This window comes from Mustela lutreola, chromosome 10 (genome assembly GCF_030435805.1).
Source record: "Mustela lutreola isolate mMusLut2 chromosome 10, mMusLut2.pri, whole genome shotgun sequence".
Lineage (NCBI taxonomy): Eukaryota > Metazoa > Chordata > Mammalia > Carnivora > Mustelidae > Mustela > Mustela lutreola.
The window spans coordinates 23,927,747-24,053,878 of record NC_081299.1 but is presented as its reverse complement, the minus strand read 5'-3'; the positions used below and the strand labels follow the sequence as shown (position 1 = coordinate 24,053,878).

The window sequence follows — 126,132 nt, the reverse complement described above, 5'->3', positions numbered from 1 at the left end:
TGACCTTGTCCCCTGCTGCTCGCAGAAACACCGCACACACACCCCCAAAAACACCGCACCCCCCTGGGCTTGTTTCCTCCTCCACAGACAGAAACAATGAGGGGGCACATCTCAGCAGGTCATGAGATAAGATATGGAAAGCAGCTGGCACAGAGCTCGGCCTGCAATTGGCAGGTAAACAACGCTAGCAACTATGATTACTGTCCTCGGTGGTCATTCCTGCCTTTTCAGAACTCTCCCCAGTGGTCAAGGATCTCCATGATTGTGGGCTCCCCCTCTCTGTTGGCTCCCTCCTAGACTCCATCCCCAGCCCCCCGCCCCCTGCACACCCTCCCTTGCTGCTGCACCTGCAGTGGGAAAGTTCCTCATGGCCCCAGGACCTTCCTAGGTGACCCACACACAGCTTGGCTCCCCTTTCCTTCATCTAGCAGCATTCAGAGGCCCAGATTTCCTGGGGTCACTTCTGACTTAAAACCTAGGTCTCTTGTCCCTGTGAGGTCACTAGCCAGACTTTGGGGCCCGGCCTTTGGCTCAGGAAACACGATCCAATGGCATGTCTATGCGCTGCCTCCTGGAAGTGCTCCCGAATGTTCCCCGGGCACTGCAGACTCAACAAGGCTCAATTCAGCAAGCACTTCCCCACCCCCAGTTCTCTTACCCTCCATTTTCCTGTCTCAGTCCACGGATTCACTTGGCCAGCTGTCACCCACAACAGAAATGCGGGTGACAACCTGGCCACTCCCTTCTCCCGACTCTCCCGGCTCCCACCCCTGCAGCCAGCCAGTCACGGAGTCCTTGGGATCCTGTCTCCAGATTAGGCCTGTCTCTCCATCTCTACCCTTACACAGGCTGGTCGCTGTTCCCACTTCGCCCTGCTCGAAACTTTTCCTCCATCTGTTCCCCATGCATGTGCCCCTCCATCCTGCAGCTGACAGGGCCCTTAGCTGACCCGGGTCTGGCTTTTGTTCTCCCCTTAAGGCACTGCCAGTCTCTCCCCATGGATGGGAAACCCCTGGGGGCAGGGGCCCCTCGTGACTCACAGCTGGTGCTCTACGACTTGTGAGCAGAAGGAGGAACTCTCAGCTTTGTGGGTATGAATCATGGAGCCCAACTTGTCACTGTACAGAGCAGCAAACTGAGGCCCAAGGAGAGACGACCGGCTCCCCGTTACAGAGCAGGAGGAGGCCAACCTGGGGCCAGAACTAAGGGCTCTTGGTTCAGCTGATGCTCCCTGGAAAGAGATGGGGTGGCTGGGGCTGGGAAGCAGGCCTTGCCAAGTCACCATTACGGGGCACTCCATGGGAACCAAGCTACACTCTGATGTCTCTTCCCCTCTCCGGGCCCGTGCAAGTGCTGGTCCCCGGTGAAAAAGGCCCAGCCCCCATCGCTGACTAGTCATGGCCCACTCACAGCTCACCTCACATCAATCTGATCCCCACCGCAGGGCCCCCTCAGAGACCTCGAAGGGCACCCGAACCTCCTTTATGGGGCATGATCTTTTCTGTCTTCCTCCCACCTTCGGCCCCACCCTGTGGCTCTCCTGACGTCCTGGGCTTCCTTCCTGCCAAGGAAACGCATTCCCTCCCACCCAGGAAGCTAGGAGCCTCTCAGACTAGGGACAGGGGCTGAGGCCTCACCGGAGAACTGGGACACGCAGGGGGGTTAATGTGAAGACATGGGGGTTCTAGTCTCTACGGCTGCCGTTCCCCGGTCCATCCCAGAGTTGCCCTGTCCCTTCCTGCCTCCTTTCCCGGCCACTCTGTCCTGGCAACAGCCCATCCCTGAAAGGTTCCAACCACCACAGCCTTGGTGACCCACTAAGGCACACGCAGCTGACAAACAGCAAATTGCTACTTTCTCATCGACACACTCCTATTCTCTCACACAGCCGCACACACTCATAGTCATACACCCAACCACAGGCAGACACTGTCACCAACACACCATCTCAAGGACAGGCAGGCACACACCCAAAAAATCTTAGAGGCGCCAAGAGTCACCAAACCTCTCTCTCACAGCCTGAATACACACAGCTGACAAAGATACAAACTCATGCAACCACAAACATGCACACCTGGTCACACACACACACACACACACACACACACAAAGTCTCTCACACACAGATACAGAGCGATACACAGTCACACACAGGGAGAAACAGACACACACAGTTGCACACGGGCCCCTGGAGACACAGAACAATGGGCGCATTGTCTGGCCTAGCAGCAGCTGGGGAGGAAGGAGCCACAGTGTGGACGGAGGAGGCCGTGGGGGCCGCTGTACCCCCCCCACCTCCACAGCATCCTAAGCGTCTTGCCTCTTCCAGAAGCCAGATGCTGCTGGGACCTGGGTTTACCGAGGGACTGGGCTCCCCGACGACCCTTCCCTAGCCTCCAGCCATGGCTGGTGGGAGAGGCAGAGCTCCCCTGTGGCCCAGGCTCCCTCTGGGGCTCTGGAAACTCAGGGTCCTTTAGTTCTGATGTTCCTCTCTCCTCCTGGGATTTGCCTGTCAGCCCCTCAGGGCAGAGCCTGGAAGTCCGGATGCTTGGGATCTGCTCCTAACCTCTGACCCCAAACCCTCCAGGACTCACACAGCCTCCGTCTGAGCCCTGCCAGCCGGTGCGGGCAGCGCCTGGCAGCATTGTGGGCTCCCTATTGTGGTCGAGACAGAGATGCAGGTCACGAAGTCCATCCCTTAGTGGCAGTGGGTGAAGGCACCGTTCTGTCCGTGAGCGGCTGTGGGGCATGGTGGCCCTCCTATCCCAAAGCTGGTTCTTCTCACCTCCCACTCTGACCAGGCAGTCCCAGACCTCAATGGAGAATTTTTCCAGGGGCTTCCTCACTGTCCCCACCTCATTTTAGTAGGTCTTTCCAAACCCCTTCTCCCCCTCAATTACTAGCATCTGCTGAGTGCCCTTTAACATGTCTCTTTCCCTTTCTGAACTTCAGTGTCCCAGTCTGAAAAATGGTGGTGGGGTAGGGGGGCTGTTAATGAGTCTTCTGTAGCTTCGGAGTAGCTGGAGATTACAGGGGTGAGCACTGAATGTAGATGCCACCTCAGCCCTTCTCCGCCCCTCTGTGGTCAGATCTGTGGGGAGTTCCTGATTTCTCAGGCCCTGAGGTGTCTCCACACCTCACAGCCTCAGGCCTCCCAGGAGGCCTTACCCGTAGGAGGGAAGGAGGGAGGGAGGTGCTGAGCTGTCCAGGACACAGCCTTGCTTTTGCAACACTTTTCTTCCTCCAGCCCCCATCCTCTTCCTCCTGGGGGCTGAGGGCAGGCAACCGGACACACACATCCGGGGCCAGTCAGGGCTCTGGGGTTCCCACAGACCTGTCCATACCAGGGGAAGGGGAAGTGGGATTGGGGCTGGAGGGTCTCCCTGACTCTCTGGTGGGGCAGGAGGCTGGGCTGGGCAACCCTGGGGGCTGCCCTCAAGGGGCTTTTCCGAGGAGCCTTGGTGATGTCCCCACCCTCCACTAGAGTGTTTGAAGTTCTGCCTGCTTGGGGAGCCCTGAGGTGGGGGATGGCTATGTCAACGCCTCTGAGCCTCAGACTCTCCAGCTTTCACAAGGGGATGGGGAAGCCCTTCAAGGTCGCAGGACCGCCCTAGCCGGGGCTTTGTAACGGGTCCAGGCTGAGGGCAGAAGGGACAGAGGTGAGCTGGTCTGTGGGGGTTCCGTGTGACTGGCTGCTAAGGAACTGGGAGAGAGGAGAGATGGGCCTCACCAGTCTGACCAGTGACTTCGCGGTGGGCCAGACCCCCCATGCTGACCAGGGCAGGCAGGCACGGACGTGGGTGGGACCTGTGACGGGTCTCCAGGCCTGAGGGAGTGCAGATCATCCCCTCGCGGGGCCCCGCGGCTTCTATGACCGCATTCTCCGGAGCATAACTCAGGATCAGCCCTCTGACGAGTCTGGGCATGTGAGCCCTTCGAAGAGTTCTAGGGGGAGACTGACAGGGGCTGTCAGTGCAGAACTACGGCGTTGGGGACTGCTCCAGGTGCTGGGGCGTCCACCCTGGGGGCTGGGCGGCGAGAGGAGAGAGTGATTGCTTTCCCTTTCCTCTAGAAGCCCCCCTCTGGCCAGCTCGCTTAAGGACCCGCCTCTCCCCTTCCCATGTTGGACCCCACCCGTCCGGGGTAGGCTAGTGAGCTAGGGGTACCAGACCGCCGGCGTCGCCCACTGTGCCAGTGGAGCCCGGGACTTGAGCCCGCCTCTGCTCCTCGATTGGGCGCTCATTTAAATGTCCGGCCCCGCCCCGAGGTCGGGGCGCCTATATAAGGCGGCTCGGCGGGCGGCGGGCGGCATTCTGGCGCGGAGCGGAGCGGTGGCGGGCGCAGCTAGCGGGTCGGGCGCCGAGAGGGGGTGCAGCTCGGTTTCCCACCCCCCCCCGATACCCCTCCCCCTCAGGCTCGAGCCCCACCCCTCCGCCGGCCAGGCCGACCCGGCCGAACTATCCCCTGCGGCGCGAGCCCGGGGCGGTCCCGGGCGCCCCCCCCAGCAGACCCCCCATCATGGGCAGTCAGAGCTCCAAGGCTCCCCGGGGCGACGTGACCGCCGAGGAGGCAGCAGGCGCTTCCCCTGCTAAGGCCAACGGACAGGTGGGTGCGCTCGGCACGGCCCGACCTGGCCCCCTCCTCCCGTACCTCGCCCCCTCTGGGGCCCTGGGCCGGGGCCGCGCGCTTTGTCCGGCCCGGGACACGCGGCGCCCCCTCCCCCGCCCGGTCCCTTTGTTCTCGGCGCCGCAGCCCCCGCGGGCGAAGCGAGGGGAGGGGCGGGGAGGGGGCACCGGCCCGGCCCCGCCGCCTTCTTTGTTTGCGGCCCCGGCCCCCGGCGCTGCCCCCGGCCGCCCCGAGTGCCGCGCGGGGAACAAAGGCGCTGCCCGGCCGCGCCAAGGGGGCGCCCAGGGGCCGCGGGGCGGGTTCCCGGGGGGGAGGGCACTCCACCCGCAGACTCGACCTCGGTGGCTCACGGCCTTTTTTTAGTGGGGAGTCGAGATGTGGGGAGAGCTGGGTGGGGGGCCGCTTGCACAAAGCGGGAGGCTGGGAAAATGGGCCGTCCAGGTGGGAAGAAGAGCGCCCCGTGGCGGCTTCCCGCCCGATGTCGGCTTGTTGGGCTCGCCCGCCTGCCGGGGATCGGCGGCTGCGAGCGGGTACCCGCCGAATGGAGAGCGCGCCCCGGGGGAGGTGGGTGGGGGGCCACGGGACCCCAGCGCCTCCTGCCGGCCGCGGCCTCTGCGCGCTCGGCCCCCGCGCGCTCGTGAGGACAGGAGGGAGATGTTTGACGGGATCCCGGTGTGGGTGAGGCTACAAGCAGCCTTCCGGATTGCAGAAGAATCGGGATCCCATTGCCTGGAAGAGGTCCGCGGCGGGCTGGGGGAGGAGGGGTAGAGCCCTGGCCCTCATTGCTGTCTCCTCTGCCCTGCAGGAGAATGGCCACGTGAAAAGCAATGGAGACTTATCCCCCAAGGGTGAAGGGGAGTCGCCCCCCGTGAACGGAACAGAGGAGGCAGCCGGGGCCACTGGCGATGCCATCGAGCCAGCACCTCCTAGCCAGGGCGCTGAGGTCAAGGGGGATGCCCCCGCCAAGGAGACCCCCAAGAAGAAGAAGAAATTCTCTTTCAAGAAGCCTTTCAAATTGAGTGGTCTGTCCTTCAAGAGAAATCGGAAGGAGGGTGGGGGTGATTCGTCTGCCTCCTCACCCACCGAGGAAGAGCAGGAGCAGGGGGAGATCGGTGCCTGCGGCGAGGAAGGCACAGCCCAGGAAGGGAAGGCTGTTGCCACCCCTGAAAGCCAGGAGCCCCAGGCCAAGGGGGCAGAGGCTAGTGCTGCCTCCAAGGGAGGAGACACAGAAGAAGAGGCAGGGCCCCAGGCTGCAGAGCCATCCACCCCCTCGGGGCCGGAGAGTGGCCCTACACCTGCCTGCGAGCAGAAGGAGTAGCTGGGTGGGGGCAGGTGGGTGATCTCTAAGCTGCAAAAACTGTGCTGTCCTTGTGAGGTCACTGCCTGGACCTGGTGCCCTGGCTGCCTTCCTGTGCCCAGAAAGGAAGGGGCTGTTGCCCCCTCCCAGCCACGTTGCCCTCTCCTTTTCCCTCCTGTGGATTCTCCCATCATCCATCTGGCCTTCCTCTTAAGGCCGGTTGAGGATGGTCCCTTGCAGTTTCCCAAGTTAGGTTAGTGATGTGAAATTCTCCTGCCCCTGGCCCTACCTCTGCTGTCCCTACCCCTGAAGAAGGCAATTGCTGGTTTTCTTCCCCAGTTCTTTTCCAAGTAGGTTTTGTTTACTCCCCAAATCCCTGAGCCAGATGTGGGGTGCCTACACTCCCAAACCCTGAGTGTCCAGCCTTCCCCCCTGTTGAGTTTTTAGTCTCTTGTGCTGTGCCTAGTGGCACCTGGGCTGGGGAGGACACTACCCCTGTCTAGGTTTTTATAAATGTCTTACTCAAGTTCAAACCTCCAGCTTGTGAATTGACTGTGTCTCTTTTTTGACTTGGCAAGCAAGTATTAGGCTTTGGGGTGTGGGGGGGAGGTCTGTAATGTGAAACAACTTCTCGTTGTCTTTTTTTCCCCCTCCCATTGTTGTAAATAACTTTTAATGGCCAAACCCCAGATTTGTACTTTTTTTTTTTTTTTCTAACTGCTAAAACCATTCTCTTCCACCTGGTTTTACTGTAACATTTGGAGAAGGAATAAATGTCGTCCCTTTAGTAGTGCTTTTTAATGAGTGGTCTTCTGGGGGTAGGGCAAGAAGATCGGTTAACCTCAACCCTCGAGGCGGGGATTAAGGTGAGGGGTAAGTCTGTGGGGTTGTTACGTTGTTCAGGGAGTTGCCCAGGTTCTCATGGACACCAGAAGGGCACGGAAGTGGAGTAGAAATCAACTCAGGGACACTGCTAGGACACAAACTCAGGAGGATGTAGAAATGTACCAATTTATTACAAAGATTCTCACAAAAATGAAAATAGTATCTCAAAAAGGATACTAGACCACCAATCTCCACCTGCAGAATTGGGTGAGGATAGAGGGCAGGCAGTGTGAGTTCCTTGGCTCACATGGGGCTAGTGGGGAAGGTATGGTAACAGAACCAACCTAAAATGGCTGATGTTACCTTAAGGAGCCTGATTTGGGCAGGGGGCGAGGGGTGTCTCTGAAGACCCAACCACTCCTAGAATGCTCAATAAGGGCACCTCTCCAAAGCTACTAAGCAGGCACTTGACATTTCAAGATTTTGTCCTATGGCTGCTTAAGAGTATGCCTTCCAGACCCGGCACCCTTTATGGTTCAAAAGTAATAACTGGGGAAGGCTGGGTGGCAGCAAGGCAGCCACAGCCACTAGAAAAGCTCACTCTAACACATGCCCTGGGCTCAGGGCCCTGGTTCCTGTCTAGTCCCAGGGGATATTTATATTTAATATATATTTATATAAATACACAGAAATAGAAAATATAAAATCTGAGGGCTTGTGGGAGGAAGGTGGGGAACTTGGCAGGAAGCCAGAACTGGAGAGGTCTGCTCAGGCCAACTTGACCTCCTCCTTGACCCTGTGGAGAGAGCAGAGACTGGCATGAGATAAGGCACCCCAGAGGCCTTGAGGCAAAAACATGGGGACAATGACTTCCTATAGGACCCCAGCTGCCCAGGTGACTTGCTGAGAGCTGAGGCTTCCTAGTTCTGCCTAGAACTGCAGAGACGGACAGACTGGTCCCTGAAAGAGGTCTTTGTAAACTGCACCAGCTGTCCCTGTGCCTCCCCTCAGCGTAGTGGACAACGGGGCTGGTGCTCCAATGCTGGGGAGATAGCTGACAGCTCCTTCCTCACCCTTTGGCTTCTTGCTTCTCCTCCTTGGTTTTCTCCTCTTCTATGACTTCTAGAACATAAGAGTGCAGGGATGACCAAGGGCTCCCCTCCAGAAAGACCCATGGAATCTTTACTTAGCCTAAAACCCCTTCCCCAACACTACAGCTCACTGGACATACAAAAGAGAGAAAAGCCCATCCCAGGCCCTCCCACTGAGCCCAGTTGAGAACAAACAGGTCAGACCGGTTTCCCAGCCTGCTAATGCCTGAACCTGGTGGGCGGAGGCAGCCCCCTGGGAAACTGGGGTGAAGTGCTGGGAAAAGGGCTTGGGTGGTATGTGAGAGCCACACTCCTGACCACGGGGAGCCCAGGCATGTCCCTGGCTCCGGAGCTTGGCAGGGCTCTCAATCAGCCAGTGGAGATGACAAATCGAGTTTCGTTCTTTTGTGAGGCCTGCTACTTCTGGGAGCTGAGGCAGAACCAGGCAAAAGGCAGGGCCTGAGTCGGCTCTCTCCTCCCAATACCCTATACAGATCCTCCTCTGTGGTCTGGGGCTCAAGACCCAAGGCTGGGCGTGACCCAAACCCACCTTTCTTCTCTTCTGGGTCTTTCTCTTTTTCATCCTCAGTTTTGACTCTCTTGGCTTTTTTGAAGTTGGAAGAGTTCTTGCGACCGCCTTCTCCCTCCTCATCAGAGTCCGAGAACTCTTCCTCGCAGGCAATTCGTTTGTCAGAAGAACAGACTGGGAGGCAATGTGGAATGTGGGTGAGACAGCAGGAGGTGAGCTTTACCTCAGGGTCTGTGCCCGGTGCTTCCCTGTGTGCCCTCTAAAAGACACCAAGGGAAGGGGAGACCACGAAGAGGGGGAGGAAACTCAAGGAGTCCCTAAATTGTTCCAAGTCCTAGCACTTGGGTTTCCCAACAGATGGGTAGCTTGAGAGGAATGCGGAACCAACAGTGGTGGGAAGTCAGAGCTACCTACTGAGTGGGAAGGCACCGGCCCCGGGGTCTGGGTCTTACTTGAGATGCGCTTGTCAGGATCTTCTTCATCCTCGTCGCCACTCTCCTCAGGAATGGCGTCCTCAGGAATCACCTGCATTTGGACCCCCGGTGCATGGGGCAGCATTCTCAGGTTCTCAAACAGTCGCTGTCTATGGCCAATGGTAGAGAGGGTGGCTGGGCTCTGGTTAGGGACAAACCAGAGCCTGGAATGTTCAGTCAGGGGGTGTCTAGGGATATACTCACTTGATCTTCTCCAGGTATTCATTGGTATTCTGGTTGGTCATATTGGAAGGACTGATGTGAAGTTTGAAATCTGGTCCAAAGTATTCGAAGTAGTCGTTGTACGGAAGCTCTAATTGGGGCAGGAGGTTAAGAGTCAAGAGACCTGGCTACCATGGGACCCTGAGAAAAGCATTTGTAGGTTTTTTTTTTTTTTTTTTTTTTTTTTTTTTTTTTAAGATTTTATTTATTTATTTGACAGAGAGAGTTCACAGTAGACAGATAGGCAGGCAGAGAGAGAGAGAGGGAAGCAGGCTCCCTGCTGAGCAGAGATCCCGATGCGGGACTCGATCCCAGGATACTGAGATCATGACCTGAGCCGAAGGCAGCGGCTTAACCCACTGAGCCACCCAGGCGCCCAAGCATTTGTAGGTTTATCTGGAACTGTCAGTCCAGCCATCTAACAGAGTACTTGGGTACTTTATAGGGTTTCAGTCTTTTTAATGCCATTCTCCAGAAGAGAAGGCACAAGCCCCTGGTTTTGGAAAACTTAGGCAATGCTCACTGCGAGCACGTCCTCAATGACTACCCACTTCCCCTATAAAGTAGAAATTCCAAAGCTATAAATAACCACTGATAATTTCGTCTAGACCAGAAGCAAAAGGAAGGGAGGACAGAGTCCAAAAAGAACTCAGGAAAAACTGATGGTCTGACAATCACAAGTGAATAGGCAGGAAAATCAATGACAAGTATCAGAAGAGGAGAGGCCACATGGCCAACGGGAAAGGGCTCCTGAACTTGCAGACATCTGAGCTCCAGCTCTGCCCCACCCAACCTGGCCCTGGAGCTATTACCATTTGGGATCTCCGTGTCCAGGGCCACTGCTGTTTCATACGTCCAGCAGCGGGCCACGTTACGGATGGTGTAGCCGCCTCCTCCCAGCATCAGCATAGGCAGGTTGAAGCTCTTCACAAACTCCACACACTTGGCGTGCCCTTTGGTGGGAGAAAGGGGTTACAGGAGCACCCTGCAGGACCCGCCCACCCATCCCTATGCTACACGGTCTCACCTTTGATGGTCAGATTGAAGCAACCTAACCGATCCCCAGACAGGGAGTCGGAACCACACTGTAAGACAACCGCACTGGGCTGGAACATCTCCATCACTTTAGATATGACCTAAAAGGACACATCCTGGTCACCACTGGCTTTAAGAAAAGTTATGTGATGCTCGGGGCTGCAAAGGGTGGGTGTAGTCCCTCTGCCCGCTATCATTCACTCCCACTTTTGCACTCTCCCTCATGCTGGGTGGTAAATAGGGAACATCGGTCTGGGGCGCTTGTTTCCCTACTTGGGATTTCAGTTTTCCAATTTGAAAGGCTCTCCGAGATCCTTCTAGTTCTAGGAATGTTGAATCTAGAAGAGCCTCTTCATCTTTCCCTCAATCTTTCCCTTCTTTTCTTTCATTGCCCCAACTCCAGTGCCACTTCTGACCCTGAGCTGCACCTGCCCTACACCTCGGTCCTAGAGACTTTGAGCCTCATATCGTGAGGGGGGCTTACTTTTGTCTTTCTCTTTCTGACAAGATTTTGAGGTTACCAGGACAAAGACCATATCTTGGGCTTCGCTGTCACCCTTACTACGCAGCATACAGTAGGCACTTGACTACCTGAACTTTTTACATTAATACTCCAGTAATGGTTCCTTGTGGCTTGCAGGCGGAAGATTTAACTCCTCAGCTTGGCATTCAAGGCTCCCTTTGAAATACCGACCCCAACATACGTTTCCTACAACATCCTCCAACAGTCCTCCCACCCATCACACTGGCCTACACAAAGCTACGTACTGGCACCTTTGTGCTTCTGCTAGTGCTGTTCGCCCTGCTGAACGCCATCCCCGCCCTCCAGCCTCCACCTCCTACTTCACATGGACAAATCCTCATTTTTCAGAGTCCAGATCAAATATCACCACCTCTATGAAATCGGCTCTGACTACCCTCACCCCAGCCCAGGCAGTGGTTTTTCTCCCACTCATCTGTTCATCCTGCCAAAACAGTAATGACCACACACTGTCGTGTGTGTGCCTGCCTCCCACGACGTAGACTGTGAGGTCTTCAAGGGCATGATTTATGCCTTAGGTAGTCTTGTCTCCAACAGAGGGCCCGACCCACAGAAGGCACCAATAAACACTTGGATGAATTTCGTTCCTCTAGCCGAGCACACAGCATATGAGCCACGGTCAAAACACATCTCCCTTCCCGACCAGCTTCTCAGGGAGGGAGAGGTTCCTGACGCATGCTAGGGGTGCTCTGCTACCCCTCCCTTTGACTAAGCCCGACTGCAGCCCAGGTGGTGGATAAGCCACTTACCGGCTTGAAAATGGCCTCATAGGACTCGTCATCGATCCCATCTCGGAGCGGGTAGTTAACAGCATAATACTTGCCTTTGCCAGCCCCAATATCCTAATCAAGAGGGACATTAAAGTAAAACTGAAAGATGAAGCGAAGAAGAGGTTCAAGGATGGGGGCTGGAAGGCTAAGGACAGGCAGTGGTTCTAAGAGCGAAAAGAGGGGCCCGTGAGCGGAGCCAGGAACAGAACAGGGGCCTCTTGGTTAATACCATCCCTTTCACGGGGAAGTCTAGCTCATTCCTCTGGGCACACCACTGAGCTCGTGCCCAGCCTGAGAATTATTCATGGAGCCAGAGATGGACTATCCCACCCCACAGCACAAGACCTCCACCTTTGGACTGGGTCAGAGCTACCAATGATAGCTCATAGAAATCACACCCACCCTGGGACAACCTTTTCCTCCCCAGAGAAGGTGGGAGAGTTCTTTAAAATTGGAAATACCCACTTATTCAAATGCTTGCCACAGCAAACAAATGAATTACTGCCACTTTTTCACCAGAGGGGTACCGTATGCCATAGGGCTGGTTTCATCTTCATGTTAATAGAAGCAGATATAACAACAGTTCACTGAGTTTGCTTCTGAGGACTCTTATCCTGAGGTCTACTGATGGGCTTCACTAAGGGGAGGTGTCTAATTAACTATTCAGTATCAGATACAAAACATTTCCGACACTTTCCTAGGGACAGAGCCCATCAGGGACAGGTGATCAAAGGAGAAGGTTAAGAACCCTTGAGATGGTCCATAAGGGTCCCAATTCCTAGCCCCCAGGAGAGAACCTGGTGTTTCTAGCCTAAAATTCAAGTCATATGGGACATCTGAGTACTGTAATGTAACTTAGTTATGGCCTGGAGGGACCTGCCATGCGACCCCTATCCCTCCAACCCTTTGGGCCCCATTGTTCCCTTCCTCCAGAATAAGGGAGGGAAGGAGACCCGAGCAGGTACCCTACAACAGGCTATGGCGTTCTGAATGGCAGAAGAGGCAGGAAGTGGTTTCTGGTGACATGAGATAGGAGAGTTAGAGCTGGCAGCTGAGGGTGAGCTAGTAGGACCCTGAAGGGAGTTCTCACCCGTAGGTCCCCAGTTCCTGGGAAGTACTCTCCGTATTTATGAAAGGACACAGTCATGACCCGGTCTGTGGTATAGAAGGCCTCTTCCACGCCATCGCCGTGGTGAATATCAATGTCAATATACAGCACCCTCTGGTGATACCTAGGATCAGAAGGGGGTCAGGGGTCTGGGGGCTCTCTGGGAATGGGACGCGCCAAGGGCGCCAGGTCCCAGCTTACCGGGCTGGCTGCCTCCCTCAGGTATCTCTAAGCACCAGAGACGTGGAAACTGGCTGAAGGAAGGTGGAAGAGCGGCAGGGTGTCTCCAGAGGCCTGACCAAGCCGACCAAGTCCGATCTTCCTACTCTACAGCCAGGGTCAACTCCAGCCACACAGGGACACTCTGGAGGCAGGATCTGAGCAGCGCCTGCCCCTGATCTTGCCGTGGGCTCAGATCAAACCAGGACCCCAGGATGGCCAGAGACACTCAATGAACACATCCTAGCCAGCACACCGCTAGGAAAAGCAAACTAGGGAGGCAAGCCCGGGGGAGAGGGAAGTGGGAACCTGGCCTAAGGATCTCCTGCAAGAGACAAGGCCAGGCAGGCATACTTTAGCAGTTCCAGGATGGCCAAGACGATATCATTGACGTAACAGAAGCCAGATGCCTCAGACTTCTTTGCATGGTGCAGGCCCCCGGCCCAATTCACAGCGATGTCCGTCTGTTGCTTATTAAGTTTCACAGCACTCGCTGGGTGTGGGAGAGTGAATGTAAGACTGTTAACAAGCCATTCACCCCCTTTCCCCAAGCAGCCCAGGAAACCCGGTGAGGTGGGGCCTATTCAACAACGGGACTGTATAATCCAAGCGCTAGTCCTCTCCCTCCCTCCCTCTTCCAGCGGGGAGTAGGTATGACACTGGCTACTCTCAACAACTTTTTCCCAAACGGAGGGTGGTAACCCATCAGTAAGCCTTAGAGCTGGTTTAGTGGGTTGTGACTAGTGTGTGTGTGTGTTAAACAAAACAAACTAAGAAAAAAGGACAGTAAAGGTAACTGCTCTCCTGTAAAACTGGCTTCAGAGCGAGAACGTATGTGCGCGACCTTGACTGCAAGTGTCAATGTATTTCTTACTGGGGTTCATGGTCAAAAAACGGTGAAGATACTAGAGGTTTTAGGAGCTCAAAGTACAAACAGGCCCAGAAGTGAAAGAAATACACACTTGTGTATTCAGGTGCGTGTACAGCAGTGTAACCACAACAGCAATAAAAACACGGAATGAGCCAAGTGATCCAATAAAAGGGGACCGATTATATATCAACCAAAGTCGGCCCAAAATGTGGAATAATCACATAGCCACTAGGCATTATGCTATAGACTATGTGAGCTAAAGAACTTTTAAAGATTTACTAAGTAAAAGATGCAGACACAAAACTATATGCATGTGACACATTTTTGTAAAATACAGACGTACATGTTATATCCAGATATATACATACAGAAAAAAGAATGGATATACAAACACCAAAATGGTAATAACAATTATTCACGGACAGCATGACTGTGGACAATTTTTCCCTGAGATGATCTGAGATGATACTGGGAGCCGAAAGGGGAGAGGACAGAAAACAATGATCATAGGAAAATAAATATTTGTTAAGAAAGGGTTTAGAGTAATCATAGAGGTGATCTAGAAGTTAATAATGGAAGTGGGAGATATGTGGGGAGTATTTTTGACCTCTAAAGGTGATTACTATGGTCTTTTGTAAGACACAGATGATGACACTTCCCATTTTTATAGCACTTTGCAGTTTGCAAACTGCTTCTATGTACAGCATCTCCACAACTCCACACGGTCTGCAGGGAATTCCAGGGTGTAAGATCTCTCGGTAGGAGAGAACAGTTAAGGACACCCGTCAGTACCCTGTCAGAGACTGAACCTGGGCTGGGACTAAACCAGAGGGTATTTTAAAGACCTAAGGTAAAAACTCATAGGACTATTTTACAGGGTCACCGATCAGCCCTACTGGGACAGCAGCCCAAAAGGCAGACCTCACTAGTACAACCCAGCACAGGCCACGAGGAGGTAATTATATTCCTTACCCACAGAGCCACCAGTAGATAACTGACAGAACTCAAACAGGCCATCGAATACCGGACAGTCCTCACCGACGTTGACTTAAAAGACATAAGACAAAGGTTAGTTTCCAAAATTCCTTTGTTTTTTATTTACATACTTATGAGCCTATGGGGGCGGGGTGGGGGAGGGAATATAGAATTTGGGTTCAGGAGGCTTGTGTTCTAGTCCAGGCTCTATCTCTCACTGGTTTTGTGATTGGGTCAAATCATTTAACTTCCCAGAGCTTTGGCTCATTATCTTTAACTAGCAATCGTGATACCTGCCTCAACCACTGAGAAGATGAACAGAAATCTTTATGGGGAAGAGCATAGCCAGTGAGTACTTAGAAAATGTTGGCTCTTTCCTTGAGGGAGAAAAGCGGAGCTGCTTATTCCTGGGTTTGTTCCAGATCTCTCCAGCTGACCAACAAGGCAGGGAAGAACTGAGACCTGCGTAACCCATCATCCACTGAATGCTTAACAGTGTGCCAGACGCTGTGCTAAAGGCTTTAAATTCTTTATGTCCCTCCTCACGTAACCTTCTTCTGACCTTCTGAGCCAGGCTTTGGTCTTACTTTACAAATGAGGAAACCTGCTCAGAGAGGTGAATGGCTAGTAAATAGCAGAGGCAATATTTAAGCATTGGTCCGCCTGCCCTAAAAGCCCATGAAAATGCACTCTAGCCTTCTTCCCAATAATCTCATGTAGTCTCATTTGGTCCTCGTCACAACCCCATGAGCTGGGCAGGACACATCCACCCCACCGTCCACAGGGACAAACAGATCCCGAGCATTAAGTGACCAGCCCACGGTCCTATAAGCAGAGTGGCAGAGACAGAATCAGGGTCCAGGTGTCTCAACTCCCACAGTTCAGTGCTCTCTCTACTACACCTCTGAGTGACAACCGGAGTCAAGTTATTTCAGACCCAAAGGGGCAAAAGCACAAACTAAAGCGTAATGAGGAAACACATGCAAACAGTGATGCAAATGAACTGAGAGGCAGGAAGGGAGCGCATCTGAGGGCCGTGGAGTCACAGGGCGAGAGAGGAACCTTCGGGCTCCAAGTCTCCTCTCCCAGAAAAGGCAACTGCTAGGGGCGCCTGGATGGCTCAGTCAGTGCGGCATCCTATTCTTGGTTTCGGCTCAGGGTTGGCTCAGGGTTGTAAGATCAGGCTCCATGCACAGCAGGAGGGGTTGTTTGAGATTCTCTCCCTCTCCTTTCCCCCTCCCCTCCCCTCCTCTGACTCAGGCTCTTTCCCTCAAATAAATAAAATCTTTAAAAAAAAAAAAAAAAGGAAACTACTGAGACATGAACGATACACAGGAAATTAGTGTAGGCTATTCCTTGCCCCAGCCTTCCTCCTGTACCTGCTGCTATCAGCCGGGGCTCCCCAAGTCGAGCAGGGAGGAGCCCTGGGAGGAGGAGGGTAGCAGAGCCTGGCTCAGACTGTGGTAGCCTTCAGAGAGACAGCTGAAGCTCAAAGTGTGCGATAACTACAAGTGTTACTAACTCTGGCACTGCCCTGAACTTGGAGGGTGCCCCACCAAGACAAGTACTCTGAGGAAGGATGGCCCACACAAGGGGGTGAGCAACAGTACCTGGCTCTCACCCCCACTGCCCGGGTAAACACTGGGAGGCTGTGTCAATAAGAACTTTGGTCGCTGGAGCCAGGCTCTTTATCCACTGGCAACCAAATGCCCCTTCCAGCTGCTTCCTGCCTCACTGGGTTTGGCCTGCCTAGATTGCCAAAGTTTTGCTTATAGCCCCATTTGGGATGTGGAGCCACCATGGGAAGAAATGGTTGTTTTATCTGTTTTTTGTTGTTGTTGATGTTATTATTTTTAAGTAAGTTTTTTTTTTAAGATTTTTTTTTCAATTTATTCATTTGACAGACAGAGATCACAAGTAGGCAGAGAGGCAGGCAAAGAGAGAGAGAGAGAGAGAGAGAGAGGAGGAAGCAGGCTCCCCGCTGAGCAGAGAGCCCAATATGGGGCTTGATCCCAGGACCCTGGGACCATGACCAGAGCTGAAGGCAGAGGCCCTAACCCACTGAGCCACCCAGGCCCCTTAAGTAAGTTTTATATCCAATGTGAGGCTGGAACTCATGACCCCAAGACAGAGTTGTGTGCTCTACTGACTGAGCCTGCTGGGTGCCACAAGAAATGGTTGTTTTAGATAGGAGAAAAAAGTATTTTCCTTCAGGCCCCAAACCAACATGTGGCTCAAATGGCCAGCCCATCATGCTCAGTTCAACAAGCTGTGTGACTGGAGATGGAAAGGGGGCAACCGGGAGGCAGTCCCTCACTTGGGCTAATGCATGAAATGAGAGGACTTTTCTATGGGTTTCCCTCTTCCCACTATAAATACGTTTCTTATTCTTGGGCTGGCGTTAGGCTGAAGGGAGCAACACTGGGTGAGAGAAGGGAGAGTGGAGGGAGATGGAGAAGGCAGTAAAAAACACACTGCACAAAGAGATGCATGGATTAACAGGGACTCAGGAGGGGCCTTACCCCACTGTGGTGCTATGAGGGGGTGGGTGGTTGGACAGAAAGGGTGTGTGATCAAGGGGAGGCATCCTGGGGTTTCAACTATATTGGTAATGTTTTCTTTCTTAGAACAAAAGGCCAGTAGTGGGGTACTTGAATTTTCATTCTATTACTTTTTTTTTTTTTTAATTTATTTATCAGAGAGAGAGAGGGAGAGCAAGCGAGCACAGGCAGACAGAATGGCAGGCAGAGGCAGAGGGAGAAGCAGGCTCCCTGCTGAGCAAGGAGCCCGATGTGGGACTCGATCCCAGGACGCTGGGATCATGACCCGAGCCGAAGGCAGCTGCTTAACTAACTGAGCCACCCAGGCGTCCCTCATTCTATTACTTTTTATACTTTCGTGTGTGTGTCTGAAATATTTTGCATGCTATTTATTTATTTAAAAATACTCCAGAATTAGGAAACAAGTTCCAGTCTCCATCCTACCACTACTTTGCTGGGTGACCCTGGGAAAGTCATTTTGCCCCAGTTTATATATCTAAAAAATGGATGATTATGCCTCCAAATTTTGCCACCACAATTCTCCTTTATCATTTGTCCACCACATTTCATATTCTGATAAACTACCAGAAAAAAAGAAAAAAAATTGCATTTTTAAACGTTTGAACCAATTTTATTTATTTACTATTATTTTTAAGAAGGCCTTAGCCCTGGGATGCCTAGGTGGCTCAGTCGGTTAAGCATCTGCTTTCAGCTCAGGTCACGGTCTCAGGGTCCTGGGATCAAGGACTCATTGGGCTCTTTGCAAGCAGCCTGCTGTTCCCCCAGCTTGTGCGCTCTCTCTCTGACAAATGAATATATAAAATCTTGGAAAAAAAAAAAAAGAAGAAGAAGAAGAAGGCCTGAGCCCAATAGGCCACGAGCTCCTCAGGAGGCAAAGGCTAGCTGATAGGGGACCGACTGCAAGTGGGCAGATCACACCAGGCTGTCAGGGAGCCTACTGTACATAATGGTCCCATTTTAACTAATTATTGGCTCAGACCTTCTGATCAAGGTTCTCAAAATCTTAAAATGACCACAGAACATTTATTACATTCTAGCTAAGAGCAAGGAAGCCTAACTTACTTAGTTTATTACATGTATTACTTCCTAGAGTAGGTGTTAGCTCTCACATCCCTGTTACTGTCTCTGTAGATACCCCTGGTTATACAGTGCTTCACAAAGTGACACCTTTCTATGACTCTATGAATCAAGTCAGGGAGGCGCCTAAAGTCCTTAGAGAGCCCCACCCTTCCTAACCCATCTTCAATGAGAGAAAATCCCAGACCTAATTTTTTTTTTTTAAAAAAAGATCTTATTTATTTATTTGACAGAGAGGGAGAGAGAGATCACACATAGGCAGAGAGGCAGGCAGAGAGAGAGGGAAGCAGGTTCCCCACAGAGCAGAGAACCTGATGCAGGGCTTGATCCCAGAACCCTGAGATCATGACCTGAGCTGAAGGCAGAGGCTTAACCCACAGAACCACCCAGGTGCTCTGCAAACCTAATTTTTATTTATTTATTTATTCTTTTAAAGATTTTAGTTATTTATTTGAGAGAGAGATATCTCAAGTAGGCAGAGAGGCAGGCAGAGAGAGAGGGGGAAGCAGGCTTTCCTCTAAGCAGAGAGCCTGATGTGGGGCTCAATATCAGGACCCTGAGATCATGACCTGAGCCAAAGGCAGAGGCTTTAACCCACTGAGCCACCCAGGTGCCCCCAAACCTTATTTTTAAATGCACAATCTTAGAATGCTAATTTCAGGAAAACTGGAACAAAACTGGGAGCCAAACCTGGGTATTCCTCAGAGCCTAATATTTTATGTCTGCCTTGATAGATTTGAAAATAATAAAAGCTGGGACACCTGGGTGGCTCACTTGGTTAAGTGTGGGCCCTTGGCTTAGATCCTGATCCCAGGGTCATGGGATCTAGTCCCACACTGGGCTCCTTGCTCAGCAGGGACCCTGCTTCTCTCTCTGCCTACCACTTGCCCTGCTTATGCTCTCTTTCTCTCATTCTCTGACAAATAAATAAAATCTTCAAAAAAAATGAAAGTAATATGTCATCATAGCAAAAATTACTATTCATTGACAGTCCGTGCTATCTCACTTATCCCCCCCAACTTCCACTATGAAATAGGCACTAATTTTATTTTTTTAATTTTTTTTAAGATTTATGTATTTGAGAGAGAGAAAGAACATGCATGAGGAAGGGGGCAGGAGAGGAAGAAAGACAAGCAGGTTCCCCGCTGGTCAGGGAGCCTCACGGGGAGCTCAATCCCAGGATCCTGGGATCATGATCTGAGTTAAAGGCAGACGCTTAACTAACAGAGCTACCCAGGCCCCCCGGTCTTCCTTTTAAAGAAGAGAAAACAGAGGTCCCTGGGTGGTACAGTCAGTTAAGCACCCGACTCTTGATTTTGGGTCAGGTCATGATCTCAGGATCATGAGATCAAGCCCTGCATCTGAATCTGGGCTCTGGGATCCATACTTAGTAGCAGAGTCTGCTTGAGATTCTCCCTCTTCCTCTGTCCCTCCCCCGTGCACAAGCACTCTCTCTCTCTAAAATAAATAAATAAATCTTTAAAGCTAAATAAAGAAGAAGAGAAGATGAGGCTCAGAGAGGCTAGGGACTTAAGAACACACAGCAGCGGAGTGGCAAATGAACGGATTCAAACCAAGACATCAAAGCTAATTTTCTTGCTTCAACACCAAGTTGCTTCTCCAATGAGAATCCCCTCTGCTGACAGTAGAGCCTGATCACTGACCTAAAAAGGTTATGAGAAGCACTAAAGCCATCTAGAGCAAAGGAAGGCATTTGTCTCATCTTGGAAGCAAATAAGATCTTGTCAATTTGAAGAGCAAACACTGCACTTGGAGGGGACAGCAGCTCCTGGAGTTGTAAGTGGTAAAGAAGCTTGATGCTTTAAAAAACGTCTCTGTGGTTCTGTAACCATTACAACTACACAATTATTGTAACAAAGAAACTTTCTGCCTTGGGAATCAGACTACCTTGTGGCCAGTACAACAAGTGCCACAGATTTGCTGATATTTCAAAATAAGCTGTTATGAGCTAATCAAAACTTCTTCTGGACAATGTTGTTTCATTGTTTCATTTTATGAGATAGTAGGTGCTGAGAGAGAATTTCTAAAAGAACACAAGGGATAAGTCAGATATGAGAGTTTTCTCCCAAATTTCAACACATTTTCTCCCACAGCTGAAACAGTCCCCATGATTCCTACAAACTGAGTATAGCTTCTGAGATGCCACCTGCTCTGTGTTTGAGTCTCAGGACACAGGAGGAAAATCACCTCAACTCAAAGATCACATCATCTAGAGTCTAAATAGCCACTCGATTCTCAATTACTGCTCACAAAGTGAGAGCAGTTATACTTGTACGGGATGACACCCAGTCTATTTTGCAAAAGAAAACTCTAAGGGGAAGTGACTCCCCGGGTCAGTGAAGAGTCAGAGCTGCGGCTTGTATCTCCTGTGTCCCTCTCCCCAGGTCAGTGCTCTTTCCATCGCAACATTTACAGTTTCCTCGGCACAGTGTTGTGAACCGAACTAGACAAAGATCAAACTCTATTCTTCATACTCAAGATACAAGGAAAATTGAGGGCACCTGGGTGGCTCACTGGGTTAAAGCCTCTGCCTTCAGCTCAGGTCATGATCTCAGGATCCTAGGATTGAGCCCAGCATCAGGCTTTCTTCTCAGCCCGGAGCCTGCTTCCCCCATCTCTCTGCCTGCCCCTCTGCCTACTTGTGATCTCTCTCTCTCTCTGTCAAAAAAATAAATAAAATCTTTAAAAAATAAATAAATAAAAGGAAAACTAGACTTGAGAAAAAAAAAAAAGCAGCACTTCAGCCTCCTTGAGCGCCGGATATCAGGTGTTGGCTGAATGGGAGCTACGAGGGAAGGCAGGGCTGCGGACCTCTGCGATTCCAAGGCAGACCCAAGTGGGGCTTCTCAAGGAAGGAGGAACAGAACGGACTTACATCTCTGCATCTGCTTGCTGTACTCGGACATGTTATCTGGGCGGATGGAGCGCAAGAATTTAATGTAGTCGTCACTGTGGTACTTGGTCATCTCCTCAGCATTGGCTTTGTGAGGGCGCTAGAGGGCAGAGGGGAGAGAGGACACGTTATTCTGACCACGGCCCGTCTTCACTCAATCTACTCTAACACCTGTATCTGCCCAGCACTGAGCTGGGTGCTGTAAAGGTTAACAAGCAATGACTGATTAGATTAAGGCCTCCAGAACTTAAGATCTAATTAGGCACAGAAGATCATCAAAGGAGATTCAGGATCAGAAGACCCTGACTGTCACTCTGGCTCTGTTGCTTAGGCAAGTCTCTAGTGAGCCTCAATTTTCTCAGTTACTAAATAGGGACAACTTCTACCTCACAGGGATCGTGAGAATTGGATGAGATGTTAAATCTCTTTGTAAACTGTGAGGCGCTTTATAAATTCTTATTTCTTTTTAGTATTAAGTATAACAATATAGAGTTATGGGCCAAATGGCTCAAGAGGTTGAAAAAAAGGGGTGACTAGTAATAACTGAAATAGAAGTCTTATAAATCATCATCACACCAACAATTCTGATCATACCCTCCCCACTGAAGCTTCCTTGACATGGTAATTTCCGGATTATCCTAACATTCTGATTCATCTTGCCCTCTTTTGAAAAAGTCTCTTCTCGGGATGCCTGGGTGGCTCAGTAAGTTAAGTGTCTGACTTTGGCTCAGGTCATGACCCAGGGTTCAGGGATCAGGCTTCTTGCTCAGCAGGGAGCCTACTTCTCCCTCTGCCTTCTGCTCCCCCTGCTTGTGTGATCTCTCTGACAAGTAAATAAATAAAATCTTTAAAAAAAAAAGAAAATAGGTCTTCTCGAGACACCTGGGTGGCTCAGTCCGTTAGGCATCTACCTTCAGCTCAGGTCATGATTTCAGTATCCTAGGATCCCGCCCAGTGTCAGACTCTGCGCTCAGGCAGGAGTCTGTTTCTCTGTCTCCCTCTGCCCATCCCCCTTCTCGTGCTCTCTTTCTCTCTCTGCTTTAAATAATTACATAAATAAATAAAATCTTATTTAAAAATTTTTTTTAAATTTCTCTTCTCTTCCTCTCATCCCTTAAAAGTAGGTTTTCCTCTAAGATGACCTTCTGCTTTTCTAACTACAATACCTTTCTAAAGCCTTTTCAATCCACACTTAACATTGTTTACCCCGAGCCAGGCACTGTATGTCTTTCTGTGATCCTTACAACAACCGCTTAAACTCTGTACAATTAGTACCCTCCGTTTCCATAGGAAAGTGAAGTAATTTTCCCATGGTTCCGCAGCTGGTAAATTGGACTAGGGACCCCTAGTCCTAATGCAGACACTAGCTGGCTCTTGCTTCAGCCTCACTTTATATAAGGAAGAATGTAAGACTACAAAATGAAGATTTTTTTTTTTTTAAGATTTTATTTATTTATTTGACAGAGAGACACAGCGAACAGCGAGAGAGGGAACATGAGCAGGGAGAGTGGGAGAGGAAGAAGCAGGCTTCCTGCTGAGCAAGGAGCCCAATGTGGGGCTCGATCCCAGGACCCCAGGACCGCGACCTGAGCTGAAGGCAGCTGCTCAACAGCTGAGCCACCCAGGTGCCCCGAAGACTGTTTTCTATAACACACCCATACTGAAAGAAACAAGACCTGGCTCCAAATACTAAATTGTTTTTACTATATTAAGCCCTTTACCCTCATGGCAATGCTGTGGGTGCAGCTCTGACTATCCCTTCTACAAAGATACCTGCCCAGACACACTCCATCTTGATTTCTGCTCTGAGCTCCAGATTCACAATTCCAACAGCTTTTCAGCCAGCTCCACCTGTGAATCCTAGAGGCATTTCAAATCCAACTGGATGTAACAACTTAGAGAGAACCCAGACACATTCAAATTTAACTTCACTTCCAGACTTCTCTTTTACTATTTTAGTTAATGACACCAACATCCACTCAGGCTGAAAAACTAAGTGTAATCCTTAACTCCACCCTTTCTTGACTTCCATTTCAACCCACTGCCTATCCCCTTCATTATACCTCCCCCATAATCCTGACTGCATCCCCGCCTTATTTCTCCTATGCTCTTCTTTTTTTTATTTTTTAAAGATTTTATTTTATTTATTTATTTGACAAACAGAACACAAGTAGGTAGAGAACCAGGCAGAGGGAGAGGGAGAAATAGGCTCTCCACTGAGCAGAGAGCCGGACGTGGGGCTCGATCCCAGGACCCTAGGATCATGACCTGAGCTGAAGGCAGCTGCTTAACCAACTGAGCCACCCAGGCGCCCCTCTCCTATGCTCTTCTTTCCCAGGGTTCCCATACTCACCACATCTACCCAGTTGCTCAAGACAGAAGCCACCCTTAACTCCGCACCTCTGATCTACTACCTTCAAAAAAGACAAAGCCTATCTCAAAAGCCGCCTCTTTCACGAAGTAAAAGCAAATCTTGCTCTAAGAACCTAACTTCATCCCAGGACACAGAGTTTCAAGAAATATGGCCTCACAGTAAAAAATCACAGAACATGCAAGGGTGCCTGTGTGGCTCAGTTAATTAAGCATCTGTCTTCAGCTTGGGTCATAATCTCAGGGTGCTGGGATGGAGCCCCACAGCTCTGCAGGGAGTCTTCTCGTTCCTCTCTACCTTTCTGGCTGCCCCTCTCCCCTGCTTGTGTTCTCTCTCTCTTCCCCCTCCTCTCAAATAAATAAAATCTTAAAAAAAAAAAAAAATCACAAAACATGCAAGCAAAGAGCTCACAGAAACAACAAATAGCAGGGGCGCCTGGGTGGCTCAGTGGGTTAAAGCCTCTGCCTTCGGTTCAGGTCATGATCTCAGGGTCCTGGGATGGAGCCCTGCAACTGCCTCTCTGCTCAGCAGGGAGCCTGCTTCCCCTTCTCTCTCTCTGCCTGCCTCTCGGCCTACTGTGATTTCTGTCTGTCAAATAAATAAATAAAATCTTAAAAAAAATAGCAGGGCACCTGGGTGGCTCAGTGGGTTAAGCCGCTGCCTTCGGCTCAGGTCATGATCTCAGGGTCCTGGGATTGAGTCCCACATCGGGCTCTCTGCTCAGCAGGGAGCCTGCTTCCTCCTCTCTCTCTCTCTGCCTGCCTCTCTGCCTACTTATGATCTCTCTCTGTCAAATAAATAAATAAAATCTTAAAAAAAAAAACTGCATTACATTTCTATATCCCAGTAAATAATCTAAATATGAAAATTTTAAAGATACAGTTCATGAGAGCTTTAAAAAGAAATACTTGGGGGAAAAAAATCAAATGAATGATGTGCATGACCTTTAAGAAGAAATTTATAAAACTTTAGACTGATAGCCAAAATCTCAACAACCCATCAACAGATGAATGGATAAATTATGGTACACTCTACGGTAAAATACTACACAGCAATTAAAATGAACAAACTACAAGAAGTAGATATTGTATAATTCCAATTATATTAAGTTTGGCAAAATTGAACTATAGTGTATTAGGAATGCATATGTAGGTAATTAAATTATGAAGAAGAGTGAGGAGCAATTAATAGAAAAGTCAGGATTCTGATTACCTCTGCAGCAAGAGAAGCAGCTGTGATTAGGGCGGGGATAAGCAGGGTTCTACTTCTTGAACTAGCTGGTGTTTACATGCATGTTTACTGTATACCGAATTGTTAAATTGCACATATGTTTTATACATTTTTCTGTGCCCATATAATATTTACAACAAAGAAGCTAAAAGAAGCCTTTATAGAAGACGTTTTAATGGGGCGCCTGGGTGGCTCAGTGAGTTAAAGCCTCTGCCTTCGGCTCAGGTCATGATCCCAGGGTCCTAGGATTGAGCCCTCTGCTCAGCAGGGAGCCTGCATCCCTCTCTCCCTCTGCCTGCCTCTCTGCCTACTTGTGATCTCTTTCTCTCTGTCAAATAAATAAATAAAATCTTTAAAAAAAAAAAAAGACATTTAAAAAGACTTAATTAGGGGTGTGTGGATGTATCCATTGGTTGATCCTGTGGTCCTGGGGTCGAGCCCTGTATCAGGCTCCCTGTTCAGTGGGGAATCTGCTTCTCCCTCAGCCTCTGTCTCTCCCCCTGCTCATGCCTGATTTCTCTCTCCCTCTCAAATGAATAAATGAAATCTTTAGAAAGATAAAAAATAAAGTAAAAAGACTTAATTTAAAAAGTAAATAAGAAGTGAAATAAAAAGTCCTAAATAAATAGGAGATATGCCAAGTTCATGGACTCAAAGACTAAACAGTCTCAAAAAATCGATTCTCCCTAAAATGCTATAAAAATTCAAAAAAATTACAACCAAAATCCTAGCAGATTTGTTTGTAGTACTTGATGAGTGAGTTCTAAAATTTATAGAGAAGTACAAAGGCCAAATAGCAAGTCACTTTCTTTTTTTAAGAACAAAGGGAGGGAGGGGGCACCTGGGTGGCTCAGTAGTTAAACATCTGCTTTCAGCTCGGGTCCTGGGTTCGAGCCCAGTATCAGGCTCCCTGCTCATTGGGAAGCCTGCTTCTCCCTCTCCCACCACCTCTGCTTGTGTTCCCTCTCTCTCTGTCAAATACAGAAATAAATAAATTTTTAAAATTAAAAAAAAAAAAAAAGAACAAAGTGGGAGGACTTGTGCTAGTAGATATCAAGACCTACTGAGGAGTCATTATTATTAAGTCATTGCGTCTTGGCATACGGGTCAATAAGCAGATCAAGTCACCAGAACACAGAGCCCAGAAACAAACCCATTCACAGTGCCTGTCACAAAGTAGGAGCTTCAAGTATTTGTGGAATGAATGAACAAATATGGGTGTCTCATATAGAAAAGAGCTGGCACTTAGGTTAGTGGGGGAAACAACAGACTTAGTAAATCAGCTCCAGTATGGGGGGAAAATTTCAGTGGATTCCTACCTCAAACCATATTAACAAATCAATTATAGATACAGTAAATACATATATGTGAAGGCAAACCTTTAAAGCTTTTATTTTATTAAATTAAATTTTATTTTTAAAATAAGTTCTATGCCCAATATGGGGCTTGAACTTACAACCCCAAGACCAAGACCCACGTGCTCTACTGACAGAGCCAGCCAAGTGCCCCCTTATAAAGCTTTTAACAGAAACTTAGGAGAATACCTTAAGAGTTGAGAAGTACTTTCTTTTCTTTTCTTAAGTAATCTCCACATCCAAGGTGGAGCTCAAACACAATCTGGAGATCAAGAGTTGCATGCTAGCCTGGTGCCCCAAGGGAAAGATTTCTTAAGACACAAAAGCCCTTATAAAGGAAACAATTAATAAATATGACTATATTAAAATCAAGAATTTCTGATCATTAAAGATGCATTAGAGTAAAAAGACAAAACCAGAAGAGAAGATATTTAGAGCAGGGTGCCTGGGTGGCACAGATGGTTAGCGTCTGACTCTTGGTTTTGGCTCAGGTAGTGAGTGATCTTAGGGTCATGGGATCCAAACACATTAGGCTCCATACTCAGTGCAGATTCTGCTTAAAGATTCTCTCTCTCTCCCTCTGTTCCTCTTTATCATGTACCTCTCTCTAAAATATATAATTTTTTTAAAGATTTTATTTATTTATTTGATAGAGAGAGAGACATGGAGAGAGGGAACACAAGCAGGGGGAGTGGGAGAGGGAGAAGCAGGCTGCCCGCCAAGCAGGGAGCTTGATGCAGGGCTCGATTTATATCAGAATAAAGAACTACTACAAACTGGTAAGAAAAAAGAAACCCAAACAACCCAAAACAGGAAAATGGGCAAAAGAAAAGACATGTCACACAGCTGGCTCAGCTCAAAGATGACCTACAAATAGTTAATAAGCATACAAGATACTCATTTTCACTGGTCACTAGTGAAATGCAAATCAAGACCACAATTACATACTATTTACATACTATTTATACTCATTTGGTTGGCAAGATTGAAAGTCTAATTCCAAGTATGGGAAAAGATATGAATCAAGGTTTTTTTTGTTTTGTTTTGTTTTTTTAAGATTTTATTTTAAGTAATCTCCACACTCCAGGTGGGGTTTGAACTCATAACCCCAAGATCAAGAGCCACATAACACCAACTGAGCCAGTCAGGTGCCCCTCAAGGTATCACTTACGCATTACCAGTGGGAGTATAAATTCATCTAACCACAATGAAAAGCAATGTGGCATTTCATACTCATAAATCCTACAGTCCAGCAGTTCTAGTACTAGAGAAACAGCCCAAAGAAACTTTTGAATATATGCACTAAGAGACATGTACAAGAATAGTCAAAGCACTGTTCCCAAAATTAAAAAATGAGATACAGGGGCGCCTTGGTGGCTCAGTCAGTTAAGCGTCTGCCTTTGGTTCAGGTCATGATCCCAGGGTCCTGGGATCCAGCCCCAAATGGGGCTCCCTGCTCAGCTGAGAGCCTGCTTCTTCCTCTGCCTCTCCATCTGCCTCATGTGCTTTCTCTCCCTCTCTCTCTCATTCTCAAATAAATATATAAGTAAAATCTTTAAATAAAAAATGAGATACAAATTAAGATCATGGGAGAGGGGATAAATTGAGGTATAATGACAATAAGATATTATTCAACAGAGAAAAATGGAAGAATGATAGTTATATGAAGCAAGGTAGATGGATTTTACTAACATAGTAATTGAATGATAAAAGCAAGTCATAGGGGGTACCTGGCTGGCTCAGCTCAAAGAGCACACAACTTTCTTTTTTTTTTTTTAAAGATTTTATTTATTTATTTGAGAGAGATAAAGAGAGAGAGCATGAGAGGAGAGAGGTCAGCAGGAGAAGCAGACTCCCTGCCCAGCAGGGAGCCTGATATGGGACTCCATCTAGAGACTCCAGGATCATGACCTGAGCCAAAGGCAGTCACTTAGCCAACTGGGCCACCCAGGTGCCCCACACAACCTTTTTTAAAAAGATTTTTTTGGGGTTGCCTGGGTGGCTCAGTGGGTTAAGCCTCTGTCTTCCACTCAGGTCATGGTCTCAGGGTCCTGGGATCGAGCCCCACACTGGGCTCCCTGCTCAGCAGGAAGCCTGCTTCCCGCTCTCTCTCTGCCTGCTTGTGATCTCTGTCAAATAAACAAATAAAATCTTAAAAAAAAAAAAAAGATTTTATTGGATCCCTGGATGGCTCAGTCAGTTAAGCATCTGCTTTCAGCTCAGGTCATGATCCCGGGGTCCTGGGGGCTGCTCTACAGGGACTCTGCTTCTCCCTCTGCCCCCACTCCTATTCATTCTCTCAATCTTTTTCTCTCTAAGTAATAAATAAATGGAATCTTAAAATATATATATATATATATATATTTATTTATTTATTTGCAAGAGAAGGGATGAGCAGCCGGGGGTTGGGGGTGGGAAGGGGCAAAGGGAAAGGAACGGGAGAAGCAGACTCCCCACTGAGTGCAGAGCTTGATGCAGGGCTTGATCCCAGGACCTTGAGTTCATGACCTGAGCTGAAGTCAGACACTTAACTAAGTCACCCAGATGCTCCAGAAGAGCATGCAACTGTTGATCACAGAGTCGTGAGTTCAAGCCCTATGCTGGGTGTGTAGATTATTGAAAATAAATAAACTTAAAAAGGGGGGACACCTGTGTGGTTTTTTTAATTTTTATTTATTTTTTAATTTTTTAATTTTTTAAAGATTTTTATTTATGTATTTGACAGACAGAGACCACAAGTAGGCAGAGAGGCAGGCAGAGAAAGAAGAAGCAGGCTCCCTGATGAGCAGAGAGCCCAATGCAGGCCTCGATCCCAGGACCCTGGAATCATGACCTGAGCCGAAGGCAGAGGCTTTAACCCACTGAGCCACCCAGGCGCCCCCTGTGTGGTTTTTTTAAAAAGTTCAAAAAAGAAGTAAATAATTATATTATTTAGTCATATACACACAGGATAAACATTTTTTAGAAAGCAAGAGAATAATAAACACAAAATTTAGAAGAATGACTGGGGTATAAGAATACGGATGTGCATAGCACCATTAAAATATTTACTAAATTAGTAAGAAAATGTAAATATATATTATTTTAAAAAGACCAAAAATGGAACTTCTTTTGATGCTTATGAGCCAAGGATAATATTTATTCTAATTCTGCGTATCTAAGGTCCAATTAAAATTAAAACAGACAATCAAATAGGAAAATGGATAAAAGGCTTAAAAAGGGACACAATAAAGAAACCTGGGGCACCTGGATGGCTCAGTGGGTTAAGCCTCTGCCTCTGGCTCAGGTAATGATCTCAGGGTCCTGGGATTGAGCCCTGCATCAGGCTCTCTGCTCAGCGGGGAGCCTGCTTCCCCCTCTCTCTCTGCCTGCCTCTCTGCCTACTTGTGATCTGTGTCAAATAAACAAATAAAATCTTAAAAAAGAAAGAAAAAGAATTCATACTGGTAAAATTATCTTTAAAAAGCAAAGAAATAAGCCCCAAATACAGGGTAGAGGTTAACTCTGGGGAAGAGAGCAAACAGGATTAGGGAAGGGCATATTGGGGCTTTAGCAGTCCTGGCAATGTTTGTTTTCTTAAACTAGGTGGTATTAATTGTATTGTGATTCTTTATACCTTCCACATATTTTATAAAAATTCTTTCATATCAACTCAATATTTTATAAAAACATTTTTTAAAAAAAGCACAAAAGAACAGAAGGCGATGAATAAGAAGCCTGGGAATATACAAAATTAGCATCCAAGGCAAGGAAGAGAGCAGAATTGTTGATTATGTAAATAGGAAGGTTCCTGGATGAAAAATTAGGATATAGATTCTGGGAGAGATTAATTAGATGTGTGGAGGCAGAACTGGGGGAGGGACCACTGCGTGAAAGACTTCAAAATGTCTCTTTCAGGTATAGAGATAGAATATAGCAACTTCTTTTTTTAAGATTTTATTTTTAAGTAATCTTTACATCCAACATGGGGCTCAAACTTACACCCCAAGATCGAGAGATGCATGTTTTACCAACTGGGCCAGCCAGATACCCCAGCATACAGCAACTTCCATAAGAGTCTAAGCAGCTTCTTCTAGGACTGACTCTCAAAAGCCAGCAATTTCAGGACAGATATTAAAACGGCTATCTGTGTTTTGGGAAAGGAATACCAGGACCACAGCCCAGAGAGAGGAGAAGACAGAAGGGATGAATGCACAGAAACACCGTTGGGAGAAGAAGATGGAAGATTCATACTCAATGGAGAAGTAGGGCCAGAGAAGAAAATGGATCACATTAAACAGAACAAATCTAGAGATTTAAGAAAGAGATTATACTAGAATTTTGCTTTAAAAGTTTACAATAATACGTACAGATGAAGAAATTTCTAACAAGGCATTATTGTTTCTATGACAGCCACTATTAGATGCTTCCCAAAGAGCCATTCTCTCCTTTCTTGGTAACAGATCTCAGTTCGGTTGGGTGTTATGGACTCAGCCAAAGGAACCGAATGTGATTAGTCTAAGCCAATGGCTGGTGAATCGTCTAAGGGCGGCAAATGACCCAGTGAGACTTATGGAGAAATCTGCTGGGAAACTTCTCAGAAGGGTTTTTCTCTTTAATAAAAAGGGAGTGTGGGGGCGCCTGGGTGGCTCAGTGAGTTGGGCCTCTGCCTTCAGCTCAGGTCATGGTCCCAGGATCCTGGGATGGAGCCCTGCATAGGGCTCTCTGCACAGCAGGGAGCCTGCATCCCTCTCTCCCTCTGCCTGCCTCTCTGCCTACTTGTGATCTCTTTCTCTGTCAAATAAATAAATAAAATCTTTAAAAAAAGAAAAAAAAAAGGAGTGTGGGATAGGGACAGTGGAGAATGATCTGTTTGCCTCTCGTTCCCTTCCTCTTTGTATTCTGTTGTACAAAGACATAATACTTGCAGCTGATTTCATGGGATTTCAAGGTAAAAATCAAAAGGATAAAATCAAATAAGCTGGGGCACCTGGGTGGCTCAGCTGGATAAGCATCCAGCTCTTGATTTTGGTTCAGGTCACGATTTCATGGGTCACAAGATCGGCCCTGCATCGGGTTCCACGGTACTCGGGGCATCTGCTTGAGATTCTCTCTCTTCCTCTCCCTTGCCTCTTCCCCCGACCACTTGCTCTCTCTCTCTAAAATAAATAAAATAAATCTTTTCTTTAAAAAAATCAATAATGGGGTGCCTGGGTGGCTCAGTGGGTTAAGCCTCTGTCTTAGGCTCTCCGGGTCCTGGTCTCTGGGTCCTGGGATGGAGCCCCACATCAGGCTCTCTGCTTGGCGGGAAGCCTGTTTCCCTCTCTGTCTCTGCCTGCCTCTCTGCCTACTTGTGAGCTCTGTCTGTCAAATAAATAAATAACTCTTTAAAAAAAAAAAAATCAATAAGCTGAGATGCCTGAGCTGGCTCCCTTATGACATTACCAAAAAGTCCGGAAACCATCTACTTCTAGGTTTCTCCTTAAAATATTGCTTGTGGGGGCAACTGGGTGGCTCAACTGATTAAGCATCCAGCTCTTAATCTCAGCTCAGATCCTGATCTCAGGGTTGTGACTTAGGAAGAGGGACAAGGACAAATGACAAAGGGACACATAAAAGACTCTGGAACCAGAGAGATCTGGGGTGGAGTCTTAGCTCATCTGTTAACAGCTATGTGACTTTGAACACATTAATTATCCTCTCTGACCTTGTCTTCTCATCTATGTATTAGGGTTGCTATAAGGATTACATGAACTAACAGTAGCTCTGGCCTACCACCTAAGCAGTCTTCAATAACTGTTAGTTTATCTTTCCTCTCACCTGAAGATAGGATCCATTTTTTAATATCTCAATATCACTCATGGAGGTTAATATAGTCCCTGGGGTATGATAAGTATTCAATAAAAATCTACCGAATGAAAGAAAGAAATAGGGCTTGAGGTGACTTTTGAAGATGAGTAAAATATGACTGGGCAGAGTCAGTAATCCTCTCAGTCAGGACAGGGTGGAAAGAAGCAGAATCCCATCTGGCCGACTCAGAGGATTCTGAGAGGGGAGTGGCAGGAAAGGAGGCAGGCTGGAGCCAGATGAGCGTGGTAAAGATGCGGACGAGGCAGCTCCGCAAGGTCTTGGTGCTCGCTCTTCCACATTTAGGTATCCTCTCTGTATCTAGCTGCTACTCTGCTTCCTTGAGTCCCTCAAAACCTCTGTCTGCTACCTTTTATGTTTCTCATTCCCAGATGCCTCTCACACCCGAAAAAGCTCTCTGATCCCAATGTCTGTCTGCTCCTCTACCTTCCCTCCTCGCTTCCCCAGCTGCCTCCAGTGGCTCTAAGGACATCACAGAAGATTCATCTCCTTTCAGTCTCTGGAATGGTGAGGATGGATACTGCTGTTGCTAGGTTACTTAAGCTGCCGGCACAGACTTTAACCACTGACTCTTGGGCTCTAACCATAAGGTAACATGGGCCCCCAGCCCTTCTTTATTTTCTCATTTGGATCTTTGCAACAGCCTCCTAACTGGCTTCCCTGCTTCTGAAATGCATGCCCGGGGGCCCCTGATTGGGTCAGTTGGTGGAACATGTGACTCTTGATCTCGGGCTTGTGAGTTTTAGCCCCACACTGGGTGTATAGATTACTTCTCCCTCTCCCTCCCTCTCTCTCTCCCCAACAAATAAATAAAATCTTTTAAGTAAATGAATAAATAAATAAAGATACAATGCATGCCTGTTTTTATCTCTCTTTGATTTAAAATCCATTACCCGATGATGCCTGGCTGGCTCAGGCAGTAGAGCATGTGACTCCTGATCTCGGGGTTGTGAGTTCCAGCCCCACAGTGCGTGTAGATCTTTGGGGCACCAGAGTGGCACAGTTAACTAAGAATCCAACTCTTGGTTTCAGCTAAGGGCATGATCTCAGGCTCTTGAGATCAGGTCCCATATTACATAATAAAGTGGATTTCTAGCTTCTCTCTAAAACCCAGTAGGTGGGGGCACCTGGATGGCTCAGTTAAGTTCAATGTATGCTTTTGGCTCAGGTCATGATCCTAGGGTCCCTGCTCAGTGAGGAGTCTACTTCTCCCTCTCCCCCTGCTCATGCTCTCTCTCTCTCTCAAATAAATAAGTGAAATCTCAATTAACTAATTAATTAAGTAAAAATGGGCAGGTGGCAAAAACCAGCTGGAACCAAGTTAAGCAGTTTGAGAGTCTATGTTCTCTAGTAATCAGAGTCTTGTCCGGTTCAAAACAGTCCTGATCACTCTTTTTTTTAGGCATTGGAATTTTTTGATCCTAATCCATTAGAATTGTTTATTACATAGTACAGCATATCTAATCCTTGCTGACCTCTCCAGCTCTAGGTACGCTCACACTATACACTTTACACTATAGCACTACCTAAACACCAAACTACTTGTAATTTCCCCAAATACACCACATTGTTCTCACCTCTTTGCCTTTTTGTCTACAGTCTTCCCTTGGTCTAGAACATCAGTCCCCTCCTAAACTCCAGGCTAAATTCTATTCAATATTTAAAATTCTGCTCATGGGAACCCTGGGTGGCCTAGTGCGTTAAAGCCTCTGCCTTCGGCTCAGGTCATAATCCCAGGGTCTTGGGATCAAGCCCCACATTAGACTCTCTGCTCGGCGGGGAGCCTGCTTCCTCCTCTCTCTCTCTCTGCCTGCCTCTCTGCCTACTCGTGATCTATCTGTCAAATAAATAAATAAATTAAATATTTTTAAAAAATCTGCTCAGATAGCACCTCCCGGAAACTTTCCAAGGCTCCCTTCCTCCTTCACTTCTCATTTTCTCTGCATCTTGTACGTTCTTTAATTGTTGCACTTACAGAATATAATATAATTTATTTGTGTACCTATCAGTTTCCAGCACTGGAGTGAAACCTTTAAAAACAGAAATCTCTATCATTTACAGTGTCTGCCATGTAACAGGCGAGCAGCACATTTGATGAATGAGTAGTTGAGAAAATGAGATGAGTAACATATGACCAGAGCTGATGGGGTTAGGGAGTGGTGGGGCTCCCAGTAACTCACATAGATTTCCATTTTTCGGTAGAGACCATAGTTAAGTAGCAAATTGTGAGTCATACGGATTCGGTGAGGCTTCATTGGATGGCCTTGTCCGTAATAGTAGTTTCCAACATCTCCTGAAGAAGAAAGAGAGGCAGTTTCAGTGACACAGTTAAATTAAACACACACTCCCAGGAGAATCCAGGAATTTTTATAACCATCTCCTAGTCAAATTCTTTCTCTTTCGTTCTAGTTTCCAAGATTCTCACCCACTTCAAGGAAGAGTAACTCCAAAACAAAAAACACAAAACAAAACAGTAACAAACAGGGGCATCTGCATGACTCAGATGGTTAACTGTCTGCCTTCGGCTCAGAGTTCTGGGATGGAGCCCCACGTCAGGGTTCTGGGATGGAGCCCCATGTCAGGGATTCCGGGATCGAGCCCCATATCAGGCTCCCAGCTCAGCAGCGAGTCTGCTTCTTCCTCTCCCTCTGCCTCTTCCCTGCTCATGTTCTCTCTCTCAGTACCTGTCTCAAATGAATAAATAAAATCTTTTTTTTTAAAGATTTTATTTATTTATTTGACAGAAAGAGATCACAAGCAGGCAGAGAGACAGATATAGAGAGACAGAAAGGAGGAAGCATGCTCCCTGCTGAGCAGAGAGCCCAATGCGGGGCTCAATCCCAGGACCCCGAGATCATGACCCAAGCCAAAGGCAGAGGCTTTAACCCACTGAGTCACCCAGGCGCCCCATGAATAAATAAAATCTTAAAAAAAAAAAAAAAGAAACAAAGCAGGGGACCCTGGGGAGGCCAGCACTTAAAGCCCACAGACACTAGACAGTGTGATGGATCCATTCCAAAGCTACAGGAGAATAGCAGCAGTGAGGTGACTCACCTCACTATATCTCCAAAGGAGTCACTCCCACAACAGAAGAATAACCATTACTATTCAAAATCACTATAAGTCAGAGTTCACCTCTTTCACTTTATAACATTTTATGGAGTTAAAGCACATTTACATTCATTTTCTTACTAGATCCTCACAATAACCTGGTAAAACAGTTAGGACATGAGCATTATTCCCACTTTATAGATAAGAAAACTAAACTCTGGGCGCCTGGGTGGCTCAGTGGGTTAAGCCACTACCTTCAGCTCAGGTCATGATCTCAGGGTCCTGGGATCGAGTCCCACATCAGGCTCTCTGCTCAGCAGGGGGCCTGCCTCTCTGCCTGCTTGTGATCTCTCTCTGTCAAATAAATAAATAAAATCTTTAAAAAAAAAAAAAAAAGAAAACTAAACTCTTGGGGTACTGGGTGGCTCAGTCGGTAAGCATTCTACCTTTGGCTCAGGTCATGATCCCTGGGTCCTGGGATCCAGCCCCGCATCGAACACCCTGCTCAGTGGGAAGCCTGCTTCTCCCTCTCCTACTCCCTCTGCTTGTGTTCCCCCTCTCTCTGTCTCAAATAAATAAATAAATAAAATTTATTTATAGATAGATAAATAATTTTAATTTAATTAATTTGATTTAATTTTTAAATTTTAAAAATTAAAAATAAAAGCACTAAACTCATCATTTCTTGCTTTATTCATAACAATAGACTTCTAATTGGTTCCTCTGCTTTCAACTCAAACTATCTGCCCTATCTCTTTCCTGCTCTCTCCCTCTCCCAGCTCTCTGCTCTAAACAGGAGTAGGTAAACTATGGCCCTTGCGCCAAATACTACAGGCTGCCTGTTTTTTGTAAATAAAATTGTATTGGAACACAGCCATGCCCATTAATTTAAATATTGTCTATGGCTGCTTTCACATTATAATAGAATTGAATAAACAGTCGCCACAGAGACCCACCCACATGGCACACAGGCCAAAAATATTTACTATGGGGACATTTACAGAAAATTTGCCAGGCTCTGTTCTAAACACACTAGATGATTATCAGCATCCTGAACATGGCATTCACCTTCACACCCAAGTCGCCTTTGTTAAGACTATTCCTTTGACCTGGAATGTCCTTCCTTTTCTGACGATCCTCATACTACAAAGCCCAGCTTAAGCGCCAAACATATTCCTGATCAAAATAAAGAATCATGGGGCACCTGGGTGGCTCAGAGGGTTAAGCCTCTGCCTTTGGCTCAGGTCATGATCCCAGGGTCCTAGGATCAAGCCCTAGTCTGGCTCTCTGCTCGGCAGGGAGCCTGCTTCTCCCTCTCCTCTCTGTCTACCTCTCTGCCTACTTGTGATCTCTGTGAAATTAATAAATAAAATCTTTTAAAAAAATAAAAAAAAAAGGGTCGTTTCCTCTCCATTTGTATATAGCACTTAATAAATTTGTTTTGAGGGGTGCCTGGGTGGGTCAGATGGTTAAGCATCTGCCTTTGGCTCAGGTCATGAACTCCAGGTCCTGGGATGGAGCCCCACATGAGCCCCGCATCCGGCTCCCTGCCCAGCAGGAAGTCTGCTTCTACCAGGGAGCCATGCACTGTGGGGAACGCCACCAAGAGCACCCAAACTATGCTCCAATTCTCTTCGTCATAGACATGGCCAGGGACAACGGGAAACTTCTGAACAGCTGGATGTTTGGGATCTCACCTTCTTCTCTGTCTTTTTAATAGATATCATTGACTAAAAGCCCATGCTTTATTCAAATTTCCTTAGTTTTCACTTCATGTCCTTCTACCCTCTTCTCTTAATCTTAGTGAAGCCTCTGAGGGCAAGAACCGTGCTCCCAGCCAGAGCCACGAGCCAGAATGCAGTATTGGGGGCATTCAATTGGGACCCTTGTCTCACTCAGACACAGACTTTTGAGATGCAGTAGCAGAGAAGGCAGGAGGAAATTTATTTCCAGAGACCCTCAGACCACCTTATTAGTCATGGGGATTTGGTAGGATAGGTTCTCAAGGCATTGGCTGAGACATCCTGATGCAGACCCAATCTGAAGGCAGACAGTAACATGACCATTACCATTACGTAACTGGATTCCTGGCTTACCCATGTCTCTCGCCTGGGCCTTAATCCCCAGCAACTCCCCTGCCTATCAAACCTGAACTCAGCCAAGGCTAAGACTGGGGGAACTAAGATAACTTATCTAGAAGGCTAGGGGTGCCCCTGGGGGTGGGGTACAGAGGCACCATCCTTTTCCTAACAGCTTTTAATCCAGTTGCTGACTTTTGAAAAGAAATCATCTTTTTTATTTAGATACTACCTTTATAATTTAGAAAGCTTTTCCCCACTCTTCTCAAAGTTTATCAGTTTTATAGGACAGTGACTTGAGGCCTACATAGGTTAAGTGACTTGCCCAATACTGCAAAGCTTCTGGGGGCAGAACTAAGTGTGGGTCCCAAGTTAGTGACCTCACTGCAAAACTCACAAGCAGTTTTTCAAAAAGTAAGCCGTCTTCTTTGTCTAAAGACTAAGGTCTTTTCACTTTTTGTTTTAAACTAAGGTGTAGAGATCACAAAACTGTGCAAACAGGGATGCCTGGGTGGCTCAGTTCGTTAAGCCGCTGCCTTCGGCTCAGTTCATGATCCCAGAGTCCTGGGATCGAGTCCCTCGTGTTCCATATCCAGCTCCTGGCTCAGCAGGGAGCCTGCTTCTCCCTCTCCATCTGCCTGCTGCTCTTCCTGCTTGTATTCTCCCTCTCTGTTAAATGAATAAAATCTTAAAACAACAACAACTGTGTAAACTGATATGGCCACAAAGTCATAGGCTCCAGCCTCAAATGTGCCCTAACCACTGTCCAGGAGTCCTTCCAAATTTATTTTCCTAGCTCCCTCTTTCACAACAGCTACTTAATAGCTATCTCTCTTTGAGATGACTACTCCTCCAACTGCCCTCCACCACTCACAGGAAAAAGAATACTCCAGTTCCTTCATTTTGAACACTCCCTCAACTTTCTCCCCATCCAACGTACCTCCACTTGAACTTTTCCTTGCCTCTCATCACGAAGAAACTTCCCCTGGAAAGTCTAGTGTCCCTCCCTGTGCTCTGGTTTCCATCTCACCTGGCCTCCTCAGGAACCTCCATCAATGCCAGCCCCTCTCTCCCGTATCTTCAACCACTCCCTCTGGTTATTTTACATTCGGATTTTGAATATGCTCGACTCTCAGCCACTACATCCCCTTTTATAAACAACCTTTTCTTTCTGCCCCAACCAAGCTTCCTTTGAAAAGGGTTCAATATGACGTCTTCTCTTCAGCCATCCATTCATTCTTCAATCTTCTGCAATCTAGCTTCACTCTGAAACTGCGCACATGAAACAGTTCTTGCCAACAAGTTGCCACTCCCACCTTCTTTTGGCTACTGTAACCCAAGACTTTCTGGGGTGCCTGGATGGCTCATCCGTTAAGCATCTGACTCCTGATCTCACTCTGGTCTTGATCTCATTCACAGTTGTCATGAGTTCAAGCCCCATGGTGGGCTCCATGCTGAGTGCGGAGCCTACTTAAAGAAAAAAACAACAACAAAGAAAAGACTTTCTGGTTCACTTACATTCCCCTTGTACAATTTAAGTATTTGAGAGCCCACTATGACCACGGCACTGTTCTGGGGGTTGAGCATACAGAGCTAGGTAAGACACGACCCCATTCCCTAAGGAGATTACTGTCTAAGAAGAATGAACAAGTCCACATGCAATTCCAATAGACAGCGACAAGCACTATGACAGGGGAGTACGGAGCACGAAAAGCACTAGACTTTTCCTCAGTCTGCTTCCTTAGAATTCCACCAAGGATCCTCTTCTCTTGCCACCCTGTACAACTTCTTGGCTGATCGCACCCTCTGTAACGAAAATGACCATCTGTATGCTGAAAACTACCAAAAATCTCTCTCTTCTCATTCCTACTAAACTGCAGACCTGAATGGCCAACAGTCTTCTGAATGCTTCTACTTGGATATCTCCCAAAAAGTATTTCTTAAAAGTATAAAACCCAGGGGCACCTGGGTGGCTCGGTCAGTTGGGCGTCTGCCTCTGGCTCAGGTCGTGGTCCCTGGGTCCTGGGATCAAGTCAGGCTCCCTGCTCAGCAGAAAGCCTGCTTCTCCTACTCCCTCTGCCTGCCATTCCCTCTGCTTATGCTCTTCCTCTGTCAAATAAATAAATATAATCTTAAGAAAAAAAAAATACAAAACCCAAAGTTACCAACTGATATAGCCTAACACATCAAACTACCCAACCCAAGAGTTTGGGATCCTTGCCTTCTTCCTTACCCCTACATTTATGTACTTAATTTCTGTCTCAGAGTGATAATTCTAAGGTATAAGTCTGATGATGTCACCAGGCTGCATAAAACTTCAATGATTCACAAGTGCACTCAGAATAAAGTTCAGCTTCCTTAAGACAGAGTGCCCAGCCCTTCATGATCTGGTCTCCATTTACTTTTCCAGCCTCATCACTTGCAACCTTTCCCTCCAGCCTGTTCCCTGACTTTCTACACTCTACACTCAAACCTATGTCTCAGCCATACTATACACATATCTGCTGTCTTTCAAAAATGCTGTCCTCTCCCTTACTTCTAAACTTAATGTCATCTTTGCCGTCCCTGGGCCTGGCTAGTAACTCCCGTTCTTCAGGTCCTAACTGAGATGGCACCTCCCACCCAGACTCCACAGTAGAGGCTGGGTGCCTCTACTCTGTGCTCCCAAAACACTCTGAGCTTTCCTTTATCCCAGCATGATACTGAAGAGCAATTCTGTCACTGCCCATCTCCCCCTCCAAACTGAGGGAAGATGAGAAGTGACCTGATCAGCCCCATGGCCCCAGCACCTAAACGTCCCTAGTACAGAGTAAGCTGCTCCACAGGCTTCTGTTGAATGAAAAAGTCTGTTTTAACAGGTTGCAGGTTGCATCTTTCTCCTTCCAAGCCCAGGGGCCCCATTTCCCAGCAGCAACTGCAGGCCCAGCTCAGAGACGAGGGGGGGGGGGCTGGTGACAGGAGGTGGGGACTCCTGCAGGACCCTCACCAAAAAGGGTGAGGAAGCAAAGGGGCAGAGGAAGACCTTTGTATTCCCGGCAGGGAAACAAATCCTTGCACCCTTCTCTGCCAGATCCTGCCTCCCCGCCTTAGACTCAGCCTCCCCTCCAGGAGTCCCACTCAAACTCTCCCCATCAGGCTTCCTGAGAATCCCACCTCCCTCCATCAAGTTACCCCAGGCTTCCCCAAAAGACCCCCGCTCGGCCTCTGCCTCTTCCCTCAGCCTCGACTTCCTTTCCTTTTCTCTGAGCCTCCTCCCTCAGACTCGACCTCCTGCTCTCAGCCTCCTCCCCCTGCCTCCTCCCTCCCCCGACCTCTTTCCTCTGAGCCTCCTCCCTCAGTCTCAACCTCGTTCCGCACAGCCTCTTCCCTCTGCCTCTCTCTCTGAGCCTCCTCTCTCAGCCTCGTCCCTCTCGCAGCCTCCTCTCTCAGCCTTTCCCCAACGCCTCAGCCTCTCCCAGCCTCCCCGCTCGCATCTCCTCAGCCTCCCTCTCCCGGATCCCGCCCGGCCCCGCCCCCGCCGCGCGCACGGTGCTCACCGTCGTAGTAGTAACAGACTTTCCTCCTGGTGCCCTGAGTCTGCGCCATCTTGCTCGCCTCCCGTCCCTCCCGTCAGTCCGTCCGTCCGGCCTCCCGCCCGCGGCTCCGCTCAGCGTCCGACCCAGGGGGGAGGGGGCGGGCCTCCAGCCCGCTCCGCCCGTCCCCTCCCGGGCTCACCTATAGCCGCGCAGCCCGGGCACGGATCCAGCCAATCAGCTTGCGCAGGGACGGCCCGGAACTCAGCAGGGGGCAAGGGCAGCCCAGAGAGGCAGCCGAGGGCCCCCTGGGCCTGTACCAAGGTCTGCGACAGGGGGGTGGGGGAGCTGCCCGGGGACCGTACCATTAGTCCCGGGGGAAGAAAGCAGAGCCGTACACTTCACCGTCCCATTTTGGTGTTGGAAAGCGTGCTTGGAGATCAGAAGCCAACTTTGTAATTTTGTAGAGACTCAGAGGAGGTCTACGTGGGGGGTTGAGGCGGGGGGGGGGGGGAAGTGACTTGCACAAGGTCACTGAGCTGATGACACGGCTAAACATGGATTAGAACGTGGGTTTGGAAGAGGGAGAGATAAACTGATAAAATAGCTGTGGGCCAAGTACTGTGCAAGAGCTCCACCGACGTTTATCTCAATGATTGCTCACAGCAGCTTTGGAAGAGGCTTTTTATTCCCATTTTATGGATACGGACAATGAACTTCAGATCTCTGTGACCTGCTCAGAGTCACACAATGAGTAATTGGATCCAACTTTCAATAGTACAGATTTTGTGAATGCCCACTGTGCAGCAGAGACACTAACGAAGGTGCAGAACCCTGCCTTTTTTTCTTGTTTAAATTTTATTTATTTCATAGATAGCGAGAGAGGGAACACAAACAAGGGGAATGAGAGAGAGAGAAGCAGGCCTCCAGCTGAGCAGCTGGGGCTGGATCCCCAACCCTGGGATCAAGACCTGAGCCAAAGGCAGCCGCTTAATGACTGAGTCACCCCGGCACCCTGAACCCAGCCTTGCTTACGTCAAACCTCCCTGATGCCGTCACCCAGGAGGACTAAAGAGTGCCTTTACACAAGAGGAAACTGTCCCCTTGTGCTAGAGAAGGGTTTCTCAAACTATTGAAGCTATTAGGATTTGGAGCTGGATAATTCCACACTGCAGGGGGCTCTTGTGCATCGTAGGATGTTTAGCAACATCCTTAGCCTTTACCCATTAGAGGCCAATAGAACCTTCCACTCCCACCCCCAGCTGCAATAACAAAAATTGTCTCCAGACATTGCAAAACTGTCCCCAGGGCAAGGTGTGCATGTGCGTGTGTGTGTGTGTGTGTGTGTGTGTGTAAAATTATCCCTACTTTCCCCTTGAGAACCACTGCTCTAAATTGATCAAACAATCAACAACTTCATTGTTGAAAACTGAATGACTGAAAAGCACTGGGATGGGCTATTAAAATAATAAAATATAACAGTATTAATATTTAGTGGATACTTAACTATTTGTGTGCCAAGTAAGTTACAAACTCATGGTCCTATAGTTGATAAGATACATTTTTATGCCTCTTCATTTATTTGTTTATTTATTTATTTATTAAGTAGGCTCCACACCCAGCGTGGAGCCTTGAACTCATGACTCTGAAATTCATCAAGAGTTGGATGCCTAACCAGCTGAGCCATCCAGGTACCCCTATGCCTCTACAGTTAAAGACTGCTTGCGCACTTGTGTTCCTCACTTAGGAACTGCATTTGGGCCACTGATTATAAAAGTAACAGAAGATCTAAGACTGGGCAATTCTATCATAGAAACAGCTAAAGGGCCAGGGGATTAACCCCTGTTTCCACTCTGTGTTGCTGCTTTCTGGCTAATAACCTTTCTGTCTCCCACTTCCCTTTTTGTAAAATGGAGGGGATAAGAATACAAAGTTCACCAGCTCTATGGCTGCACACAGTATCCAGAAGAAGAGGAGGGTGGGGATCAGATGAGGTCATGGGTGTGACAGCATTTTATAAAATGCAGAACAGGAGTCAGAAACTCAGATCCTTCCAGAGGTGAGGCAGGTGGTATAAAAATAAGTGGATTTATATTAGTTTGATTCAAGTGCTTTGCATATTTCTAAAATTGGATTCTTTTTCACTTTCCCCAGCAATATGCCTTTCCCCCATCTTTCCTCAAACACACTGCCATCTGCAGGTATCTTTCATACTCTCACTTTTTAATGGAAATAGAGGTGAAAAACATTTCATTTTCCTCTTCATTCTAAGAACAACAGTGCAAGCATGATGATATAACCACTCGTACTCAGTTTCACTGTCTGGCAAAGGGACTCCAGCAAAGAAAAAGCTCAAATCCTACCCGAAGGGGGAGCCACTACCCAGCTCCCCGAGGACAGGAAACCAAATCTTCAAACTTTTTTTAAAAAATTTTATTTATTTGACAGAGAGAGAGAGAGATCACAAGCAGGCAGAGAGGCAGGCAGAGAGCAGGCTCCCTGCTGAGCCTGATGTGGGGCTCTATCCCAGGACCCTGAGATCATGACCTGAGCTGAAGGCAAAGGCTTAACCCAATGAGCCACCCAGGTGCCCCCAAGCTGTTTTTTCAAGAGAAGGCAGAAATATGTAGTTTTAGGCAAAATCTTCCCAGTTTTATAAATTGATTGCTAGCTCAGTTAACAGTCAAGACAGAAGGAAGGGCCCTTCTTTTAAAATCTAAGTCAGATCGTGGGGTGCGAGGGTCCCTCACTTGTGTGTGTGTGTGTGAGTGTGTGTGTGTGTGTGTGTGTTGTATACATGAGCTCTCAGAAAAAAAAAAGTTAAAAAAATAATAATAAAGCATAAGTCAGGTCATGTCATGGCTATGCAAAAATCTACCCCTGAGGCCCCCTGTCTGGACTTTCTCTCTCTGTGCTAGCCAAGGGAGCTTCTGCCTCAGGCTGTTCCCTCATCCTGGCTTCTCCTCCCCCTAAAATGTGGCTTGCTCCCTCATCTCCTTTAAATATTTGCTCAAAAGTCACCTTCTCAATGAGGCTTCCCAGACCATCCTGTTTAGAATTGTACATTTCCCCCAAACACGACACTCCTCATTCCCCTTACCTTGCTTTATTTTCCCCTCAGCACTCAGCACCTTGTAACATACCATATCATTTACTTCTTTGTGAAGTTTATGGTGTCTTCCCTTACAAGGATGTAAGTTCCCTAAGGACAGAGATTTTGTTTGCTTTATCTGCCGTAACCCAGAACCCAGAACCATGCCTAACACACAGATGTTCAATAAACATTTGCCAAGTTGTGCCTGAGTGGCGCAGTTGGTTAAGCATCCGTCTCTTGGTTTCCACTCAGGTAGTGGTCTCAGGGTCTTCGGATTGAGCCCCATGGGGGCTCCGCGCTCAGTGCTGAGTCAGTTTGAGAATCTCTCTCCCTCTCCCTGCCCCTCCCACTTGTGCTGTCTCTCTCTCTCAAATAAATAAATAAATTATAAATAAGTAAATATTTGCCAAATGAGTGAATTAATTCAATGTTTAAAAACATCTTGGGGGGCGCCTGGGTGGCTCAGTGGGTTAAGCCGCTGCCTTCGGCTCGGGTCATGATCTCAGGGTCCTGGGATCGAGCCCCATATCGGGCTCTCTGCTCAGCAGGGAGCCTGCTTCTCTCTCTCTCTGCCTGCCTCTCTGTCTACTTGTGATCTCTCTGTCAAATAAATAAATAAATCTTTAAAAAAAAAAAAATAAAAAAAAAAAAATAAATAAAAACATCTTGGGGTGGGAGGTAGTGCCCGGCTGTCTCAATCAGTAGACTGGGTGACTCTTGACCTCAGGGTTGTGAGTTCCAGCCCCATGTGGGGTGTAGAGACCATTTAAAAATAAAATATTTGGGGCGTCTGGGTGGCTCAGTGGGTTAAGCCTCTGCCTTCAGCTCAGGTCATGATCTCAGGGCCCCAGGAATGAGCCCTGCATCAGGCTCTCTGCTCAGCAGGGAGCCTGCTTCCCCCTCTCTCTCTGCCTGTCTCTCTGCCTACTTGTGTTCTCTCTCTCTCTCTGTCAAATAAATAAATAAAATCTTTTTAAAAAAATAAAATAAAATCTTTAAAAACATCGTGAAGGGGAGCACCTAGGTGGCTCAGTCGTTGGGCGTCTGCCGTCAGCTCGGGTCATGATCCCATGATCCTGGTATCGAGCCCCAATCAGGCTCCCTGCTCAGCAGGAAGCCTGCTTCTCCCTCTCCCACTCCCCCTGCTTGTGTTCTCGCTCTCGCTGTGTCACTGTCAAATAAATGAATAGAATTAAAAAAAAAAAAAAAGTCTTGAAAGTGAATCCAAATATATCTGAAGGGTTGCCTGGGTGGCTCAGGTGGTTAAGGGTCTGTCTGTAACTCAGGTGATGATCCCAAAGTCCTGGGACTGAGCTCTCTGCTCAGCAGGGAGCCTGCTTCTTCCTCTGCCAGCTGCTTCCCTTGCCTGTGCTCCCATTCTGTCAAACAAATAAACAAAGTCTTAAAAAAAAAAAAAAAAAAAAAAGATTCCAGGAGCCTGGGTGGCTCAGTGGGTTAAGCCTCTGCCTTCGACTCCAGTCACAATCTCAGGGTCCTGCTATAGAGCCCCACATGGGCTCTCTGCTCAGCAGGGAGCCTGCTTCTCTCCCTCTCTCTACTTGTGATCTCTGTCTGTCAAATAAGTAAGATCTAAACAAAATAAAACATATCTGAGTACCAACAGCCCCAGAATCAGTAGCTGTAAAAAGTGGTATTACCCTTAAGTAATGGGAGGGGAGGGTGTCCTGGGACACACCCACGCCCCACAAGGCTCTACATAGGGGTCACCCTTAATCCTTTGGGGTGGGAGTTTGAAGGAGTTCACAGAGCCCATCCAACAACGTGTAGGAACTTCCTCTTGGCCCCCCAAATCAGCAGAGCTGGAAAAAGTTCAGACATCCCCTCATCGCATCTTTCACCCCAATTCAGGGTGACTTATTTTCCATCTTCTGAACCCCCTCTTCCCCCTCCCAAAGAAGTGTAGATGGGAGTGAATGGGGAGCTGAGAGATATGTAATCTTCATCAACAGAGAGTCATTTATTGAGCTCCTAATGTGTGCCAGGCTCCAAGGAGAGCACACAGAGCTATCAGATAAGGTCCCAGCCTTCAAGAAGCTTCTTGATGGGAGGGGTAAGGAAAAGGGGGTGGGCAGAAGCCAGTGTCAATCACAGGCGTCCCTCTTCTCTCTGGTCGCCTTGGCAAGTAGAAGGGCCCACAAAGGGACAACTTGAACAGGTGCCCAAGACATAATATACCCATGCCACACATGTACAAGACACCTGCGCAGAACCCACACAGCTACAGAAGCCTGTATAAGACAACAGGAAGTGGCCTTGCCACGCGTGGGCGGGATTCACACGCAGAGTCCGTAGGTGCATAGGCGACACGGGTATGACGAGTATGACACAAGAACTGCATCTCCCCCAGCCAGGTGGGCTAGATGGAGGGAGGGCTCTGGGCCCGGCCCACTAGGGGTGTCAGGGCTGAGGCTGGTACTGGCCCTCTGTGGCCGTGAAGAAGTCCTCCAGCACACTGCGCAGGTAGTCAAAGGTGGGCCGGTCCTCTGGGCGCTCCTTCCAGCAAAGCATCATGAGGTGGTACAGCTCCTCGGGACAGTTGTCAGGTCGCACCATACGGTAGCCTCGCTCTAGGTTCTGAATCACCTCAGGATTGGTCATCCCTAGAGATTGATGGGAGAGATGATATCAAGGCTCCAGGCTTCCGACCTCCACGGCAGGGGTGACTTTCAGAATATTTAATTGGCACGGTGTGAGCACCGATCCGAAAGGATCTCAGTGGGCATCAACACTAAGGCCTTGTACTTCGGGTACCAGCCACGCATCAGCCAGGCCACTTGGAGTGTCGGCTGTGGCTTAAGCACTTAATAACACGTATGTGATGACTGTGAGGCAGTGGGTGAGCCATCTCCCCTCTTCGGGCCTCAGTTTCCTCATCTGGGAAATGGACCTAAGAGTAGCTCCTACCTCATACAGCTGTTATGAAAATTGAAGGAGACAGTGCTTATAAAACAGCAAGTATAGGGCCTGGAGAGGAGATGCTACAAGAAGAATATCTGTGATTATTATGATTTGGTGGTGGAATATGGGGTGGTCAGGCTCCAGGGCAGGACAGGAGCCTACAGACGGCACAGGGGTGAGGCTTGTCTGGTTTGGGGAACAGGCACATGAGATGCCAAGTAGGCAGAGAGGCAGGCAGAAAGTGAGGGGGAAGCAGGCTCTGTGCTGAGCAGAGCACCCGATGCGGGGCTCAATCTCAGGACCCTGAGACCATGACCTGAGCTGAAAGCAGAGGCTTAACCCACTGAGCCACCCAGGAGCCCCTGCTTTTCTTTTTTCTTCTAACAGAGAAATTCTCTGTGGGTTCACCTCTGTGGGCACAGTGGAGGAGCTGTAAGGACACTTGGCTGGATGACTGGAGTGTGGTTCTCGCCCCCATGCTGCCCTTAGACTCTGATAGGGCCAGTCCTGGGAAGAGAAGTCCTTCAGGCTCTCACCTGATTCTAAGGTGCCTTTACCTTTCTAGGAGCAAAATTCTGTACATAGTGCTCTGGGGGTGTGGGAAACTTCTGCATTTCTGGCCATTGTGCTCTGTGACCTCTCTCCCCTGTCTTTGTGTTCCATTTCCTTTCCCCAGAACTTCCTAGCAAGTTCCTTTCAAAAAATTCCATCTGTCTTGGCTGAATTCGGGGGTAAAGGACTGTGTCCAGAGGCTAGAGGAAGGGATGGGAGAGGGTAGGAATTAGTCATTTATATATCTCTCTCATTTGTTATGTGGAAAGTTCCAGAAGGCAGGGAAGTCACTGCTTAGTGAGCACCTGCTGGGAGTCAAGCTCTTTCACAAATAGTCTCTTTTGTTCATATCAGGAAACTGAGGCTCAGAGAGGTAAAGTCACTTGCCCAAAGTGATGATTAATAATAAAATCTAGGGGCTCCTGGGTGGCTCAGTCGGCTAAGTGTCTGACTTGCTCAGGTCTTGATCTCAGGGTTATGAGATCAAACCCCATGTTGGCTCCGTGTTCAGTGAGGAGTCTGTTTGAGATTCCCCCTCTCCCTTGCCCCTCCCCCTGCACTCTTGCTCTCTCAAATAAATAAATAAATCTTTAAAAAATAATAATAATAATAAAACCTAACACTCTTGAGTGCTTAGTATGGGCCAGATACTGTTCTAACCTCATAATTTACAGGTGGGGAAAGAAAGAATGATCTGACTGGGGGCGTCTGGGTGGCTCAGTGGGTTAAACCCTCCGCCTTCAACTCAGGCCATGATCCCAGGCTCCTGGGATCAAGCCCCGCATCACATTGGGCTCTCTGCTCAGCAGGGAGCCTACTTCCCTTCCTCTTTCTCTCTGCCTGCTTCTCTGCCTACCTGTGATCTCTGTCTGTCAAATAAATAAATAAAATCTTAAAAAAAAAAAAAAAAAAGAATGATCTGATCAAACCCAAACAAAAAGTTAGCATCAGTGGCAGACCTGGTAGTAAAGGCAGGCCTTTTCCTTCCCAAGTCAGATCCTCTTCTACCACCCTAGGCTGCCTGTGTCAGAACTTAAGAGCTGGGATTATTGAAGGAGGAGAGAGATCGAGACAGACACAGAAGCCAGCCCTAGGAGATGTGGCACCTGACTGGGGATTCTGGAGTCCTGAGTGAATACAGGAAAAGCAGCTAGGAAGATTCAGAATCTGAACCAGGGACAGATGAAGTGAGTAGACAGACATGCATGGGCTACTCTTCCCTATCACCCTTTCAGTTCCGACCCTTGGCCCTGACCTGGGTAAGGAATGCGGCCATGGGTGACAATCTCCGTCAGCAGGATCCCAAAAGACCACACATCCGACTTGATGGTGAATGTCCCATAGTTAATGGCTTCCGGTGCTGTCCACTTAATGGGAAACTTGGCTCCTGGAGAGGGGCAGAGAGAGGTCACCTGGGTCTGCTTGGTCAGACCCTACAGGCCCCAGAATTCCCTTATATCCCACACCTACCCTCCCTGGCTGTGTACTCATTGTCCACAATGAGGCGTGCTAGGCCAAAGTCTGCAATCTTGCAGCTCAGGGTGTCAGAAACGAGGATGTTGGCAGCCCTCAGGTCACGGTGGATATAATTCCGCTCTTCAATGAATGCCATGCCCTCTGCAATCTGAAGACCAGGTAGGAGGTCAGCAGCCCTGGGCTGAACATCCTTACCTCACTGGGCTGTGCACCTGCCCAGCCCCTCCCCAGTCTCCTTACTTGGGCTGCCATGTCCAGGAGTTTGTTGATGGTCAGCTTGATGCCTGGGGGGGTCTTGAGGAAATCTACCAGGCTCCCTGTGAGCAGAAGCAAAAGTTGCTGACTCAAGATGTCCCAGCAGATAGCCCCCAGACAGGTTGCCTGGATGGCTCAGTCAGTTAAACATTTGCCTTCAGCTCAGGTCAGGATCCCAGGGTCCTGGGATTGAGCCCTACATCGGGCTCTCTGCTCAGTGGGGAGCCTGTTTCTACCTTTCCCTCTGTCTACTGCTCTGCCTACTTGTGCTCTCTCTCTCTGTCAAATAAAATCTTTTAAAAAAAGGAAAATTTGTTATTAAAAAAAAGAAAGAAAGAAAGCTCCCAGAGCCTTCTCCTCTAACTGGCTATCTAGAAGCAGTGTCTGACACGTGGAAAGAAGAGTAAGGGGTGAGAATAGAGAAGTGTGCGTTCAGGGTGAAGATACCCAGGATATATGAAGGCTTTTCCCGGGGACTAGGATGGAACATGCTTGGAAAAGTCGGTAAACTTCTTGTCACCAATGGGGTAAAATCCAAACTCCTTAGCCGGGTGTCCAAATTCCAGCACAGTCCATACTGTAGTTTCGTCTTTCCCCCATTCCTGCTTCTTTCACTTCACCCACCCTAGAAAATTTTGAAATTTTTCATATAGACCACTGGGGTCTCACCCCAAAGTCTCTTTGTTCCCATCTCTGCCTTCTAAAAATTCTACTTTTCTTTCATGGCCCAGCTAGACTATTCCTCTAGGAAGCCTCTCTAGATCCTACCAGGCCTAATAAATTGCATTATCATTTACATTCCCATGACGTGCTGGAACTCTCCTGTGGCAAAACTGGTTTTCCTAGAGTTTGTGCCACATAACTAAAATGCAGTTCCTCTGAAAGCAGGAGCCTTGTTTTGTCCATCCATTCTCTTGGCGTTCCTCCCAAAATAAGCAGTGATAAATGTGTGCCAAAGATATTGAATGGAGCATAGTAAGAGCTGCCTGGGGGGCTGAGGGACCACATCTGGAAGCAGAGGGTAACTAGGAGAAGACCAGGGATGAGAGTTGCTGGAACAGAGCTAGTGACTTCTCAAGAGATTAAAACCCTGTGTAAAGGTGGCAACAATCTAAATGTCCCTACTACGAGGGCTGAATTAGTCACCAAAGATAAAAGGCTCCCCCAGACACAGCAAATACATGGGCATGTACTGCCACTCCCACATCAAATCCATGGTAGATGCTGCTAATCAATCCCAACACTCATTTCCAGTGAACCTCAGAATCCTCCTCAACACAGCACTCCAAGCAGCTACCACTTGAACTTGGTCCACATGGTAAAACCTATTTGCTACTTCCAGAATCTAATATCCAATTAGGAGCCTTTTTCCCTTCCTGGAAGAGGGACAGCTCTTAAACTCCCAAAGAATCAGAGTCAGATAACAACAAACTTGCTAAGCAGTAAATATACTGCAGACACTATTCTAACACCTCTGTGTACACTGACTCTGTCATCCTCACAAAGTCCCCATGAGAAAGTTCCTATAGAATTATTATCACCATATTACAGATGAGGACACCACAGCAGAGAGCTGTGAAGGCCCCACAATCGTGAAGGCAAGATTCTAACATAGGCAGTCAGATTCTAGAGCTCATAATGACTACTCTAAATTATTTCTGGGTGAGCCCGTTCAGATTTCTGATGTTAAACTTGGGGAAAATGAGCACCAGAGATGGGACAAGGACTTGGCCTGTCACAGCAAATTGATGACAAAGCTGGGCCTAAAATCTTTTGGTGGGGGGGGAGGGCTAGAAACTTCTATCCACCTTCCTGGGTGCTCTCAATCAGTCCAAGGGAGGACAAGAGGCTCACTTAGACCTGAAAAAGAGAGATTTGAGGCAGATCTGCCCTCTCAAGGGTCAGGGTCAAAAGGAAAAGAGAAATAAGGCTAGAGACCCACACATTTGAAATCAAGCATCCCGGGGGTTGGCGGGGAGGGGGCACCTGGATGGCTCATGGGTTAAACATCTGCTTTCAGCCCAGGTCAGGATCCTAGGGTCGTGGGATCAAGCCAGCCCCCGGCTCCCTGCTGGGTGGGGAACCTGCTTCTGTCTCTTCCCCTGCTTCTACTCTCTGCCAAATAAGTAAATAAAATCTTAAACACACACACACACACACACGAATCCCGAGATCTTGATCTTAAGCCTTTGAAAAAGGCCGGGGAAAATGAGAAGTGAAAGCTCTTTCGGAGCCTGCCACCTTAGGCTGGACTCCCAGACAGGCTCGAACATCACACCCTCTTCCCATCCCTGGTGGTGAGTCTTTAGGTTCCCAGGAAAACTAGAAACTCTGAGCCGGGCGAAAAGGCAGATCTCCTTCATCTCCTATCAGGGGCGGGGGAGGGGTGGCAGCGCCCCCCAGCGGCCTATCGTAGTGGCGGCACCCACCGTTCTCCATGTATTCCGTGATGATGTAGATGGGCTCCTGGGTGACCACCGCGTAGAGCCGGACCAGTCTCTGGTGTTGCAGCTGCTTCATGAGGTTGGCCTCGGCCAGGAAGGCGTCGGGGGACATGCTTCCCTGCTTCAGGCTCTTGACTGCCACCTTTGTGTGCCCGTTGTAGTACCCTGGGGCGCGGAGGATCGGGGAATCACTGGGAGCGCGAACACCCGGAGCCAGGTAGCTGCCGGGACGCGGTCTCGGGACTCTCGCGGCCTCAGCGGACGCCTCTCCTCTCCCCCTTCCTGCAGTCGCAGAGGGCCTCACTCACCCATCCACACTTCCCCGAACTGGCCAGCCCCCAGCCGCTCCACCAGCTTCAGCGTCTCCCTGGGAACCTCCCACTCGTCCTCCCACCAAGGCTTCTGGGGCTTCTGGGTCTGGCAGGGGCGACTCAACCGCGTGCACAGCCCGTCCGAAGCATCTGCGAGCACAAGGGAGAGGATTAGGGCCGTGAATACGGCGGATTCTGGTGTCCCCACTGAGTCCCCGCCGGGCCAAGTCCCCGTCCAGGGGAAATGGACTGGCGGGGGAGGTGTGGGGCTGTCACCCTACACCTGGGCTGTCGGATACCGCACCTCGCCCACTGCGGGGAATGAAGGAGCATACTGAGATGGGTGGAGGGTACCCCTGAGAGGGACTTAGGGGAGGCAGGCTGGTAGGGCACAGGTGAAGGAGCCCCGCGCGCACGTCTGAGGGGCTCCTGCTAGGGCTCACTGGTGTAATGGCGGACCAGCTCGTGCAGGCCAGGAAAAGTGATGCGGGGCGAGATGTAGAAGCCGCCTTGGTCCAGGTTACGGATTTTGTAATGTTTCACCACCTCTCCCTGGTTCTGGTCGAAGTCCCGCACGGACAGTGAAAACGATCCTAGATGAAAGAGTGGGTGAACTCAAGCAAATCCCCGTCCCCGCGCCCCGCTTTCCCCGGATCTCCAGGGTCAGGCCTCGGAGCTGCGGCCCCGCCCACGGCCCCGCCCACGGCCCCGCCCAGCCGCTCACCGGCGGTGCTCTCGCTCTCCCGGATCAGGAAGGAGCCGTGCGTGTTCCCGGGCGCCAGGAGCTGCCGCTCAGCGTCCTTGCGGCTCAGGTTCTTGAAGAACCAGCTGCGCAAGGCACAAGGGAAGGCCGTCGTCTGTTGCTGGTCAGTTCCGCCTCCGTCGCCCTCAAGCACTCGCCACCAGCCCTAGCACCCCGCCTTTGCACCCACCCTTCGTCACGGGGGGTCCCTACTCACGGTTCGGGCTCCAGGCTGTTCGCTTTGGCCACGAAGTTGAAGGGAATGAAACCTTCCTGGCCGGTGGTCAGGGACTGTGCCTTCCACCATTCGCCGTTCCTGTGCGACAGAGCCAGTCGGTGGGGTCTCCTTGGCCTTGGATTGGGCTGGAAACCTTCAGAGCCCCCGTTACACCCTGCCACCCCACCCTCTAGCCCAGCACCTTAGAGCCTCCCATTTTGTCCTAAGGGCGGCCGCTGCAAGCCCGTCGGGGACCGCGATACGGGGCGCGCGGGGTGGGGGGGGGTCGTGGCATCCCTGCTCCCTCCCATGCTGTGGTAGGGCAAGGATGGGTGGCGAGGAGGGGGCACTCACCGCTCCAGGATACGGAGCTGTTCACCCTTCTCGAAGCCCAAGTCTCCATCGTGAGAGGGCTCGTAGCTGTGCAGAGCGATAACCAGGTTGTCTGGAAAGACAGAGGGCGTCAGGGAGAACCTACCTGGATTAGGCTGAGAACACAGAATTCAGGAATTACAGGGCAGCGGAGAAGACCAGGGGCAAGAGAGGCAAGACAGGGCAGAGAGTGAATGGGAGATGGAGGCCAACAGCCCAGGATTCAGGCCCCTTAACTTTCAGGCCCTGCTGATTGTGAGGTCACCTTGCAATGGTGAGGCTGGGGGGTTGGAGCCTTCATAGATGACCAGTGGATCCCGCACCTCAGAGCCATTGCGGATGGGCAGCTGTGGGGTAAGGGGGTGAAAGTGGGGTCAGAGAGTGAGAGACTGAGTCCAATCCTGGCTCCTCTCCCCACTGCCCCGTTTCTGCTTCTCCAGCTTGGCTGGGTCTTATCTCTGCATCTGGACCTCCTTTCCCTTCTGTTTTCCAAGGGGAAAGGGCCACTCTGTTATTTCGGTGGTGGTCCGTTTCCTTCTCCTGACTTGTATACTCCACCCGGCTCCCTCACCAAGTCCCCCGTCTTGCCTCTTACCGTGGCCTTGCCATCCAGTGGGACTATGGGGTAATGGCAGTTCTCACATACATCGATGTTTTCCATCCAGTCTTCTTCAGAGTTTGAGCTGCAGCTACAGCCCATGGTCCCTGGGGCAATGGAGAGGGGGCTGAAGGGGCTCCCCCAAAATCTACTTCCCCAACATCAGACATCCTAGGGCCTTGCCCTGGGAATTTCCAGAAGTACCTGAGATTGTCAGGCCCCCATCCCCCATCCACCAGCCACAGAAAAGCTGAAATGGGTCCAGCTGGTCTGGTGAGGAGCTCCCTACTGGTGCTCACTCTGAGACCCCCTGGCCACAAGTAGAGTCACACATGGGCCCCCACTGAGCCCTAGGCCCCGCCCTCCCACCTGGAATGGGCAAACCGCCACAGATACCTTTGTTAGCCTAGTTGCCCACTTCCTGCCTCTCCACCAACCCTCTCTTTCCTCCCATCCCCCATGCTGGAGGACTACCTACTAAAGATCACACAACACTTCCCCAGGCCCTGGGGGAGCCCTAAATTTTGTTCCTTCCCTACCAAAGAGGTGTGTGTGCCCCACCTCATAATTACAACTCCCCTCTCTGGCCAAGGAAGCTGAATAAGAGGGCCCTGCTCTCTAATGTCAGAGGTCAGGCCCCAACTTTTCCCAGAGCAAATCTCCTTTAGAGGATTCTGATTCTCACCAGCAGAAAAACCTTCAGTGTTGCTATTGGCCATAACTTTTTTGTTTGTTTGCTTAAGCAATGGAAACATTTTGTCAGTTGGAAATCAAGCAGAACCCAATAGATAAAGCAAGTAAACGTGGGGCTGTTCTGCCTGAAACAGAGTGGAGACATCATTGTGAAGCCCCTAGGAAGCCTGAGAAACCCCCTTCCCTAGGGCTGCTCCTCAGAATCGCTTAGAAAGCACTAGTCCTCAGATAAAACTCAACTTACCATTCAAGACCTCTTTTTTTAAGTAGGCTCCACTCGGGGCTCAAACTCACAATTTTGCGATCAAGACCTGAGCCAAGATCGAGTCGGATGCTTAACCGACAGAACCACTCCGGCACCCCATGACCCTTTAAAAAACTTGCTGGGGCACCTGGGTGGCTCCATGGTTAAGCGTCTGCCTTCGGCTCAGGTCACGATCTCAGGGTCCTTGGGTCAAACCCCCGTTGGACTCTCTGCTCTGTGAGGAGTCTGCTTCTCCCTCTGCCCCTCCACCCCCACTTGTGCTCTCTCATGCACAAGTGGCAGAGAGAGAGAGGAGGAGAGAGAAAGAGAATCCCAAGTAGATCTTTGTGCCAGGCTCAGAGCCCAAGAGGGTTCAATGCCACGACCTTGAGATCACCACTGGAGCCAAAAATGAGAGCCGGACACTTAACTGATGGAGCCATCTAGGTGCTCCCCTATGACGTTTTAATATCAAGATCAAATCCACCTCCACACTATCCTACACACACACACACACACACACACACACACACCTTCATTCTGAGCTACCTCTGCCTTTCCCAAACACCTCATACTATTTTCTTACTCCATGCCTTTGCACATGTGACTCCCCTACCATGAATGCTTTCTTGTCTGCCTACTGAACTAATTGAACCTTTTTTTTTTTTTTAAAGATTTTATTTACTTGACAGACAGAGATCACAAGTAGGCAGAGAGGCAGAGAGAGAGGAGGAAGCAGGCTCCCTGCTGAGCAGAGAGCCCGATGTGGGGCTTGATCCCAGGACCCTGGGATCATGACCTGAGCTGAAAGCAGAGGCTTTAACCCACTGAGCCACCCAGGCGCCCCAAGAACTAATTGAACCTTTAAGGCTCAGCTCAAATATCACCTCCCCAGTGAAGCCCTCCCAATATCCTGCTCTGTCAACACTCTACTCAGACACAGTTGTCAGCACTGAATGCCATGACTAGATGGATTTATGGGTCAGTCCCACTGTCTTTCCCTCCCCTTGATGAGATGGGGGGCTCATTCAGAGCAGAAGCTGTGGGTTATTTTCCTGAATACCCCAGCACCCAGAACTACTTGTCATTAATAAATGTTGGTATGTGGAGGGTTCATACACAAAGGCTCCCATCTACCAGGGTCTTAGAGGTCACCAAGTCTGGGATGCCTGGGTGGCTCAGTCGTTAAGCATCTGTCTTTTGCTCAGGTCATGATCCCAGGGTCCTACTCGACGGGAAGCCTGCTTCTCCCTCTCCCACTCCCCCTGCTTGTGTTCCCTCTCTCCCTGTGTCTCTCTCTGTCAAATAAATAAATAAAATCTTTTAAAAGGGAGGAGGGGCTACTTAAAAAAAAAAAAAAAGAAAGGAAGAAAAAGAAAAGAGAGAAAGACATCACCAAGTCTAACTTCTGATTTTAGAGGAGCAAACAGAAGCCCAAAAAGACCTGCTTAAAACTAACTCATGCAGGGACATCTGAGTGGTACAATTGGTTGTGTGTCCAACTCTTGGTTTCAGCTCAGGTCTGATCTTGGGGTTGTGGGGCTCCCCACTCAGCTCAGAGACTGCTTGAGTTTCTCTCTCCCTCTCCCTTGTGCCCTCCCACCCCCTCAAATAAATAAATCTTTAAAAAATATTAAGCTCACAGGAGACACCTGGGTGGCTCTGGTGGTTGAGCGTCTGACTGTTCGTTTCAGCTCAGGTCTCAGGGTTGTGAGATAGAGCCCACCCCCTCCCCGCCCCCAACATCAGGTTCTGAACTCAGTGGGGAGTCTGCTTAGAATACTCTCTCTCTCTCCCTCTGCTTCTCCCCTGGCTCAGGCACACTCTCCCTAAAAATAAATAAATAAATCTTTTAAAAAGATTAAACTCACACAACCTATTTGGGACAGAACAAAGCTAGAGATGCTGATCCATGCTGGGACCGAGTGGAAGTAGGAAGTACTGGGGATTGTGGGGTTTGCAAGACAGAAGGACACATGTCAATTACATCTCAGTTCAAAAAGGAAAAAAGAGGGACGCCTGGGTGGCTCAGTTGGTTAAGCGGCTGCCTTCTGCTCAGGTCATGATCCCAGGGTCCTGCAATCGAGTTCCATATCAGGCTCCTTGCTTGGCAGGGAGCCTGCTTCTCCCTCTACCTCTGCTACCACTCTGCCTGCCTGTGCTCTCTCTTTCTCTCTCTGACAAGTAAATAAAATCTTAAAAAAAAAAAAAAAAGTCTCAAGGACAGGCCTCAGAGTCAGAGAGACCTAAGTTCAAACCCCGGTTCTGACGTTTACTGTATGACTTTGCTGAAACTGTTCTTCCCAAGCTTCACTTTCCTTTCTTGCCCAGTGAGGACTGTCACCCCTTTCTCATAAGCTTACACAAATGTTAGCTTAGTTTTGAGCTTAGAAAGACTTCAGCACTGCTCATTCTGCCCCTCCCAGCACCTGCTTTGGAGGGTGGGAGAATGAAACCAATAAATAATCCTCCTTATTAGAAATTCATGTTTCTTAAAAAAGAAAGAAAGAAAGAAAGAAATTAATTCATGTTTCTTAAACTGAGATACTGAGAACCCATCATGGGTACCAGAAGTCATGGGTGTACATCTTCCTAGAACATGAGTGTCATCTGACCTTAGTCATATAGTTAAACAAACACAGATCTATTATAGAGGAAAATGCAAGGAATGGAATACATGGAATTTTAAGCCAAATTAAGAGACTTTCAAGGAAAAGGGTACACATTCACTCTCCCCTCTACTGCTAAGAGTCCTGGATTATGTGGGGCGCCTGGGTGGCTTAGTGGGTTGAGGCCTTTGCCTTTGGCTCCGGTCATGACCCCAGGGTCCTGGGATGGAGCCCCACATCGGGCTCTCTGCTCAGCGGGGAGCCTGCTTCCTCCTCTCTCTCTGCCTGCCTCTCTGACTACTTGTGCTCTCTGTCTATCAAATAAATAAATAAATAAATAAATAATCTTAAAAAAAAAAAAAAAAAAGACTCCTGGAGTGTGGGGGAGAGACATTTGAGAAAACCAGTTCAAACACTCATCTGTGGATGCAAATGGCTTAAAAAAAATTTTTTTTTTAATTTATGGGGTGCCTGGGTGGTCCCATCGGGTAATAAGCATCTGACTCTTGATTTTGGTTCATGTCATGATCTCACAGACCTGGGATCAAACCCTGTATTGGGCTCCTTGCTCAGTGGGGAGCCTGTTTCTCCCTCTGCCTGCCACTCCCCCTGTTTGTGCTATCTCTTTCTCTCTCACACACACAAATAAATTTAAAAAATAAATAAAATCCTTTTTTAAAAAGATTTTATTTATTTATTTATTTGACAGAGATCACAAGTAGGCAGAGAGTCAGGCAGAGAGAGAGAGAAGGAAGCAGGCTCCCTGCTGAGCAGAGAGCCTGATGGGCTTGATCCCAGGACCCTGAGATCAGGACCTGAGCCGAAAACAAGAGTCAGACACTTAACTGCCTGAACCACCCAGGCATCCCTGCAAATGGCTTTTCTGACACCTGATTTTATTATGGCTAGGAACTATGAGCAGAAAAGCCTCCAGAGAAGCACTGAGAACTATCTGGAAACAGTCTAAGATGAGCTGAGCTATTGGGTGCGGCTGTGAGCATCCTGTTGTTTGTGACCCTCAGATGGGCCTATGAAGATCACAGTTTGGTGACGGCCAGGGTCCAGGACAGCATGCATACAAGACCTATGTCTTGGACTAAATCTGTGCCTCCCAGAGAGGACCTGACATTCCTAAAGACTGGGGCCAAGAATGAGGAAAAAGTCAAGCTGTATCTTGATTAAGCCAAAAGGAACTCTAACTCTTCTGGGAGTCTAACCCTTAGTGTTTTCTAGTGGCTGGCTGTGTGCTCCTGGAGCCCTCCAGATACCAGGAGCAGATCCTGCCCTCTACGGAAGTGTGAGCTGTGGTGCGTAGGGTCTGGCAGCCATCATGACACCCTAGGATCCAGGAATGCCAGAGAAGATTTTGGTGTGTGGTTCCCAGCTACCAGGGCTCCATGCTTCTGGGAGGCCCCAGGATAACATGGGAGGCCTGCAGGTTTTTTCAGTATTTTTTAAAAACCTGAAAAATGGCTACCCCAGGAATGGGGCTCCTGGGTAGCTCAGTGGGTTAAGCCTCTGCCTTCAGCTCAGGTCAAGATCTCAGGGTCCTGGGATCAAGCCCCTCATTGTGCTCTCTGCTCAGCGGCAAACCTGCTTCCCCCCCCTCTCTGCCTGCCTCTCTGCCTACTTGTGATCTCTCTCTCTCTGTCAAATTAATAAATAAAATCTTTTAGGAAAAAAAACCTGAAAGGAAATTGAACTATAATTTGTTTCTTCAATGCATACTGATTGTCTCTGATTAAAATTTGAATTAGATAACATGAAAGTGAGTACTTAAACAAAGTAGTTTAGTAGGACGAAACTTCAAAATCATGAGATCCATGACCCAGGAGGGTGGGGAGTACAACAGCGGAAGGGGCCAAGGAGTCTGGGAGACAAGAGTTTAGAAACACCAGTATAATTTACCAGCTTTGTTTTAAAGATGGAGAAGCTGGGGGATCAGAGAGGTTATGTGAATTTCCCAAGAGCACATGAGGGCTCTAGGCAGAGGTGAAACTCAGATCAGTTTCCTACTCCTTTATCAAGGTATCCTCCTCTGTTCGTCACTCCCTGGGAAATCCAAAGGAAGTGGAGGATCCTAAGAAGTCATGAGGAAACAGGGGCAGAGAGGCAGGTCTGACAGGCAGGGGTATGGGGGTTTGGGGGAGTAGGGGGTGGTGGGGGGGAGAGGTGGGGGCAGCACTCTTCATCAAAAATTTGATCATGGGTCGCCTGGGTGGCTCAGCTGGTTAAGCTGCCTTTGGCTCAGGTCATGAGCTCAAGGTCCTGGAATTGAGCCTGGCATCAGGTTCTTGGCTCAGCAGCAAGTCGGCTTCTCCCTCTCTCTCTGTGATCTCTCCACTCTCGTTCTTTCTCAAATAAATAAACAAAATCCTCAAAAAAAATTTTGTGATCATTGTGCTGTTAACAGAGGCCTTTTCCTCCAAGACAATGCTCCTTCTATCTAGACTACATGCTTCTGAATGTAATTTACCAGACAGGTGAATGCAAGTCTGTATATATGAAGGCATATGATTAAGCAAGCATCGTGCTTTTGTGCGCATGCCCGTGAGTTTGTCTGAGGTTGTATATGCAGATGGCTGTGTAACAGAATGAGGGGATTTACAGTTTGTGCCTGTCCCTGTGTAATTGTGAGGTCATAGACGGATATATCTATTTATATAAAATGTGTGTCCCATCCCTCTCGTCTTAGTGTGACAAAGATTACTGGTAGCCAAAACAATCTAACCAGGTTGACAAATGAGGTCCGTAAAAAGAAAATCAAAATTAAAGCTTACTATAAATGTCACGTTGTCATGGGTGTCTGGGTGGCTTAGTTGGTTAGTCCTCTGATTCAGTCAGCTCAGGCAGGTCATGATCCCGGGGTCCTGGGATGGAGCCCTGAAGGTGAGTTCCCTACTCAGCGGGGGGTCTGCTTCTCCCTTTCCCTCTGCCCCTCCTCCCTACTCATTCTCTCTCCCTCTCCCTCTCTCAAACATAAATATATAAATGTCTCTTTAAGAAATATATAAATGTTTCATTGTCTAAAAGGAAGAAAAAGAAGAAAAAAACAGATCCAGAGAATCCCCAGGGTTCTCAGAATAAGCAGCGAAGGCAGATTCTGGGGTGAATGAAACAGGACATTTTCTTCTTCCAACTCAGGAATTCAAGGTCAATAGCAAGAATGTTAGAGATCTAGACCTCCTCTGACCAAGGTCTGTACTGTTCTCGGTAAAATTTAGAGCTGCCCGTGGTCCACAGAGCACTTTGTGCCAATTATAAAGAGCCACCCCTCTCTGGGGTTTCAAACTCGCAGAGTAGAGTGAAGGTTAGACCTCAGCCCCCTAGGTGCCCTTCACCACAGCGCCCAACACATGCAGTGGCCTTGCTCACTTGGTAGAACCGATCAAAAATCCCAAGCTACCCAAAGCTCCTACCTTGGATCATCTAAGCCCAGACCTGTTTAGCGTTGATATCATCGTGAGTTCCAACTCTTGCCAACTCATTCACTTCTATCAACTCCAGACTTTCTCTTGCCTAGCTGGGCCTAGGATGTGTTTTGTCCCCTTTAAAAACAACAACAACAACACTTTTCCTCCCTTCAACTGTAAAGCTACTCATTTGTCGAACATTCTGTCCATAATGTGTGCCATGTTCTTGCCAAGAACTTGGGTTTCTTAGCCAAGAGCAGGCAGGCTATCATGAGGCAGAACCACTGTGGTACCCTGGGCCACTTTGTGGCAAAATCTGCCGAGAATCATTTAAAACATTTTCTTGGCCTTTGGGCGCCTGGGTGGCTCAGTGGGTTAAGCCGCTGCCTTCGGCTCAGGTCATGATCTCAGGGTCCTGGGATCGAGTCCCGCATCGGGCTCTCTGCTCAGCAGGGAGCCTGCTTCCTCCTCTCTCTGCCTGCCTCTCTGCCTACTTGTGATCTCTCTCTGTCAAATAAATAAATAAAATCTTTAAAAAAAAAAAAAAAAACATTTTCTTGGCCTTTTACTTGGGCCAAGATTTGGTTGTCAGCAAAGCTGTATATGTTCAATGAAGAGCCTTGGCTATGAAGGCGGTCTACACAGATCCCTCATCATGGTACTCAAGAATCAGGGTTGGCGGGCATGATAAATAATTTCTAATGGGTAAAGGAGGGATGTGTCCCGAGTTCTCTCCTTTTTCACGTATAATCCCCCCGCCTTTTTAACCATAGAAAACAAAAAGGTAAGCTTTCTCTTCAATGCAAACAAGGTAGATTTATTCTCACAAAACTGAGTGTCTTAACCATAAAACTGATTGTCAGTTAATTATTGCCGGAAGTGTGGGTTACAGAGCAAAGATGCTAAAGCTAGAGGCCCTCCAACCAGTAACTTGTATGTACCTCTAATCCTTTTAGTGAGTTCGATCCCTGTGTGCCTCTGTGCGCATTTTGTGACATGATGGTTTTATCAGGATGGACAGAGCCTTATTTACAGTTTGGCGAGCCATGAAGCTTTATTCATGTTTCTAGGAGTCTGCCAGTCATGGGGTCTCAGCTCACCATATCCTTGTCAATCCCTAGGCACTCACTGGCAGAGGGCCTCAGGGCAGGTTACTAAACCTCTCTAGGGGACTGGGGGTGCGCAGACAGCCTGGGTGGCTCAGTCAGTTAAGCGTCTACCTTCAGATCAGGTCATGATCTCAGGGTCCTGGGTATGAGCCCCACATTGGGTTCCCTGCTCAGCAGGGAGCCTGCTTCTCCCTCTCCCTCTGCCTCCTGCTCCCCCCGCTGTGCTCACTCTCTCCTTCTCTTTCTGTCTCTCTGATAAATAAGTAAATAAAATTTTAAATAAATAAATAAATAAAGTGGGACCTACGGGTAGGGCAGCTGTAAGCATTACCTGGGAGATACAGATGATCCCGTAAACTGCTTATCATGTGCTTAGTACCTGCCAAGAGCTAAATAAATGAGAACATTGTTGACCCTTGAACAACATGGGTTTGTGCCTTGTGGTTCCATTCACATGTGGATATTTTACAGTAGAGTATTATAAATGTATTTTCTCTTCCTCATGATTTTCTTTTTCTTTCTTTCTTTTTTAAGATCTTCTTTTTAAGTAATCTCTGTACCTAACATGGGGTTCAAATCTATATAACCCTGAGATCAAGAAGCACATGCTTTACTGACTGAGTTAGCCAGGTGTTCCATCTTCCTTATGATTTTTTTTTTGTTTAAATATTTTTAAAAAGATTTAGTTTATTCATTTAAAGAGGGCAAGAGAAAGAAAGAACAAGTCAGGAGGAAGAGCAGAGGGAGAGGGAGAAGCAGACTCCCCACTGTGCAGAGAGCCCAATGCGGGACTCAATCCCAGGATGCTGGGATCATGACCTGAGCCTAAGGCAGGTGCCTAACCAACTGAGCCACCCAGTCGCCCCCTCCTTATGATTTTCTTTCTTTCTTTCTTTCTTTCTTTCTTTCTTTCTTTCTTTCTTTCTTTCTTTCTTCTTTCGACAGAGAAAGAGAGAGAGATCACAAGCAGGCAGAGACAGAGAGGGAAGCAGGCTCCCCGCCGAGCAGAGAGCCTGATATGGGGCTCAATCCCAGGACCCTGAAATCATGACCTGAGCCGAAAGCAGAGGCTTAACCCACTGAGCCACCCAGGTGCCCCACTTATGATTTTCTTAATAGCATTTCTTTTCTTTTCTCTAGCTTACTTTAAGAATACAGTATACAAGACATATAATATACAAATTATCTGTTAATCAACTATTTACATTATCAGTAAGGCTCTGGTCAACAGTACCCTATTAGTAAAGCTTTTTTGGGAATCAAAGTTACACATGGATTTTTGCCTGCGCTGGTAGTCAGCACCCCTACACCCTCACAGTATTCAAGGGTCAACTGTCGTTAAGTTTTTGGGCGGTCAAAGGTTTTATGTGGATTTTCGACTACGTGTGGTCAGAGCGCAAACTCACTGTTGTTTAAAGGTCAAGTCTAATTGCTATTTGAGGCTAGCGTGAGCATATCCCCACACCAGCCTTAAACATTTTTCCAGTCTAAATGTTAACATTAGCCGTTATCAATCATTTTCATTTTCCTTTGTGATTTTGGGCACTTTCACAGACCACCCTTTCGCCTTTAATACATTTACCTAAAATGGAAACTTCGCTACCCTAAATGGAAAACCAGTATCACCAGCCAGAGATAGAAATCAGGATCCATTAAACCAAGCGCATAATGTCATATGTAAATTCACATTTGTTACCGCCTAAAATCACTCCACGGTAGAGGTGCACAGGCCGTATTTTGGGACTTGCTGCAATGTGAGTTGGAAGGACCTTTGGATTTAGACCTCTGTTGGAGAGTTAGAGGAGACACCATTTTCCTAACTGGCCAGACTACTGACAAAAATTTAATGGGTACCTCTATGTGCCAGGCTCTGATCTAGGGTGGGGGACACAGAGGTTGAGGAGAGAGGTTCCTGTCCATTTGGTCCTAACCTCTTTTTAAATTTTTTTAAGATTTAATTTATTTGACAGAGAGGGACAGAACACAAGCCTGGGGAGTGGGAGAGGAAAAAGCAGGCTTCCCGACAAGCAGAGAACAGAGCCTGATTCAGGGCTCGATCCCAGGATCCTAGGATCATGACCTGAGCTGAAGGCAGACGCTTAACAACTGAGCCACCCAGGCACCCCTGGCCCTGACCTCTTTTGGCAGGTCCCTCCATTTTCACCAGGGGCCATGGGTCTGTCTTCAGCTCAGTGACTGGTAATGTCTGTGACTCACAATACTGGGAACACAAAACAGCAGTACTTGTCAGGAAGTAGTATTGCAAAATCGCTGCCCCTGCCCATTTACCAAGTTGATGTTAAGCTAAAATCACTAAAAATGAGGTCCATCTCCATGTACTGACATGGAAAGACATCCTGGATATAAGATGGCAAGCAAAAAAAACCCCAAAAAACAAAAAACATGGCAAGAAAGCTACAGAACAGAATGTAGCATAGAAACCTATTTGCATTCAAATGTGTATATTTGGGGATTCTTTGCAGCCAGGTTCTGGGCTAAGCTTTTATTTGCATGTTTGCATGTCATTCTCATAATAATCCTATGATGTAAAAGCTATTATTATCCCCATTTTACACATGCAAAAACTGAGGCACAAACAGGGTGAATTGATTTGTCTGAGGCCTCATAACAAACAAATAAGTGGTGGAGTGGCGAGCTGAACCTGTCTCTCTGCCCCCAGACACGGGGCTCCTAACTCCTACTATTTGCAGCCACTGTCCATAGGAAAATCTGGAAGGATGCTCGCAAATTGTTCGCAGTGAACACCTCCCAGAAGTGAGACCGGAGGGGGCTGTAGTTTCTTATATTTCTTTTTATGCCTCCGTACTGTTTGAATTTTTAACGACAGTCATGTGCTAATTTTGTAGTTGAAAAACAAAAAACAACAAACCGCCGCCAACGCAGAAACTCTGCCAAGAGACAGAACGGTTTGTGGAGGAGTCACTGCGTGGCTTACCCTTCCCTTTCTCACCTTGTCTCGGGAAAGGCAGGCGTGCAATGAATGGGTCATGCAGGAAAAAGGCTTCTGTGACCAAAGAAGTTTGGGAAATGCCAATGTCGATGAGACAGAATCGATCAGGCCCGTTCTCTGGGGGAATTTTCAGAGGGCTAACCAGCTGAGACATTGACCAGGAAATTAATATGGCCCAGTCTGGAGCGGAGGCCATGTTGGTTTGGCCCCAGAACCATTCTCTTTCCAGATGCCTCACGGAACTGGTGTTCCCTAGAACAAGCATCGGAAATGAAGCACCAGCTATGTTCAGGCCAACATCGAAGTTTGCTCTTGGAGGCCATGTCCCCTGATGGTATCTTGGTCCTGCCTTCCCCCAAACCACCCCCACCCCCAGCTCCCCTCAGCATTGCTTTCATTGAACTGAGCTTGGTCTTGAAGTCACCGACTTGAAGTTGGTGACTTCAAGGCCAAGTTGAAGATGTATGTGAATCCATACACACCCCCAGGCTCTGGATTTGTAAGATACAGTTTGTGTTGTGTATGTAGACCCTGTCTCTGCCTCCGTCCATACCTACACACAGACATTTTCTGATGATAAGTCTGGTGTTTGGGATAGTGTATGTGTGTATGGGTGTGTGTGTGTGTGTGTGTGTGTTACTCGCCTGTAAGGCAGACCCTGTGGCTCAGCCTAGAATTCTCACACCCACTATATACAGGAAACAAGCTCATTTGCAAAACCACACCACAAGTGTGAGGGGATGAGCGGTATGCTGGCCGGCCAGGGTGCTGAGTACGGGTCATTCTGGGTGTAAACAGCCTTCCCTTTGGTGCACCATTTACAGGAGAGGGGCTGCCTAACCTCTGTTAAGGACCTACTATGCATCAGGTATGACCCAGTGCACAACCCAAGTCCCCAAATGCAATCTGCAAGAGAGAGATTTATGACTGCCTCTTCACAGAGTTTGGAGTCTGGGGAGGTGAAGTCAATACTGTTCAAGGAAATGGCAGAACCGGAATTGTACCTGGGTCAGCCTGACCCTGAAACCCGTGTTCTCTGCACTGCACAATACCCATTCACTCTCTGGCCTTTGGTCGTGTTCTGTCTTCATGGTACCCAAGAAACAGAAACCAGGGACAGTGACCTTGGCTCATGTTGTAGATGCTTTCCAAAATGGGCCTTTGTCCTTCTCAGAACTGTGTTGACTTCCAGTCAGATCTGTGAGCCTTCTGGATCACCACAGGGAAGTCCTCTGTTCCCTGAGAACCTCGCCTCATTCTCTTGCCCCAACACTGGGCCCTTTACCCTTTCAGGAGAACCTCCGTCCCTGAGCCATAAGGGCAAAGGACTCTGAGTCATCTGTCAGCACATGCTGGAGGAGAGGGGTGCAGGCCGAGGAGCCCCCCGCCCCGAAGCACATGGAAAGTCAATGTGTTCTCTGGCCCCTACAAAAGGCTGCAGACATTGGACCTGGGGACAAGAGAAAGGCTGGGGCATGCTGACTGGGTGGAAACTGCGTGTCAAGAAAAACTCCAATGGTGGAGGGTAAGATACGGGAAACCTGGAAAGTCCGGCTCACATGGGGATGCCCCTCCCCGTAAATGGATGTCTCAGAAGAAGGTGAGGAGTGGGCAGCTAGCTGACTATGCCTTCCTGGGCCTCTGCCTTCCTAGGATTTGAAGCAGCGATCAGAGAGACCAGCTGGCCTGACACATACAGTTTGGGGGGGTGTAGGGGGCGGGCGGTGAAGCCAGAGGAACCAAGTGGCCTCTTCTGATACTCAGCAGGGGCAGGAATGGCAACTTTCCAGATGGAAGTGCTGGCGTCCCTCTCCCAGGGCCAACTGCACCCCTGTCTCGGTTAAAAATAGCCCTTCCTCTGCCCTGCCCTTTCCATTCTCCGTTCTTCAATTTTCCAGCCTCCGGTCAGATACTTCCGCTCTGGAGGCCCCATCCCAGATAACAAACACGCCCTCCCATATCCATCCACTTGCAACAGAAGACACTTCTGCTTCTCCAGCGCCGCTGGTCACCAAGGCTAAAATCACGTCTCACGTGTCCCTCCGGATGTTCTGGGTGATCACTCTCTCTCTCAATCTCTCTCAATCTCTCTCTCTCTCTCAGACGATTCTTGTTCACTGGGGTCTGCCCCAGCAACCACTAGGATTCCTGGGTCCCCGACTCAAGCCTGACCATCATCCTGCCCCACGGATAGGGGTGGGGGAGGCCAAGGTTAGACCATCACCTTCTCCCAGGGCCTAGCTCTGCCACTGCCTTGCTGAGCGACTGCAGGGAGGGAGGGATCGACCTCTCTGGGCCTCAGAGGTTCATCCATCATGGGATCAGGGACTGGACCTGGTGATTCTTTTTTAAAGGTTTTATTTGTGTATTTATTTGAGAGCGGGAGAGAGCAAGAGAGCACAAGTGGGGTTAGGACAGAGGGCAGAAGCAGAGGGAGAGGGAAAAGCAGACTCTCCACTGAGCAGGGAGCCCAATGTGGAGCTTGATCCCAGGACCCTGAGATAATGACCTGAGCTGAAGGCAGCGCCCCTGGACTTGGAGATTTCTGAAGGCCTTTTTCATATGTAATAGTCCACGTGTTGGATCTCCCAGAAAAGGCTCCCAGTGAGGTAGGGACCAGTGGCAGACAGCGTGGCAGGGTTGAGAGACAACGGCTACGCAGGTAAGGCTACTTCTTACCAGCTGCACCGCCTGCCACCTACCTGGCCTCCAGCAAGACTTTTCTCTCCCCCAGCCTGTAGGGCTGCTGAATACCCAGGGGCCCAGCCCCATGTCTGGATGCAGCCCCCGCTGTCAGGCACACACCCCCAGTCCTAGACCCCTGTTCCCAGGACTCCTTACCTGCCCAGCCCAGGAGCCCCTGGCCCCATTCACATGGTCCTCCTGGCCTAGCCTGGCAGCTCACACACAGCTTCAGCTCCCTTCGTTGAGGTAGCCACCGCCTGTCTTAGCCCGCCCACGTCCCACCCTGACTTCCTGCCTCCTCCTGAGGGCTCCGCAGCCAACTGGGCCCCAGCAACCCAACCACAAGCCTCCAGCACCCCAAGCTTCCTGCTGCCATAGCCCCCCACTCATCAGCCCCTGGGGGGGTCCTAGAGATCTCCAGGCCACCCTCAGGGTGGCACTTGGAGCTGAAGAGAAGATCTTTTTTTTGAGAGGATCTTTGATGTTGATGGAACCTCCCTCCTGTCCCCCACGGTGCACCTGGAGAAGAGATTCAAGGGCAGCCTTTATACCCCAGGGAGCAAGGGGCAAGGGGCAAGGGGCAAGCAGGCAAGTGGCACTGCTGTCACAGTCTGAAAGCGGAATGACCCTCTCATCACAGTCTAGAGGGGGCAAAGTTAACCCTACTCCAGAGTTAGAGGAGAGAACACTATCTCTGCTAATCAGCGGAGGAGCTGAACACCCCATGGTAGAGTCAGAGGTCAGGCTAGGAGGGCTGCCCAGCGATTGTCATGTCGTCTCAGGGCAAGAGTCAGAGGGTAGCTAACACCCTTCTGAGAGACAGAATGCTGGACAGCAAGCTGTTTAAGGAAGCAGGCAGGACAACCCTATGGCTTCAAGACTGAGTAACAGGGACGCCTGGGTGGCTCAGTTGGTTAAGCAGCTGCCTTCGGCTCAGGTCATGATCCCAGCGTCCTGGGATCGAGTCCCACGTTGGGCTCCTTGCTCCGCGGGGAGCCTGCTTCTCCCTCTGACTCTGCCTTCCACTCTGTCTGCCTGTGCTCGCTCTCACTCGCTCTCTCTCTGACAAATAAGTAAATAAAATCTTTAAAAAAAAAAAAAAAGACTGAGTAACAGCCCCTGTTGGGGGCAGGAGACAGGTAACACCCACTCATCAGGGCGAGATTTCTCATTCAAGGAGAGGCAAGCCACAGCCCCTGCTAGAAATGTCGGGCCTGCCATCATCTCCTGCAACAGGTGGGAGACAGACAAACACTCCTGCCCGGGCACCCAGGCGCAGGCAGCTGACTGGCAGGACTTTCTGTCAGAGACAGGAGACAGGAGACAGGAACCTTGTCACAAGCAGTGAGCAGGCCAAGAATCTTCCCTTTGCCTGGGACCCAGGCTGACGGAGTGGGGCCATCACAGGCCGGGTGCCAGGTCACTGGTGTTATGAGGAACCCTGCATGGCTCTATGAGGCACCAGAGCTGGGCCTGCCCCCACCCCCCACCTCCTCCCCACCCCAGGAAAGTATAAATGTGTCACAGTCCCCACCGCTGGAGCTTACACTTAGTGTGCAGGCTGGGGGAGGGGAGCCCACAGAGCATTGTTGGGGTTTGTGAGGGGGAAGCTGATGCTCTGTGTACCTCAGCTGCAGAGGGAAGGGGGAGACAGGAAGTGGGTGGAGGGAAGAGGAAGCCCGAGCTGGAAAGTCAGACAAAGCCGGTACTACCGAAACAAAGGCTGAGGAGGTGCAGTGTTTAAAAACCTATAGAGTGACCCAGAGCCCTAGCAAGGTCCATCTCTGGGCCTCCACACAACAGTACTAATACCACTGGTGATGGCAAGGATAAGCAAGAAAGAGTTCATGAGTTTTGAGTGTTTGTTTTTAAGATTTTATTTATGTATTTGTCAGAGAGAGAACATGAGAGAGAGCACAAGCAGGGGGAGCAGCAGGCAGAGGGAGAAGCAGACTCCCCACTGAGCAGGGAGCCCGATGCAGGGCTCGTGACCAGAGCTGAAGGCAGACGCTTAACCAACTGAGCCACCCAGGCTGCCCAGTTTTGAGTGTCGTCTTATTTAAGACATCCCCAACTACTGTGGAGTAGAAGTAGCATTGCAGCATTTTCAGTTGAGAGGTAAACAAACAGCTTCAGGCTTAAGGGGCCTTCTCAAGGTCTGGTGGAAATGCGTAATGGAGAGGTGCCTGGGTGGCTCAGTGAACCTAGCTGCCTTCAGCTCGGGTCGTGATCCCAGCGTCCTGGGATCGAACCCCACAGCCAGCTCCCTGCTCAGAGGGCATCTGCTTCTCCCTTGGCCTCTCCCCCGCTCATGCTTTCTATTTCTCTCTCTCTCTCTCTCTCTGACTCTCAAATAAGAAAAAAGAAAAGAAATGCACAGTGGAGCTGGTTTGGAACCCCGGTTTCCGGGTCCTGCATTCTTCAGCTGCCCGTGGACCTGTCACCTTCCGTAGGGGTTATTCAGGACTTCAAGTTCTTTATTTTATTTATTTTTTTAAAGATTTTATTGATTTATTTGACAGAGATCACAAGTAGGCAGAGAGGCAGACAGACAGAGAGAAGGAAGCAGGCTCCCTGCTGAGCAGAGAACCCAATATGGGGCTTGATCCCAGAACCCTGGGATCATGACCTGAGCCGAAGGCAGAGGCTTTAACCCATTGAGCCGCCCAGGCACCCCATGGGACTTCAAGTTCTTGCCCAGTTCTGAACTTGCTAAGAGAGGGAGACAGAGCTGGAGCTGGGATAGAGATGGGATCCATCTGTTCGCCTCTGCCCCCAGCCCAGGCCTTCTCTCCTGTAGTGGAAGCCCTGGCCCCAGCTACAGACAACAAACACACAGTGACCTTGGGCCGAGTAAATGACTGTGGAGACCTTGATGGGAAGCACAGAGGGCCTTTATTGAAGAGCCTGGGGGTGCATGAGCTTCTCCCCTTCCTCCAAACACCCCTCCCCAAGATAGGGCAGCAGGGGTGACAGGATGCTGGGGTTTTATGCTCCCAAAAGAGTGACAGCCCCTCAACCCTCCCACCACCCCTTGCCAGGTGCTAGGGCCTTTGAGGTCTCAGGAGGCCCGCAGGTGCCCCTCAGCAGAGGGTGAAGCGCCGGGCACTGATGTTCATGCGCGTGAGGCCGAGGTGCCGCAGCGGCGGGGCCAAGGCGAGGCCGGCCCCCGGCTCCAGCTCCAGCTCCAGCTCCGCCTCGTCCAGCAGCTCTCGGTGCAGGTGACAGGCTTGGTCCACCTTCAGCCGGTGCAGCTGGGCCCGCAGCCTAAGCAGCTGCCCCGCCAGCTGCTGGTCCTGAGCCCGCATCTCCCGCTGCGGCCGAGAGGGGGCGTGAGACCGCTGTACCGGTCCACAGCGGCTCGCGTCAGTCTTCCCTTCCTGTCAACACCCTGGGTCTTTGCACAGGCTGTGTCCTCCCCACCCGCTCTCGCCCCAGCTTGATCCCTCCCCGTCGGTCAGATCCTTCTCTAAAACTAAGGGGCGATTGTTACACAAATATAGGTGCCTGGGGGCCTCACCCCAGGTCGACTAAACTGCAGTCTCTAATTTAGAGGCTAGACATCTTTTTGTTGGCACATATGGGGTTAAGAGCCACCTGCATAATGCTGGCCTCCTCAGCTTCTGCCTACTGTGTGGTCAGTGCCTCATTTTGTCCTTCACTGCGTCTTGGAGGTATAGCAATTCTCAGGGTAGGGGAGACCATGCCCCCCCAAAGGGCAGGGATCTGTCCCCGCAGCCTACAGAGCCAGCTACAAGAGTAGTCGGCAGTAGGTAGATTGGAAGGAACTCTGCTTCAGCAAGTCTCCCTGAATAAATGACTGGACAAGTCCTTTCATGGCTGCTTAGCTTGCAGAGCCACAGCAGTGGGGCGGTTGCTGGAGGTGAGGCCTGTCGTTTTCCCTTCCCCACGCTCACGGTTCCTGGGTCCCAATGATGACTGCCCACCCAACCCGACTCACCAGCTCCCGCCGGAGCCACTCAAGGGCAGAATCCATTGAGTCGAAGCCGCAGAGGGCACCAGGACCCCCCAGCCCAGGTCTGGTTTGGGCCCTGCGCCACGCCTGGCTCTGGACCCGGGCCGCCCACTCCAGGTATGAGGGCCGCCGCGTCTGCAGCCGCAGCTTGGCCGTCAGAGCCTTGACAGAGTCCAGGCTCTCTTCCTCCTCGTCCTCTTCAGTTTCTTCACCTACTGCCTGGAATTTCAGTGGCCCCAGGGACATGCTGGGCTTGGGGTGAGTGACGGGGCAAGGCTACAGCTCTGGGAAAGGCTGGCAGTATGGCTGGGGGGGGGGTGGCGGGAGCTGAGGGGGACACAACTGTGCCAGGGAGTATGTGATGGGGACTGTCCAAGGTGGGTCAGGGAAGCCGAGTGTGTCAGGGTGGGTGAAGAGAGAGGTATATGAGGCTGACTGTGCAAGGGCTGGGATTTTCCTGGCCTGCTAACCCGGGAGCCACGTGATGCCATCCGGATGGGGGCAGGAGGAGTCCTGCTTCTCCTGCCCCTTGGTTGAATTTTATTGTCTTTGCCCAAAAGGAGACACCCAGTTCCCAGAAAGGAAGTTGCTCCAGGATGAGAAAGGCATCATCTACACTAGAGTCTTGGCCTTCTTCCCAAGACCCAAGTTAAGCGGGGGTGGGGTGTGGATAGAAGTTTGATGAGCTGCCCCCTCTGTCCTCATGACATTTGGACAAGTCACTGACTCTCTGTTGGGACAGATCAGTGATCTCGAGCTGTACTCTAAGGACCTTAGGTTCCCTTGGAAATCCCTCAAGGACTGTGTGTGGGTTAAAGGCAGAGCTGTAGATGGGCTCCTAGACCCTCCCTCTCCCTGCCCTTCCCAGGGCTTCAACCAGAGCTCTTCCCTTTTTTAAACTTTGTATTGAAATATAACAGATACACAGAAAACTTCACACATCATAAATAATGACATGCCTTGTTGAATTCCCCCGAACTAAGCCCACTTGCTTACCCAGCACTCAGATGGAACAACGGAACATTCCTGGCGTCCAGGAGGTGCCCCTGGCCTGTCACTGCTCTCCCAATCTCTGACAGCAGTGATTAGTTTTGCCTTTTTGTGTACTTTCCAATGGTTCTCAAACTTTAGTGTGCATGGGCATCTCCTGAAAATGTATTTAAGGCGATACATGGGGGTGGGGCTGATAATTTGCATTTCTAACGAATTCCTATTCCAGCTGGTCTGGAATTTTACAATTAGTACTCCTTTATGTGTGGCTACTTTCACAGCTCATTCCGATTTTATGTTTGTGTTATGGGTATCCACCTATGATTTCTTTTCTTTGTGTGTGTGTGTGTGTGTGTGTGTGTGTGTGTTTTAAAAGAAGGGCTTTGGGGCGCCTGGGTGGCTCAGTGGGTTAAGCCGCTGCCTTCGGCTCAGGTCATGATCTCAGGGTCCTGGGATTGAGTCCCGCATTGGGCTCTCTGCTCAGCAGGGAGTCTGCTTCCTCCTCTCCTCTCTCTGCCTGCCTCTCTGCCTACTTGTGATCTCTCTCTGTCAAATAAATAAATAAAAAATCTTTTAAAAACAAATAAATAAATAAATAAAAGAAGGGCTTTGCATACATGCATGTGCACACACACGCAAGCAAGCCTGCAACCTAGTGGACCAAACAGCCCTTTGAAAGCAGGTGTCGGTCTTATTCTTCTTAGTAATCACTGCTTAACACAGTGTAGGCATCAGTATTTAAGGAATGAAAGAATTTAAAAAAAAATGAAAGCATAATTGCATGGATGCATAGATGGATGGATGGATGGGTCCTCCAGTAAATCCTTTCACCTCTTGTGGTTTACCAGCTTAGGTGTGTCTCTTGCCAGCCTGAAAATCCTAATGAACAGAACCTTCCTCAGCCATCCTTGGGTCCCCTCACCAAATACTGGGCCCAGCTCCGTGTGTGGGCAATTCATATTTGATTGAAGGGTGGAGTGGTAGAAGACAGGGCTTTGGAGGGCAGGACTAAGCCAGAAGCAGCCCCCATAGAGGGCGCCCTCAGGCAGGGACTTCCAGCTGTGGTGGGGGAGGGGCGCCAGCCACACAGCTGCTTGCATTTAAGGTGGACTAAGGGATTTCCCCCACCCAGTCTCCGCGGTAGGGGGAGGAAGCAGACAGTTCCCAGTTTCACGCCCACCCTTTCCACCCTTTCCACCAGGGTACAAAAGAAGAAATGGTAATATTTCTTTCTTAAGTCAGCGAGAGTGAAGGCACCTAAAAAAAAATGTTGAGTGCCACCTGAGACCAAAGCACGAGATAAAGGGCCTTAAGCAAGATCATTCTCCCCATTTCACAGATGGATGAAATTGAGTTTTCCTCAACAGGGTCTGGCTGGGGTTCTCGCTCAGAGGTGCTGGCAGTAGGATGGGGAAATTCCTGTGAAACTGTTCGATCGCTTCTTCCAAGGGGCCTCCTTAACAGCTGTCCTGCCGGCGTCGCCAGCTGCCCCGCCAGTTCCTGTCCCTTTCCGAGCGCGCGCTCGCCCCGCCTGACGCTCCTGGAGTCCGTCCTTCTGCTGGGCCCCGGGCCCACCACAGGCGGAATGGAGTTCTTGGAACTGATCCGCACCGGCCGGGCCCAAGTCAAGCTGCTGCGAGGTCCGGAGGCGCCCTCACTGCGTGGCACGCTATGCGTCACCGGCCACCACCTGCTGCTGTCGCCAGGGCCTCAGGGGACTTCAGACCTGTGGCTTCTGCTGTTGCGTAGTGTAGACTCCATCGAGAAGCGGTGAGACGTGGCGGGGGCGTCCCCGTAGTTGCGAAGCTCGAAGCTCTGCAGAGGAGGGGGAAGGGCAAGCGCAGTTTGAACTGGTGCCCCCTTGCATTACGTCCAATCCTGATAAACTCGTTTCTCCTCCCCTCGTGGGGGGCGGGGGATTCTAAGCCGAAGCCCGTCCATCCCCAGGGTCTCCGGTGACTCCGGCACCATCACGCTGCGCTGTAAGGACCTGCGAGTGTTGCAGCTGGACATAGAGGGCGTGGAAGCCACGCTGGACATCGCCCGTTCCATCGAGGTGCGCCAACGGTGCTCCTGAAGCCCTTAAGCGATCCCTATTTCGTAATGACGGGAGTAAACGGGCTCCTGCGCGAGGAAACTCAGCATCCGGTGTTATCCTGGCACACAGCTAACAGCGAGGGATGCAGGGTGGTCTGGAGTATGCGCAGAGGAGGGAGCTGCGGAGGGGAGGGGCTGGGAGGGCGCGCGAGAGACGATTCCGACTTTGCCCAGATCCTCCGACTTCCTCCCCCAGGCGCTGTCGTCCTTGGAATCGGTCATCACTTCCTTTCCGTTCTTCTACCGTCCCAGGGGCTTGAGATTGGGCGACGCCTGGCACTTCCACCCACCCGAACGCTACTACAAGCGAGTAGCTCGCGAGGTGGGTGCGGTCGTGGGGGCCAGCGGTTGTGCGAGCGCCACACCTGGAAGGGGCGTGAGGTCCGGGCGCTCACGGAGTGCCCTAACCCGGCCTTCCCCTCTGCCTGTACCGCAGACCAACGCCTGGAGGCTGAGCGAGGTGAACGAGGACTTCAGCTTGTGCCCCAGTTACCCCCGCGCCGTGATCGTGCCTCGCGCTGTGGACGATGATGCCCTGGCGCGCTGTGCCCGCTTCCGCCAGGGAGGCCGCTTCCCTGTGCTCAGCTACCACCACGCTCCCAGCGGAACCGTGAGCCCGCCCCTCCCCAGAGTCCGCCACTAGGAACAACTGCGGCCCTTCTTGGCCCTTTTCTGCACCGGCCGGGCCAGTTCGCCGCGCGCCTGCAGACCAGGCTCCTGCCGTTTGTGGCCGCGCTCCATCCATCCTCAGCCCCAACGGGCCCCGCCCCCTCCGTTCCGCCCGCCCTCCCCGGACTCAGACCCCGCCCCTCTCCTCGGCAGAGGAGTTTCGCCAATCTGGGCCCCGCCCCCGGCCGTTCGGGTCCCTGGAAGCTAGTCGGGTCTTTGTCAACCCTGGACCTGCCCAAGGTCTACTCTTAGGGTCCCTTTCCCCTTCGGCTACACCCCACCCAAGCCCGGGCCCGCACCTTGTGAGTTACGCCACTAGGGGACCCTGCCCTCCAGCCCGCCCCTGCCAGCTCGAGACCCTCCTTAGTGTGTAGACCTTCCCTAGGGGCTCCCTGAGGGAAGTCCCCCGCCGGGGCGGGTGTCTATGGCTTCTGGAGTGGGGTGCCCATCCGCAGGTGCTGCTACGTTCCAGCCAGCCCCTGACTGGTCCCCAGAAAAGGCGCTGCGCTGAGGACGAGGAGCTGCTGCGAGCCGTGCTGGCGGGAGCTCGCCCTGGAGCCCCGGGCTTCATCCTGGACACGCGCTCCGCTCAGGCCGCCAAACAGGCCGGTGTGACTGGGGGTGGCACCGAGGCCAAAGCCGCCTATCCTGGCTGGAAACGGCTGCACCGGCCCCTGGAGAAGTGAGAGGTCTTTCAGTCCTCTACTGGGCGCTCTCCTACCGGACTCTTCAGGGATACGTGTGTGTAGGGGGTGGGGGAGGCAGGAGGAGTAGGGGGGATGTCTTCCAGGAACCTTGGGGACTGTTAGGCATTTCTGGGTAGCTGTCCTGTCCGGTAAGCATCCCCACTTGCACACCCCCCACTGACAGAGCTAATTCCTCTCTAGGCACCCTAACTCTGCCTGGAAAGAAAAAGTATCTCTTTATATTAAACTGATACTTGTCTTTGTCTTCCAGGAACAGCCTCACCACACACACACACACACACACACACACACACACACACACCCCTCAGCTCCGCATGGGTCCCAGCCCTCCCCTGCAGCTCTACCTGCACAGCTGTGTCTATCTAAGCGATGGTAGTACCAAGAGCAGGTCCTCAGGGAGTTTCTGTGCTTTGAGGAGAGTGGAATACAAAACTGTTTATTCCTTTATTCAACCAACATTGACTGAGCCGGGAGGCGGAGACCGTGGGCAGCCCAGACCTGGTTGCGGGATCATCAGTATGAGGGCAGTTAGGGTTCGGTGTGACAAAGCTGGTGCCCCTCTCCTGTGTGTAGGGAGTGCAAAAAAAGTTTCCCTGAGAACTGGAGGCCTTAGCTGACACCTGGAAGAGGAAGAAGGGCCAGAGAGCAGGACATTCCAGGTGGAAGGAACGGCCAGTGCACAGAAGCTGAGGATCGAGTCATTTGCCCTGTTCGGGGAGCTGCAGGCACTTCAGAATGGTGGATGTATAGGGTGTGGGGTAGAGGCAGAGAGAGCTGGGGCTAAAGGGGAATAGGGACCAGAGCAAAGGTCTTGAATGCCATGATTATGAGCTTAGACTTTATCCTAAAGGTGGGGGTTGGAGGGGGTGCATGGCAGGCTTTTACACAAGGCTGGAAAAATCTCCATGAGGTTTTGGGGCAGGAGGTCACATTGGTGATCTTGAGCTGAGCAGTTCCTGAGAAGCAGGAAGAGGGACCAGAATTCTAAGAGGGCTGTGTTTCTATTGTCGGACTGGGACTCCCCAGGGACTACCGTGTTGCTCCTATCAGACTGGGCTACAACAGTACTGGGATGCGTCCATCAGAATGGGGGTTTCTCAGGGCATTGTTTCCCAGGAGGGTTGTGTGACCACTCCCCAGGTACCCCCCAACAGACCAGGTCTCCCCCAAGGGGTCTTCTCCATCAGATTGGGGAGTCCTCCAAGATACAGACTCATTTCCATGAGATTAGGTGGGCTCCCCAAAGGGTCCTGTGTCCCTCTTGTCAGATGGGTTCCTCTTTGTCTGCCTTGTTGGTCTGGAGCACTTGCTCCCGGGCTGTGCTCACTAGAGTTTGGTTGGGGATGGAATGACCAGATTTCCATTTGTACAGGGGACGGCCCCTACAGGAGAGTTTCGTGCGGCTGGTGGAAGCCTGTGGGGACCTGGAGAAGAGCATGGACGGCTGGCTCAGTCAACTAGAGGCCTGCCGCTGGCTGGCACATGTGAAAGAGGCCCTGAGCACCGCCTGCCTAGCAGCCTGGGGCATGGAGAGGTAAGCCCCCTGCTACAAGGCAGAGAACAGGGCAGACAGCAAGGCCCTCAACCCCTGGGCACAGTAAGCATGGACAACCTGGAAATGGGTCCATTTGACTCCTGGCCCGGCCACCCCAGGCTGGGAAGGACTGGCCATTGTTAACAGCCCTGGCCCATAGGGAAGAGGCCTGCATCCTGGTGCACGGGGCTGAAGGCATGGACAACACCCTGCTGGTGACTTCGCTGGCCCAGATCATCCTGGACCCCTTGAGCCGGACCATGACTGGATTCCAGGAGCTGGTGGAACGCGAGTGGATCCAGGTAAGTGACCGCTCAGCCCCAGCCCTGCCCCTTCATCCAGAGACCCTGCTTCCTTGTGCCCATCGCTCTGCCCCCTCCCCAGGCCGGCCACCCCTTCCAGCTGCGCTGTGCCCACTCGGCCTTCTCCCATGCCCGCCCCAAGCACGAGGCACCCACCTTCCTCCTCTTCCTGGACTGCGTGTGGCAGCTGGGCCGCCAGTTCCCGCTGTCGCTGGAGTTTGGGGAGGGGCTGTTGTTGGCCCTGTTTGAGCACGCCTATGCCTCCCCTTTTGGCACCTTCCTCTGCAGCAGCGAAAAGGAGAGGTGAGCGAAGGGGCTGTCATGGTGGGTCAGGGGCAAGGTGCAGGCCAGGCTGTGTCAGCGCTGAGGTCCCTAGAGGACATCTTTCCCTTTTGGTTGAGTTTCTCTTTGGGGAAAACTCTTGCATGTTCTCTCCTCCCCTGCCTCTAAATCTCACCCTTCCCCCTAACTTCTGCAAACCCAGATTTGAATGGGCCCAAGGCCCATTCTTCAGACCTACCCACTCTCTTTAGAGCCAAGAGCCAGTGCACCCCTAGCTTAAAAACAAGGACTGAGGGGCGCCTGGGTGGCTCCGTGAGTTAAAGCCTCTGCCTTCGGCTCGGGTCATGATCCCAGAGTCCTGGGATTGAGCCCCGCGTCGGGCTCTCTGCTCAGCAGGGGAACTGCTTCCCTTCCTCTCTCTCTCTGCCTGCCTTTCTGCCTACTTGGGATCTCTGTCTTTCAAATAAATAAATAAATATCTTAAAAAATAAATAAATAAATACTTTAAAAACAAAAACAAACAAACAAAAAAAACAAGGACTGAAGGGGAAAGTTACTGCCAAAGAAATCACTTCTGGGGCTCTCTACCACTTTGTAGGGTTGATTCTAGTGAAGCAAGAGTAGAGGTTGGAAATGGAATCGAATTGTTTGGGCTTAACTTCTGGCTCCCATCACTCACCTGCTGGGTGATCATGGAAAACATGTTTCCTGTCAGTAGCACGGAGTCTTCTAGCAGCCGGCATGGGAGTGGGGGGGACGTGTGGATTAGCCAGGTTAAAGCATGGGAAGTGTTCAGCGCAGTTTCCAGCACGGTGGGCACCCCAGCAGTAGTGGTTCTTACAATCTGGTTCACCTGTTGCATATGCTCCCAAGCCCCCAAAGCCGTCTTTCTCTCATCAATGTGATGTGAGGGAAGGGAGGGCCCAGTCCTCTCCTCACTTTTGTTGCCACCCCCACACCTACCCCGCCCCACACCCTACAAGGTTGTTTTCACTGACTCCACAACTGGGTCACCCAGCTGAGAAACCGTTATCTTTATGTACCTTCCTCTCCCATCCTCCATATATAGCCTTTCTCCTAACACTTTCTTATCTTGGCCTTTCCAAATGTCAAAGGGCCCTCCTATTAACCCTACTCCAGACCCTTCTTCCCATGTCGGCTGTGGGAACAGCCGCCACACTGTTCTCTGTCACCAGTTTAAAAAATTCACTAACAGGGGCACCTGGGTGGCTCAGTGGGTTAAAGCCTCTGCCTTCGGCTCAGGTCATGATCCCAGGATCCTGGGATCGAGCCCCGCATAGGGCTCTCTGCTCAGCGGGCAGCCTGCTTCCTCCTCTCTCTCTCTCTCTCTCTCTCTCTCTCTGCCTGCCTCTCTGCCTACTTGTGATCTCTATCTGTCAAAATAAATAAATAAATAAAATCTTTAAAAAAATTTTTTTTTCACTAACAAACAGGAGAGCCCAGGCAGCTCAGTTGGTTAAGCATCTGACTCTTGATTTCGGTTCAGGTCTTGATCTTGGGGTCGTGAGATTGAGCCCCGTGTTGGGCTCCTCAGTGGGCTCCGTGCTGGACGTGAAGTCTGCTTTATTTTCTCTCCCTCTCCCTCTGTCCTCCACCCCCTGCTCACGCTTTTTCCTCTCTCAAAATGAAAAAAAACAGAAACCCAACAATACTCACTTGGGCCCATTCCCACTTTCTTGCTCTTGGCCCTGGATTTCCACGCTTTTGGACACCTGGTGACTTTCTGCAGACAGAACCAGCCATGGGGCCCATTCTTAGTTACCTGCCCCGATGCTTCCAGGCAAAGCTAAATGGATCTCCTGAACAACTAGGACTTTGTCTTGTTCTACTTTATTCCAGTGCCCAGTCCAGGATCTGACTGGCAAGAACATTTGCAGGAAAAAGGAGAGGTTGTCACTGCCCCCAGGGTGGCAGTCACCCTAACCAGGGTCCCCAGTCCAGAATCCCAGAAGGCATAGCTTGAGTCTGGAAACTCACTCCCTACAGATGCCTGTGTGAAGTGAGGACTCGAACCCACTCCTTGTGGTCTGGGCTCAACCAGCCAAAAGTGCGACGGAAACTCCGGAACCCACTCTACGTCCCCAATCCCTTGGCCATCTGGCCCTCTGTGGAGCCCCAGAGCCTGCAACTTTGGCAAGGTGACCCCCCCCCTCTCCCACCCCCTCCCCTGGGCAGCTAGCTCCTCTGCTGAGCTTCCCTATCTGTCCTCCTCCTCCTCAGGCCTGTTTCTGCGCTGGATCCGCCCGCCTGAACCTTCCCAGGTGGCTTGGGAGAAGGTGTGGCAAAGACTGGCATCTAAGGAGAAGACAGAGGATTGTGAGTCAACCTCTAAGCCCCAATCTTAATTGGTGACTCCTGGGATAGTGGCTGAGATATTCAAGACCTCTCCAGGTCCCTCAGCACCTCTGGACCTTGGATGAAGGCACCTGCTACCCAGCCTAGTCCAAAACATACCGAGACTCCAGGTTTCAAGTGTCTGTAGTGTAGGGAGGTCTAACTAATAAAGATGTCCGTGAATGGTACCAGCTTGCTGGGGTGTCACTGAGAAGGGAAAAGGATGACACAGTCCCCACAAAATTTCTGACCAGAAACCACTTATTTCCAAACTAATTTATTTCTCAGAGTCCAAAACTTTCTGTGAGCCCTGGCCCAGAAACTTCTCCAGGTCCCGATGGCGATCCAAGCTTCTTAAGCCTCAAACTCAAATTCAAAGTACTGTGGGTCAAAGTAGTGGATGCGGACGTAACCATCTTCGCCTCCGCTGCTGTAGCTGGAGAGAGACAGAGCCAGGGACCAGTCAGATGTCCCCTGTGAGGGGAGGCAGGCACGGCAGGGGCGGGAAGCAGGACACAGGAAAGGGCCAGAGACCAGACCCAGGGTGAGCTCAGTTCCCTGCACAGGACCCTACCTCTTGCCATCAGGATGGAAGGCAACACTATTGATGGGTCCGAAGTGACCCTTGACTCTTCCAAATTCTTCTTCAAAGGCCAAGTGGAAGAACCTGGAGGAGGGGGGGAGGGAAGGGAAAGGTCACTCTCCATCTTCCAAGGCCTGTTGGGCGTACCACTCCCCAGAGGCAAAGCAGAAAGTGGGGAACCGGGATGAGGGAGAATGAATGTGAACAGAACAAGAGGAAGGTAAGACTGGACCCCGCCCACAGGCCTGGCTAACACTTCCTTACTATGTGCCAGACAGCGAGTAGGAACTCATGCACTAAATGTGCACGATTTTAAAAGAGAAGCCTACTACTGCTGTCCCCAATACAGAGTGGAGGAAACCAGGAAACCAGAAATACGAGGATGGATCCAGGGCCTCAGAGGGAGCCCCAGTTCCTGCTCATAGCGGCTGTATTACACACTTGTCACAGGAAGGCCACAAATCTGGCTGTAACTCCTAGTGGGCGATGAAATAAGGAAGTCTCCTCAGGTATGTGGTTTGTGTCCATCACGAAAGATACTCCATGGGGTTTCAATCTGGAAAAGCCCCTCCTTTTAAATATTTTATTTATTTGACAGAGAGAGAGGGAGAGCACAAGCAAGGGGAGCAGCAGGCAGAGGGAGAGGGAGAAGCGGGCTCCCTGCTCAGAGCCCGATGCGGGACTCGATCCCAAGACTCTGGGATCATGACCTAAGCTGAAGGCAGACACTTCACCCACTGAGCCACCCAGGTGCCCCATCCTCTCTCTTTACCTGGCTTCAAACTTGCCAATCCTAGTGGAGGTGGTTGTTACGTCCATGGCTTCCTGACCACCGCCCAGCACCACCTGAGGAGAAGAAGAAACTCTACCCGGGCCCAAAGGGCAGGCAAGTCCATTTTCCATTTTTTACCCCCAGTCCATGAGATTTTAGTACCTCCGACATCAGACCAAGAGGATGCGAAGGGCAGGGCCCACACAGACCCTTCAGCTACCTCCTGCCCTGCCCTCTGTGGCTTCCCTATCTTCCAGCGTTCTCATTGCTTTGGCAATCTCCCCTCTACCTGACACTATTTCCCAAAGAGTTCATATCTCAATCACCAGATGAACACCTAGATCCTGGAAGCCTGGGTGGGGTCCCCTTACATGGTCATAGTTGGGAGAGAGGGCAGCTGAGTTGACTGGACGTTCTGTCCGGAAAGTCTTCTGGTGTTCAAGAGTTGTGGAGTCAAAGAGCTAGAGAGAGAAAATGGGGGAAGAGGTCTGTAACAGGAGTCTTTCTGAGGCAAAGCCGGGCAAGAGGAAAGCTTTGTAGGGGGTGGGAGCAGCACCCCCAGACTCCTCGCCCAGGCTCACCTTGGCCGTGTTGTCCTTGGAGGCAGTGACAAACATGGTCATGTCCCTGGATAACTGGATGTCATTGATCTGCCGGGAGTGCTCCTTGACATTCACCAAGACTTCTCCAGACTGGGGAAGGCGGAAGAATGAGGCTCCAGGCGTCCCAAGCTCTGCCAGCCCCACTGCTCCGCTGGGGTTTCTATACAGTTCCCTGTCCCAGCTAGGGGTGGCAGGGCAGGGGTGTCTGGGTCGGGTTGGCCTAAGTATCCCCTGAACAACATTCACCCCCACTCCCAAGCCCCCATCCCAACCTGGCCCATGTGTACACACTTCATCAACACAGTTAGTCAGGCTAGGAAAACACGGGCTGATGGCAACAAACCTACAGGCCCAGGAACTAATCAGCATGTTACGCTGGTAGAGCAGTTTTCCCTTCCTCCTTCTTTCAACACAAAGTCCCCAAATTGTGAACGGTCACACTCCGCCGAGCACTGTGCCATGCGTTCACCACCTGACTTCGTATATCCTCACAATGACCCTATGAAGTGGGTCTTTTAAAGGCCATTTTCAAAGGCAGAAAGTAAGGTTCAGAGGGGTGATGTGACTTGTCGGAGGTCCTGCAACCTGCAAGACGCAGAAAGCCTGTGCTCACCCCCTGCCCGGCCAGGGTCGGGGTCACAGTCCACCAGGACTGCTGCCTGTCCAGCTTTTTCTAGATCGTCTCAAAGGGCTACTTCATCTCCTGACTTCCCTTCCGACTCAGCCACCCGCTAGCCTGTGCAGCACAAAGAGCAGAGTCTGCGAGTCTGCCCTCAGAAGCACCTCTTGCTACCTCAATTTCTCTCTCTGGAAAACAATAGGACTAAATGCCCACCACCCAGGGTCACCATAGGGATACTGGGACTGTGTCTCATTTGACTTTGTTGTGACCGGAACCTGGCCTATATCCTGCAGACATTGGTTAGATGATTAAAAAGCCTTGTGGACACTGCGCCGCGCACACAGGAGACCTTCAGAGAAGTTTTTTTCCCCTTTCCTCAGTTATTTTTTGTTGTTTTCAAGTAAGCTCTAAGCCCATCGCAGGGCTTGAACTCACGACCCCAGGACCAAAAGTCGCATGTTCTACTGACTGAGTCAGCCAGGCGCCCCTTTCCTGAATTATTTTTACTGACTTGTGAGAAAGGATGTATTTTTGTCTCCTCCATCAGTGTGGACATGGTAGGGACTATCTGGCTTCTATATTTCGAGGAGTAAGCACTAGCTTTGCAGTCACAAAACTGCAAAAACTGCATCTGAAGGCACAGAACAGCTCCACTATGTGCTAGCACCCAGCATTATGTATGCCTTTCACCTTGGTTCCCATTCCCTTCCTGCGGGTGGGTCTGGGGCGGGTCTGGGGCCTAGTGGACTATATTTTGTGTTTGCTGAGTGACTGACTAACCCTTATGGTAGTACATGCCAGCACTGGCCAGGAACCCACGCACCCAGATGCAAATCCAAGACAGCCCGCGCTTGACCCTTTCCTTACCCCCACCTTATCAGTCACCCCTAAATGTCTCTTGACTCTGTCCGGGGCTCCACATCCCCAGGGCTACTGCCTCATTCAGGTCCATTCTCCGAACTAAGCCCGCAAAAGCTTTCTAAAGAGAAAAATCTGATTGCCAATCGCCATTTTTTTTTTAAAGGTTTTATTTATTTATTTGACAGAGAGAGATCACAAGTAGGCAGAGAGGCAGGCAGAGAGAGGAGGAAGCAGGCTCCCTGCTGAGCAGAGAGCCCGATGCGGGACTCAATCCCAGGACCCTGAGATCATGACCCAAGCCGAAGGCAGCGGCTTAACCCACTGAGCCACCCAGGCGCTCCTGCCAATCGCCATTTAAAGATTCCCTCCTGGGAGCACCTGGGTGGCTCAGTTGGTTAAGCCTACTGAGCCACCTTCTGCCTTCAGCCCAGGTCATGATCTCAGGTTCCTGGGATCAAGTCCCGCATCGGGCTCCCTGCTCAGTGGGGAGTCTCCTTCTCCTTCTGCCTCTCCACTCATTCTCTCAATCCCTCTCTCCCTCTCTCAAATAAATAAAATCTTTTATAAAAAATAAAGATTCCCTATTGCCTAAGGAAAATCATGGTTCTTTACCTTCCAGCACTCAAAAAAAAAAAAAATTTAGTCACTATCCACTTCCCCCAATACTGTGTCCCAACAACGCCAGACTCTCTTCTCTTCCTGCCTGAAGCTCCATATATTCTCCAGCGTTGATGTCTGGGCCACCGTCTCTGTGACCGAGGGCACTCTCTGTACTTGGCTGAGACCTCTACGGTGGCAGAACTCACAGCCCGGCTCCCGTGCCAGCTGTCTGCCAGTCTGTCCCCCGGGGGCAGGGCCCACGTCTGAGTCAGGTCTTTGTCCTCAGAGCCCAGTGCCAGGCTTGGCACCCAGTGGTGGCAGGGAAAAGGCTTCCTTGTGATCACTCTGAGCATATCCCAAGTACTCTGTGACAAGGTTTTTGAATGCCTGATGTCACTGAATCCTTGCAACGTTTTACAGAGAAATGGGCTCAGGGGAGTAACTTGTCTGAGTTCAAGTAACTAAAAAGTGGTGACCTCTATATTTGAACCCAGCCCTCGCTCTGCACTACTGTGCTATCCTGTCTTGTGAAGGGACTCATTCTGCTGGGCTCGGCCCACAGCATCCTCCTCACCTTGGCGCTATACTGGTTGAGCTCCCCGCCTTCGTGGCCTGCGATGATGCACTCCCCCAGGGGTCCCCAAACAGCACTGGTGATCTTGGAGTCGTTGCAAGGGATCTTCATGTAGGGCTCATTGTTGTCTGTGGTGGGGGGAGAAGATGTCAAGCCCTGGGCTCAGGAGCCGCGCCCCTCACCCCAGCCACAGTCCCAACCCCCCCAGCGCAGGCTCACCGATCTGGCTCGGATCCCGCAAATCAAAGAAGCTCACGAAGCACTGGTAGCCCATCTGCTTGTCCGTGGAGAACATGATGATGTTGCCGCCAAAGTCAAAGCCGCACGTGCGGACAGCCGAATTGGTCTTGAGGAGGGCCAGCTGCTTCCCTGGGGACAGGCAGAGTCCGGGCTACCCCTTGCCCGACAGCATCGAGGGGAGGACACTCTCTATCTTCCTACCCGCTGTGTCTCCAGCTCTAGGGACTGTAACCCACCACTGCCCCCTCCTCACTATGCTTCAGTTCAAGATTTTTAACTTCCGCCCCACCATCTTTCCTCAGACATCCGGTTGCTCGGGCATTGCTCCTAGTGCCTGTAATACCTCTGTCTTCTCCTCAGAATGCGTTTCTCCAACACAAGGATCTGCTCTCCTTTCTCTGCGTGTCCCCAGAACCCAGCAGCAACCCAGCACAGAACTGGGTGCCCAGTAAATATTTGCTAGATGGGGCAGCTTAATAGGCTCCCGTGTCTTTGGTCTGTTCTTCCAATATTCCCCACTGCTACCTGAGCTCACCAAAATGAAACACACTCTTCCCTGCTCAGGGACCTCCACAGCATGCCTAGTCCTACGGAACAAAGCCAAGCCCTTGAGACTGAAATTTGAGGCCTATTCGGACCCTAGCCTGCCTCATCTTCTCTCCTGACTGTCTATTTCATCCCCCAAGAAGCAAGAGCTCCCATCAGATCAGATGACTTGGACAGGACACTTTGCCATGCGTTCATTCCAGAATGTGCCAAAGTGGTGCCTCTTTCTCATCCTTTAAGCCTCAGCTCGTATGACATTTACCTTGGGAAACTTTGCCGGGTTGTTCCTGTCCTGTTCCAGGCAGTCAGCTGCCTCCTTCTAGCCTTCCACAGAGCTCCGTGCTTTCTCTCATGGGCCTTCTAGCTTACTGTACTGCCTCTTTTCTGGTCTTTTCCTCTCCTTGTCTCTTTCTCATTCCTTACAACAGGAGGCATCTCTGGATTTATCTTTGTTTCCCCAAAACCTGTTCGCCTAAACAGGTATACTGTGGGTCCTCACTGTCTGGTGAAAAAGCAAATGTTCCAGACTTACCTGTTTCACAGTCCCAGAGACGACAGCTGTTATCAGCTGAGCCGGTGAGAACATGTTTGGTGTCCCCTGAAGAGGGTGTTAAGAAACATGACCGAGTTCACCTGAGCCCTTGTCCTCCTGGAAAACCAACGGACTCACCTCCTCATTCAGCCCCAGACAGCCTTTCTTCCTCCTCACCTCAGAGCATTCTAATCTCCTCATCTAGAACTGGCACTTGTCCTGAATGCTCCCCCAAGCAGGGATTAGGAGGTAGGCATCATTCCCAAGACCCACAATAGCATCCCAAATTCCCAACTCCAAGTTGGCAGCCTCTCCGTTGCTGGCAGACCCGGGGAGCCCAGACTCAGAGCAAAGACAAGGATACAGTCAGCATCTACACACCACACAGCTCCAGTATGGCCCATGTAAGTGCCCAGCCTCTCACCGTTCACAGAGTACCACACATTGACAATCTGGAGGAGTCAAAGACAGTGTGACAGGTGGTAAACATCCCAGGCAGAGCAATACCCTCCTCCTTGGAGGTTCCCCAGGAACCCTCAGCAGCCTCTAGCCCGGCTAGATTTTGCCCTCTCCTACTCATCTCTTGGGAAACAGCAGCTTGCTGATAAAAAGAACAACTTCTGGATTTTCCTCTTTCCTGCAGTTAAGTGGCAGGGGAGTCAGGAGGCTTGCAAAAACTTCTCCATGCCATTGTCCTGGTCCTTCCCGAAACCCTCAACTACACTGCTTCTCTCCTCTGAACTTATTTTCCTGTCTGTAAAATGGACACAACAATAATGCCTTCTTCAAAGGGTATCTGTGAGGCTTCAATAAAATGATGTCTAAGGAATTTAAAATATAAGTGACTAACAACTCTCCATTAATATGCACGCGGTACTTACTATGCTCAGCTCCTTAGTTGAATAATCTCATTTAACCCTGAAGACAACCCCACGAGGGAGGTACTATTAGTACCCATAATTTATAAAAAAGGAAACCACGTTTAGAAAGGTTAAATGACATGCTCAAAGTCACACTGCTACTCGGATGCAGGGGTCAGGTTCAAGTCGCGTCTGCTGGCTTCCAAACCCCCACTTTTAGCTACTAAAGTTAATGTCTTCCATAGGGAAGTGTCTCAACAGGCAGTACTGTGAGGGACTGTTGGCACTCTGTGAAAAGCAGGACGGGGCCCAGAACGGCCTACTGAAATGAGACCAGGGACACCTCCAGTAAAGCAGTCCTCTGTTGCCCCTCACAGCCCACGGATCAGCCTTCCCCTTCTAGAGGTGGTCTGTTCCCCGACCCTGGAAGAATAGTCACTCTCGTCCCCGTTCCCCTTCCTTAATGGTCTCCTGCTTTTTTCCTCCAGGCCATTCCTATCAACAACAGCGTCTTTCCCGATAGAATGCTCTCGCCCACCTACTCCCGGCAAAACGGGCTTGTGCACCTGTCGCCCTGGCAGAATGAACTCGCCCCCTCCCGTCGCCCCCCCACCCCCGCCAAGGTCCCGCCGGCCCGCCCTCTGCCAACGCTCACAGGGTCTTTGGCCACGGTGAAGAGGAGGTCTCCCTCGCGGTTGTACTTAATCTGCGTAATGGATCGCTCATGACCCTGCAGCAGGATCGGCTTCTGTGGGGATAGGACAGGTGTGTCAGGGCCAAGGATCGGCCCCCACCTCAGTCCCAGACCCCCAAGTTAACAACCCAACTTAGGGGAACTCACCATCCCGGCGCTGACGAGAGGAAAGAAGCAACGTGAGAAGGACCGGAAGAGGCTTTGGCGCCACTTCCGGATTGTGGGTCTCCGCCCCTTCGTTTCCGGAGGTGGACGGGGACCGGCGTTGCCATGGCGGCGTCTCTAGGTGGGTAGGCGGCCCCGCCCCTCTAGGGGCTTCCCAAACCTTGCCGGGAGTACATTTCCCGCTCCCTCTCCACCACCTGACCTTGACCCCTGCCCGAACCCCAAACTCCGGCCTCCCGGGGTCTGTCCTACCCGCCAGTCCCACCCGGGGCGTCGAAAAGTGGGGGAGGGATGTGGGGGCGGCTGGCTGGGGAGGGGAGGGGAGGCTCGAGCAGGACCAGGCCCGGCGAGTGGCCATTTTTTTTGGAGGTGAGGGTGAAAGACCCGCGGATCCCCTTACCCAAGAATCCAACACTGCCACTGGATGCAATCAGCAAGAGGTTCTTTATTGTTACGCAGGCGCCTGCGGGTGGTCAGCGCGCGCCTGCGGGTGGTCAGCAGCTCCTGCTAGCTGAGCACACCTGGCTGGGGTTGTGCAGGATTTTTATAGGGTTACTCGCTTCTCCATCCAGGACAGGTGCTGGCTCTGGTGCTGGTGGCCGCCTTGTGGGGTGGCACACAGCCGCTGCTGAAGCGGGCCTCCTCTCGCCTGCAGCAGGTTCGTGAGCGGACCTGGGCTCGGCAGTTGCTGCAGGAGATGAAGACCCTCTTCTTGAATACTGAGGTGTGTCGTGTATGACCCCTTTCTCGAACATAGCTGCTAAAAATTTGGTCTCTGGAGTCAAACGAGTCTGGGTCAGAATCTGCTCCCCACCAGCTTACTCGCTGGAAGCTCTTGGAAGAGTCAGTTTTCCTCCTTGAGCCTCAGTTTCATCATTTGCAAAAGGGGAATGTTAATGGTAACCACCTCATAGGGCAGTTGTGAAGATTCAGTGAGGTGAGGCACCTAGAGCACTTAACATTGGGTCCAGTACATAATTAGTGTTCTATCTATGGCTGGTATTACTAATATTTTATTATGGTGACCCCTCCAACAGACCTTCCTAGCGAGGACTTGGGGCTTAAATTGACCCTGGAGTGGGAGGTTAAGGAAGGATATGGAGAACTACCTCTGACCCCAGTGCTGCCAGTCTAAGCTAGTGGGAAAGACAAGACAGAGACACAACCACCTCTCAGGGCTAAGGGCTGTGAGAGATGTACAGATTAAGTGCTTCCTGAGTTCACAGGAGAGAGGCTGGACCTAGAAGCCTATGGGAATGCTTCTTAGAGGGAGTAACATTGGCATTCAGAGTCTTGCAGGATTGGGGGGGATGGGAACTAGCAGGGCAGAGGGAGAAGCATTCAAGGCGGAGACATGGAGTTCAGTCAGTAACTTGCTGCCCTCTCTGGAAGGGTCCTTTTTAGAAGGTTAACCACTCTCTGGACCCTTATAGCTGTAAGGATGCTTCCTTGGAGCTTCCTCCAAGGAAGTGTGTATCTAGAAGCTCAAAGAAGTCAGTGCTTCTCACTCAAGCATCATACTGATGCGGATTTCTTCTGTTTCCAGTACTTGATGCCCTTTTTCCTAAACCAGTGTGGCTCCCTTCTCTACTACCTCACCTTGGCGTCAACAGGTGGGTCTCTGACTTAGAACTACTGTGCTCAGTGGTGGAGGCCACCTGGAAGAGTCACTTGGGGAGGGGGCCTGAAACACCCTGTTCCCACAAGTGAAGGAGACCCCACCATCTGTGATTCCCTCTTTGCACCCTCTTTTCTGAGCAGCTGGGGGCTGTTTATAAGTATGCTGCCAGGCACTGGGGTTGGTTTGAAGCCTGGCGGTACTGTGCAGCAGCGGAGGAAGAGGGATGGTTCATTTGCTGTGCCGGCAGCTGGCCTTGACCCTTGCTTCCACGGTGTGCCACCTGCCTGACCTTGAACGAGTCTCTTGTTTGAGTGTTGGTTTTACAGGATGGTTTTTGTAGCACTGTGAAATTACATTCAGTGTATGGGAAGCGTCTAGCCGAGTAGCTGGTGTACCCTATAGGAGCTCAGCAAGCATATGTTTCCTTCCTCCATGATTGTTGACTGTCCTCTGCTGTGTCAGATACTGTGGGAGTTTTACACACTTTGTAGCTGTACCACGGAGATACTACAGGTTTGGTTCCACACTACTGCAGAACAACAAATGTTGCAGAGCAGATCAAATGAATTTTTTTTGGCTTCCCAGTGCATATAAAATTTATGTTTAGTAGGGCCCAGCTGGCTCATTTGGTAGACATTGCGACTGTTGATCTCAGGAGCATAAGTTCGAGCACAGGGTTTACTTAGAAATAAAATAAAAACAAAGGGGCACCAGGGTGGCTCAGTCGGTTAAGCAGCTGTCTTTGGCTCAGGTCATGATCCCAAGGTCCCAGATGAAGCCCCACATGGGGCTCGCTGCTCAGAGGGGAGCCTCCTTCTCCCTTTCCACCTGCCTGCCGCTCCTCCTGCTTGTGCTCTCTCTCTCTTTTTCTGTCAAATAAATGAATAAAACCTTAAAATAAAAATAAAAAAAGCAAGTGGGTGTGTTTGTTGTGTAGTTGGTTAAGCATCTAAACCCTTGGTTTTGGCTCAGGTCGTGATCTCAGGGTTGTGAGATTGAGCCCCGCATTAGGCTCGTGCTCAGCGCAGTCTGCCTGGGACTCTCTCCCTCTCCTTCTGCCCCTTCCCCCCTACGTTCTAAAATAAATAAACCAATTGATCTTTAAAAAAGAGAGAGAGAGAGAGAAGTGCAATAAAATGAGGCAGGCCTGTATTTGATTCTCATCATGGCACTACAGAGCAGACCTGATGATCTCCATGTAGGAGATGAAGTTAAAGAATTTGGGGCAACTTACTTCCCTTCTCCAAGGTCCCAAGCATGTCAATGCAAAAGGATTTGAAGCCATATATTACTTAAAGTTAATGCTCTTGAGGTTTACTATGAGAAGTCTCCCTTCTGTGGTTTCATCTCTCCTGGAATCTTAGCCAAGCACCCCGGGAACTTGAGGGGAGTCTGGGTCCCTGAGAGATCTGGGGGCACCCCTTGGAGGCCATGGGAGGGTGAAGAGACAGGCCAACCTCCAGAGCTGCCCCCTTAGCTTCAACTAGAGGCACTCCACTTTTCTCTCTTTTGCATTTGGGGTTTCTCATAAGGCATCATTTAAAAGAAAGTTTTGGGGGCACCTGGCTGGCTTGATCAGTAGAGCACACGACTCTTGATCTCAGGGTCATGAGTTCAGACCTCATGTTGGATGTGGAGATTACTTAAATAAAACTTAAAATAAAGCTTGGAAAAAGAAAAGAAAGTTTGAAAGCTGCTGCCCAAGAATGCTGAATGCTCTGGCCAGCTGACTACACTTAGCCCTTTACCAAATGGCAAGATTCGGGTCCTGTTATGTCATCGTCTGCCCCACCTCCATCCTTTAGCATCTGCCTGTGACAATAATCAGCTACAGTGGCCACTTTATCAAGGATGTATATACTCAGCCAGGGACTAGACATAATGACGGTTTCACTGTACAGCAGCCCTGTGGTACGGAGATGCTCTCACCTTGCTAGCACTGGTGTAGGGTACAGTGAATGAAGACCTCACCAAGGTCACATGGGGACCTCTGCTCTTCCACTGCCCCCGCTACTTCCTTTCCCCATCTGCTGTCACGGACGAGTCTTTAGCAGTCATGCCATGGAAGGGGTGTAAGCCCAAGGGAGCAGCTCTGAGTAGGTAGGAGTTGTGGTCAGTTTCTTGGATGCGAAGTCCCAGCTGTGGTGGAGACTCTTCAGGGGGGATGAGAAGTAGAACAGTTCTTCCTCTTAGTCTTGTCATATTCAAGTAATTCAGTGTCTGATTGGTACTTCTCTTTTTTTGGTATGTGTGTGTGGTAAGAACACTTAATATGAGGTCTATCTTCTTAGAAGTTTTTTTTTTTTTTTTTTAAAGCAAGCTTTACAGCCAATGTGGAACCTGAACTCATAACCCTGAGATCAAGAGTCACATGCTCTACTGACTGAGCCAGCCAGGCACCCCTATCTTCTTAAAAAGTGTTTTTTTTTTTTTTTAAGACTTTATTTATTTATTTGACAGACAGAGATCACAAGTAGGCAGGGAGGCAGGCAGAGAGAGAGAGGGGAGGAAGCAGGCTCCCCGCTAAGCAGAAAGCCCGATGTGGGGCTTGATCCCAAAACCCTGGGATCTTAACCTGAGCTGAAGGCAGAGGTTTTACCCACTGAGCCACCCAGGTACCCCTATCTTCTTAAAAAGTTAAAAAGGTGGGGGCACCTGGGTGGCTCAGTCTGGGTTAAGCCTCTGCCTTCAGCTCGGGTCATGATCCTGGGGTCCTGGGATTGAGCCCCAAGTCAGGCTCCCTGCTCAGCAGCACGTCTGCTTCTCCCTCTGCCATTCCACCACCTGCTCTTGGTCTCTGGCTCTATCTCTCTTTTTATTTTTTTTAAGATTTTTATTCATTTGTCAGAGAGCGAGAGTGTGTGTGCACAAGCAAGGGGAGCAGCAGATGGAGAGAGAAGCAGGCTCCCCACTGAGCAAGGAGCTGGACATGGGACTCGATCCCAGGATTCTGGGATTATGATCCAAGCTGAAGGCAGATGCTTAACTGACTGAGCCACGCAGGTGTCCCTGCCCCCCCCCCCCAATTTTTAAGTGTACAGAATTTAAGCATAACACATTTTAAGCTAACCCTGTTAACTAGATTAGTCTTTCAGGTTTGTTTATTGGGAATCAGTCCCTCAGAACTTCAAAAGTAAGGGACTGATCCTGGGCTGTCCCCTACCTAAGGCCCAACCCTGTGGGGCCTATCCTGAAAATGTACCTGACTTCCCTCAGGCTCCGTGTTTTGAGCCTGAGCTGAAACAGAATCAGATGTGCTTCACGGGCTGTTTTGTTTGTCCATCTCCCCTTAGTTCAATCAGGATATAGGCTTTGGAGTCAAGCAGCCCTTGGTTTAAGTCCTCGATTTGCCTCAATGTACGTGTCTTCTTGGAGCTTTTGTTTCCTTTACACACAGTGATGATGCTCTTTTCACAGTGCTGTTGTGAACACTGAAGATGTGTACACAGGTGGCACTTAATAAATGGTGGCTGCGCTGTTGCACTCATCTACTGCATCCTCTTGGCTTTGGGGCCTATCTGCCCCAATATTCTTGCAATCTCAGGAGCTCTTTGAGTGCAAAGACCTCATCCTTAGCCACAAACCAGGGTGGTCCCAGACCACTTTATAGTTTGGGTCTTTGTGTAGGAGTGGAGGGAGCATAGAATTGAGAGTCAGGAAACATGGTTGGAATCCTGAGCTTTGCTGCAGTTTCATCAGGAAAATGAGATACCTTTTTTTTTCTTTTTTTAACAGGCTGTCTTGATAAAATGTGTTTTGTGCCTAGAAAGATAATTTTTGGGGGCACCTGGGTGGCTAAGTCATTAAGCATCTGCCTTCGGCTCAGGTCATGGTCCCAGGGTCCTGGGATCAAGCCCCTCATTTGGGCTCCCTACTCACCGGGAAGCCTGCTTCTCCCTCTCCCACTCCCCCTGCTTGCACTCCCTCTCTCAGTGTATCTCTCTCTGTCAAATAAATAAAATCTTAAAAAAAGAAAGAAAAGAAAAGAAAAGAAAACAAAGAAAGATAGTTTTGCGGCATCTCAGAGATTTTTTTTATTCTGATCATTCAGATCTGACCCTAGCCGTGCCCATCAGTAACTCTCTGGCCATTGTCTTCACACTGATTGTCGGGAAGTTCCTCGGAGAGGATATCGGTGGAAAAGGTAAGTCAGGCCACTGCAAGTGTGGGTAGGCACTCCTTGGGCCTCCCTACCCCAATTAGTCCTTCCCCAGAGCCAGCTCCTATGGGCAGGAGAGAGGAGGATCTTTCCCCATCCATCCCCTTTCCTCGGCAGCTCTCCTGCTTCCTTATGGCCATCCGAGTTTCCTTCACCTGGGCATTCCGGGGATAGACTCCCTCTGCACTGGTCCCTCAGCCCTGCACCAGCTCCTCCTAGCATGGCTGGGCTCAGTCCCTTGATTTCTGCCTGTCCCCGCAGGAGCATTCACAGGCATGGTGCTCACCATGGTGGGGATTGCACTCTGTGTCACGAGCTCTGTGAGCAAGACCCAGGAGCAGCTGTCTGCCCTTTGAGGGGACCCACGCCACCCTCCAGCCCTGTTGTGTCCAGGAAGCCCCTGACCCGGGAGGTGCAGCCAGGGAAGCAGATGGACCCAGCACCTCTCACTCTGAGCCTCGACGCCTCACCTCTTACGGGGCTGGTAGCTACCTCGAGGTGGCTCTCGCAGGAGAACTGCAGTGAAAGAGCTGTTCGGCTGCTTGGATTTGCCACCAGAGACCTCATACCTCCCCAGCAACCCCTCTGCCACAGCAGCTCTCCCGGTGCTGTCGTGTCAGGCCCCCAGCCCAGTCACTGTCACTACAGCCTGATCCAGACTGTTCCAGCAGCAGGGTCCACGGACAGTGTGGAGACAGCCACCGGCTGAGTGAGATGCAAACAGGAGGCGTCAGGGCTGTCAGCGGCCTTGGCTGGCTGAGGCGGGGACCCAAGGGGAAGAAGGGACTACAGATTGGCAGGTGTAGAGGACACGAGCAGCCTGTGGCCTGGCTTGGCCCACCTAGGAGGTGGGTGGGAGCCCTCAACCGCCTGCCCCCCTCAGACAGACAGCCTGGGGCCCCCGCCCGGCATCACTTCTGCCATGTGTCATGGTGACTGGTGAGGGGTAGCCCCAAATAAATCTGCACGGAATGGATGGAGGACAGCGAGTACTCTCCTAGCACAGCACACCTGCTCCCATGGTTGTAGCCTCTTCCCCAAGCTCAGCGCGTTCCTCCTGTCTCTGGCTGGAGAACCCCTTGGGAACATGGCCTCCATGGCTAGGGCGGCCCAGCTCAGAAGGAAGAGAAGACCGGGCTATAGATTTAGGAGCAGAAGAGTGGGGTGGAGCCGAGGGGGCTGCCAGGTATCCTGTGAGCCCAGGGGCGGTGCTGGGTCCCCTGGAACAGGCTGCAGAGTGGCCGCCCCAGTTCCTGGCCGGAGCTGCTGACTCCCAGGATGGCAGAGACGGGGTTGAGGCTGAGACTGCTGCCCCAGCCCCAGGCTGCTTTTCCAGGCCCAGGGCCTCATCCACCATCTGTGCTGTCTTCTGGAGGAGGCAAAAAACCAAACAGACCAGAGCATTAGCACCCCTTGTTGCCTCCACCCTCGGCTGAAGTTTCTGACCCGTGGAAAGGAAGAGACTTTACAACTTCAGATCTGCCCTCTCGCTTAACCAGGTAGGAGGTTGGGCTTGGAGAGTTAGATCGGCTCACAGTCCCAAGGGGAAGCTCTCCTGGGACCCCGGGCTGCCATTCCAGCTCTTAGCCCCTGAACCAACATACTGCTTCCGGCCCCTGCCCACCTGATCCAAGGGTTCCTCCGTGCAGGTGTCTTCATCATCTGCCACTTCCTGGGCCCCTGCGGCCTCCTTCCTCGGGTGGGGAGCCTCATACACTCCCTTGCCTCCTGTTGGAGGAGGCAGTGTCAGCGGACGCCCGGCCCGAGGAGCCCTTGCTCTTCTCTCCCAGCCCCTTCCCCTCCCCTGAGCCTTGCTCCACAGTCCAGACTACCTTGGAGGCTGGCAAGGTAGCTCCGAGGCAGGCCTTTGGCTCCCATCCCTTCCAAATCCCACCATCAAGTCTCCCTGGGCCTTGTTTCATATTGCCAGCTCCTTCCGCGACAGTCAGGGATGATGTGTGCCCATGGGGCAGCAGGAAGGATCTATGCTGAAGTCAAGGCCAGCTCTGCCCCTGGGCATTCTGCCCCCATAGACCTCTCCCACAACAGCAGGGGCCATTCTTTGTCACCGTCAGAGGGTGGGTGAGAAGGGCCCAGGGTCCCCTTACCTGATGGAAACGAGAGCGTGGGGAGCCTGCTGCTTGGCTGAATGGCCTGCTGGGGTCTGGCATAGAAGGCAGATGGCTCAGTGGGGCTTGGCTCTTTTGGAGAGGGCTGGGGCACCTGCACCCTGTGGCCCTGGGCCTGTAGAGGGCATACTGGGCTTGGACTGTGGGTGATGATTGTTCTTGTCTTCTCTCCTGCCAGGCCAAGCTTGAATGCCCCGGGTGCTTGTGGGAGCTTGGGAGAGATGCCATCTGTCTTCACAGCCTGTGTCCTCCCTCCCGGCTCCCTCTTCCCATCAGGCTGCCTCATCCAGGGACAGAGCCGCTGGTGCCTGGCACCCAAGAAGCCCAGTGAAGCCAGGCCGTGTCCCCCAACCCCTGCCCAGTCGTCAGTGGCTCATTTCTCGGAGGGCTCAGGCCTGGGATCAGCTGGGGAGCTGGGCCCCACTATGCCAGAGGCCAGTTTGCTCTCCCAGTGGCCTGCCTGGCCAGGTCTTTGTCGAGCCGAGTTGAGCTGTCTCTTACACCAGCTTCTGGTTTGGCCCTTGCCACTCAAGACCTGTGTCACCCTGAGCAGCTGACTTCACGCCTGTGAACCTGTCTCCTCCAGGAAATAGGAATGTAACCTCTGTTCCACAAGGCGTGTGGTGAGAGCCTGAGCTGGAGGAGAGGCCAGCCAGTCACCCCTCTCCTGTCCTGCCTTGCATGGCCTCCCCCATCACCTACCTGTGGCTTGTGGGGCTTAGACTTTGGGTCTGGGGGTTGCCTGCAATGAAGAAAAAGGGCTTGTAAGCAGAGCAGGCATGGGATCTGGGTGGCTTCCTCTGCTTTACCCTGCTGCCCACCACCCCCCACCTCCGCCACCTCACACGGCCATACCAGCAGCCCCTGGGCAGAGAGGGGCTGGGCACCAGCAGCTCCAGATAGGGGAGGGCCTTGAATTCCTCCTCTCCAACCGCCACATAATAATGGCCATGCATCAGAGCATCTCTTGCTGACACTGCGAGCCCCTCCAGGGTGTAGAGTCTGGGGGAGACGTAGTGGGTAAAGACTGGTGGACAAGATGCCTCTGCATACTAGGCAGACTACAACGGGCTGGGTGCGGCTACTCCAAAGTACCCATTGGCTGCTGACCCTCCGGGCACCTGGGCCAGTCACCTCAGCTCTGCCCTGCTCCAGAGGCTCAGTGGAGGGACCCCTCCCTGTGGCACAGAAGGAAGTACCATTTGGGGAAGCACAAGGACAGCCAAAATCAGCAGGGAGCCTCCCTCCATGCCCCCCCCCCCCCCCGTGGACCTCCCCAGGGGTCTCCCTGGGGCTCGCACTCACTTGCACACAGCCCCGGCCCGCAGTTTGGCCTTCTCAGTCAGGAGCTTCAACACGGCTTCCCAGTCCTCGCCAGCAGCCTGGGGCAACTTAAGGCTAAATGGGGGACTTACCAGGTCCCCATTCCTGAACACACTGAGACAAAGAGCAGTCTGGTAAGGAGAAGAGACCCCAGAACGCCCCACACGTGAGAGGAAGAAGAGCAGCACAGGCCCAGAGATGGTCTAAGAAAAGGGGCATTGGTCTGTTTTCACCGATCAAGCATGCTGGTACTTTTTCTATCCCCACCAGTGATCAGGGGCTCCTGGAACAAACCCACCCCCATTTTCTTGGTCTTACTGAAACAAAATCTGTTTCTGCTCCCCAACACTGGCACTCACCGAATATAGCAGGGGGAACGTGCAAGTGGTCGCGGTCCAAGGGTCCCATCCCCTGGGTGGTGAGTCACGGGAGGACCCTGAAACCGAAGTCAGGCCCTCAGATCAGGAGAGAGTTGAGGCCTTTGGCTATGGGTGGGGCAGTCCAAGCGGTAGGATGAGTGAAGGAGGGGGCGAGGAGGGACGGGATGAATCCCACCTTTCACCAAAGGAAACTTCTACCTCTCCAAAGTCACATTCTGCCCATCCCTTTGCCCCATATGTTTTACAGCTTCTTTCCTTTGGGGGACCACAACCTGGAGATAAAGTAACAGGCTGGGTGAGGAGCAAGGGGTAGTCTTGAAACCCTGTTCCCCAGGGAGGGTAGCAGCTGGCTCCAGAGTGGATGTGGAGAGTGTCCCCCCTCATGGACCTGACAGATCCTGTTGTTTCCAGAACCCTTGGCTTCCCAGGGGGGCAAATTGGGGGGCAATCCCAAGAGGGTTAAGAAGACAGGGGGCTGGAGCCCAGCCTCCCCCAGACTCACTGGTAGTCTGCTGCTCTTCCCACCTGGATCCTTCTGTCCGGGGGGTAAATAGCTATAAGGACAGAAGGGTTACAGGTCATCTGGGGGAGCCTGGGACCGTACCCCGCTGGTAGCTGCTAGAGTGAGGGTCTAGGGTGCAGCTTACCAGGTATTCCTTCCCACCTGGATAGTCTCAAGACATCTGTCCAGAAACAGATGCTGGCGCTTGAACCTGCCTGAGGGCCTGGCGTCCGGCAGACTATCTGGACTCGGGGCTCAGACACAAGCCGTTAAGGTTAAGGGTCAAGAGAAACTAATTCACTCAGCATCATATTGTAGCTCAGAAATTCTCTCATTCATGAGGTTTTATCTCATTTTCTGTGAGATGGAGAAAGTTACAAGCCTACAATAACACGGAAGTAAGTGACAGAGCCCGGATTCTAAGTCTCTCTGGCTTCCCACCCCTTGCTCCTTACGCTATCACAAGGAACGCCAGGGGACAGCTGAGTAGCACCTGGAAGCCAGATCTGAGTTGGAAGCTCAGATACTCAAAATTCTTCTCCCATCTTGGAAGGCATGACTGCACCCCACAGAGGAGGATGACCCGGGCCAGGGAGAGCACAGGATGCTTGATCACAGCAGGGAGGAAGTGAGGGATGGAGTTAGCGTTTGGTGATGGTGGTGGTCGAGGAACCAATCAAGAAGAGCCTTTGGAAAAAAGGGGCTCCACCTGCAGAACATTCTTGCAGGCTGGTCCTGACTGTGATGGGCATAAACATCGATGTCCTGCTTCGCCCAGAGCTGTGGCTCCGCTATTTGTGACCTGCGGACTCTGAGGCAGGTTACTCAGCCTGTCTTGATTTCCCCTTCTAAAGAGTGGGGATAAGACCGCGCCCTGCATGGGGCTGCTGCCTTCCAGAAGGGAACATGCGTGATGCCTGCACATGCAGCAACCACTGAGCACGAAAACGACCGAATACGACCTGCCCTGGGCCACTCACCTCAGCTTGCGGAATCTTTCGAAGCCAGCAGCCACATACTGCCCTCCGTTCTGCAGGTCAGCCAGGTCTGTGATAGGGTGGCCACCCCGAGGCGTATAGAGGGCCCGCACAGCCACCGGGGCCTGCACAGTCGAGGTCACCTCGCGCAGGAAGGTCTCCAGGGTGGGGAAGCGGCGTTGGCTCACCACCAGCTGGCGACCTGGGGAGAAGGGGTCCCCGTTCCGGTATATCACCACCCTCTTGGCTGCTGGATTGCTACCACCCGCCATCGTGTGTCCTCAGCAGGAGACGCGGAGCCGTTGCCAGGCAACTGAGGCAGGCTGGGAGCAGTGCCAGTCAGAAGTGGCGTCCTGCCCAAACCTTCACCAAGAAAGGAAGAGAGACTGCAGGAGCACGTGTTGGCCTTCAGGGTCTCATACAGCCGGCCCTCGGCCCTTGGTGGGGCCTCCCTGGGAGCTGGGGGGCTCTGATCACTACACTGGAAGACCGCGGGCCTCAGTGAGAAAGTGGTGGAGAACGCACCGAAGCACAGATGTTCTAATCCTGGATAGAGGGAAGAGCCTCAGAAGCTCCCTGCCACTCCGCAGCCCAAGGGCTGAGCTCAAAGGATGATCAGCTTTGGGGACTGTTCTCAAGGATGGCCCATCTGCCTCCTGGACTGTGGCTCCCAGCCTACCCCGGGGAAGATGCCGCATGCCAGCAGAAAAGGAACAGGAGGGCCCCGTTCTATGCTGAACAGAGGCAGAAGATGAATGCAACCAGGTGCAGAATCCATGAAAAAACCTTTATTCTCCATCAGGCTCCCTACTTAATTTACCCCAGGAAATTCCCTGTCCCCAAAACTGGATTCAGCCACAGGCAAGGATGAATGAATGTCCTTCTTCCTCCCTTCCCTATACTGGAGCGGCTCTTTGCTCCAGCTTCTCTTGGCCCCATTAGCCGCCAACAGCCAAGGGCAAAAGGAAGTCCTGGTACCAGGGAGCAAGGATGAGGCCCTGCCTCCCTCAGCGCCCTTCCATAGCACACCCGCTTTGGAACCTGGTCTTTCCCTGGCTGCCCAGGGCCTAGGCTGGTGGTCCTGTTTTCCACGGCCTGCCACTCCAGTGGTCCTCTCCCATGTGGGATGACCCTGTCAGAGATGGTTTCTCAGGCGACCTTCATCGCCATGGTACAGTTCTCTGGTTTTTCCCTTCCTCGTGGCTAGGTTCATTGGAGGTTCTATCCCTAGAGAATTCTCTCTAGGGAGCTGGCCCTTAGGTGGTTTAGTCTTCCAGAGACCCTGGCCACCACATTCTGCCGAGGTCTCCTCCCAGATGCCACGGTCCTCTGAGAAGTCCAACTTCCGTGGCCTAGCTCTTTGGCAATCAGGCTCTCTGTGTTCTGACCTCCTGGGAGACTTGTCCTCAATATCTGGGTCTTCACAGAGTGTGGGCACCGGGGACCTGGCCTTTTCAGAACAGTAGCCCCTAGATTTGAGGCCTTTGGGGATGTGGTCATCCAGAACAGTCGTCAGCTGTGTGCAGGTCCGTCCAAACATCTGCTCCCCATGGTCTGGCTCCTTGGTGAGCCTGTTCTCTAAGGCCTGGTTATCTGATGGTGTGAGCAGCTGTGGCCCAGCCTTCCTGCAACACGGGTCCCTGTACTTGACCCCATCAGCAGTTTTATCTGTAGTGGCCAGTCTTTCTGGGCACTTGTGTGGTGGGGATCTGAGCCTCCAACAGTCATCCACATGGTCTGGCTCACTAGCGGTCCTGTCTCGGTAGGACTGGCTTTTCAGTGGCGGGCTTGTTTGTGACCTGGCCCTCTCACAGGTCTGTGCCCTGTGGTCTGAGCACACGCTGGTCTTGTCTCTGGGCTGGCTGGTCTCTGGGGATGTCAGTGTTTGTTTGAGAATTAGATACTGTTGGGGAAGAGAATAGACACTGTACCAGGCAGGACTGCTTGAGCACAGAGCAGGAGGCTTTTCCCTAACCCCCACTCTTGGCAGGGTTCCAAGGGTGTGCCTACCTCCTTACGGCTATTGATGGCCTGTTGTAGCCACAGCAGTTCCATGGCCAAGTGGCTGTGGTGGTACTGGAGCTCCTGGAGCTCAGTCTGGCTGTGGGGCAGTCCTGGACCCGCAGCTTCTGCGAAGGAGGGAAGAAAAAAGGGAGAGGGCTTCAGGGGTACCCACTAGGCCTGGCTACCCTTAAGCCCTGGCACCCTTCCTCTGCCCACCCCTGAGTTGCCCTTAACCAGGCACTGGGAAAAAAGAGAGGGATGCAGCTTATGGAGCACAAGCCTTTCACTTTTCAGATGGGAAAGCTGAGACCCAGAGCAAGTCAGGGGCTTGCCCTGAATCGAGGCACAGAGGTACCTGGGTTCTCCATCCTTGACACATCTCTGATCTCCCTTGGGCTGGGATTCCTGGCTTTCCTGCTGTGCTCCTCCTGAGGCCAGGGGCTGTCACCTCTGCAGAGAAGGCTCCCCGAGTTTGTGGAGCTCTCTCCTGATTTCTTCAGCATCACTTCCCCCAAGACAGCTTCTCTCTCGGGTTCTGTGCATGAGAAGCTTCTCCGCAGTTCCTGCTCTGGATTTGGTGCCCTCCCTTGGGGTTTCTGGGTCCGATGGGATTTTGCTTTCTGAGAAATCATAAGTATGAAAACCTCGCAGCTAAACTCTCCAAATATGTGGGTGCCAAGATTTAGCATACAAGGTGGTAAGGATTAAGGATTGGAATGTTGGGAGTGGAGTCTTCCACTGAGAAAAGCTTGTCAACAGGAAGGGTGGATTCTACCATTTCCTTGAAGCCCCTCCCCAGGTCCCTCCTACCTCTCCCTTCTTCCACTGGGTGTGTACTACCTCTGGGAGGAACTGGGGCCTGGGAATCCAGCCCTCTGTCCATTGAAGCGTGCCCAGATCACCCTCGATTTCTCGTACAACAGCCTCATACTCCGCTCGCAGACTCTGGAAGTGGCGTCGGACCAAGAAACCCCGGACGCAGGCCTGGCGTGGAGAATAAAGGAGAAAGAAAATGCTCATCACTGCAGAAATGGGGCATTTTGAGGATTTTCCTGGAGAGGTCGTCTCAGTGACTACGAGGGGTTCTGGACACGGGAAAAGGAGAGGTGACGCTGTACGTCAGGACAGTCCCCAGGAGTTCAAGGAAGGATGCCGGACTAGCTCCCCCTCTTGAATTTAAGGCCCTTCCCGCCACTTCCTGGATCCCGCAGGAGCGTATGGTGGGAGTGGAAGGCCTGTGGGGGTCCGTGGGTCCCACCATTCTTCAGGGTGGTGGGGGTGGTTCGGTAACTCCAGAGGCAGGCACGAGGGTAGGTGACTGAACGTAGTAGCCTTCTCTCGTTCGAAGGTCCCAATCCGAGATCCCGTGCTGCGACTCGTGCGCCCCGGGCCCGCTCCGCACCTGCAGCACCGACACCCTCGGAATCAACCGTTCCCGCTCCATCCCGGCGCCAACAGACCAGCAGCTGACCAGCGCCTGCCAGTTGCGTCACTAGTTCGCGCCGTGCGCGGCCCCGCCCCCTGCCGTCTCCAAGGCAACCATCCTCCTCTCGCGGCTACCTGGTCGCGGGTTCCCAATTCCCACTCCCAGAGCCGCGCTGGGAATTCCAGCCCCACCTCCCGCCACGCCGATCGGGACCGTCCAAACCGGTGTGTCGCGCAGGGGTGACTCCGGGTTCTTCTCCGAGTGAAGGCGCAAAGAGGGGAGGAAGCACACGGAGCCGGTGTCTTTCTTTCTGGTTTAATTCCATCTAGTGCCCCCCACCCCCGTAGCACCTGGGGGGCCGTGGAATACCCGATCGAGTCCGTAAAAAGTCACAGTTTGAAGGGGATGGGAGGAGCAGTCTGGGCCTGGGTCCGACACCTATACAGCTGACTGCTCCTCGGGTTCGGCGTTCTCGGCCAGGTGCAGCTTCTGTCTGTGCCAGTCAGTCAAGGATTGCGATGCTTTGGACCCCAGTCTTTCCAGCCCTGTCTGCCCATCCTACATTGGCTTAGTTTTCCGAACCGCACAAAGGGGCAGACAAAGGTGATTCGCGGTTCAGGTGGCAGTCCACACCCACCCTTCTTGCTAGATGGCTTACTCCCTTCTCTTTGGGTCTAGATCGTGCAGGTACGTGCACTCGCACTATTTCTGGCTGAGACTAGCTGGGGAGATAATCTAAATCAGTGAAAAGAATTACTCAATGTCAAGAAGAGTAAGACAGCTTTGCCATGGATTGGTGTCAGCTAAAGTACTGGCAAAGATTTTCTTTTGAAGATTTTATTTTGGGGGTGCCTGGGTGGCTCAGTCAGTGAAGGGTGGGACTCTTTATTTCTGCTCAGGTCATGATCTCAGGGTTGTGAGATGGAGCCCTGCAGGGAGCTCTGCCCTAGGCATGGAGCTTGCTTAAGATTCTTTGCCTCTCCCTCTGTCACCCCTCTCTCTTTTAAAAAATTTTTTCAGTAGTGTAACCACAAAGGTTTTATTTTTAAGTAATCCCTGCCCCCAACATGGGGATCAAATTCACAGCGCTAGAGATCAAGAGTCTGAAGCTCTACCGACTAAGCCATCCAGGGGCCTCGCTTGCAAGGATCTTCATAAGTAGATAAATCACATTCCCTATAACTATCTTTCTCCTGATAGTCGGGAGAAGTCTGCGTGGGAGGCAGCTTGTGGCTAATTCTGCTTCGGTAGGACAGGAAGGGGGAGATGTTGGTTTTATTGTAAATACTCCTAGAGGGTGGTGGGGACAAGGAAACTGATTTTATCTGTGGGAGGTGTGACACACACACACACACACACACACACACACACACAGCAGGGTCCCCCGGAAAGGATACATAGAATTACTAAGATCTTCCAGCTGTCAACAGAGAGGAAAAAAGGTTTCTGTCAGGAGATGCACCAGGCCAAACCTCAGATGCTCTGTGAGGCATCTTCTGGTGGGGGTTGGCGCTCCATGCACCCCCAGTTTTTCACCGAGGGGCCAGAAATAGCCTTAGGATCATGTACCTCCCCCACCCTCTCGTGTCCCCAGGAACAGAAGCCCCCAGCCCTGACCCACATTGCTAAGCAGCTGGTCCAGGTTGCGGTCAGCCATCGTCTTCTTCTGCTCCTCAGGCAGCCCCTCAGTGACCCCGTCCTCTTCCTCCTCCTCCTCCTCCTCCTCCCCACACACGTCCAGGCTGAAGTGCAACCGGGCCAGCTTCTCCTGCATCTCCCGCACGTGCTCCAGCTGCTCAAAGGAGCATTCCTTCCCTGGACAACACCTGTCTGAGCCCTGGGAGCAGCTTGGGACCCTGGCCCCAGCCGCGGCCCAGGGACCAGGCCCTCCTGCCCCACCCACACACCCTCTCAGTCCAGCCCCTGGGACTCACCAAAGGCCTGCAGCCGGCCTGAGTGAAAATCATTGAGCAGGTTCAGCAGTCCCCCCTCCATCTCATAGACGTCGGTCACCTCGGTCAGAAAGGAGTGCTGCAGGGGCGTGCCTGCAGAGCCACCCCCACTTCCGGCCAGCACTGGGCGACATTTCTCCTTGCCTACCCTGGGTGGGGTGGGCATGACCAAGGTCACAGGATGGGGGCAGCCAGGAACCGAAGGTTTTCATGCTATCGGACTATGCACTAATTCACCTTCCTATCTACTCCCAAACAGAAATGGATGTTTGCTCTTCTGACCCTGGGCTCCAGGACTGGGAAGTGGGTGAGGAGGGGTAGGGAGAAGAGTCAAAGGAAATCTTTTTCTTCAGGTGACACTCAGCCAGAACCGGGGTTGGAGGGGGCGCTCTGGGGCTTCTGTCCTAGCCCTGCACTCATTCCTCCCATGACCCTGGGGAATCACTCATCCTCCCTGGGGACAGTTACTCCTTATTGCCATGACAGCCATCTTACCTCTCCCCAAAATATCTTTCCGCTCCTATTTCAAACGGTTTTGAATTTTCCACTGTCCCCAGGATAACCCTGAAGGACCTTTCTCAGCCCGCAGCCCCCCCCCTTCCTGTTGCATTTCCTACTAGTCTTGCTTCAGCCCTGGGCTTCAGTGACAGCCCCCTGCAGCCATCCCCAGATGGATCTGTCGGGCAGACAGTGTGCAAAACCACAGGGAGGCACAGTCATGGGAGAAAGAACACCTTGTTTCGTGGGAAACAAACATGGAGACCTTGTACGGTCGAATTCAGATCCCCAATCATTTAGAAAAATTAAGCAAAAATTCAGATCGTACATCTGGGTCTCCCTTTACCATCTCCTGCTCCATGACACTCGAGGGCAACAGCCACCTGTGGTTCTGGGAACCTCCCAGCCAATATTTTTCTTCCATACTTCTGTTCTGTCAGGCAATTCCTTCAGCTTAGACATTCTCTCTCTCTCTCTCCAGTGCCCTACAGCCTCTCTTTCTGGCATCGCTCACTGCCTGTTCTGAGGAGATCCCAGTCACCATCTGGCCTTTCCCCACACCTGAGGACAGAGACTGGGCCAGAGGCAACTCTGAGTTTTCTCTCAATGACCCGTGGGGGCAGCCCCAGGGAAGGCATCAACTGTTGCTAAGGCTAAGGCTTAGGCTAAGGCTGTCTTTACCTTCCCACAGGGCTGAGCCCAGAGTTGGGGTCCCTCCCTCCTTGCCCTGCTTTCCTTCTGTACCCACCTCTTGAACTTGGCCCGCTGCTTGGGGGACGGCAGATGAGGGAGTCCCAGGGCCAAGGAGCCGCTGTGGCTGGTGGGCACGGGGACCCTTCGTAATGTGCCAGGGGCCTGGGCTGGCTGGGTCAGGCAGGGCTTGGGACTCCTTTTCTTCTTCTTATCCTCCATTGGATCCCGGCTGGACCTCAGGTCCCACTGAGATAGTGAGAGGCAAAGCCATCACTTCACCTGGCCACCCTGGCAAAGGAAGGACCCTGGGACCTTCCCACCTTCCCCCTCATAACTGCCAGGGTCTTGGTCCTTTCCTCTGTCCAGGATGGGCAGGGCCCGGATGCCAGTGCCTTCCTGCTAGGGTCTTGGATTTGTATTTGAAGGAGCTTCCAGGGCCCACCCCAGGTCCCCCACCTGCCCTCCAGCCCTGGCCTGAAAACCTGGCCCCTGCCTGGAAGGGCTGGACCAGAAACCATTGTCCTGCTGCTGCTGGGATTTCCTGTCCCAGGAGCTGACGGGGCGGAGCTGGCAGGGGAAACGGAGAGGGAGGCAGAGTGGATGTGAGCCGGCAGGAGGCCAGTGGACGATTAGGGGTGTCTTAACTAGGTTCTCTTGTGTTTAATCAGCTGTCCAGGCAGGTGCTGACAAATCCCATCGGCAAGGGAGGTGACCGAGGTGTGGGTGGGGGCGCCTGGGAAGACTTCAGTGTCAGACATTCACCACCAGAGGATGGGTAATGGGGCTCACTGTGGGTACCCTGCCACTCAGACGCCATCATCCCTCCTCTTCAGCCAACCCCAATCTCAAACATCAGGCAGTTCCCAGAAGTTCTCTGGGACGGGCTTCCCGCCTCTTCCCCCTCCCTGGTCAGAAAGGCCCCGCTCCGCTTCAGCTGCAGCCAGGGGTGGGGGGCTGGGGGGTCCAGCAGCTGGCTGCCTCGGCCTCCCACAATGGCTGCGCCTGTGGCTGGCACTGCTCGGCCTCCAGGCCAGCTCCACCCCCCAAGCCTCAGGTCGGCTGAGGTCCTCCCGGAGGAGGCCCTCGCAGGGGCTTTCCCAAGCTGCTTGCTTCCAGGCTGCCGCCACCAAGCCTCGGTCTGTGCTCTGGGATGGTGGGGCCACTGGGGGCAAACTGGCACCTGGCTGGCCAGCCCCAAGGGGGTGTGGTGGAGGGGAGACCAGAGCACGTCCTCTAACTTGCATTGCAGTGGCTTGGCCCAATTAGGGAATTGATAGAAGAAATGCAGCAGGAGCCCCTGTTCCCCAAGAATGGCTGGGGACCACCGGGGATCTATTTCCCAAGCTGTCTTCAAAACCGCGTGCCAAATGGATCGCTCAACTGGGGAGCCAGGATCCGAAACGCAGCCTCAGACCCGGGATGTTCCGCACCCCCGACACACACCGTGGAAGGGGACAACTGACCTGGAGGTGTGGGGTCTGGAGTGGCGTTTCCGTGCTGTTCCCTCCGCCCTCAGCGCTCTCCTCCTAGGGAACTGAGCCGATGGCTGTAGAGCTAGCAGGAGGTAATTTGCATTTAAAGAGAAAGTGACCTCCTTTAGCAGTGGGGATACGGGAAAATGGGAGGAGTCTACGACAGTTCCTTGGCTGTCCCTCTGACTTGACGTTATTTTCCCAGCTGAGCTAAAGTGACTAACGTTCTTTGTGTGATGGCAATCTTAAAACCTCACTTTCCCATCAGTTTGGGGAGAAGCTACAGTCCCTTACAAAATGGTAGTGGTTTTGTCAGAAAGCCAGGGTGGGGAGATAGGGATGCGGGGCAGAAAATGTAAATAAGCATGTAAGACATATAGATGCATATGCATATATATATGCAGCAGCAGCAGAAAGAAACTGCAAGAGAAGACAACCGTCTATTGAGTTGAGGTCCCCTATTAAGCACTTTATGTACATTTAATCCTCATAACAATCCTGCAGGAACTTACTGTCACCATCCCATTTGCTGAAAGTAAACTATATTTTGAGGGTAATATCACTCATCCCACGATACCCAGACACTGGTAAGCAGTGAGGGCTATGTTCAGCCCCTGACTGAAGTGATGGGACCAAACCTCCCCCCCCCCCCACTCCCAGGTCGAAGAGACACGTGTGGGGAGCATCGGGTCAGAGGGACATCAGTGAGATTACCTGGTGCTTGACCCCAGCCCCCAGGAGGGAAACCTGAGTGCCACATGGAGACTGACCCAGCACTGCCCGTGCTGCCGGGGAGGCCAGATCAATGGGGCAGCTATTTAAAGACCTGGCAGAGGCTCCTAGCTCTGGTCCCCAGAGAACCATCTGATACAACAGGAGACAGGCTTATCCTTGGCCAGGCTGCCCTGCAGTTTCAAATAGCTGCCCCAGGGCAACGTGCACAGCACCTTGGACCCCTTTCCCTCCCATGGGCAGGAGCAGCTTCCCGGTACCTGGCCTTCCAGATAAGTTAGGGAGTGATGGGCTGTTCCCACAGGCACCCACGCAGGGATCTTTCCCAGGTGCTTCCAACACCCAGACTGTTTCTGAAGTGAAGGCATTAATTCAGGACTTTGTCAATAACCAGAGGCTGGAAGGAGGGGTCTGCAAAGGCAGAGAGGACAACCTGTAGGCTGCTCTCTTCCAGGAGAGTGGTGGTGGGTGCAGGAGCCCCCCTAGGGTGAAGTTATCCTAAGAGATGCATGGCTTGGGAGTTTCAAGAGTTGGGGTGGCCTCCCTGGCCTCCTTCCAAAGGAGTCTTTGACTGGGGTCAGCTCTGAAAGGTATCAACCTGTTTAGACCCTGATCAGAAGGAGCAGAGGCTCCAAGGAGACCATCACAGCCAGCGTGAACACAGCTGCTTGTGGACGCCTGGAAGGAAGGACGTCTCTGCTGTTTTTTAGGCACTCATGTATCATCCTTTGTGCCAGGCCAAACCCAGGCTCCAGAGAGAATAGGATGCTGGTGCAGGAGCCCCAACTTTTGCACCTAGGCTTGGCAGGGTGAGCAGGAATGTCTAAAAAATCAGCCCATTCTTCAGAATTGCATGCAGAAAGTGGTCTTCTCAAGGAGGGTACAAAAGTACAAAATCAAAGGAATTCACAGGTAGGCCAATGCCAAAGGGTGCTGCCCATGGCAGACAGCCCCGAACAGCAGTGATCCAGGCATCTAATTTTGGGCCTCAATTAGCCTATGTCTAGGTTTCTCATCTCCGTACCTTATAATTCCTCACAGATCTTCCTAATGCCCTATTTGAACACCTTCAGTGGTTCCTCCCGTCCTCTGATCTAGCCCAGATTCCTTAACCTGGTACACGGACTCCTGGTGACATCCTCCCCCTACCTCCTGTGCACTTGCATTTCTAGGTGAACTACATTGCTACTAAATCAAGTTGTCAAACTTCTACCTGCTCTTTGGGTCATAAAGCCCTTCCAGGTGTCTACCCCTAGCTCCTTGCCGAAGGAGACAGGGCTTCCTTCACGGTTCCACAGCACCACTGCTGTTTCTTTATCTAGAAGTATCTTCTGGGGGGCTCAGATGGTAAAGTGTCTGCCTTCAGCTCATGCCATGATCCTGGGATGGAGTCCCACATCGGACTCCTTGCTCGGCAGGAAGCCTGCTTCTCCTTCTGCCTACAGGTCCCCTTGCTTGTGCTGACAAAATCTTAAAATTGGGGCACCTGAGTGGCTCTGTGGATTAAAGCCTCTGCCTTCGCCTCAGGTCATGACCCCAGGACCCTGGGATCAAGCCCGGCATTGGGATCTCTGTTCTTTGGAGAGCCTGCTTCCTCCTCTCTCTCTGCCTACTTGTGATCTCTGTCAAATAAATAAATAAATAAATGTCTTTAAATATTAAACAATGATAAAAAAAAATAAAAATCTCTTTCTCCAGGGCACCTGCTGGCTCAGTCAGTAGAGCATGTGAGGCTTGATCTAGCTGTAAATTCAAGCCCCACATTGGGTGCAGAGACTGAGCCATGCAGCCACCCCACAGAGATCACTTATCTTCACCACTAGCCTGACCCTTCATGGGGCAGGGCCAACTTTTCATTGAATGAAAGAAATTTAATGCCTCTATGTATATGAGCATCATGCCAACTTTGCCAAGGGCTCTGCTCAGGCAGTTCAAATGAATTTGTTTGTGGTGACTTGGCAGGTGTTGGGGGGGGGGGGCACTCAGGAAGATGCCTGATACAGCACAGCCAAAGGCTCCGGAGCAGATCCAGAGGAGTCAGTGATGGCTAGATGGATCCAGAAGCACCAAATGACCACAGCGGTCAGGAGAGACACCAGTAAGGCAACAGACTCTTTATTTAATGTGGTTTAAAATACATCAAAATCAAGTCCCTGGCTGTTGTGAATACCAAAAGGAGACAAAAAAAAAAAAAAAAAAAAAAAAAAAAAAAAAAAAAAGCTGTCAGCACAGCTTTAAAACAAACCTGGGTGGCCAGGTTGGACCATATGGGAAGCAGTTACAGGGACAGAAGGCAGCACCCCTCCCCCAGGCAGGTGCCTGGCTGTCCCTGGGGTGACCACCTCTGTGCTGCTCAGGTGGGAGGGCTGGGGCAGCAGCTGGAGTCAGCTCAGCAGGCTTTGGCCCTCCCCCCCCAGCTACTAGGGCAGTTCCACTGACCTCTGGGTCAGCCCTCAGCAGGGCCACTGTGATGGGAGCGGTGGAGTGGAAATAACCATCTTCACAGACAGAACATTCTCCTAAAGAAAGTGCCTGAGCTCAGCCCATGGTCCAAAAACCTCATGGAAAACAAAATTAAAACAAAGTGCTGCCAATACCACTCAAGAATCTGGTGTACGTGAGGCTCTCAGCCAGGCAAGGTCTGGAACACAAATTACTGTCAGCAGGGCCAAGGGCTCTGGGCGGCGAGCCTCACCAGCAATGGTCCCCTGGAGGAAGCGCGAGCAATCTTAAGAATCCAACACAGCTCTTGGTCCTAAAACTGAGGTCATGTGCATGGGACCTGCCCTGGAGAGGAAGGCATTGGCCTTCAATCCAGTTAGGCCACCTTCCCTGCATGGGGCCCAGGCTCATGGCTGGCGAGGGCAGCGCCCAGGCACCTGGGCGGACTTTGGAAAGCAGAACAAGCAGAGCAGCTGTAGTGATTAGTGTGATTTGGTCAATGAAGAGAAGAGGGACAGGAAGAGGGAAAATGGAAAATGGAATCCTCATCCGTAGGCTGACCCGGACACCTAGACATGGCTGGAGCTGAAAGCAAAGGTTCTACTCACCCAGGGCCTGGATACAGGATCCGGGAAGCCTGGCTGGGCCACCTTGCTCACTGCAGCCCCACAGTAACTAGACCAGTTCTCTGGGGGTGGCTTTGCCTTACAGCTGGGAACCCCCACACTGGGCTCCTACGGCCAGCCCCTCAACCGCACAGGTTCTATGAGGTAGCTGAAGCGAGACAATCGCACGGGCTACTGCAGGCCTCTTGCTCTTTCAACCAGACAGGCAGAAGCTTGCTCTTCCCTGTGCTTCCAGAGCCCAGCAAACCCTGCACGGGGCTGGCAGTTCTTGTGTGTCTCAGACTGACACGGGGGCTGGGAGGGTGGGGCGAGGAAAGCCTTACTGGGCAAGGAAAAGGCAGGTCCAGGGACCACTCCAGAGGGCAAGATCTTAGGGAAACACTTCTCCACAGGAGAGCAGGATATACCAGGACTAGCGGGAAATACTCAGAGGCCAATCGATGGTAGCTGCCATGGGGGCAGCGGAACAATGGTGTGCCGTTCATCTGCCATCTCTGGTCTAAGTTGTAACATGTTACAGGAGCCCTCTGCACTCTTCGTGAACCTGTTTATGGGAGGGACTGAAGTGAAAGGCATGAAGAGCGGGCTGGGAGTTGAAGATAAAGGGCCCTGCAGGACACTGAACTAGCTTCAAGGAAATTCAGCAAGAAACAAAAGCTCCCTCAGCTACACTGAAGCCAAGGCCCAGGTAGAGGTGGGGTGTAGTACCGCAAGCCCAGCTTCCCAACCCATGCCTCTTTCTGCTGTCCCAGAAAATTCTTCCATATAGACTGGTGAATACCCTGGCAAGTATGCAACCAGTAGAACCTTCAGGCCAAAGTACCAAGTACTGGGGTGTGAGGGGGTCACAAGACCCAAAATGTCAGCCATTCTATGGATTTGAGGCTCATCAATCGTCAAGTCTCACGCTGTCCCTCAGGTGTCAGACAAGAGCTGGGGGCTCCCACACAGGAAGTGAGATGTCAAGGACATACTTCAGCTTATTCCTTAGGCAATGGAACCAGGGCAAATCTCAAGGATTGCACATGAAGGGTGGGGTCAGAAGCAGAAACAGACTCCTAAAAGCCAAGGGGACGACAGTTGGGCACAGGGCCCAGCAACCGCCGCATGGAGACAGCAGTGATGGGGATCAGCAGTGGCGTCCCAGGACTGAAACACACAGGCAAGCTTGTGGTAAAACCATGAGAGGCTCTTCCCTTCCTCCTAACTGCAATCCGATTTCACCAAACAGGAAAGCTCAGCACCAACGTGGCAAAGATACCAGCTGGGGTGGTGAGGCTGGGGTGCACTGGAAGGCAACTGTGCCAGCAACCCTCCTCCTTCCTCAGATCAATACACACACTGTCATGTGCAAAACAAACAAAAAACACAAAAAGACCCAGAAACCTTCAGAAAGCATCCTTTGGGTGGTCTCGTCAATCATTTGTGCAGGCTAGAGAGGCACCTGTGAATGATAAGGCTACTGAGAAGCATTGCCGGCCTGGTCCTGGCACCACCTGAGGGCTCCCTAACCATGTACCAGCCCACAGCCACTTTCTCCAGGTCCCCTCTCCAGAGCAGGACAGCAGTTGGATCCCCAGCTCTGTGGGCCCTGCCCAGGGACCCCCTTCTCCAGGTTGAGAGAAGTAAAGGAGGCTCCAGGGCAGCTAGGAGAGCCAGTTGCCCAAGCCCTGCTAACGAGGGAAACGCAGTCAAGGCCCAAGTGTGTCACTTGTCACAAGCCCTGAAGGGCAGAAGGGGGGGGGGTGTCTGAGCCTCAATCAGGCAGGGGCAGGCTCAAGTCACTTGTCCTGCCAGCTCACTGGGACAGCAGCTACATATGGCAGCTCCTCTTTGAGACTCTTCAGCTCAGAGAAGAGCCAGTGACTCGACTCGTACACACCCCCACCTCCAGTGGAAGCCCATGTTCCGCAGAGAGAGAGGAATGTAGGAGGCCTTACACATATGCCATATGTATGTAAAACTGACCCACAGAATTCAAAACTGCAAAGTGTCAGATGTCAACCAGGTCGGAGCACCCTGGACCTCAGCACCGGACTGCTGAGCGATGGGAGCCCTGCCTGGGCTAGGCCTGGCTGGGCCGTTCGCTCCCTTCCCAGCACGCCCCCCATGCCAGGTTCCCTAGGCGGTGGTGGAGGTGGGCTCCTGGGGCCCCACTTGGCCAGGTGTTTCTGTGCTCGCTGCTCCTGGGCAGCAAGGAGCTTCTGAGACCCTTGGGGAGCTCGGTGACTGGGCCCCAGGACCCTCACAACCCTGCTCCCTGGAGGCGGTTGTGGCTTCTGGTCTTCGCTCAGGGCCGCTGTCAGGGAGGGAGCCCTGGCCACCAGCACTCAGGTCCTGTACCCTTTTGTTCAGGTCGTTGCGCTCTGTCTGCAGTGCCCGGCACAACTTCTCCAGCCGCTGGATTTTCACCTGTAGGCCCTCCAGCTCTTTGTCCCGGAGTGTTTTCTAGGGAAAGAAATGGGGCCTTACTGCCACGCCATCAACCCCAAAAGCCAGAGTCATGTGGTAGGAAACATTTACACTTGAATGACACCGGGGACAGATCAGAGCCCAAAGCTGGTCCTTTCCTAGTGAAACAGCCATGATGGGTGCCAAGACCTGCTGCTGGCAGGGGGTGCTGCAGTGCAGAGAAGGCGTGGCTTGAAGACAACGTATTTCTCCATTTATCCACCAGATGACACAAAGTCCGACATGGCTTTTGGAGCCTATTTCCTTATCTGTTAAAATGGACTATGAGGTCACCTGGGTGGGTCAGTTGGTTAAACATCCAACTCTTGATCTGGGCTCAGGTCAGGATCTCAGGGTTGCAAGGTGGAGCCCGTCAGGTTCTGTGCTCAGCAAGGAGCCCGCCTGAGATTCTCTCCTCTCCCCTCTGCTCACACATGTGCCTGCACACTGTCTCTTTCTCTCAAATAAATAAATCCTTTTTTTTTTTTAAGGTTTTATTTATTTGAGAGTGCATGCACGTGTGCACAAGGGTGGGGTGGGGGGAGAGGGACAGAGAGAAAAGCAAACACCCCGCTGAGTGGGGAGCTCAACTTGGGGCGATCCCAGGACCCTGAGACAATGACCTGAGCTGAAGTCAAATGTCAGATGCTTTACCAACTGAGCCACCCAGGTGCCCCTAGACAAATAAATCTTAAAAAAAAAAAGGGGGGGGGACTGCGGACATCAACTTCACAGATCTTGAGGAGGTTCAATGAACTGGCATTATATAAGACAGTCAGAAGGGTCTAGTATATAGTAGCTACTCCAGCAATTAATTCCTTTCTTCTATATCTCAGACCATGAAGTCAAATTACCTAAGCTACTCTGCATATGAACTGTATGCATCACTGCTACCCTTTGGTTTTTTGGTTCTTGAATTTCCCATTTGTTCTCTTTGCTTCTACTGCAGACCTACCACTGGGCTCACCATCTCCCATGGGGCAATAGTTGGCGGTGCCTTTGGACCTGGACAGATAGACACACAAGTCCCAGCTCCATGACTTACTGGTAGAATGTAGTGGGGAGGGCCCAACACTCAAAAACTGCAACCCCGTCTGCCACCTCTCCCCCCAGCTGCAGAGCACACCCAGCCCACCTCCTCAGCCATCTCAAGCAGGGCCTTGTTGCTGCTCTCCCACCGGGACCGGTACATGGTGGTTTCTTTCTCCAGCTTCTTGATCTTCTTAGTCATCTGGGTTATGGGACAGACAGAAGGAAATGGTCAGGCGGCCAGACCATCTGTGTATCTGTGTCTCCAAGATGGGGAGCACTCCCAAGGGGGCAAGGTATTACAGTGCCTCCGGTGCAACCGCAGGACATCACAAGGTAAATGCCACCACCACCAACAGGGAATGACAAGGCTGTGCCCCTTCTCTAGGATAACCTGGAGGATGCACAGGTCAGTGATGCTTCCTTCAGAGGCGGGGTGAGGCTCTGATCCCTCCTTACAGGCCATCCTTGGTATCAATCACAGTTCATGGAAACAGCTCCCCAGCAGGCTCCCCAGGGGTGGGGTCTTCCCCTGCAGCCACACCCAGCCTGGACACTGTTACCTTCTCCATCTCCTGTTTGAATGTGGTGAACACCTCACTGCTTTTGGAAAGAGTGTTCTGGAATTCCTCAAACTTCTCTGTGTATAGGGCCAGCTGGGTGAGGAAGAAGCCCAGAGATAAGATTAGGCCTCTCTGGAGGGCATTTCTGGTTAGCACAGTCAGACCCAACCATGGACCTCTGACCCAACAATTCTGAGATGCCACTTTTCTTTTTTTAAAACAATTATGTTTATTTCACAGAGAGTGAGATAGCACAAGCAGGGGAGTAGGAGGCAGAGGGAGAGAGAGAAGCAGGCTCCCTGCTGAACAGGGAGCTCGGGGCTCGATCCCAGGATCCTGGGATCATGACCTGAGCCAAAGGCAGATGCTTAACTGACTGAGCCACCCAGGCGCCCGAGATACCATTTTTCTTTAAAACAAAACAGTAACTACGTATTTGGAAGGACAGAATCCAAAATGTTAAGCTTAGAAAGCAGGATTTGGGATGACTTATATTTTGCCTCTGCATGTTCAAACTTTTCTTCTAAAATTAAGTACAATTAATGTAATTAAAAACAGCCGTTCCTTCCCTGCCTCCTCAAAAGCTGCACGACACTTGCAACTAGGAACAAAGTCCTTCAAGCTCACCTAGCCACCTGGTCACCACCACAGCAGCTGGGCGGGTCCAGAGAGAACAAAGGCTCAGCAAGGTCACACAGCAGTCAAGGTGGTCCTAGAATGAGGGTCCCCATTTCCCTCCCCCAGGATGGGGCCCAGCAAGCGGACCTCAGAGGCACAGGGTCAGGACCCACTGTCTCACCTGCTGCTTCAGGTGGGTCTCCTGCTGCTTCATCAGCTCGCACATCCTCTGGGACTCCACTGCCTCTTTGAGGAGCTATTTCCAAGACAGGACCCCAGATCCTGTCAGAAGCCCCTGAGGGGCTGTTTGGCCTTTTTTAACCGTATGCCCCAGGACCCACTGAAGTGTCTTGCTCTCTGACTGAAGCAGTGCCCTGGTCCTCCGGACAGGAACCAACCCCTCCCTGATAAACTTGACTATGAGCTGTGCCAGAACCCAACCCACCTCTTCCCAGACGCCCCACCCTCAGGGCCCGAGCCTCACAAAATCCTTCTCCCGCTGGTGCCTCTCCTCTGCCTCCTTCAGCATCTCCTGGGCCTGCTGGAGCTTGGCGTCCACAAGCTGCTGCTGCAGGTCCTTGTGTTTGAAGACTTTGTCGATATGCTGCGGCAAAGCGTGGTGGGAGGGCCACCTGTCAGCAGCTCCCTTTTGCAGGGAGGTCTGGGGGCTGCAGGGGCGACCCACCTGCAGAGACCCGGGTCCCCTACCCAGCCTCCCATCTCATTCTGACATGCTGGACTCCGCGTGTTCCACAGCACATGGGCCTCACGTTTCTGGAAGGTCTACTTCCCAACCTCACCTTGTTTCTCTCCAGTCAGTCCTGGGTGTGCAAAGGGATGGAATCGGCTCCCAGAAAGCCAAGTAATAAATACACTCAAACTTCCGACCCCAGTAGATCTCTCTGCAGGACTAACAACCCTCACTTTTGGAGCCCGGCTCCCTTGTAAATGGGAAGAAAGGACAAAAACGACACCCGCACCAACACAACAACTTAGCCCCATCGGCAAAGATCTGCCCCATCTAGAGACCAAGACTAGATGTGCGAATTTCAAGGCAGTCCTAACTGCTGGAGGGGCCCTGGGAGCCAGGAGAGGGGGAGACAGAAAGAATGGGGAGGAGGCGGTGGACTCAGGGTGGCTTCAAAGGTCAAAGCAGCTGAGCAAAGGCACGTGGAGACTTCACCTACATTCTGGATAGCAAAGGAAAGGTGGCCGGAGTGTTGGCCGGACGGGGCTCCTCACCTCCTCCCGCAGCTCGTACTGCTCGATCAGCTTCTTGAGCCTCTCTGCCAGCTCCATGTTCTCCTGGCGCAGCTTGGAGTTGCGTTCATTGTGCTGTTCCATCTGCAGCTGAATGTCATTCAGCGTCACCTGGAAGTGTGAGGTCACCTCCTTGCGCTTCTCCTCTTCCTCCCGGGCACGCTGCACGCCTTCTTCCTGGGCAGAGAAGTCAGCCCTGGCTTCGTCACCTGTAGCTCCCCAGTCAGCCAGGGTCTGTACCGACAACCCTCCCTGCTCTGAATGAGGAGCAGCCAGGTTCCAAGATGTCATGCAATATGGGCCCGCAACGGACCCCGTGTCTATCAGGGAGAGATTCTCTCCCTAGAAAGATGTAGACGTACACTAAGTGCCATTCTAGAGGAACCTGGATCTCCCCAAGCCCATTCGTTCAGACTTCAGGTTAAGCAGTCTTGTTTCTGTGCTTTCATTTCTCATCTCTCCCCCTCCACTCCCAACTAGTTAAAATTCAGTAGTGGCCAGGTCGGTAAGACTATGCAGAATTAGGCAAGCAGACACTACTGGTGGGAAAGCAATGTGGCACAATCTATGAAAATTTACAACGTAAATTTCACTTCTGAGGTTTATCCTACGGGTACACTGTGTACACTGAGCTGGGGATATATACGAGAACTTCCACTGTAGCTCTATGGATGCAGGAGTGTAAATTAGAAACCACCCAGCAATTCCTTCACTAGGACACTGGTAAAATAAGGTAAGTGAAATCAACGATGCTGTCAAACAGAATGAGACCGTCCTAACTAAAGTGAGGGAAAGACAGCTAGGCATTCTGGGAGTGAGAAGCCGGGACAGGATGTGAAACGATACACAGACGGCGGTTCCGTTTAGAGGACCCTGTGGAGAACCACGGACAGACACAGGTAGTCTGTAGGCTGCACTTAAACTCACGTGTGAGAAGGTGTACTTCCAGTGGTTTCTGCTGGACACTGGGGTTGAGGAGGGTGGGCAACTGTCACTTTCGATTTGCTATACTTTCGTCACCTTTGAATCCCTCATACCTTGTTTATAGTGAAGTTCAAATTTGTCAAAGACCAACTAAAAATGAGCAAAATGTGTGGCAAAACACCATACATTTGTTGACCTAAGTATGTTGAAAATAAAGGATCCAGAGGTCATAGCAGTGACTGGGCATTAACCAACTGACCCCCACCCAGAAGAAGAGAAAAGATCCAGCACTCCAGACCGCGGCTGGGAGAGGAGCCACCCACCAGCTTTCTGAACAACATGGAAGCCCTGCCTCCAGGGCTCCCTTTGCACCTCAGTCCTCACCTTACCTGAAACAAGTATGGGGCAAGTGGTAACAAGCAGCTGCCTCCAAGGTAGGGTGATCCTGGGGACATCTATATGTCTGCCAAAAGCCCACCAAAGAAAAGTGGAAGTCAAGGGAAGCCACGTGGCAGGAGCCAGCCCACCTTGAGGGAGCGGTTGTGGCGCTGCAGCTCACGACACAGGCTCTCCAACTTGCTGCGAGCCAGCACGGCCTTGCTGTGCTCCCCGCGCAGGTGGTCCTTCTCCTGCACCAGCTGGCTCTGCTTCTTCTGCAGCAGCTTCATCTGCTTCTGCGAGTTCCGATGCTCCTCCAGCTGAGGACGAGGAACTTGAGTAAGTGCCCCGTGGCGCTCTTCCTCAGGGACCCTTGCCCTCTCCCAACTCCAGCTGTCAACAGCCCCCAATGGACATCGTGTGGGTGCTTTACACACTTCTCTGATAACTCCAAGGGCAAGGATACAGAAATGGGCACTCGGGACAAGCAGGGGTGCAGAGGCTGCAGACCCCACCTTCTCTGTGCTCTGACTCCAGAGACAAAGTTCGCAAGGCTCTCAACTCTTGGGACACTCATGCCCTACGAGGAGACCCCCTACCACCACTTCTTGTACTCAACAGACCCCCATCACTCCCACTTGCTGCTCCGAGACTCAGCATCATTTCTCTCCTCAATGTGATTGCTGTTAACATTTTGGCCTTTTCATTTCGGATAGTTCTTAAACTTCTCCCCAGACCCTGCCCTCTCCTCCCGATCAGCTATCCTACCACAAGCCTATTCAACACAGATACAGTGCTGCTCAATGATGTAATGACAACTCTTCCAGAGGCCACATTAAAAAGGTAGAAAGTAGATGAAATTAACACTAGTAAAATATTTACTTAATCTAATATCTGAATATTATAATATTCCACCTGAAATCAACGTAAAAACTTTTGAGTATTTTATTCTTTCCCTTTCCTTAGATATCTGTAATCCAATGTGCACCTTAGGCTCAGAGCACGTCCAAATCTAGGCTACCCACATACATTTCAGCTGACTAGTGGTTACTATCCTGGACAGTCAGACCCAGATTTTGTCATTACCCAGAAGGACACACACCTCCAGTATCTCATCCCAGGGCAGGACCACTATCAACTGTCATTCTAGCTCCTTCCCTCCAGTATCTGTGGTCCCAGAAAGTCTACCATATTGGACCTCCAGCCCAATGATCAACCATCTTTTTGCTTTCCTTAAACTCTCTTTTAAATAATCACTGATCCTCTTACCTTAGATTTTTTACCCCCTTAGCTCTCTTCCCCCTTTCTACCAACGAAACTCCAACCCTGATATACCAGCCTTATGATTCCTCTGTGCCAGCACTGAAGCAGACTTGCCTGAAGCATCTCACTTTAAGTTCATGACCACCCCTCTGGGGCAGACCCTCGTCTGCCACGTGGCCCAACTATATTCCTTATGTTATTCACACTCCTCTTCCAGAGAACTATTTCGTCCTTGTCCTCCTCCACTTCAACTCTCCTCTCTCCCAGCAACAACTATCTTTCTCATTTCCCTGCGAATGGAAGCAACCAGAAGCACAGGGGCACAAGCTCCGCCTCTGCACAACCACCTCCACCTGCCCTCTCCTGCAGTCACCAGGACCCAGCCGTGCTTCCTAACACAGCCCACCCTCCCGCTCTGGCCCCTACCTCATCCTCTACTTGAGAATATCACTCTGGCGACTCAGCTCCTGCTCTCTTCATCAGTCTTTCCCTGGCTGGCTCATTCTGAAGGGGTGGTATCTTTTTTACATCCTGTCCTTTATTTAATCATTATAATAACCCCATCAGGCAGGTATGATTTCCCCAATTTTACAAATGAGAAAAATTCCCTATAGGAATTTTAGGAGAAATCCAGCTAACACATGTGAATGGAGTGAAAGAAGTTAAAAATAAGTAGTCAGGAAATGACCCTCAGTGGAGAAACACATTCATTCAAATTCTCCCATCCAAGTACTAACCAGGCCCGACCCTGCTTAGCTTCCGAGATCAGACGAGATCGGGCGCGTTCAGGGTGGTTTCATTCAAATTCTGAAGGCAACCTGACAAGGGAGGAACCTGGCTGGTCCCACCAAACCCAGTGGACAATCTTCCATAACCAAAAGCGGGAGGAGCACACTGTGTTTCTCTACAGAGTACCACTTACAAGAAGTTATTATCAAAAGAGATAAAGTTGGATTGGATCAAGTTTCTAGAACTAATTTCCACTTTATCCACAGGAATCAAGAAGGTAAAATAAGAAGTTCAATAACACAAGCGAGAAAGTGAGGCACCCTACAGGATAACTCAGTAGTCAATGACATGAGAAAAAAGTTAGCAGTAAGATAAAGACTGTTTTGGAGTAAAAGGAAAAAATGTTGTGAGGACCCAATGCATTAAAAGGACTTCCTCTAGACCCTGATTTGACCAAACTGACACTTTAAACAACCAGGCAGAGGTATTAGAGAGTATCATGTGATCAGCAACAATCATAAATATGAGGACAGCGCTATGCATTTCCACGTTTTGGGGAGATGCACACTGAAGCACACAGGTGTGAGACGACGTGGTATTTGGGACTGGGGCCAGGAGCAGGGTTCTACCACTGGAATGTGAATAGTCGGCCTGGAAGAGGCCAGCTGGGACCTGACTCCCCAAGTGACAGACGGGGAAAAAGCTGAGAGAGAGGCTGAACAGTAAGTAAGCCACCCACCTGCCCCTGCACCCTCAACCCCATGCCAGGTGGCCTGCTGACTTTCCGAGGCAGGGCGGGTGCAAGGAGAAGGGGGAGAACTGACCAGTTCAGCATACTTCTTGCACAGAGCTGCCAGCTTCTCCTCTGGGGTGCTCAGCGTGTTCAATGTCTGCATCAGCAAGGTGATCTCCTTCCCTGCAAAGCACAGGGAGCAAAATCATGTACCCCCTTCTCTGGGGAATCTCCCCAGGCCTCGGCCCACACTCTTAGGCCCTGAGGCAGCCCTCCACCACTATACTTGATCTTGTTTGTTGAACTGGCTGTCAACCTGTCAAACCATGTGCTTCATCAGAGTGGCCGCCAACTCACTTCTGCCTACTGCTGTGGCCCCAGTGCCGCCCAGTACTGTCCCTAGTGCCCACTGCAGAGGACATGCTCAACAAACCCTTGACAGACAAATGACTCAGGCTATGTGGACACTCCATGGTGAACACTGGGGGTAGGTGAAAAAAACTGCCTGCTCTACCAGCTGAAGAAAAAAAGACATCCCATTGGCCAATTAAGTGCTACTGTGTCGATGCAAGGAAGGCCCTTCTGAAAGAGGACAGATTCAAAAAAGGAACAGGTCTTGCTGGGAACGACTAAACTCTTATCAAGAGAGGCAGCCAAACTGAACTTTATTTGTTCCCTCCCAAACACTGAACTTTAAAATGACTAAACCTTCCAATATTTGATCCCAAGATTAAGAAACAAACAAAAAAAAACCAAACAAACATAAAACCCTCTTCCAATTAGAATGACCAGCAGAGGGTGTGGAAGTAACGACTAATACATGGGTATAGTATCACTTAGCTTTGATTCTTGAACACTCACACCAGGGCTCTCCCCACCCCCTAATAACTTTCTCTGTCTGTGCCTCAGTCAAGGACTCTTCCTTCTGTCCCCTGTACATAGTACAGCACCAAGCTCCTGAAGTGTCAACCCCAAGAGGCTCGAAAGATCAGTGTGGAGACTGCAAGCACAAGCACACAGGCCAAATCCAACCCCACGGGTAGGTTTGTTTGGCTCCTAGCATGTTAGTTGCCAACTGTTAAAAATCCAGAGAGACTTGGGGCGCCTGGGTGGCTCAGTGGTTTGGGCTGCTGCCTTTGGCTCGGGTCATGATCTCAGGGTCCTGGGATCGAGCCCCGCATCGGGCTCTCTGTTCCGCAGGAAGCCTGATTCCCTCTCTCTCTCTGCCTGCCTCTCTGCCTACTTGTGATCTCTGTCTTTCAAATAAATAAATAAAATCTTTAAAAAAAAAAAAAAATCCAGAGAGATTTCATGTAACTCTCCATGAAAGAAAGGGGAAAAAAAAAAAAAAAAAGAAGGCTGGCTACACCTAGCCTGTAGTGTTACATGCTATCAGCATGCTGGGACCAGATGGCAATCACCCCTTTAGATGAAGAAGGCCACGTCTTGTCCATATAGGGTCCCCTGTCTAATTTGGCTGGAGTCTTCAACCCTGGTCTAGTCCAAATCTAACTGTAGAGAAGTAAAAACTAAGGACCAGAAAGGAGAAAAGTCTTGCCCAAGTTCACAGGGCAGGTTAAAAAAAGTGCTGGCTGACACAGGAGCCCACTTAGGCCTCCTGCTCTTCATTTTTTCAAAGACGGATCAGGCTAGATTCCAGTTCCCATCTGCTCCCAAGGTCAGAAGCCGCTATGCAGTGAAAAACCTACATTCTCCGAGCCCACAACCCTGGCTTGGACCAAACTAATGTGACTTGCTGCTCTGAAGAGTAGTGTCCTCTGAATCCTGGCAGAGCAGGTTAGCCCAAGGAATGTCAGGTCCAAACTCCCCCGCCTCACCAGCAGCTGCCCTCTGCTCACCCAGACCCTTGGCTTTCTTCTTCTCCTGCGGCCTTCGGTGATCTCGGTCTCCAACCTCGTCACTTGCCCGGATCTCATCTGTGCCTGGCTCCCCTTTGGAGGTCTCCTTCTCACCATTGACTACCGGGGTCTCTGGCTCAGGCTCCCCATTTCGCGAAGCATAGGTCCGGGACTTGTCTGCATCTTCGGGCTCAGCAGGCTCACCCTGTGCCCCATCCTCACCTGGGCCCCCCTGATTGTTGTCCACACAGTATGTACTCAGAATGTCTTCCAACTGGCGGCTCAGCTCCTCAGAGACATCACGGAGAGCCCCAGACTGAGCAGTTTTGGCTTGTGCTCCTACAGCAGGGCAGGATGACGGGCAGGAGAAACAAGATGGTTATTCCACTGGCTGAGATTTTCCAGGCCTGAACTTACTCGTTCGGGTTAAATGTTGCCTACCTTCTTTAAGCCTCAGTTTATTCACCTATAAAAATGATATAATTATCTCCCATGACTGCCCACCACTTCTGCCAGATGTGTGAAAGATATCAAGGAAATAAAGCATCCAGCACATAGGGATGGCTTGTACCTGGAGTTCAACATCTAGTCCATCCCCTCCTCCTCCCCGCAAAAATCATTTCTGGCTATTAAAAAAGTTCCAGGAAAGCCTCTGATGTGAAGAGCAATTACCCACTGGTGAATGAGGCTTTCCAACCTGGGCTGGCAGGTTGAGTGTCTCATTTGACTACCACCTCATTTAACGCTGTAAGAGCTTTCCCTCAAAACTTCCTTCCTGTGCTTAGAATGGGCGGCCCTATCAACACCCCCCACCCTGGGAAACGGGGATCGAGGGGTGGCACAGACTCAGTGCGGTCCTCCTCTCATCCTATGGTTCCTCTTTCCTTGGTAAACAGCAGCAGAAGCCTCTAACTCCAGAAGCCACCCAGTTGCACCGCAAACTCCTCCCCCTGCCCGCTGGAAACCAGAGCGGGCACACACCCTCAGTCTTCCCCGGAGCCTGGCTGGAGGAACCTTCGGCTTCTGTCGCAGGAGCCAGCTGGCTGGGCCGCCCCTGGGTTCCCTCTGGTCCTGCTTCCGCTTGCCCCGGGTTGTTTTTTGGGTTGGAAGAGTTGCCCGACTGCTTGGCAGTCCCATTCTTTTTGTCTTGGTTCTTCATTGTGGTCCGCAACGCTAGGCTGGGAGCAGGTCCTATAGAGACACAAGCACACTCGCTATTTTCCGGACTTCGAAATTCTTCATAGCTTGGGGCCGAAATCCCAGTACCGGGTGCACAGAGCTTCTCAGAACACACTAGCCGGCCTTCACCGGAGGGAGCCAACAACGGTTCTGTCTCTGGCCGGTCAGGGAAGAACGGCGCGCCCAGGCAGGTTTTCGGGCGCCGCTCCAGAAGCGGGGCAGGCAAGGCCTCCCTTTTCTCCAAGCCGCTTCCCGGCACTACAAGGCCCCCTCACCACAGGCAGAGCGCGGGATAGGCTCAGGGACGGAGACTGACGTGGCGAGACGCTCGATTCTCATCCCTCCCCCGGCCCCCAGGCCCCACGTGGGCCCCCCCACCCGCGCTGCCACCCACGCCCCGCGCGCCCTCCAGCCGCGCGCACTGCCCGCCCGCGCATGCGCACAGGCCCCAGCTCTGCCCCCCCGCCCCGCTCCCCCCACCCCGACCCGCGCCCTTGCGCGGACTCGCCGTGATTCTCCCCACTGGCCGAGAGCGTTCGGGCCCACAGACCTTCTGGTCACCTCGTCCGCCCACCCTTCGGGACACGCACCTCACCGCCGACCTCCTTACAGCTTCGCCCGCTCTGGCCTCGCACCGGAAACCCTGGGTAACCGCTGCCGGCCGAGCCGCCTGCTCCTGCTGCAGCCAATCAATAGCCGGCGCTCTCGCGGGGCTTGCTGGGAAAGATGAAGCGAAGGCGGCCTCTCAGGCGGGTGAGTTGGGAAAGCGGGGCGGGGGGAAAGGACTACAATTCCCGGCATGCATCGGGGCTGACACCCCGCCCCCAACTCCCAAGGTGCAGTGGAAAGGACTTTAGTTCTGAGAGCCGGATACGCACAGGACGTCTGAAAGGAGCTAGTCATTCTGCACAAATGCTCGAGTCCATCTCGTTCCTATCGTGCGTAACTTATGATTCGGGCCCAAAGCCCTGCGACTGGATCTTCTCTCCTGCACGCCCCTACGTCTATGACTAGGAACTCTTGAGGACAAGGGATAGAAGATTGGGGGTGGGGATGAATTCCAGTCCTAGCCTCATTGCTCATTTGCTGTGTGACCGGGCATTCTTTTCTCTCCCCGGGCCTCATTTTCTGTATTCAAATGAAAACTTCCTATCAGTAGTAATTTGAGCGCCAACAGTGGGCTTTCTCATCTACTAGCTTAACCCTCGTAACTGCTTATGAAGATTAGTACTATTTGTCATTCCCATTTGCATCTGAGGACACTTAAGTCAAAAGTTACTTGTCCCATCACTATTGAGTGGTATGAGCAGGGATTCAAAACCAGGAAGTCTGGCACAGTACCCATTTTAACTCCTGGACTACCGTGCCTCGTACCCAGAAGGAATGGTAATTTGGCTAAATTATTTATACACACCCCCCTCCATATTACCACCCTCAGTCCCTCTTTGGAAGGGGCTGAAGGGGCTCTGCAAGAAGTTTGGCCTCAGGAGATTCCTGAGCTTTTTCTCTGACTGACCCACCCTCTACAGTCAAATTCCAAGTTGTACTGGGGCTAAAGGGGGAAGGAAAACTCAAACTCTCTTCAAATGTGGTATCACAGTTCTTTATTCAGCTGCCTACGGATAATGGAATAATAGCCAACAACTCATGTGCCTGAAATTTAATGTGTAAATGGTCTGGCTTATTTCCAACCAATCCTGCCCATGCCCTCTTTTTTGTTCCCACTATACTTTAATTATTTTCAGGATTTCCCAGTTTTTTAGAGGTGCTATTCCAGCTTCCAAAATGCCATAACAAAAACAGTATTTCGAGGTCCAGCACAAAGGTCACTTCAGAGCCTTCCTAGTGCTCAGCAGTCTGTCCCAGCTCCCTAGGTCTAGATAGAGCTCTGCAACAGCATTAGTAATGAGATGTTGAAATAATTTGCTTACAAGTCAATGAACATTACAAAAACTGTTGGCTAAATTGTAGTTCTAAAGCCTAGCTAGCATCAGTCCAGGGCAGTGAATGAAATTGTGTAAATCGAGCACTTTTTCGGGGCTCCTAAGGATGATCAGTATCTTCCCCAGTTAGACTTAAGGATAGTGCTCTTCCCCAACCCTTAATCTGTTTACCAGGTAACCTTGAAAATCTGGTATAAGAGTACAAAGATGGGACTCAAGCCGGAAATGTTTGGAATCTAGGTGTCTCTGAACTAAGGCCCTGATTATTTCCAGAAAAACATGTTGGAAATCTCTTGAGGTAACATAAATCAGGCCTTGATGGCTTCCCATTTTAAGAGGGTGTTCTAGGCAGAGATAAAGAAGATAGTAAGAACAAGGCCTGTGTAGGGTAAGGGGTGGAATGGTATAGCTAGAAGGATCAA

General features: G+C 51.1%; 11 protein-coding genes and 1 long non-coding RNA gene across 22 annotated transcripts; 4 read left to right on the top strand and 8 right to left on the bottom strand.

Moving 5' to 3' along the window:
* Nucleotides 1-4,292: 4,292 nt before the first annotated feature.
* MARCKSL1 (MARCKS like 1) lies at nt 4,293-6,710 on the top strand. Its single transcript, XM_059136268.1, has 2 exons — nt 4,293-4,605; nt 5,432-6,710. Exons 1-2 carry the CDS (start codon nt 4,519-4,521, stop codon nt 5,942-5,944), a joined length of 600 nt encoding a protein of 199 aa, XP_058992251.1. The 5' UTR covers nt 4,293-4,518; the 3' UTR covers nt 5,945-6,710.
* Nucleotides 6,711-6,918: 208 nt separating this feature from the next.
* On the bottom strand, nt 6,919-40,760 carry HDAC1 (histone deacetylase 1). Its single transcript, XM_059136266.1, has 14 exons — nt 40,603-40,760; nt 34,118-34,230; nt 21,117-21,234; nt 14,580-14,654; nt 13,091-13,229; nt 12,500-12,641; nt 11,389-11,481; nt 10,091-10,199; nt 9,876-10,016; nt 9,046-9,154; nt 8,821-8,951; nt 8,390-8,542; nt 7,822-7,870; nt 6,919-7,544 (listed from the first exon to the last, which is right to left on the bottom strand). Exons 1-14 carry the CDS (start codon nt 40,649-40,651, stop codon nt 7,517-7,519), a joined length of 1,449 nt encoding a protein of 482 aa, XP_058992249.1. The 5' UTR covers nt 40,652-40,760; the 3' UTR covers nt 6,919-7,516.
* Nucleotides 40,761-45,626: 4,866 nt separating this feature from the next.
* Nucleotides 45,627-67,547, bottom strand: LCK (LCK proto-oncogene, Src family tyrosine kinase). Its single transcript, XM_059136867.1, has 13 exons — nt 67,439-67,547; nt 53,556-53,665; nt 53,226-53,307; nt 52,943-53,033; nt 52,589-52,687; nt 52,354-52,457; nt 52,073-52,222; nt 51,627-51,779; nt 51,304-51,483; nt 48,860-48,936; nt 48,614-48,767; nt 48,399-48,530; nt 45,627-46,293 (listed from the first exon to the last, which is right to left on the bottom strand). The coding sequence occupies exons 2-13, from the start codon at nt 53,658-53,660 to the stop codon at nt 46,091-46,093; spliced, it is 1,530 nt and encodes a 509-aa protein (XP_058992850.1). The 5' UTR covers nt 53,661-53,665; nt 67,439-67,547; the 3' UTR covers nt 45,627-46,090.
* A 2,611-nt stretch (nt 67,548-70,158) lies between these two features.
* Nucleotides 70,159-71,727, bottom strand: FAM167B (family with sequence similarity 167 member B). Of its 2 annotated transcripts, none has more exons than XM_059137728.1 (2): nt 71,244-71,727; nt 70,159-70,662 (listed from the first exon to the last, which is right to left on the bottom strand). In XM_059137728.1, exons 1-2 carry the CDS (start codon nt 71,502-71,504, stop codon nt 70,366-70,368), a joined length of 558 nt encoding a protein of 185 aa, XP_058993711.1. In that variant the 5' UTR covers nt 71,505-71,727; the 3' UTR covers nt 70,159-70,365. The 2 variants fall into 2 exon arrangements, with proteins under 2 accessions (XP_058993711.1, XP_058993712.1); XM_059137729.1 differs by having other exon boundaries at nt 70,159-70,596; nt 71,244-71,715.
* Nucleotides 71,728-73,611: 1,884 nt separating this feature from the next.
* On the top strand, nt 73,612-81,532 carry LOC131809385 (myotubularin-related protein 9-like). Of its 5 annotated transcripts, XM_059136405.1 has the most exons (11): nt 73,615-74,018; nt 74,196-74,304; nt 74,542-74,667; nt 74,782-74,955; nt 75,470-75,696; nt 77,094-77,255; nt 77,416-77,557; nt 77,640-77,860; nt 79,847-79,998; nt 80,081-80,176; nt 81,127-81,236. In XM_059136405.1, coding segments are annotated over exons 1-11 (1,596 nt in total). In that variant the 5' UTR covers nt 73,615-73,833; the 3' UTR covers nt 81,129-81,236. The 5 variants fall into 5 exon arrangements, 4 of the variants coding, with proteins under 4 accessions (XP_058992391.1, XP_058992388.1, XP_058992389.1 ...); XR_009345154.1 differs by lacking the exon at nt 79,847-79,998; XM_059136404.1 differs by lacking the exon at nt 81,127-81,236 and having other exon boundaries at nt 73,616-74,018; nt 80,081-80,380.
* EIF3I (eukaryotic translation initiation factor 3 subunit I) lies at nt 80,456-87,930 on the bottom strand. The gene is made up of 11 exons (XM_059136415.1): nt 87,828-87,930; nt 87,642-87,734; nt 86,491-86,578; nt 86,127-86,192; nt 85,028-85,177; nt 84,809-84,936; nt 82,131-82,241; nt 81,921-82,010; nt 81,550-81,623; nt 80,769-80,861; nt 80,456-80,630 (listed from the first exon to the last, which is right to left on the bottom strand). The coding sequence occupies exons 1-11, from the start codon at nt 87,828-87,830 to the stop codon at nt 80,549-80,551; spliced, it is 978 nt and encodes a 325-aa protein (XP_058992398.1). The 5' UTR covers nt 87,831-87,930; the 3' UTR covers nt 80,456-80,548.
* On the top strand, nt 87,832-94,601 carry TMEM234 (transmembrane protein 234). The gene is made up of 5 exons (XM_059136417.1): nt 87,832-87,966; nt 88,418-88,569; nt 89,392-89,458; nt 93,518-93,610; nt 93,887-94,601. Exons 1-5 carry the CDS (start codon nt 87,951-87,953, stop codon nt 93,979-93,981), a joined length of 423 nt encoding a protein of 140 aa, XP_058992400.1. The 5' UTR covers nt 87,832-87,950; the 3' UTR covers nt 93,982-94,601.
* On the bottom strand, nt 93,476-99,662 carry DCDC2B (doublecortin domain containing 2B). Of its 4 annotated transcripts, none has more exons than XM_059136409.1 (9): nt 98,940-99,655; nt 97,960-98,011; nt 97,437-97,513; nt 97,060-97,191; nt 96,610-96,756; nt 96,457-96,496; nt 95,734-95,965; nt 95,250-95,353; nt 93,476-94,994 (listed from the first exon to the last, which is right to left on the bottom strand). In XM_059136409.1, the coding sequence occupies exons 1-9, from the start codon at nt 99,206-99,208 to the stop codon at nt 94,623-94,625; spliced, it is 1,425 nt and encodes a 474-aa protein (XP_058992392.1). In that variant the 5' UTR covers nt 99,209-99,655; the 3' UTR covers nt 93,476-94,622. The 4 variants fall into 4 exon arrangements, with proteins under 4 accessions (XP_058992392.1, XP_058992394.1, XP_058992393.1 ...); XM_059136411.1 differs by having other exon boundaries at nt 95,734-95,869; nt 98,940-99,654; XM_059136410.1 differs by having other exon boundaries at nt 95,734-95,789; nt 96,457-96,756; nt 98,940-99,662.
* On the top strand, nt 99,564-102,660 carry LOC131809391 (uncharacterized). The gene is made up of 2 exons (XR_009345155.1): nt 99,564-99,701; nt 101,864-102,660. It is a non-coding gene; the product is annotated as an uncharacterized LOC131809391 (long non-coding RNA).
* Nucleotides 99,703-102,411, bottom strand: IQCC (IQ motif containing C). The gene is given in 6 exon segments (XM_059136413.1): nt 99,703-100,170; nt 100,173-100,839; nt 100,947-101,065; nt 101,296-101,560; nt 101,781-101,924; nt 102,343-102,411. Coding segments are annotated over 6 exon segments (1,404 nt in total). The 5' UTR covers nt 102,385-102,411; the 3' UTR covers nt 99,703-100,003.
* Nucleotides 102,661-102,665: 5 nt separating the features above from the next.
* On the bottom strand, nt 102,666-107,129 carry CCDC28B (coiled-coil domain containing 28B). Its single transcript, XM_059136414.1, has 6 exons — nt 106,973-107,129; nt 105,565-105,755; nt 104,301-104,467; nt 103,988-104,181; nt 103,764-103,786; nt 102,666-102,859 (listed from the first exon to the last, which is right to left on the bottom strand). Exons 2-6 carry the CDS (start codon nt 105,726-105,728, stop codon nt 102,805-102,807), a joined length of 603 nt encoding a protein of 200 aa, XP_058992397.1. The 5' UTR covers nt 105,729-105,755; nt 106,973-107,129; the 3' UTR covers nt 102,666-102,804.
* Nucleotides 107,130-109,812: 2,683 nt separating this feature from the next.
* On the bottom strand, nt 109,813-124,486 carry TXLNA (taxilin alpha). Of its 3 annotated transcripts, none has more exons than XM_059136397.1 (11): nt 124,358-124,486; nt 123,570-123,779; nt 122,589-122,927; nt 120,821-120,912; nt 118,154-118,324; nt 116,685-116,879; nt 115,927-116,046; nt 115,624-115,698; nt 114,825-114,917; nt 114,368-114,463; nt 109,813-113,229 (listed from the first exon to the last, which is right to left on the bottom strand). In XM_059136397.1, the coding sequence occupies exons 2-11, from the start codon at nt 123,745-123,747 to the stop codon at nt 112,903-112,905; spliced, it is 1,686 nt and encodes a 561-aa protein (XP_058992380.1). In that variant the 5' UTR covers nt 123,748-123,779; nt 124,358-124,486; the 3' UTR covers nt 109,813-112,902. The 3 variants fall into 3 exon arrangements, with proteins under 3 accessions (XP_058992380.1, XP_058992382.1, XP_058992379.1); XM_059136399.1 differs by having other exon boundaries at nt 124,318-124,445; XM_059136396.1 differs by lacking the exon at nt 124,358-124,486 and adding an exon at nt 124,043-124,178.
* Between the last annotated feature and the right edge of the window lie 1,646 nt (nt 124,487-126,132).

Excerpts from the sequence above, each read along its gene's own strand:
- MARCKSL1 (XM_059136268.1), top strand. The coding sequence starts at position 4,519 with ATGGGCAGTCAGAGCTCCAAGGCTCCCCGGGGCGACGTGACCGCCGAG. Across the intron at positions 4,606-5,431 it reads CTGCTAAGGCCAACGGACAG|GAGAATGGCCACGTGAAAAG; the intron begins GTGGGTGCGCTC and ends TCTGCCCTGCAG.
- HDAC1 (XM_059136266.1), bottom strand. The coding sequence starts at position 40,651 with ATGGCGCAGACTCAGGGCACCAGGAGGAAAGTCTGTTACTACTACGAC. Across the intron at positions 12,642-13,090 it reads GCCATCCTGGAACTGCTAAA|GTATCACCAGAGGGTGCTGT; the intron begins GTATGCCTGCCT and ends TTCTGATCCTAG. Across the intron at positions 8,952-9,045 it reads GAATACCTGGAGAAGATCAA|ACAGCGACTGTTTGAGAACC; the intron begins GTGAGTATATCC and ends CATTGGCCATAG.
- LCK (XM_059136867.1), bottom strand. The coding sequence starts at position 53,660 with ATGGGCTGTAGCTGCAGCTCAAACTCTGAAGAAGACTGGATGGAAAAC. Across the intron at positions 48,531-48,613 it reads TGAGTACACAGCCAGGGAGG|GAGCCAAGTTTCCCATTAAG; the intron begins GTAGGTGTGGGA and ends GCCCCTCTCCAG. Across the intron at positions 46,294-48,398 it reads TGGCCGCATTCCTTACCCAG|GGATGACCAATCCTGAGGTG; the intron begins GTCAGGGCCAAG and ends ATCAATCTCTAG.
- FAM167B (XM_059137728.1), bottom strand. The coding sequence starts at position 71,504 with ATGTCCCTGGGGCCACTGAAATTCCAGGCAGTAGGTGAAGAAACTGAA. Across the intron at positions 70,663-71,243 it reads AGTGGCTCCGGCGGGAGCTG|GAAGGGAAGACTGACGCGAG; the intron begins GTGAGTCGGGTT and ends GGGTGTTGACAG.
- LOC131809385 (XM_059136404.1), top strand. The coding sequence starts at position 73,834 with ATGGAGTTCTTGGAACTGATCCGCACCGGCCGGGCCCAAGTCAAGCTG. Across the intron at positions 74,956-75,469 it reads ACCACGCTCCCAGCGGAACC|GTGCTGCTACGTTCCAGCCA; the intron begins GTGAGCCCGCCC and ends GCCCATCCGCAG. Across the intron at positions 77,256-77,415 it reads GCAGCCTGGGGCATGGAGAG|GGAAGAGGCCTGCATCCTGG; the intron begins GTAAGCCCCCTG and ends CCTGGCCCATAG.
- EIF3I (XM_059136415.1), bottom strand. Across the intron at positions 81,624-81,920 it reads TCTCTCCCAACTATGACCAT|GTGGTGCTGGGCGGTGGTCA; the intron begins GTAAGGGGACCC and ends TCTTCTCCTCAG. Across the intron at positions 80,862-81,549 it reads ATTGGCAAGTTTGAAGCCAG|GTTCTTCCACTTGGCCTTTG; the intron begins GTAAAGAGAGAG and ends CCCCTCCTCCAG.
- TMEM234 (XM_059136417.1), top strand. Across the intron at positions 88,570-89,391 it reads CCCTCTTCTTGAATACTGAG|TACTTGATGCCCTTTTTCCT; the intron begins GTGTGTCGTGTA and ends TTCTGTTTCCAG. Across the intron at positions 89,459-93,517 it reads CCTCACCTTGGCGTCAACAG|ATCTGACCCTAGCCGTGCCC; the intron begins GTGGGTCTCTGA and ends CTGATCATTCAG.
- DCDC2B (XM_059136409.1), bottom strand. The coding sequence starts at position 99,208 with ATGGCGGGTGGTAGCAATCCAGCAGCCAAGAGGGTGGTGATATACCGG. Across the intron at positions 95,966-96,456 it reads CTAAGCCCCACAAGCCACAG|CTCCCACAAGCACCCGGGGC; the intron begins GTAGGTGATGGG and ends ATCTCTCCCAAG. Across the intron at positions 94,995-95,249 it reads CGGAGGAACCCTTGGATCAG|AAGACAGCACAGATGGTGGA; the intron begins GTGGGCAGGGGC and ends TGCCTCCTCCAG.
- CCDC28B (XM_059136414.1), bottom strand. The coding sequence starts at position 105,728 with ATGGAGGATAAGAAGAAGAAAAGGAGTCCCAAGCCCTGCCTGACCCAG. Across the intron at positions 104,468-105,564 it reads CAGCGGGCCAAGTTCAAGAG|GGTAGGCAAGGAGAAATGTC; the intron begins GTGGGTACAGAA and ends CACCCCACCCAG. Across the intron at positions 104,182-104,300 it reads AGGCCGGCTGCAGGCCTTTG|GGAAGGAATGCTCCTTTGAG; the intron begins GTGAGTCCCAGG and ends GGTGTTGTCCAG.
- TXLNA (XM_059136396.1), bottom strand. The coding sequence starts at position 124,106 with ATGAGAATCGAGCGTCTCGCCACGTCAGTCTCCGTCCCTGAGCCTATC. Across the intron at positions 116,880-118,153 it reads GCCACAACCGCTCCCTCAAG|GAAGAAGGCGTGCAGCGTGC; the intron begins GTGGGCTGGCTC and ends TTCTCTGCCCAG. Across the intron at positions 114,918-115,623 it reads AGACCCACCTGAAGCAGCAG|CTGGCCCTATACACAGAGAA; the intron begins GTGAGACAGTGG and ends TTCCTCACCCAG.